The sequence below is a fragment of the Pelophylax lessonae genome, assembly GCF_965119305.1.
Source record: "Pelophylax lessonae genome assembly, chromosome: 5".
In the NCBI taxonomy this organism is placed as follows: domain Eukaryota; kingdom Metazoa; phylum Chordata; class Amphibia; order Anura; family Ranidae; genus Pelophylax; species Pelophylax lessonae.
This window is the reverse complement of record NC_138772.1, coordinates 275,483,393-275,605,288: the sequence shown is the minus strand read 5'-3', so window position 1 is coordinate 275,605,288 and position 121,896 is coordinate 275,483,393. Positions and strand designations below refer to the sequence as shown.

The 121,896-nt window shown below is 43.7% G+C and overlaps 1 protein-coding gene across 1 annotated transcript; it reads left to right on the top strand.

Annotated features, from left to right (window-relative positions):
• Positions 1 to 257: 257 nt before the first annotated feature.
• CHMP5 (charged multivesicular body protein 5) lies at positions 258 to 58,407 on the top strand. Its single transcript, XM_082259501.1, has 8 exons — positions 258 to 445; positions 16,515 to 16,619; positions 22,836 to 22,882; positions 31,781 to 31,874; positions 36,475 to 36,546; positions 36,700 to 36,808; positions 56,873 to 56,985; positions 57,738 to 58,407. The coding sequence occupies exons 1-8, from the start codon at positions 377 to 379 to the stop codon at positions 57,786 to 57,788; spliced, it is 660 nt and encodes a 219-aa protein (XP_082115627.1). The 5' UTR covers positions 258 to 376; the 3' UTR covers positions 57,789 to 58,407.
• Positions 58,408 to 121,896: the final 63,489 nt, after the last annotated feature.

The window sequence follows — 121,896 nt, the reverse complement described above, 5'->3', positions numbered from 1 at the left end:
AATTACTGATGCTGGAGAGTCACCGGAAGAAATGTGGTTGGAGATTTCGACGAGTTGACTATTTTGACAGAACAGGTGACAGATCAAGGGGTTTCCTAATCTGACAGAACACGGGTATGTAGGTTTATTTCATTTGGCTCCGATAAGATGGCGCCTGTACTGCAGTCAGGTATACAATAAACGCATTCCCCTAGTGTTTTTCACATCGGTCGGCTGGAACACCGCCGAATGTTTGTATTGGAAGCCTCCTTGGTAGGAGTCTGCTGACGTCAGGGGGCGGGCACTAGTGGCTGAGTTTCGGTGCTGCTTCCGTGCTCGGTGATATTGGCTGCAGTGAAGAAGACTCTGTAGTACTCGCTTGTGTTCTCCGGATACCATGAATAGAATCTTCGGGAAGTCAAAGCCAAAAGGCCCCCCGCCCAACCTGACGGACTGCATTGGAAATGTGAGTGAGTAGCCGTGCAGACACAATGGGGAGCTTCCACCTCAGACACAATGGTTTTCAGCTGACACTAGGGGGGCACGGGCTCTCAGCTGACACGGGGGGGGGTCCTCTTATCAGAGACCTCCCATGTATACAGCTCATCTACTTCATAGCCCCCCTCCCCTATCACTAGTGGGGTCTGTGTGTACACTTCCTGGCCGGTGATGCTGTTATAGTGACAGGCCTATAAGGGCTCATTACTGCTTCCGGCTGGTCTTGTGACCATGACTGCTACTCTCAGGTGACACATTAGTCACCTACTCCACCTCCATGGCCTCTGCTACACTCACACCAACTCTGCTCACAGAAAGACACCCATTAAAGTACATCTAAAGACTCTTTTTAGGTTTGCATGGAGTAGGAAGGGATTAGAACCCCTGTCAGGTTTTATTGCTGTCTGTGCCCCCATTAGGGGGAATCACCCTCTCTATTTATCCTGTTTACTGTTATCACCGCGTGAGAAAATGACACATTTTGGGTTGTCACCCGAACAGGAATAGAAGGGAAATTTTCCAATGGGAACACTAGTTCTGGTGATCAGGGATGAGTTCCTAGTAGAGCTGCACGATTCTGGATAAAATGAGAATCACAATTTTTTTGCTTAGAATAAAGATAACAATTCTCGGCGTAACTTTTTTACATTATATAAGAAAAAAAAATTGGGCTAACTTTACTGTTTATTTTTTTTAAGATTATTAAAGTGTATTTCCCCCCCACCCCACCCCCAAAAAAAAAAACTGTATTTGAAACACTTCTGCTCAAATACAGTGTGACATAAAAGATTGCAACGGTCACCATTTTATTCTCTAGGGTCTCCACTTAAAAAAAAAAAAAAATATATATATATATATATATATATATATATATATATATATATATATATATATATATATATAAAGTTTGGGAGTTCTAAGTAATTTTCTGGCAAAAAATACTGATTTTTAGTTGTAAAGTGTCAGAAAAAAGTATTAACCTTTAACCACTTTACCACCGGAGGATTTTGCTGTCTTACGTCCAGGCCACTTTTTGCGATTCAGCACTGTGCGACTTTAACTGACAATTGCGCGGTCATGCGACACTGTACCCAAACGAAACGTACGTCCTTTTTTTTCCACAAACAGAGCTTTCTTTTGGTGGTATTTGATCACCTGTGCGATTTTTACTTTTTGCGCTATAAACAAAAAAAGAGCAACAATTTTGAAAAAAATAACAATATTTTTCACATTTTTTTTATATGAAATCCCCCCCCCCCAAAAAAATGTAAAAATCTAAATTTTTTTATCATTTTAGGCCAATTTGTTTTCTGCTACATATTTTTGGTAAAAAAAAATCGCAATAAGCGTATTTTGACTGGTTTGCGCAAAAGTTATTGCGTTTACTAACTAAGGGAAAGATTTTTGTCGTTTTTTTTTTAACGAGTAATGGCGGCGATCTGCGTTTTTTTGCCGGACTGCGACATTGCGGTGGACAGATCGGATCCTTGACTGACATTTTTGACACTTTTGGGGTTACCAGTGACATTTCTACAGTAATCAGTGCTATAAATATGCACTGTTACTGTAAAATGACACTGGCAGGGAAGGGGTTAATTTTATTGGAGAGGGAGGGGTTAATGTATGCCTGGTGCTTACTAACGTGTGTGGGGGGAGGTGACTGAGTGACACAGGGACAGATCGGATGTTCAGCTATGCTGAACCCTGCAATCTGACCCTGCCTGTCACTTCATAGATCCGCCCGCTTTGTTTACACAAGCGGGGGGATCTCCAGACTCGATTCCTCCCCTGGCCCGACTCCCGCTGTGACTGAAAACAGCAGGAGCGAGCCTCCGGCGGCGCGCGCGTGACGCCAAGAAGTTGGGAGTGTCTGCCGACGTAGGTCTACGTCGTCAGACCTACAAGAGCCACTTTGCCACAGTAGAGCTCTAGTGAGCAGCGGCAAAGTGGTTAAGCGGTTAAACTGCCCTCCTTTAGGGTCCTTTCACATGGGCTTTCCGCCCAGTAGGCTCCGTTTTGCTCAGTGGGGATCGATCCGCCGATCCCCACTGAGCAGGCGGAAGACAGGTCAGGTGTGCAGAGACAGACCAGTCAGATCCCCGCTCTCCTATGTGGGAAATTGGATGAAAACGGACTGCCTGTCCATTTCCATCCGATACGATCCTCCAGACGCATAAATAAAAGGGTTTCCATCCGTCTGGATATCCCGGACAGTATCGGATCGGATAGTAACGGGTGTCAGAGGACATGTTACTGACATCCGCTGCCCCATAGGGGTGCATGGAGCATCCGATCAGGTCTGCCTGAAAAACTGAAAGGTGGACCTGATCAGAAAGGCTTGTGTGAAAGGACCCTTAGGGCTCTTTCACACGGGCGCTCTGTATGTCCGCAAATCATCCTATTTTTTTGCGGATGATTTACGGACATAATGTAAGTGAATGGGATTGCGGATGTCAGCGGAATACCATCCGCTGACATCCCATTTTCTTCCTTTCAGTTCTGTTCCGTTTTTTGGAACGGAACAGAACCCTACTTTTCCTCCATCCAAAAAACGGAAAGGAAGCAAAATCGGATGTCATCCGCTGACATCCGCAATGCCCATAGACTTACATTATGTCCGTATATCATCCGCAAACGGATGGCATGATATGCCGACATACGGAGCGGATGACACCAGTGTCATCCGCTCCGTGAAAAAAAATAAAAAAAAAAGCACCGGAGCGGAGAATAAAAACTGAACGGCCGTGTGAAAGAGGCCTTAAGCTGGATACACACTATGCAACTTTTGTGGTTAGATTTCCTTCAGATTTACCTTTTCTATGTAGTGCAAGGGCCGGCCAGATTGCATACAAATTGAAAGTGTTTAGGTTTGACCTCATATTCATATTATATGGTTTTGCTAAATCTAAAGGAAAAAGTCTTCAGAAAATTGTATAGTGTGTATGGCCCATTACAGATAGAAGTTCATTCCCTTTCAAACTAAATGATACATTGTATTCTAGTTATCTAGCAGCTTTAACAATTTTGATGAACATTTGCCAGAGGCCTTTTTTTTTTTTTTTTTTGGACAGCTGTGAGTGAGCAGAGAACAGTTTTGTAAGAATCGAGGACATGCAGTTTTAAGATCGTGAGGGTGGGGGGGGGGGGGGGGGGGTGAATCGAGGTCGCAATTTTTTAACAATTATTCATGCAGCTCTAGTTCCTAGCCTGTTCTAAACCTAGTCTCAATCTGCCCGGACTATCCCAACCAGGAAGCTGTCACTGTGTCCCTCCAATCATAAGCCGTTGAGGGGATACGTGCAACTGCAGGGAATACCTCGTGCACTTCTGATTGGTGGGATGCAGTGACAGCCTCCTGGTGGGATAGCTCAGGCAAATTCACTTTAAGATCGGTGTAATGTCATTATTCCCATCGCATACTTTTCTGGATAGGCCCCTTTACACTTCTCCTGTGACTTGGGACTGAAAAGTCGCATGACAAGTTATACCCCATGATTTCCAATGAGTACCGTTCATATCTGTGCGACTCCAAAGTAGTCCATAGACCTCAAGATTACACAGGCATTGCTTCAAGTCACGTGACTTTCAGGTTGCACAAGTGTGAAAGAGGGCTAATGCTTAGGAGTAACGGGTGCTGAAGCAACAACCAGCTGGAACTGGAGACATCATCTATCAAATGCACATATTCGCCAACACACCACAAATCGCATGACTAATGAAGGGTTCGAAACTTTGTATTATATTCTGTGATATAAACGTTCTTCAAGTGATACTAAAGTCTTGCGTGTTTTTTTTTTTGTTTTTTTTTTTTTTGTTAAAAATAACAAACATATTATACTTACCTGCTCTGTGTAATGGTTTTGCACAGAGCAGCCCCATTTCTCTTCTTCTCAGGTCCCTCTTCGGTACTCCTGGTCCCTCCCTCCTGTTGAGTGCCCCCACCGCAAGCAGCTTGCTATGGGGGCACCCAAGCCGAGCCGCAGCTCCCTGTGTCCATTTAGACACTGAGCCGTGGCCTGGCCCCACCCTCTTTCTCTCCTTTATTGGCTGACTTTGGTTGACAGTAGCGCGAGACAATGGCACCGCGCTTCTGTCTCCGCCAATAAGGATGGGTAGTCCCGGGCAGCCGAGACTTTCCTGCAACATTGCTGGATCTAGATGGACCTCGGGTAAGAGGGGTGCTGACAGGGGCTGCTGCACACAGAAGGCATTTTTATCTTATTGCAAAGAAAGCACTAAGATAAAAAAACTTTCTGCCTTTACAACTCCTTTAAGCCCTTGTTTACATTGGAGCGACTTGTCATGCGATTTGACACGCAGCTTTGAAATTGTGCGATTTAAGATGGCCACACAATTTTTAAAGCCGTATTCAAGGTGAACGGGGGCTAAATAAAAATTTCTGGAGTAAGAACGTTTCTAGAGCTTTTATTGTAGCTGGAATGTGGCAGATTTTCTTGTTTTATGCCCATAGAAATAAATGGAAACTTGCAATTTGTGCGTTTTTTTTTTTTTTTTTTTTTGCTCAAATGTAAAAAAAAAATAAAAAAAATTAGTAATATATGAATAAATGTAAAATAAGCCTTAAAAATTACATTTTTATTAATAATATTCATAAGAAATAAACACCCCAACAAAAAAAAAAAAATAACAATTTGTTATTTTATGTTAGGTTTGGAGTGTTTATTAATAATAATACAAATATTATTATTAATAATAATAATATTTTTTTAAAGGGTTAAGTTTAGGGATACATTATTATTATTATTATTTATTATTATTATTATTTTCATTTTATTATATGTATTATTTGTGTGTGTGTGTATTTCATAATTTTTGATTTATTAGTAATATTAGTAATTTATTAGTAGTAGTAATTTATTAGTAGTAGTAACCACCTAAGTAAATAAATAATAAGACAATAAATAAAATATTAACCCCTAAACCTAACCTTAATTCTAACCCCTTACTCCAACAAAAAATGAATATTAAAATAAAATAAAAGCTGATGGAACAGCTAAAAAAGCTGAAAACCTAGCAACAGATGAGTTTTTCTTTATCGGCTAATAAAATAATGCTAAGGGTCCTTTCACACGAGCACTCCGATCAGATCCGCCTGTCAGTTTTTTAGGCGGATCTGATTGGATGCTCCATGCATCCCTGTGGGGCAGCGGTGACATGTCCGCTGCCATCCGCATCCGATCCTGTCCGTGAAATCCGGACAGATGGAAACCCTATTTTCCATCCGTCCAGGGGATCGGATCGGATGAGAATGGACAGGCGATTCCCCCATAGAGATGCATGGGGCTCTGACACCTCCCTCTCCGCACACAGAGCGGAGAGGGAGCTGTCACCTTCCTGTTCAATGGGGATCTGTGTTTACCATCCCCCCGCTGAGTAGCACGGATCCGCTTATGGAAGCGGACCATGTGAAAGAAGCCTAAAGCTCAAAAATGCTGTATAAAAATGCGCCTGAATAAATAGGAATTAACCCCTAAGCTTAAAGTAAAATACATTTGTTATTTAATAATAAATAACCAGAACAAAAAATGTAATTATTAATTTGTTGTTTTATTTATTGTATGTTAGGCTCCATTCACACCTGGGCGTTTTTGTTTCAGGCGTTTTTATGGGCGTTTTTGTTTCAGGCGTTTTACAGGCGTTTTTTGTGCAGGCGTTTTTTGTGCAGGCGTTTTTTGTGCAGGCGTTTTTAGATTGACTAGAGACAAATGGAAAACGCCTGTAATCTGCCCAAAAAGAAGCTCATGTACTTTTTTGAGCGTTGGGCGTTTTGCTTCAGGCGTTTAAACTCTCAGATGTGAACAGGGGCCATTTAAATTAATGGAGTTTTACTTGTTGGGCGTTTTGGAAACGTTTCTTTTTAGCGTTTTTGGAGCTGAAAACGCCCAGGTGTGAATGGAGCCTTAGGCTCCTTTCAGACGACCGCTCCGCTGCTTAAGTCCGCTGCGGGACTTTTTTTTTTTTTTTCACGGAGCGGATGACATTTCTGTCATCCGCTCCGTATGCCCGCATACCATCCCATCCGTTTGCGGATGATATGCGGACATAATGTAAGTATATGGCATTGCGGATGTCAGCGGATGACACCGCTGACATCCGATTTTCCTTCCTTTCCGTTTTTTACACGGAAGAAAAAATGGGGTTCTGTTCCATTCGTAAAAACGGAACAGAACTGAAAGGAGGAAAATCGAATGTCAGCGGATGGTATTCCGCTGACATCCGCAGTGCCATTCACTTACATTATGTCCGCAAATCATCCGCAAAAAAATAGGATGATTTGCGGACACACGGAGCGGCCGTGTGAAAGGACCCTTAGGCTTAGAGTGTTTATTATTATTATTATTATTATTATTATTATTATTTTTTTTTTTTTTAAGGGTTAGGGTTCAAGGTTAGGGTAATTATTTATTTATTTATTTATTTATTTATTTATTATATGGTATTCATTTATGGTATGTAATATTTATTTATTTTTATTTATTGTAGTAGTAGTACCACAATAAATAATGAGACCATAAATAAAATATTAACCCCTAACCTTACCTTAACTCTACCCCCTTACCCTAACAAAAAAAATTGTAGTAAAAAAAACTGATGGAAAACCAAAAAAAAAAAAGCTGAAAACCTAGCAACAGATGGTAGTTTCCTCTATTGGCTAATAAAAAAAAAATGGCAAAGCTCAAAACTGCTGTATAAAAAGCACCAACATTACACAAAAAATCGCTCAGACACTACCTTCAGGTGTGAATGCAGCTGTAGGCTCTGTCACATCTTTTCATGTATAATGGAGCGCATGCGTATTTTAGGCATTTCTGTGCCGCTCATTGATTTTAGTGGACTGCCCTACACACAGAAAACGCACTAAAGAAATGCATGGACCTTTTCAAAAATTGCTCTGCAGATCTAGAGTGTGCCATCACGGCTCAGATCCATCCTCCTGTGTTGTACACAAGGTGTTCTTTGTAATAATCTTTGTTTGCATATGCCTGACAACTATATCTTTTGCTATTTTTGTTCTTGTTCTGACATGTATATCTTATGTAAAACTTTTTCTCTAAATAACAAATAAAAAAAAAAAAAAAAAAAAAAAAAAGGTGCTGCACCAAAGCGCATGGTACTTTTGTTACCTTATGTTTTGTTGTGCATGAATGCACATGCATTGCTAGAATCTCTATTGTACAAATAACAGAACACTTTTGAGTGTAGTCTGTTATTTGTACAATAGAGATTTTCCCTACTTTTTGTCTCCCAAAGACACAACCAAGGAAAAAGGAATTTCATCCTAACAAGCACATAGACGACAGTAAAAGTCTGCCAGGAGATCTGCTGATTTCTCATGCTATCTGAAAGCAAAAGTCTTTCTTAAAACAGAGATTTTTGTATTGGTTGAACGTTTTTTGTTTTTTTTTTACCAGACTAACTATGGGCCCATAACAACTTGATGGAAAAAATAATGTTCTTTAACATACATTCCACATTAATAATTCTGCTACCAAAATTAGTTTGTACTGTAAATTGTCTCCAGCATTGCTCCTGTTTCTTCTTGCTGGAGGCTGCCATTTTGCTGAAGCTCAGAGCTACAAAAATCATGCTCAGATCCATACATCATTTCACCCACTTTAGTGTGCATAACGTGATTTCTGATTGTCAATAAACTATGTGCTCAAGATAATGCAAGCTTCGTAGGCTAACCTGAATGATGCTCACCCAACTGAGTGTTTGGGTGTGTTTTGAGGACTGCTACATCCGGTTAGGAATTTACCACTAGCAAATATTAAAGTATCTGTAAACCCTTAGGGTTCATTCACATCATACGTACATGAAAACTGTGCAGATTTCACTTTCACAGACATGAGTTTACATCAGTTTTCATGCATGTTTCAGTGAGTTTTGTTGTATGTTGACTTTAGTTTTTTTATGTGTCAGTTTTGTGCCCGGTTCACACCACAGTGTTGTCGCGTCAGTTTTTTTTTTTTTTTTGTTTTCATGCAGAAAACTGCATACGCGGTGCAGATTCCTGCGCAGAAAAAATCCACCCGTTATACCAGTGTTGTGGGGTAAACAATGCACATAAAGAACAATTGTTTGTTTGTTTTTCCCTTGCAGAACGCATGCAGAAAAACTGACGTCTCTGCACCATGGTGTGAACGAGGCCTTGCATATACCAAGTGAAGTGACTGGCCTCAAGTGATACAGAGATGAAATCCTACTACATGCACCTTTTCTATCTGTAACCATCTTTCCCATACATGCATTCAGTGTGCAGAATTTACACAGGATCTCTCAGCTCTGAAAAGCAGGTGTGGAGAGTGAGGAGAGCGGATTGGAAGGAAGGGTCACACCCCACTGCACAAGTATAGAGCTTAGGCTGTCAAATCTGCTGGAGATCCCTTCCCCTGTCACCTTTTTTTTTTTTTTTTTTCTCTTGGTGTCTGGAAACTTGTCTGGAAACTCATCAAAAGTGACACTTAGGCTCCATTTACACCTGGGTGTTTTTGAGTGTTTTTCAGCTCCAAAAACGCTAAAAAAAAATGTTCCAAAACGCCCAACAAGTAAAACCCCATTCATTTAAATGGCCCCTGTTCACATCTGAGCGTTTCTCAAAATGCCTGTAGCTGAAAAAAGTACATGAGCTTCTTTTTGGGCTGATTACCAGCGTTTTTGATAAATGTCAATGCCTGCCTCCAAAAAAGCCTGAAAATCGCCGTAAAACGCTACGCTCAAATGTGAATGCAGCCTTAGTGCTCTTAACTGAGACACATACACACTATAGAGGGCTTCTGTTCATATTTCATGTCTGAGGTTTACAGCCACTTTAAAGTAGAACTTTATCCCCCAAACAGAAAAATGCATGGCACATGTGGCGCTGCATGCCCATCCAAAAAACATTTTATTTTTGGATGTCTTGGTTTCCCTGAGCACTGGTGACAAAGCCCCAGCCTCGAAGGTGCACCATGGGAAAATCTTGTATGCAGTGTTTACATACCCTGGCAGAATTTATGATTTCTTTGCCATTTTTCAGAGAATATGAATGAGAACACAAAAACTTTTCTTTTACTCAGAGTCCATTCACACTGCCGCGACTTGTGTGCCCTCAAGTCGCCCCAAGTCGCTTGACATAACAAAAGCAATGTTAATCAATGAGTGCCGTCTTAATTGGCACTATTAATGTCGCTCCGACTTCTGAAAAGGGTCCTGTACTACTTTGAGGTGACTTGTATCCGACTTGTCCCATAGACTTCAATGGGAGTCGCCTCCTTATCTTATTTGAAGTGACTTGTGATCCGACTTTCCATTTAAAATGGTCCTGAACAAGAAAAAAAGATAATTTTTCTTATTTTTAGTAGCACAGGCATATGGCTTCTCTCCACCTGGGTGTTTTTCTTGCAGGCATTTATTGGGCATTTTTGGAGGCAGGCATGACTTTTTTGGGGGGGATTTAGTGTCTAGGGGGTCTAAAAAGTGTACCTGTGAAGTTTCATCTCTGTAGCATGTCCAGAACCAGAAAAAAAAGATAATTTTTCTTATAATTATTAATAGAGCAGGGTAGTGGCTCCTCTCCACCTGGGCGTTTTTTTTTTTTTTTTTGCTGGCATTTTTTGGGCGTCTTTGCATGCCTGCCTCCAAAGATGCCTAAAAAATGCCCGATAAATGCCAGCAAAAAAAAAAACGCCCAGGTGGAGAGGAGCCACTACCCTGCTCTATTAATAATTATAAGAAAAATTATCTTTTTTTTCTGGTTCTGGACATGCTACAGAGATGAAACTTCACAGGTACACTTTTTAGACCCCCCAGACACTAAAGCCCCGTACACACGTACCGATTGTCGGCCGTAAATATTCGGCCGATTGTAGACTTGTTAGTATGATGCTTCCGACAGCGTATTTTCGGCCGAACAGAATCTGTCGTGCAGGCATTTAAAATTTTTGTTGGCCAACACCAGAACGGCCGATTGTTCGCCAGTCAGTACAGATTTCGGCCGACAGACAGCCGATTAGCAAGACTGGGCATGCTCAGAAAAAAAAAAAGACAAGGAAAGTTAACCATCACATGACATCACTTCTGCAGTCGGCTGTTGTTGGCCGACAAAATTCGTGTGCAGTCTTTTGCAGTTTTCAACAGACACGACAGCCCTGGACAAAAGACGGCCGATCGTTCGGCCAACGATCGGTACGTGTGTACGGGGTTTTAATCCAAAAAATGTCATGCCTGCCTCCAAAAATGCCCGATAAATGCCTGCAAGAAAAACGCCCAGGTGGAGAGAAGCCATATGCCTGTGCTACTAAAAATTATAAGAAAAATTATCTTTTTTTTCTGGTTCTGGACATGCTACAGAGATGAAACTTCACAGGTACACCTTTTAGACCCCACAGACACAAAATCAAAAAAAAGTCATGCCTGCCTCCAAAAATGCCCGATAAATGCCTGCAAATAAAAGCCCAGCTCTATTAATAATTATAAGAAAAATTATCTTTTTTTTTTTTTTTCTAGTTCTGGACATGCTACAGAGCTGAAACTTCACAGGTACACTTTTTAGACCCCCCCCCCCCCCCCCAGACACTAAATCCAAAGAAATCTTTTTTTTTTTTTTCAATAATTTTTTCAATAATTGGCTCTCTATCAAAAAACAACAATTTTTGTGTGATTGAGCATGACCCAGAACCATCATATTCTGATTGGCCAAATACAAAGTCGTACAAAGTCGTCTATTATACAAGTTGCGCTGAATACGCGCAAAGTCACGCTGAAGTTGCGCTAAAAGTCGCGCTAACAAGTCGCCCCTTATGAGGTGACTTAGAGGTCGCGGCAGTGTGAACCGGCTCTCATGGTTAGTGTTTGACTGAAGCCATTTATTATCAATCAGCTGTGTTTATTTTTTAAATCATAATGACAACCGAAACTACCCAAATGACCCTGATCAAAAGTTTACATATCCTAGTGATTTTGGCCTGATAACATGCACACAAGTTGACACAAAAGGGTTTGAATGCCTTTTTAAAGGTAACCATCCTCACCTGTGATCTGTTTGCTTGTAATTGTGTGTGTATAAGGCCCCTTTCACACGTATGGTCTGATCAGATCCGCCTGTCAGTTTTTTTAGGCGGACCTGATCGGATGCCCCATACATCCCTATGGGGCAGCAGATGTCAGCGGAGTCTCCGCTGACATCCGATCCTGTCCGTCAAACTCGGATGGATGGAAACCCTATTTTCCATCCGTCTGGCAGATCGGATGAGAACGGACAGGCGGTCCGTTCTCATCCGATTCTCCCATAGAGGAAAGCGGGGATCTGACAGCTCTATTTCCACACACAGAGCGGAGATGGAGCTGTCTTCCACTTTCTCAGCGGGGATTGGCAGATCGATCCCCCGCTAATAAGAATGGAGTCTGTTGGCGGAACGGACAGGTGTGAAAGGACCCTAAAAGGTCAATGAGTTTCTGGACTCCTGACAGACCCTTGCATCTTTCATCCAGTGCTGCACTGATGCTTCTGGATTCTGAGTCATGGGGAAAGCAAAAGAATTGTCAAAGGACCTGTGGGAAAAGGTAGTTGAACTGTATAAAACAGAAAAGGGATATAAAAAGATGTCCAAGGAATTGAAAATGCCACTCAGCGTTGTTTAAACTCTAATCAAGAGTGACCAAACCACGGTCAGGTAGACCAACTAAAATTTCAGCCACAACTGCCAGGAAAATAGTTTGGGATGCAAAGAAAAACCCACAAATAACTTCAGGTGAAATACAGGACTCTCTGAAAACATGTGGCGTGGCTGTTTCAAGATGCACAATAAGGAGGCACTTGAAGAAAGATGGGCTGCATGGTCGAGTTGCCGGAAGAAAGCCTTTACTACACAAATGCCACAAAGTATCCCGCTTACAATACGCCAAACAGCACAAAGTCCTTTGGAGTGATGAGACCAAAACTGAGCTTTTTGGCCACAACCATAAACAATACATTTGGAGAGGAGTCAACAAGGCCTATGATCAAAGGTACACCATTCCTACTGTGAAACATAGAGGTGGCTCGCTGATGTTTTGGGAATGTGTGAGCTACAAAGGCACAGGAAATTTGGTCAGAATTGATGGAAAGATGAAAGCAGTATGTTATCAAAAAATACTGGAGGAAAATTTGCATTCATCAGCCCGAAACCTGTGCATGGGACGTACTTGGACATTCCAACATGACAATGATCCTAAACACAAGGCCAAGTCAACCTGTCATTGGCTACAGCAAAATAAAGTGAAGGTTCTGGAGTGGCCATCTCAGTTTACTGACCTCAATATCATTGAACCACTCTGGAAAGATCTCAAACTTGCAGTTCATGCAAGACCGCCCAAGAATTTACAGGAACTGGAGGCTTTTTCCCAGGAAGAATGGGCAGCTTTACCATCTGAGAAGATATAAAGAGCCTCATCCACAAATACCACAAAAGTCTTCAAGCTATCATTGATGTTAAAGGGGACAATACACGGCATTAGGAACTGGGTTATGTAAACTTTTGATCAGGGTCATTTGGGTAGTTTCTGTTGTTGTCATTCTGATTTAAAAAGAATAAACAAAGTTGATTGCTAATAAATGGCTTCAGCAAAACACTAACCATGAGTAAGCCCCGGTTCACACTTATGCGATGCGGGAAGGCTGCGAATTCGCAGCCTGTTCCCGCATCGCAAACGCACCCCCGGCAGTTCACACTGCCATATGCGATACGCTGGGGGTGTCAATGTAATCTTAACGACACCCCCAGTTTGATCGCATATCGCAGTGCGATCGTGCAGTTCGCACAGGATCGGATCGCACAAGTGTGAACCGATGTGCGATCCGATCCTGATGCGGCTGCAAAAAAGGGTCCTGTGCGTGTTTGCTGCGGGTGCGGTGCGAATTTAGCCATACAAAGTGTATGGCTAAACTCGCACCGCACAGCAGATCGCATGTAATGAAGGAGCAGTGCGCTCCGACATTACATGCGAACGCCGCAGCCGCATTAATGTGAACCGGCTCTGAATGTTATCATTCATATTCTCGGAAAAATGGCCAAGAAATCATAAATTCTGCCAGGGTATGTAAACTTATAAGCACAACTGTATGTGCTGTACACGATCTTGTTTAATAATGCACCACCCCAGATCCCCTATGGTGCACTTATGAGATCGGGTGCGACTTAATTCATGGGTCGGCACACAAGAAGGATGGTGGTGGAGAATATTTGGGGGGGGGGGGGGGGGTGTGGTGCATAAATCACGTTCTTGGTATCACATTGGCTTCACAACAGCAGTATGTATTACATTTGCATCAAACCTTCATGAACTGTGCTGTCCTCATTCAATATAGATTGCAAGCATGTTGTGCCCAATAAAATTAATTATATTCAATAATGGAAAAGCAAAAGAATTGTCAATTTTAACATCTAAAGCCTAGCACAGTGTCTCTCAACCTTTTTTCAGTCAAAGGACCCTTTAAAATTCTGCACGATCTTGAGGCACCCCCATTTTAAAATGTAAAAAAAACTAAACGATTAGTTTTACATAATGCAGCAACATCCACATGCGTAGGAGACCCAACATTAGAGGTGATTTAATCTTGAAAAGCAAACACCCTTTTCTATGCTGGTACTAACAAGTATGCCAGTGTTTCTCTTTCCTCCTCCGTTTCTCTCCCTCACTCAGCTAATGTAACCTCGGTGATGAGGAAGAGGAGCAAACAAGGATAGCCTGCAGACACCCAACATCTTCCTTATCAACTGATGGTGTCATTGGTTGTTAGGATGCTGGTAACTAGAAGTTTGTAATGGTGCACAACTAAAACCCTGTGGCTTTCTGTAACTAAAAGGCAGGCTTCATCCACACGGTGGCTTCTGTACAATTTTTGGGCAATTTCTAGGCATTTTGCCAAGGCACTCCTGAAGACAACTGAAGGCACTCTGGTTGAAAAAGGTTAACGGATCCCTTCTGTGTCTGGTGTTTTTTTTTTTTTTTTTTTTTTTGCCAGATCGGTCCCGGAGGTGGCCGGATATAAAACAGACACAAGTCTGACTGTTAATAGAGGAGAATGGGGGGTTCAATCTGGTCTGGCAGGAAAACAGACAGCCAGACCTGATTGGACCGCTCATGTGAAAGGAGCCTAAATGGAGCCATTAAAGTTTGGACCTGTCATGGCTGTAACCATATTGCCTCCAGCAGGCCAGGCTAGGTTCACATTAGAGCTGTTTCTGAAATGCAATCTGCTGTAGATCCCTTTTCAGAAGGTGTCTTCCAGGTGGATTCTGCCACCTCTCCATTGCCTGTTTCTTTGCTGAATGGAAATTCTGAATGGAACTAACATGCGGGAACACTTGGCTTGTGGTTGAGATGTGGTCTTTATTTGACTAGGCAAATTTGACAAGCGGTGTTGTCTTTTAACTTGACAAGCTGCTTGAAATTTGCAATGTGACCACAGCATGTGTACAGTCCCTCCCGTTGTTTGTGATTGTTTTTAGGTCGGCAGTCAGGGTTCAGTAAACTGGCTGTTTTTACGACCCCCTGTCTACTCGTGTGAAAAAGTCTGTTCCAGAACATACCAGTGCAAATCCCCAATAGTGGATAGCTCTTCGCCACCAAGGGGAGTGAGCACTTGGCTATCCGACCCAATGAACAGGCTCCGCTGGCGACTTTGCAGAAGCTGCCCATTGCAAATTAGTGATTGTAAAGGATCACCTTGTAAAACAGCCCATTCAGTTTAAAATAGGAATGAAAGCAAAAACATTTTTCTATAGATGTAAAAAATAAATTCTAAATCTTTTTTTATATATATAAAAAAAAAAATGATCACATTAGTTCTGTCTCTCTCTCGCTAGGGGAGGAGAAGCAGCAGTACACTGAGCTTCCCAGTGAATAGCTGTGCAGCGGGGCGTGTCAGACAAGTTTGATCAATGGAGAAGAGCTGACTGAGTTACCAGCATAGCTAGAGAACTGATCACGCTGTGTTCTCCTGCTTTAGTGTGGTCAGTTTTTAATAGGAAAGCACTGGCAGGAACACCAGAAATTTCACATGAAGGAAGCAATACAAAGAGAACAGGATACTTTCTCATACAAGCACATGATACAGCAGACACATCAGGAATATGAAGTGTTGGGTTTACAAACACTTTAAGGCTCTCAATTCCAGTCCTCAGGACCCACTAACAGGCCAGATTTGAAGTATTACCTTAGGGAGATGCAGACTAGAGTACTGCAATCACTGAGCAGCAAATTAGATCACCTGTGATGTATTTCAGTTATCTTGCAAACCTGGCCTGTTAGTGGGTCCTGAGGGCTGGAGTTGAGAACCACTGCTTTAAGTGTAGGTTCACATTGATCCGACTCGAAGTCGCCACGACCTCGGGCGACTAATGAAGTCGCCCGTGCACCACGACTTCGGCGTGGCTTGCAACGACTTATAATGGAAGTCAATGCAAGTCACTCCGACTTTGCAAAAAAATAGTGCAGGAACCTTTTTCTAAATCGGAGCGACTTGACTCGCACAGCATGGAGCGCTACTTGTCAGGTGACCAAGTCGCCTGACAAGTCGGATCAGTGTGAACCGGCACTTAAGGTAATGCTCGATCAGGCTGAGGTTAAAAATTAAAGGGAAAACCATGCTTTAGAAATGTATTTTCCCATCTTTTACTTTTATTATTACATTGCTATACTTGACTGCAGCACTGCTTCCCTTTACTCATGGTTCAGAGTAGCATTAATTGTGGACTGGGGCTTCAAAGTGCATGAATCGAGAACTATTTGTGTTTCCTCATAGCAGCTTATCATATTCAGACCTATGTTAGAATTTGAAAGTTGGCAAATGTGATTGGTTTGCTGTAGGCCAACAAAGATTGTTCTTTATTCAGATACTTTGATAATTAAGGCCCAATATATTTATCCTGGTGCCGAGAAGACTATCCAGGATATTACTGATGAAGAACTTCACAATTTCAGTGATTTTTGGCAGAAAATTATTTTGTTTTGAAAATAAGTAAAACCATTCCTGCTTCCCTTTCTTCCCAAAGGTTGACAGCAGAGCAGAGTCAATTGACAAAAAAATCTCCCGACTTGACGTAGAACTGGTGAAATACAAAGACCAGATGAAGAAGATGAGGGAAGGTCCATCCAAGGTAGGTGCAATGCCATAGTTGAATTGTATTTATTCAGCAACACTCTTTAAAGCTTGAAAAAAATGAAAGTGTTAACAGTTGGAGATACCTTGCACCCATTTTTTTTTTTTTTTCTGCATTGGTAACTTGTAAAATGTGAAATCCTGTTGGTTTTATTTAGTTCTTATTTTGATGTCCTCAGTCTTAAGGCTACATTTGCACAGGCATTTGGCTATGCTTCTGATTCCTGTAGCTGGGATTGACAACTGTGTAGGGATTTCTGTGGCCACAGGGCCTGTACAGTGCAATGATAGGCAGTCGCCGGCCGCAGCTATTTGTGGCTGTTCGCACAAACCATGTCCTGCCACGATCATTGCACATAACCGCTGGCTGTGTAAACAAACACGAATAGCTACAGCCACTGACAGCCTGTCAATGCACTGTATGGGCTTGGTGGCCACAGCTATCTGTACACAGCTGACTGTCCTTGCTGCAGAAATCGGCCTTTATTTTTTTTTTATCATTTACTCAAGTAACCTCAGCTGCCTATGGATTATTTTGACGTTTGCCATTTTATTTTTGATCATACGTTCAGTTTGAACAGTCCAGGTGTGTGGAGCCACATTTGCAAGTGCATTGAGCCACACTGCAAATGTCTGCAGCAAGAATCTACTGATTCCGGCAACAGGGATTGACTTCAGTAAATGTGGCTGGATACACTTTGTGTGAGCAGCCACAAATAGCTGCGGCCACTGACAGCTTGTCATTGCACTGTACAAGCTTGGCAGCTGCAGCTTTCTGCACACAGCTGTCAATCCCTGTTGCAGGAAACAGTAGATTCCTTGCCGCTGGGATTTGCAGTGCGGCTCAACGCCCGTGCGAATGTGGCCTTACACACCTGGGCTATTCAAACTGAGCATATGATCAAAAATAAAGGCCAAATGTCAAAATGATCTGTAGGCAGCTGAAGTTATATGTAAATTTTATTTATTTTTTTTTTTTTCTTTAAAGGTCAGTTGAGGTAGCAAATGCTGATGCTTTTCTGGTATCTGAACATTCCCCATTATTTGACATTTTATTTATGGTGCCTTCACTAAGAAATTAGTAGGTCCGACTTTCGTCTCTCTCGGCTCGGTTGCCACCATAGCTTGCTGGGGGGGCACTCGCCAGGGGCGCCAGCGAGGGACCCTAGAAGATTATTTATTCTATTTACCTAGTTAGCAGAAGAAAACAGTGGCAAAGTAACAGTAATAAAGGGTAGCCTTGAGCATTGGGTTCATGGCTCTGGGTTCAAAAATTCTGTAATTCATGAAAGATTGTCTCTCTGTTCCACAATGCACAATTACTATTTAGAAAATGAAGACGTTGCATGATCCCAAATGTCACTGCTTTTATAGAAGAGTAGCTCTTTTTATGCATATTTACCTTCACAATTGGTATGTTGCTTTGTGGCCTCTTATTACAATAAGAATATGTGTGCTGCATATCTTGAATCTTATGACTGGTCTGTGCTTCATACATACCATTTTGCTGAGTAAGTAGGTGTGTTTGTCACGGTACAGGTTCTGAAGTAGATCTAAATATCACACACTGTGTATCTAAAAGTAAACACCTTTTACTGGAGTCATGCAGCAAGCATGAGCTGTCATTGACAGAAAACTTGCTTCATTTGCATGTCTTATATTTCCTTATGCCATGTTTGAACTATATAATATTTCAATCAACGACATATGTTAAATTTACATTTTCTGAGCCTTGTGTTTGAATAACAACCATCTTTTAAAACCTTTGGGGACCCATTTATAAATAGGTGTTTGTGATATATACCAAACATTCACTGCAGGGGAATTAATCACTGTAAATTTTAAAATGCATGCATCAGAAGGATACATCTGCAGTTGCTATTTCAGATTTGTCCCATTTACTGCTTGAGGGCCAGTTCACAGCATAGAAATGCAGTCCGAATGCGTTCCCGATGCATTTCTGCATGCGTGTTTTTGATGCAATCCAGTGCATTCTACCCCCCTTCCCCCCCCCCCCTTTTTTTTTTCTTAACCTTAAATAAGGAGATAAGCGTTCATGCATTTTTGATGCGTTTTTTCAGCTGTCCAGTCAAGTGCAGGAAAAATGCAGCCTGCTTTTTATTATTTATTTTATTTTTTTCTGGAACTGCAAGCGCTGGTGTGAACTATGCCATTGAAAACCATATAACCTACTTTCCATGTTTTTCATGCATAAAAAAAAACGCATTGGACTGCTTGTGGTGTGAACTGGCCTTTAGAAGTATACCTCCTTATATTTGATCTTTTTGTATTCTTTTACATTGAGACTAGACATATTGGCTAAGAGCCGGTTCACATAGGGGCGACCCGACTTGCCGGGGCGACCTGTGAAGTCGCGGTGCGCACCGCGACCTCGGAGCGACATGCACGGACTTCATATAATTGAAGTCAATGCAGGTCGCCCCAAAGTAGTACAGGACCCTTTTTCTAAGTCGGAGCGACTTGTGTCGCTCCTATTAGAACGGGTCCTGTGCTAATCAATGGCAGGCGACTTGTCAGGCGACCAGGTCGCCTGACAAGTCGCCCCAGTGTGAACCGGCTCTCAAGGTTTTATGCATCTGCACCTATAACCTAGTTCGTTATTTAGTCAACCATTTTTTATTGTTGTAAGCTAGTATTATCTAGATTTATTTATTTTTTTGTGTAAAATGTCACTTAAAATTTGATATTACAGTTGCAATAAAGGGGAAAAACATAGCAAAGAGCTTTTATTAACCGCGTAAGGACCAGGCCTATTTCTGACACTTGTTGTTTACAAGTTAAAATAAGTATTTTTCTCTTACGTCCTCTTACAGTCGCCGCCCGTTCAGATAGCCTTCACTAGTGGGTAATGGTGCCCTCTGCAGGAGCAAGCTAGGCAGTTTTAAAAGGTTAATAAAAAACTTTCTATACTTAGACACACCTCTAGGGGGCCGTCCGTCAGCCATTATTCTGATCCATAAAAATATATAAAAAAAGGTGTCTGATGATAAAACCACATACACCCGCCTGGCGCTAATGGTCTCAAAATATATAAAATATCTAAAAATGTTAAAATTAGTGTATAGCACCTCAGTGTACACTAGCAGCCACTGTAAAATAGATGAATCATAAATAAATGTAAAAAATGCAAAATGCAATTTTCTTAGTCGCAATTTTAAAAGCATAAATCACATTCAGCAGCGCTTGAATCCAACTGTAAAAGTGACATATTAGTCCATACAATATTTTGTCCAATATTATGAATCCTTTTCCAGAGTGTCCATGTATGGGTATATGGTAATAGTATGGAAAGCAGTCTCAAGCTATAGATCACCAGTGTTCCTCAGACAGATGCTTGATAGCCATCCCCACACCTTCCGTGCTCCCCTTTTAGAAATGGACACTCACCAGAATTTAATTCACTCTGAGCCTGTATGCATCGGCTACATGAGCCCTTTTTTCCCGGATATCCAGCCAATCCTAATGGTTTACGAGCCAGGACACCTCATCAGCTTCCTCCAAAGCCAGGGTCAGGAACCGTATGACAGCAATGAAATGCAAGCAGACAAATGGGGACAGGGATAGGGTAATATTGCTTAACTTTATTCACATCACATATGCATCTCCCCGAACCTCCTTCAATCAATCTGCTTACATTTACATAAAACAATACTGGCTCAAAGTATGGGGACTCGCCGTCCACGAGCTGAATCACCTCCACACGCTAGACAGGGATGTGTCAGACCGCGGCTGTGGCAAGTTCGGGAACGCCAGCTGGTAACTTACATGGTCTCCAAGGCAGCAATGTACGTGCGTTTCGTTACGTGGACAGCTGACACATCCCTGTCTAGCGTGTGGAGGTGATTCAGCTCGTGGATGTACAGCAACATTTCTTTTTTCTCTTACGTCCTCTGACAGTCGCCGCCCACTCATACAGTCTTCACTACTGGGTATTGGTCTTATCCACAGGAGTAAGCTAGGCAGAAGATTTTGTTAGAAAACATTCACAAAACCGTGTATAGACACACCTACGGGGGGCTGTCCCTCTGGTCCATTACCCCCTTGCTAGCAGCATTCCCAATTCAGTTTGGTAGCAAGCAGTATATAGGTCCATGAACCCCAAAAGAGGGATGGGGGGCGGCGACTGTCAGAGGACTCCGAGAAAAGACCGTTCATGAGCTCAGAAGAAAGCCTGCGGGAGGCAGCAGCAATCTCATCCCACACTATAGCATGAAATTTGGCCAGCAGAGCATCGGGGTCTGTGGAGACAGGACTCAACAAGTCCGCGGGGAACTGCTGGAGGCTGTCCACCGGAGAGGATGAGAGCTGCTTGTTGTCATCAGGCTCGGGCACCATCTGGCCCCTCCCATTGGCCGGGGATGTTTTCGGCTGGGAGCTGTGTTTCTGCCTGTATTTAGGCGTGCAGTGCATACCCCTGGGTGCCTGGCAGTGTCCACGGTCGAGGAGGCTATAGTTGTCGCATCTGGAGCGGGTCAATGCTTTGTAAGCCGGATGGTTATGGTCTGGTGACACGGAGCGCGGAGACTAAGCTGCCATCCTCCGCGATCATGCGCGTGCGCCCCCGACTAACATTTTTCTTACAGCAGTATTAAACCCAAAAAGCAAACCTTTATTATATTGCTTACCAGTTCTTAGATGTAATGACTGCATTAGTTTCCTATTTTAGGCTTGCTTTCTTCTATTTTCATCTGGTAATCCAGTCAGCAAGTCTGTTGTTTTTCAACTGAAAAGATCTCTTGCAGTTACAGGGATGAGACAAACCATTTAACACTGGCAGGGTTGTCTACAATGATCAGCTTTTATTTGTGTAAACCCTTTATCCCAAAAGGAAAAACTTCTGTAACCGATTATAGTATTCCTTGGAATTTGGCTTTGTTAGTGTATTTAAATCTGCTAGTTCATCTAGCACTCCCCTCCTCCCCAGAATGACAATGCTGCTTTCCAAAGGTGCCCCCTGTGCTCATTCATCTAGTGTGGGGGCACTCTAATACAGGAGGTATGTTACAGGCCAAATCAACAGGTGAAAATGGGGGGGGGGGGGGGAATGAATGCAGCCATTAAATGTAAGGATCGGTAAGCTGAAATATATTACATTTTTGGTTTGGGGCTTAATATCGCTTTAAGGTAGACTCATAAACACAGTATAGGGTACAAACATTTTTGCAGATTCACATTAGCACTCACTCGTTAGTTATGTGTGCCCTGTAAAGTGCAGCAATATTTGTTGAACTTTCCCCATTTGCCTACTTTATGCCTGTCTGTGTATCTTCCTTTTTTGAGGTTCTCTGAAATTCCCGTTAATTGGTCTATGTTTCTCTTTGGTGATGGTAGTACATATATTTGTTTTTTTGTGGTGCTTTTTTTTTTTTTTCTTTGTATTATTATTTATTATTATTATGCAACAGGGCAGGTCACTTCAGTTTCAAGTAGAATTGCTCATACATTTCCCATCTGTGGTTTGAATGTTTTAAAAAGTAAAGTCAAAGCTCTTAGTGTAAAAAGAGTAAGGAATGGTTAAAACACATCGGCTTTTTTTGTCATCTGTGTTCCACTTAGATTTCCTAATTACTCAGCTTCAGCAATGCTGCTCTTTTCTTCTTAGTCTCACCGGTGACTGAGAGCAGCAGGAGCCATAGGCTTCCGCTGCTGTCTGTCAAATCCTGTAAGGAGGGAGCAGGGGGTGTGGCCAAGCCATGCTCTGTGCCTCCATAGACACACACAGCATGGCTTGGCCATGTCCCGTGGCTCCACATTCTGTTTGTCTATGGAGGCACACAGCCTTGTTCTGGAGCTTACCTGCAAGAATGGAGGAGCCAGTGCTGGCGGGGGACTCCAGAAGGTGAGGTAAGGGGCCGCGCTCTGCAATTTTCTTCACCGGTGCTTTTGTCATTTTGTTGATTCCCCCTCTGACAAATCCCTTTTAAACCATTTATTCAAAAATATGACGGTATAATTTTTATGTGTAAAAGGTTGGTGTACACTGTTAAATTTATATTCTGTATTATTGTAACTCTCATAATGATCACCATTTTAAAAGCCATTTTATTTAGAAATCTCATATACTTCCACACGCTACCATAATACATTTTCAGCATGTTAATAAAACTACTTTTGTGTTGTTTACTTAGAATTCTGTGTAGGCATGAAGAAAATTCAGAAAAATCACAAACATATATATTTATTTTTCTTTCAGAATATGGTCAAGCAAAAAGCCTTGCGGGTTCTTAAACAGAAAAGAATGTAAGTCCCCTCATAAACCTAACATTGTCTTAAAAGGCTGCTGTATTATTTAAGGCTGGGTTTATGGGCTTGATTTAGGCTTTCTTATGTGTGTGTTGGGGGGGGGGGAACTGTAATGTTTATACAGAATTCTCACACATAGTACTTTGTAGTTTTATGCTATTGTTTGTAATTGTAATATTATACTTCATTTACATTTATATCATTTCAAGATGAGGAAGGTGCGCACCATGCTCTTAAGATTAGTAGCTGGCCCATCCATCCCACTACTATGACCACAATGCAATCTTCAATGGGTTTCAAACCTTACTTTTTCTGTGGCTCCATGTTTGGATAGGAGTAGAAGAGCTGCATTAATCACACATACGGTAGTTGGGGTAATTTAAATGTAAATAGAAAAACCGTCCATGAAAAATGGCTGCGGGACTCTAGTTGGAGGATGTAAAAAACTATGTTAACTTGATACATATTATTATTTTTTTTTTTTTTCCTTTGCCAAAATGTGACTGAATTGATGAAAGTTCATCTAGCCTCTGTGCTGCCTGAATATTATCAGTTTATTTGTTTCAATACCAGAGTTCATTGCATATATACTGGTCATTCCAATTTTCCTCTGTATGTTTGTGAAGGATCTTTTCCATGTATGGATAGCACAGATGTGTGTGTGTGTTGGCAACAAAACCTCATCCTGTCTTGACTTGAACAGTGACTGTGGCACACTGCCATCTTACATGTGGCTCAGTCTTCAGATAGTGTGCTGCACCTATGACTTGTCAGTCCTGGATCTGTAGCTACTGCAGTTGTTAGATCAGGGCTGCAATGCATGTGCGCCTGTTCTCCAAATCGTTGTTTTGCCCTGACCTTACCCTCGCTTGCCTTACCACTGAAACCACCCCTCTCCTCAACACCTGTAATGGACTTTTCTCTGCTCTCCTATCTTTACCATCAGTTTCATTTTTTTCTTTTTTTTTTCTTCCCCAGTACTTCTCTTGTTTCCACTCTGTTGTCCAGAGTCATCATCTACATCCTTTTGGTTGTCTGCCCCTGTCATCTGTGGCTTTCTGACACCTCTGAGATCCCCCCCCCCCTCCTGTTAAAGTTTAACAGCTGTGCGCACACAGCGGCCCCCGGACTTCCTTTTTCTGCGGTCCCTCACTGGCGCTCCTGGCTCCTCTGCTTTTCTGTGTGCCGCCAAAACAAGCTGCTTGCACATGCCGCCCCGCCACCCTCCCCCCATTGCTCCCTCTTTATAGGATTTGCCTGACAGCAGTAGGGGCCAGTGGCTCACACTGCTCTTTGCCAAGCTTGTTAGAGCACAGAGAGGGGAGAGAAGAACTGAAGCAGGACACAGCGCTTGATCGATACAGGACTTGGGTATGCGTTCGGGGGGTTTGGAAGCTAGGTTGTTGGTAGGTTTTTTACTTTAATGCAGAGAATGTATTATATATGTACAATACAAGGGGTAAAAAGGCCACGCTTTGGTCACAGGCATAAATTAAATACAAATACCTAGTTAACTAAAACTAGATAGAAAATAAGGCTGCCAGCACAAATGATATGATAAATCACTAAACACATAGACAAATAAAGTGCAGCGCCAACTCTTAGACAGATCAAGAACAGTTGCCTGTAGCTCAAACAAAGCAGTATGTCCTAATAAATATAAACAAATAAGACCTATATCATAAAACATCCATATGTACATGGACAGTCCATCCAAACTAAAAAGAGCTTGAAACCAGAAGGGATAATGATGTTAATAAGTCCATTGTGCCACAGGAGATAAATCAAGGCAGAGAGAAAGATCCCTTCTTCCAAGAATGAGACCTAATTCCACCGATGTGCCACAAATGGATATGCTCTTACCAGAAGAAGTGGACCCCCCAAATGAATGAGTGGTCAAACAAGCCTGTGTGCTTATTCTGCAACCATCAACTGTAATCCATAGAGGTAAGGGTAGCGTTCTTTGGTCTTATTCCAGGCACATATAGAGAAATAGTCACCCTCCAGGCAAAGCCCCCACTGGTAAGGGTGGGCATTAGGTGAACCTCAGAAGAAGCAAAAAACTCCAAATGGTGTAGTACGTACAGAATAATTTATTAATAGAAACGGTACAGACTACTCACATGTCCATAGATGAATCACAGCATGTAAACAAAGAAAATGGGGGCTTTGCCTGGAGGGGGACTATTTCTCTATATGTGCCTGGAATAAGACCAAGGAACGCTACCCTTACCTCTATGGATTACAGTTGATGGTTGCTGAATAAGCACACAGGCTTGTTTGACCACTCATTCAGTTTGGATGGACTGTCCATGTACATATGGATGTTTTATGATACTGGCGCTGCACTTTGTCTATTATACATGTAACCTTTTACTTTTACAACCACTTTACCTCTATGTGTGCTCCTTCGCTCTGTACTTCTTTTTTTTTTTTTTTTTTCTTCATCTACTCTGTTGCTTCAGGCTCTGTACAGCTACACATCACTGTACCCTCTTTGTGGCTTCCTGCCTTGCTCCCTATTCTCTTCTGTGTATTTTATTTTCCTTCTCTCCCCACATTATAGTTGTTTGGTAGGACCAGCAGTACTCTACTCTAAAATACACTCCCTAGCCTGCAACAAATTATTTCAACTCCACCCCACCTAGTCGGCAGTCAATGGAGACCCGCAGTGAGCAGTATATTATAGCACACAAGGAATTTTACCTCAAAGCATGTAATGCAGCCACCCAGCAAAAATAAAGTACTGCGCTCCCAAGGGTATACTTAGTATGAGTAATAGTGTGACAGGTCTCATCCTATATTCTATTTTAAAAGATTTCCACACAAGCTTTGTAATAATACTTGTAATTGATTTCTCTTTCGTTCATTGACGGACACAGCTCCTGATTCTTCTTAACCATTGGGTTATACTGGCCCCTACAGGAGTAGGACACTAGGGAGGAAAAAGCTTGACTATGCATATGGGCAGTCCCAGGGGGTATACACCCACTCTCCGCTATAGGCACTGTTTTTTTTTCCTGCCTAGTCAGGAGAAAGGACCTAGTTCCTAGTCCTAGCAATTTTTTCATTTTTCAATGGGATTTTTTTCCTCCTTTCTTATTTTGTTCCTGTGAGAACTTGCAATCAAGTGCTGGACTGGGCGAGGAACTGGATAATATAGATCCTTAGGGTCCCCCCCCAGTCCGGCCAGCGAGCGTGTGCAGACCACAGCTCCGTGCTAGGTCGGCCGTGACACAGCCCCACTGGATGGGGACTGACCTGCGAGTTAAACGTCTCGCGAGGATGCATACGAACTGGCTTCGGCCTGAATCGCAGCATTTCCTTATGGCCGAAGGCACCCACATTATGATGGAGCGGTGTCCTGCCCGGAGCAGTGCCCATCCTGTTCCTGCTGTGGGAAGTGGCTGTCCCCCCCCCCCCCCCCCCTCCCCTCCCAACCTGATCCTGGATGGTTTGGGGATTGACATGGGCCCTTTCCTGGGATGTTTGGACCCCCGGGTTCCCCTACCTTCCCCCAGCCCCTCCTAAATTTTGGTCACTGTGGGTCTTTTGCTCCCCCCACTCCCTCCGGAGGGTGGGGGGGTGATGAGCTGGCTTTGCCTCATGCTCTTAAGGGGAGCTGTTTGGAGTTGCTGCTGACCGGGTTTTCCTGGTGTGCAATGGGGGGGGGGGGGGCAGGGGTTGAGCAGGGTTCCCTGCCACCCAGGAAGTTAGTGACTAGGGCTGGAGAAGCAGATGCTTTTACTATATGCCTCACGTGGCCAGATCCAGCCAAAAATTTAGGCCGCGGCTTTGGGGCCTGCTCTCCGGAACCTATGTGAGGCGCCCCCTGTGAGGATGGTTGAAGCCACTGCCTCTTGTTTGGACATCTGCCTTCCCTTCTGCGACCCCTGGGTGGTCGACTCCACTGGTGCTCGTGTCCTGGCGACCGGACGTCGTCAAAAACTTAGGCTGCGGCCCACTAGGCCATGCGGCTGAGTCGGGCACTGCCATTGGAGGGCAGCCACAGTGCATCTAGCTGCAGTCCCAACTCTTCCTTTGGGCATCTTCCGGGCTGAGGATCTGTGCATTTGCGGCTGGGCCCCCAGAAAATTTTAGGCCACGGCTTGTGGCCTGCTGGGTCATATGGTCAGCTTGGCACCTCCCTTCTGACCGGGTGGCACTGTGGGGGCGCTTCATTTTTAATGACAGTCTTGCCACCATTATAGTGTGGGGCACCTGCCTTGTTTTAGCGAAGGTACTCTGCCTGCTGGTCCGCTTCACGGCGTGGCTATGTCCTATTATTATGTCCTGTTTGGAGGGCTCGGAGGCTGACCCCCCCTTCCCTTGTTTTTTTCCGGGATCCAATAGGTAATCCATTTGTGGACCCTTGGCCAGCATCCCCTTTGCGGGATCGCAGTCTGTGGCCTCCCCTGATTATGTTTTCGGGGTGAGCTCAGTATATAGCGACACTACTGTGTCTGCGCCCACGCACCCTGAGTGCTCAGATAGTGAGGATGATTCCTCAGCTCCTCTAGCCGCGCTTAATTAGGCGCTGGTGGATATACTGTTTGTGTCAGTGCGTGAAACTTTTAAAAATGGAGGTTGCGGCTGATGCTGCGTCGGATGCATCGGTTCCTTTTGGCACCCACAGGCCCTCTAAAGCGGCGAGGGTGTTCCTCTTTCCGTTTACCTTGACAATATTGTCACAAACAGTGGGGTTGTCCAAAACTCAGTGGTTGCTAGGGGATTTTTGCTTGCGGTATCCTTATGAGGATTTCTTGCATAAAAGGTGGACGGTTCCACCTGTAGTGGACTCGCCGGTTTTCCAGGTCAAATTGAGTTAGTTACCTTCATCCCGGTTGAGGAGTCCCCAACCTTTACAGGTCCAGCTAATAAGAGGGTAGATGCTCTGGCCCGCCATGTGTGTGCTGTGGCTGGTTTTGCAATTAGGTCGGTAATTACTATTGCCCTGGTGTCGCAAGCTCTGACCGAGTGGGCTTAGCTTTTACATCGGGACCTAGAGGGAGAATAGTTTCTCCCTGTCTTTGCGGAGCTGGCGGACTGGTTGGTTCAGGGGCTACAGTTTGTCTGTGATGCCTCTTTGGATGTGGCTCCTTTGATTCTTGGCTGTCTGTATCAGCAGAATTCCTTCCGCGTATTGTCTGGCTGAAATGCTGGTCTGCGGACTAGACTTTAAGAAGGCCTGATCTAACCTCCCTCTTGTAGGGGGTCGCCTGTTTGGAGCTTCCTTGGATGACATTGTTAGGGGTCTCCCGGGGGGGGGGGGGGAGAGAGAGTACTCTTCTTCCGTAGGCTACCAAGGGCAAGGAGCCCCGTTGTAGACATGAGCCATTATCCTCAGCTCCTAGCGGCCTGTTCAAAAGTCAGGGCCTCCACCAGAGGTTCCAAGAGGACCTGGTCTGGCAAGCCACGAGTGGGCTCTTCAGACCTGCTGGCAAGGCTGCCTCTTCATGAAGGGGCATCCTCACCCGTATCTGGGGTGGGGGGACGTCTTCGCTGTTTTCCGGGGCCATGGACCTCCCTGATACAGGTTAAGTGTGTCCACAAAGTTATTCGGTCAGTCTACGAGATTGAGTTCAGTCTTGTCCTCCCAGAAAGGTTTTCTTCCCTTCCAACCTACACTTGTCCGCAGATCACTTACGGGGTCTCTTTGGGGCAGTGCAAGACTTATTTCAATAGCTGATTGCTCCGACTTCGGAACATTTTTAAGGGTTTTTTTTACGCAAACCTCTTTACAGTCCCCAGGAAGGAAGGCAAGTTTATTTCCAATTCTGGACCTCAAAACGCTAAGCTGCATTGTGCGAGTAAAGAAGTTCCATATGGAGTCCATTCACGTGGTAGTGGCGTCCCTACATCAGGGGGAATTCTTCTCGCTTCCTTCGACAACGAGGACGCCTATCTGCACTTTCTAATATGTGCTGGTCACCAGCGCTTCCTCTGTTTTGCCATGGATGAGGAGCATTATCCGTTTGTGGCGCTGACCTATTGGTCTCACCTCCGCACCTCGGGTCTTCACAGGAGTGTCGGCCCCAGTGCTGGCACTTTTTGAGTCGGGGGGGATCGCGGTACCGGGGTACCTGGATGATCTTCTACGAGCGGAGTCTCCGACTGCTCTGATGGACTACTGGAGATTGCTCTGCGAACTCTGAGGGAGTTTGGTGGGATTCTGAACATTCAGGAGTCTGCTTTGGTTCTGTCCACAAAAAATAGCCTATCTTGGTCTGACTCTTGGCTCGGCCTCAGCCAGAGTGTGTCTTCCTCAGGAAAAACTTCAAACATTTTAGGAGGCAATTTGGATTCTGTTGTTCAGCAGATGGTCATTCTTCTGGCCTTGCATGCGCATGCTGGCCATGATGGTGTTCACCCTCGAGGTGGTCTGTTTGCACAGTTCCACACAAGATCTCTGCTAAAGAGATTCTGGTAAAATGGGTCAAGGATCCACGGTATCGAGAGGTGGCTTCCCTCTCTGGCACACCTCCTGTACGGACAGTTGATTCCACGGATGCCAGCCTGTCAAGGTGGGGAGGCGTCCTCAGCACAGACGTGCTTAGGGGGTCTGGACTCTGGCACACAAGGATTTCTTCATATTAACAGCCCGAGGCCACGATATGGAATTAAGGACGGAAAGTGTATGCACCCCTAAATACTAAACAGGACAGGACAGGAAACACTTGGAAGTGGAGCAAGATACCGGAATAAGTAAAGCCTATATGATATTCGGAGGCTAAGCTTGTATACAGGCGCAATATACACCTTATTGAGGTGAGAAGATAGAGCACCTAGATGTGACACCTGGTGGAGGCAACAAGTCACAACACCCATACTTTGCATGAGAGCACCTTGTTTTATTTAATGATATCGAAGGGAATGACACCTGATTTTGGATCTCTATATATATAAACACAGCACTTTATTTATTTATTTATTTATTTTTTGATCTAAGCAAATGAGCACACAGCACTTTGTATCTCTTTTTGAAGTATCTTTATTTTTATTCGGATAATGCCACAGCCGTGGTCTATGTCACTAAGCAAGGGGGCACAAGAAGTGTCATCACGGCTTGGTAAGTAGCCGGAACTCTTAAGGTGGGCTGACTGATTTGTTCCAGCCCTCTCAAACTTCTGCCACAACTCCTGTGCAGGATTCAGGCAGAAGGGATTCCAGTCATTCTAGTGGCTCCAGACTGGTCTCGCTGGTCTTGATATGCCGATCTGGTATGGCTGGTCACCGATGTTCCGTGGGGACTTCCTCTCAGAGAGGATCTGCTGTCCCAAGGACCAATCTTCCATCCTGCCTTACAGTCGCTGGCTTTAACGGCTTGGCTGTTGAACCTCAGGTGCTGAAGGGTGGCGATTTGTTTGAATCGGTGATTCCTACGCTGTTAAATGCTTGGAAATCTGGCTCTAGGAAGATCTTCTATCGTACGTGGAAGACGTACATTGCGCGGTGTGAGTCTCTTAGGGTTCATCCTCGCTCTTTCTCTGTGGATCGTATCTTAATTGGCTTTGAGTACCATCAAGGGCCGCTATCGGGTTTTGGCTTTTTTTTTTTTTTTACAACTACCTTTTGGCCACACACTCCCTGGTGCGTACCTTTTTCTTCAGGGTGTCCAACATTTGGTTTAGGCTCTGTTGCCTCCCTGGAATCTTAATGTGGTGCTTTCAGCTCTACTGAAGTTTCTCTTTGAAAACATTCGGGAGGTTTCCCTGCTTATGTTGCCCCAGAAGGTGGCCTTCTTTGGTGGCTAGCATCTCTGCATGCAGGGTGCCGACACTGATGGCGTTCTCCTGTTGTTCACCTTATGGTGCTAAGGATAAGGTGGTGCTTTGCCTCTGTCCGTCATGCCTTCTCAAGGTGGCCTCTGATTGTCATTTGAATGAAGACATTGTGTTGCCTTCCCTGTGTCCCAGACCTAAACATCTGAAGGAAATTGCCTTGGATGTAGTCCGGGCAATTAGGGTGTACCTGGCCGCTACGGAGTCTTTTAGGAAGTCAGACTAGCTATTTGTGCTCACGGGTGGACCTTGCAAAGGGTTGTCGGTGATTCAGGCTGGACTTCTCGTATTTAAGCGTCAGTGACGCAGGTTTTGCAAGGCGGCCACCTGGTCGTCGGTGCATACTTTTACAAATTTTTTTGTAAAGTGGTTAAGTTGGCATCTGCGGATGCTTCTTTTGGCCACAAGGTTTTTGCTGGCTGCTGTTTTGGAGGACCTGGTCCTCTGAGGGTGTATTTTTTCAGGTGAGCTCCATTTTTTTTATAGTTGAGCTCAGTTACCTGGTTGGCTATGGTTAGCCTTGGGAATTTTGTTTTCTGATGTTTTCCCACCCATCATGTTTAACACTGCTTTAGGACGTCCCAATGGTTAAGAAGAATCAGGAGCTGTGTCCACAATGAACGAACGCAAAAATTGGGTTTTTGACTTGCCATAAAATCCATTTCTCTGATGTTCATTGACGGGCACAGTAGCCACCCCTCTGTGGAGTTGGCTTTCTTCTGACACTGCTTGTAACAAAACTGAGTGCCTATAGCTGAGAGTGGGTGTATACCCCCTGGGACTGCCCATAGGCATAGTCAAGCTTTTTTCTGCCTAATGTCCTTATCCTGTAGGGGCAGTATAACCCAATGGTTAAGAAGAATCAGGAGCGGTGTCCGTCAATGAACATCAGAGAAATGGATTTTACGGTAAGTCAAAAATCCAATTTTTTTTTTTTTGTATGCCTCTATCACAAATATAGTTCAAAAGCTTGATGTTTGACTAAAAAATAATTTCTTGGATACTGTAAAAGCTATGAGGGAACTCGTTTTTTTTTTTTTTATTAGTAGCTGTTACATTTATAGTAAGCTTTTATGAAGTGTAATGTTTTTTTAACTTTGCTCTGCATTTTCAGGTATGAACAGCAAAGGGATAACTTAAACCAACAATCTTTCAACATGGAACAAGCAAATTATACCATTCAGACACTAAAAGATACCAAAACAACGGTATGCTTATTTTATGTTTTGGTAAAACCTTAACCTGTAAAGGGGAAAAAGTGCCTATTACTGGTCTGTCTATTTTTTTTTTTTTCGTGGGTGATCCCAGTGAGTCAAGCAGTACTTGATTCCAGCAAATGTCCAAACATCATAAAAGGCAGCGTGTTGTATTTAGCGGAAATCTTTAATGACTTAAAGGCGAAGTAGAAGTACAGCCAAAGCTTGTTTGTTCGTTCTGCACTCCTGTGACTCATTTTCAAAAGAAAGCGGGCTGACGCATGCCTGGACCAGCATCCAGCTCAGCCTCTCAATGAGCAGCTGAGAGCCTGGGCCGGCCGCTCCCACCCCCTCCACAGCCCAGAACTTTAGTGAGTGCGGGGGACAGAGCACAGCGTCTGCGACGGACAGTCACCAGCTCTCTGTTCCTTGAGCTATGAGAACCAAGCAATCCGTGGTGTTTGATCGCTCGGTTCTCAGTCTTCGAGTCATCGACGGACAGATGCAGAATCTGAAGCTGCATCCACCTAGGTAAGTATTAATCAAAAAAGTTCCCATACTTCTTTTAAAGTGTGCTTGTGCTTTGCTCACACATGTCAAGGTAACCCATTCAGTTTAATGTAGCCCCGCCCCATGGCTTATAATGTATTAGTCTTTCTTTTGTTCTATGCTGCTTTGTTCAGCTGATGGGAAGTTGTGTCATCAACATCTAAGTTTATACAGGGCTATGGACACACCATGTATCAGCGGTGATTGGCTCAGCACTGTCACATGGGTAAATAACAGAAAAAAGAGAGGTGATATCACTCCTCGGTTCAGCGCTTGCAAATAAACAATGGAAGTGTGAGCAAAAATACTCCTATAGAATGAATGAATTATATATAAACAAAACACAATTTGTTATAGTGAGCTGTATATATATGTGTGTGTGTATGTATGTGTGTGTGTGTATATATATATATATATATATATATATAATATGTAAGTGTGCATACATTTTTAAAAGTATCCCACAAAAAATGTTGACGCTTTTCCAATGCCTTAGAGAGGCTGATGGAAGGTTTCTGACATCAACAACCTCAACCAATAAAGTTATAGTTTTAAAAGGCTGGTGAAAGATAGATAATACACACTTAAATACTGGGCTTGAGTGGATATAATCATAAAATGTTCATAAACTATGCGCAGTTCAAATAATGGCAATGTCAGGCAAAGAAAAGTAGTTGGTGCAAAGGTATCCCTGTTGAAAAAAATGTCCAAAAACCAGCACCAAGTCCACCTAGACTTGACAATGATGTACAAATGGTGGCATGCAGGGCTGAAGATCAGTAAACACAACCGGCTCCCAGGGAGAGTGCTGTGTTTTTTTGGAACGCACGTAGGACAAATGACTGTTAGCCGGAAGCATCTCTTGGAACGCACGCGGTGTAGGCGTTCCTGAGCTTCCCAGACCGGGTGCACACTGTTAGGGTGCATCGTGGTCCATTTTTCACAGTTTGCATGTTCCGTCACTTGTCTTCATGCTTGGCATTTTGATTTTGTGACTGACTTTTTATTTGAATTTTTATCGTTCCATTTAATAAAAACCCTTTTTCAACTGGACTTCACTATGAGGCTTCCTTACATTTTTTCCACATAAACTACCCGGAGTCTGCACTCTCCAGGGTGCCACACAGGAGGAATAGAAACCAGGAACGAGGGAGATCGCAGGAATTCCTTGGTGTAGGAGACCCTTTTGAGCCTGACTGATCCCCCCTTGCCGTAGGGTAAGAGGGGATCCACCACCTCTGGTAAGTTTTCCTGACACAGTGGTGGTCTTGAATCTTCACCCTCAGCACTCTCCCTGGGAACCGGTTGTGTTTACTGATCTTCAGCCCTGCATGCCACCATTTGTACATCATTGTCAAGTCTAGGTGGACTTGGTGCTGATTTTTGGACATTTTTTCAACAGGAATACCATTGCACCAACTACTTTTCTTTGCCTGACATTGCCATTATTTGAACTTCTCATAGTTTGTGAACATTTTATGATTATATCCACTCAAGCCCAGTATTTAAGTGTGTATTATCTATCTTTCACCAGCATTTTGGAACTATAACTTTATTGGTTGAGGTTGTTGATGTCAGAAACCTTCAAAAGTGTCACAATTTTTTGTGGGATTCTTTTAAAAATGTATGTGCACTTACATATTTTATTTATATATATATACAGCTCACTATAACAAATTGTGTATTGATTATATATAATTTGTTCATTCTATAGGAGTATTTTTGCTCACACTCCACTTCCTTTGTTTATTTGCAAGCGCTGAACCGAGGGGTGACATCACCTCTCTTTTTTTCTGTTATTTACTTGTCTCTGTGGCAGGAGGGAGGTTTAGCAGCTGCCTATACATTTTTCAACACTATTTATGTGCGTAATTGTTTTAGGTTTCACCTTACAAGTGGTCCATTGGCGCAGGTGTACACCCCCCCTCCCTTTTCTTTTCTACTGTCACATGGGTGATTTACATGCTCCTCCATACTTGGGAGTACCCTTTATTCCCTTTTAGCACCTGGCACTAAACAGAGTATTGAAGAAAAAGTAAATGCATGTTGTTTGGTATGGTGGTTATAAAGACCTGTTGTTTTTCCCTGAATGAGCAAAAGCACAGGTTTGTGATTTAAACAGTTGTGGACATGGAGCGTGCTGCAACAACCCCAAAAAAACTTTTGATGATCCTCCCGCATCATTTGCCAGCAATTCAAAAAGCGTGTAAATGTGGAAGCTATTATAGCTGTCGTATTTATAAACACTGTTCATCAGACAGGAAATGGAAAGATACAAAGTAAGGCGGGGTTTACCCTAGTGCGATTTCAGATGTGACTTCCTTTGCACAGAATCACATAACAGTGGAACGAACATTAATTGTTGTGTTTGTGTTTTTAATGCAAAGAAAAAAAAAAGTGTGTAAAACTGAGAAAAAGAAAAAAACCTTTATTTCATTGGTAAATAACTTGGTGTAGTTTACCTGGATTGTACCTAGATTGTAATTTTGTGTCATTTTGAACAGCATAAACTCTAGAATGAAATGTGCACTTTTCATCCACACTAACACTATTTCTTTCTTTTTTTTTTATACATAAATCAAAGTTGAAAAGTGCGTTTTTTTTTTTTTTTTGTTTTTTTTTATGGATTGCGTAAACAATACAATTTTTACAAAACAGTATCCCTTATATAAAATATGTATTATATTAAAGTAATTGTAAAGCTTTGCTTTTTTATTTTATTAAAATAGTAAACATGTTATACTTACCTGTTCTGTGCAGTGGTTTTGCACAGAGCAACCCGATCCTCCTCTTCTGGGGTGCCCAGAGGCTGCTTACTTTGGGGGCTCCTGCTGCTGTATTTGAGCCAATGAGGAGCAAGAGAGCAGAAGGAGCCTCAACTTTCCCACATCGCTGGATTGAGATGGGGGGAGCTGCATGCAGACGTTTTTTTACCTAACTGCAAAGAATGCAGTTACGTAAAAAAACCTTCTGCCTTTACAACCACTTTAAGGTAACGACACATTTATTGCTGAAAAAACAGGCCCATAGCAAAAATGTAAAAATTGTTCTTGCAGCTGCCCTTACATCAGAGTATTATTGCCCTCCTCCCATACTTTAGATCTTTTCCTCCAATTCAGCAGGATGACTAAGACTAGATCACCCAACCATTTTCCCAGGCAGGGCAAAACATATTTTCTGCAATCCAATTTATACAAGTAGACTTGATTGTGCTTTGAAATCCATGACAATGAATGCGAATGCAAAGCTCATGCATGGGGCCTGGCCAGGAAGGTTTTTGACAGGAGGTTGGGCAGTCTTGTCAGAGATATCTAGCTGGATTAGGGACATGTCAGCAGAACAAGAAAGGTGGGAGAACAGGGGGTGCATTTACACTTTAAAGGGGTTGTAAAGGCAGAAGGTTTTTTATTTTAATATATTCTATGCATTAAGATAAAAAGCCTTCTGTGTGCAGCAGATCCCCTCAGCCCCCCTAATACTTACCTGAGGTCCCTCTAGCTCCAGCAATGTTGAAGGAATGTCTCTGCCGTCCGGGACTCCCCTCCCCAGCAGTGCGGCACCATTGACTCCTGCTGCTGTAAAAAGTCAGTCAGCCAATGAGAATAGAAAGGGGGGCAGGGCCAGGCCACAGCTCCATGTTTGAATGGACACACGGAGCTGTGAGTCGGCTCAGGTGCCCCCATAGCAAGCTGCTTGCCGTGGGGGCACCCAACAGGAGGGAGGGGCCAGGAGCACGAAGAGGGACTCGAGGAGAGAAGTCGGGCTGCTCTGTGCAAAACCACCTGCAACAGAGCAGGTAAGTATAAAAAAAATGAACAATGTTTGCTCATGTACATGGCAGTTAAAATCGTGGAGCAACCATAAAAAGCTAGTTACTTTTTGCAAAAGAGTTGTACTCTTTTAAAATGGCAATGTTTCTCTGTTGTTCCTGCTTATAGCATAAATCATAAATATTTTTTTTATCTCTACTGATTTGTATTCCTAATGACTGTAATGTATGTTCCTTATGTAAAGCTGAGTAGACTACAAAAGTAATGTACTTTTTTTTATTTGATACCTTAAGGTGGAAGCAATGAAAATAGGAGCCAAGGAAATGAAGAAAGCATACAAAGGAATCAAAATAGATCAGATTGAGGTAAACCTAATGCCTGTTCTTCTTCCTTTTTTTTTTTTTTTTTTTTTTTTTTTTTTTTTTTTTTTTTTTTTTTCTCGCTTAAATTTGTGTCTGGACCTTTTATTAACATTTGAGATGAAAAACACAATTAAAAGGCATATATGCTCTTTACAGGACTTACAGGATCAGCTGGAAGATATGATGGAGGATGCAAATGAAGTTCAAGAAGCTATGGGCCGTAGTTATGGAACACCAGAAATTGATGAAGATGACCTTGAAGCAGGTAAGAAAGGGCAACGCATTACGGTTCATGTAAAGAACACTTCTATTTGTTGCCAGTTTTGATCCTGCTAAACATTAAGACCCCGTTCACACTGGGGCGACGCTACTTGCCGGGGCGACCTCACAGGTCGCGGTGCGCAGCTCGCACCACAACCTCGGAGCGGCCGGCACGGATTTCATATCATTGAAGTCAATGCAGGTCGCTCCGGGTCGCCCCAAAGAAGCTCCGGACCCTTTTTCTAAGTCGGAGCGACTTGTGTCGCTCCTATTAGAACGGGTCCACAGCTTCTCTATGGCAGGCGACCTGTCAGGCGACCAGGTCGCCTGACAGGTCGCCCCAGTGTGAACGGGGTCTTATACTTATTACAAGACTGATCTTTGTGCACTTTTGGAACTCTTTCTGTTTAGCACGTTGCATTCATCCTGATTGGTACACAAGTTGTCAATCGCATTACTGGCAAGGTGGTGGTTTTCTTAGCCTGCTTTTTTCAGTGTTCTGCCACTTTGTTTTAACACTACAAAATGGCTTTTAAAACTGCCTGTGGAAGTTTAAGTTTTTTTAAATTTTTGTTTACAGTTAAAGTGGTAGTAAACTTTCAGGGGGAAAAAAATTTTCTTCCTGCAAGTTGATGGCATAATGTGCACTAATAGTATGCAGCACATGTGAAAGATGATGGTACACCGAGTAAAAAGATACTGACCATGTCATGCTTTAAATTTGCGCACGCTTTTGGAATGGCAACAAACTACAGGACTTAAAATTCTCCATAGGATTTTCCAATGCTTTAAAAATATTTACAGTTTACCTGTTGAGAGTTAGAGGAGTTTTTGCTCTAGAATTATTGCTCTCGAGCCCCGGTCATGAGGGGGAGGAGCCTATCGGCACGCACGTAGGACGGAGGGGGAGAGGGCTATCTACTGCTGAATGGAGGCACCAAGGATCCTGACCGCTCCCGACCCGACCCGCCTCCAGCCAGACTCTGGATGCCTAAGCTCCCGGGGATGAGCGCGGGCACTGCGAGCGGCGAACCTTGCTGACCCCCCCCCCCCCCCACACACTCCCTGACGTCTCCCTCCATAGTCTGAAGCTACGACTTCAAGCAGCACCAACATTCGGAGGAGTCCTGCACGCCTACAGCACGCGGAGTCGGCGCTGGAGAGCCCTGTCTCCTGCACGGGAACGCAGGTGAGCAGCCATAGCGGCGACAGGAGAGACCTCCTTGCTAACCCGCCAGCGCGGGGGGCCGGACATGGTCGGTAAACGTCCATAGACGAGCAGGTCCCGAGGGAGCGGACCCCAAGAGAGCTGCCAGGTCCATCCGAGCCCACCCATCTGGAGGCGCTGATGCCCGGATGCCTGAGAGCTGGAAGTTAAGGAGACAGGAGAGTACACAGTCTAAAGACGAACGGAAAAGGAAAGAAAAAGGAAAACTTTTAAAAAGGGACAGTCTACAAAACCGTGAGTCACAGAGGAGTAAACCCTCCTTCTATATCATACCTACTGTTATTTCACTGTTTATTAGAAGGACTTATAAAGACTTCCTAGAGACATACAACAAAGCAGTATGGTAAAATATCAATGTCAGCACACCTGAGACTGATTCAGCTGCTCCCTGTTTTAAATCAGCAACCTCATATAAAGTGTTTCTTATTGGATTAACAGCCACAATAGTCTTTCAATACCCCAAATCAGCTCATGTTTATTTCATATGGTTCCTCAGCAACTGTACACAGAGACTCATAAGAAGATCACTGGTATAAATAAAGACTTTGGGGTTATATAAAATATATAAAATGATTAACACTTTCTCTGTGAAATAATACCTGACATTACCCAAACACCTTGTTATGACACACAGCCTGAGTTTCTCCCTCGCTCTATTGTTTTTTCTCTCTCCCACTTCTTAAACATTTAAGGACGAGATTCACCCTAGCCTGTATAAAGACCTGAGTAGGGAGGTGGGAGGCTGGAAGTGTCCCTTGCCTCATTCCTCTATAGCCGCCTGTGAACATTGATTTAAAATAGAGGCTACCCGGCTTGTCTGTGTCTCCCTTTGGCTTGAAGGTAGACAAAATCTTCTTCTGATTATCAACACGGTATACCTAATTTCGGAGCACCATCATAGGAGGCTGCGAGACTTTATATAGGAACCGCGGAACAACTCTCTACATAATGAGGGGTAAATCCACAAGAGGAGGAGCCATTGCAAAATCACCAAGGGTGTCCTCAAGCCCTAACACAATAAGGAAATTTATGACACAAGAAAATCCCTTAGAAAAAACATCCCAGGGAAAACAACAAGGAACAGACAAGAAGAAAATAGAGAAAAATCAAAAAGCTGAAGCAGCTAAATCACCAATCAGTCCAGCAAATTCAGAATTAAGCATAAGGATTGAAAACGACGAGGAAGAAGAGGAAGAGCGGGGAGAAACAAAAGAACACGCCCCCACAAAAGGTGAAATGCGAGAAATGTTTGCAGGATTGGAAAAATCTTTAAAAATCGAATTGGTTAAAATCCAAACCGACCTAGGACGGGTCCAGATGGACCTGGGACACGCCCTGGGACGGGTAGAAGAACTAGAAAAAAAACAAGAGGACCAAAGAAAAATAATACAGGGAATGAGGAAATAACTGAGACCAAGAAAAAAGCCAGAGATCTAGCTTACAAACTAGAGGATCAAGAGAATAGAGCTAGACGAAAAAATTTGAGGATCCGAGGATTAAGAGATACAACACAGGAAGAAAATTTAGGAGAAAAACTTCAAAAAATCCTAAACCCAGTATTAGGTAGAAGGGAAGAAGACCAATTGCTGATCGACAGAGTCCATCGCATAAGAAAACCGACAGGAGCCCCAGCAGAATCACCTAGAGATGTGATAATCAGGTTTCAAAACTACACAGATAAAGCACAAATATGGGAAAACCTAAAGAAGAATAAATCATTTTTAAATGCAGTAAATACAGAAAATGACAAGATACAGATATTTACAGATCTGGCACCGGAAACACTGAGGAGGAGAAGAATTTTAAAACCCTTGACAGAAGAGATGCAAAAACAAGGAATCAGATATAATTGGGGGTTTCCAGCCAGTTTAATAGGAAAAAGAGATGGGCGATCAGCAAAACTCACTTTTCCAGAAGAAACTCAAGAATTTTGCAAAAAACTTGATATACAGGAACCAAACTTGCCTGGATGGTATGAAGGCGACAGGGAAGATGAACTAGGAAGAAACTCACAGACGGAAGAACAGCAATGGACATTAGCTAGAAAAAACAAAAGATAAAATATGCGGAAATACTGCCCAAATAATGCAAATCGGGAGAGAACCCCCCCCCCCTTTTTTTTTTTTTTTTTTTCTTCCCCTCTCCTGCTTTGCGTGGAGTGGCCTCTCTTAATGATGTGGACTGTGCGGGGGGACTCGGGGAGGGGGGGTCGGGGGGTGGGGGGAGGAGGGAGGGAGAGGGAGGGGAAGGGAGGTAAGCTATACAAAGGAAGCAGGATAGCCCCACCCCAAAGCCGGAACGTCCTTCCAATTGAGGAGGGAGGTATATCGTGCTAACCCACTAGAGCACCACCCCAAAGGAATGGGTATCAGGGAGAATGACCCAAAGAAACAACTAAATACCCTAAGATCAAAAATTGATCCGAAAAATATCATCATGAGACGGAAGGAGACCGAGGTGGGGGGGGGGGAGGGTGAGAGAGGGGGGGAAGGGTAGGGATAGTGAAACTCTCCTTTGCCAAAAAAGAAAAGAAATTTTAAAAGCCTGCCAGACTAACAACATTGGTAGTATGTTGCCAGTAGAATTCAAATTGATCCGGAGCCCCCGTGTTCGAGGAGGAACTGGATCAAGTAGGAGGAAAAAAAATGAAAGATGAACAACTAAAAATAATAACGTACAATGTAAGAGGATTAAACTCCCATACAAAAAGGTATAAAATATTGGAAGAGCTGAGGAGAGAAGCAGCAAATATTGCTTTTCTACAGGAAACGCACATTTCTCTCCACTCGAATTTAAAACTTTTCTCTAAACGCTTCCCAAAATGGTATTACGGAGACTCACCAATAGAACGTGCAAGAGGAGTAGCAATAGGAATAGCTGGAAATACAGAATTCTCCTTAGAAGAAATGAAAACAGACCCGAACGGTCGATATATTTTCCTTAAGGGACAAATAAGGGGGATGGAGCTGACATTGGCCAATATCTATAACCCAAACAAAAAACCAAGTGAATATCTGGGGAGAATCCTGTACGACCTAGAGAGCTTCAAAAAAGGCTACCTGATAATGGCAGGAGATATAAATTTTTGTTTAGATCCAAACGTCGACAGTACATCGGGAGTAAGGACGCTAGGAGACCAAAAACTGAGGAAAATAAGGGTAAAGTTACACCAGAGCCAATTAGTAGATGCATGGAGGGTTCAACATCCAAAAAAAAGAGACTATACTTATTACTCCTCAATACACTCGATGTACTCAAGACTGGATTACTTTTTTATTGATCATCGCCTGTTGGAATTTATAGAAACTACAGAAATAGGTACAATCACACTGTCAGACCATGCCCCCCTAACCCTAACAATCAAGACACCGACACACCACAAAAGTATGGGAACATGGAGGTTAAATGAAGAACTAATTCTAGATGAAGAAATAGGAAACAGACTAGAAAAAGAACTAGAGTTATACTTTCAAAAGAATGATACACCAGAAATATCATCCGCTACACTCTGGGAAGCACACAAAGCGTATATTCGAGGAATATTAATAGCTAGTGCCTCAAAAAAAAAGAAAGAGAGATCCAATCAAATCAATATACTCATAAGAGAAATATTTGATCTAGAACAAAAACATAAAAAAGAATTTAAAAAAGAAATAGAGGAAAACCTTATAATTAAAAGAGATGAATTAAAAGATTTATTGGAAGAAGAATCTAGAAATTACTTCAATAAGATAGCCAGATACAGATACAACTTTGGAAATAAACCAGGGAAATCCCTAGCAAGGTTACTGAGGAAGAAAAAATCAAAAAATTACATAGAAAAAATTAAAAACAGTAAAAATGAAACAGTAAACCCAACTACAGAAATAGCTAAAGCGTTCCATGCCTTCTATAGTACGTTATATAACGTCCGGAAGGAAGAAACCTCAAAAACAAGGCAGGAAAGAATAATAAATATTCAAAAATATATTGAGGAAGCAAACCTGCCCAAGATTCCAGAAGATAAATTGGAACTTCTCGAAGCGCCAATTACTGAAAATTAAATAAGAGAAGCATTAAAAACCACTCAAAATGGAAGGAGTCCAGGTCCGGATGGATACACAATAAAGTACTATAAAAGATTTAAAGAAATATTAATACCAAAAATGCAAGAATATCTGAATAAAATAGGGAAGGAAGAACTAAGAGAAGAATCTCTAATGGCATATATAACGGTCATACCGAAAGAAGGGAAAGATCAAACCCTATGCTCTAGTTATAGGCCAATCGCGTTGTTAAACACAGATACAAAATTATTCGCGAAAATTTTGGCAACGAGATTAAAAGATTTATTAAAAATGTGGATCCATCCGGATCAGACAGGATTCGTTCCAGGCCGAGAAGGTAAGGATAATGTTATACGCACCTTGCTACTTCTACAAAAAACAACAAAACATGAAGCCCCCTCCATCCTATTATCAATTGATGCCGAAAAGGCTTTTGATAGGGTGGATTGGGACTTCATGAAAGAAACCATAAAAAGCTTAGGGATCGGGCTAAGAATGAGGCAATGGATAGAAGCATTATATAACAACCCCACAGCAAAAATAAAAATAAACGGAAGCTTATCAGAGAAATTTGGAATGAGTAATGGGACAAGACAGGGGTGTCCCATGTCACCCCTATTGTTCGTGTTAACCCTGGAACCATTACTGGCAAAAATTAGACAAAATGTAGACATAAAAGGAGTGAAGGTAAATCAAGAAGAACACAAAGTCGCAGCATACGCTGACGACTTGCTATTCATTGTCACAAATCCAAGGATTACTCTCCCAAATATTCAAAAGGAGCTAAAAGATTATGGAAAGTTGTCAAACTTTAAAATAAATCCAATAAAATCAGAGATACTGAATATAAGGTTAAATACTCAGGAAGAACAAAGTATAAAAACACACTTCCCATATACGTGGACAAAAGAAAAATTAAAATACTTAGGGATATATTTAACACCACAAACTGGAAAATTATACCAAGCGAATTATATACCGTTACTGAACGAAATAAAAACAGAAATAAGAAAGAAATCAAATGGTCAAATTTCATGGATCGGAAGAAACAATGTTGTTAAGATGTTTATCTTGCCAAAAATCTTATATACCTTCTCTTTATTGCCAATAAACATCCCCGCAATCTTTTTTAGGGTAATTAGAACCTTACTGACAAAGTATATATGGCAGTGGAAAAAACCCAGAGTACAGTACAAGACACTGACAAGAAGCAAAGCACAGGGAGGATTAGCCACCCCAGACATAGAGAGGTACTATAAGGCGGTAATTATCTCACGAATGGTGGACTGGACAAAAATAGAAAGGAGAGAAAAAAGATGGGTAGAGATAGAATGTACACAAAATAATAATCAGTTACACAAAACAATTTGGATCCCACCAAAATATAGGGAAACACAGGGAGCACATGAATTGACAAAGGTAGTTTATAAAATATGGGATGGAATAAATAAACAACTGAAATGGGAATACAACTCACCAATGATAGCATTAAATGGCACTAAATACTTCCCACCCGGGGAGGAAGAACAGGGAGGAAATTGGATAGGGAACACACAATTAAAAGATATTTTACACAAAGGGCACATAAAAACACTTCAGAAATTAAAACAAGAAAATAATAATATAAAAATAGATAATTGGAGATATCTCCAGCTGAAACATTTTGTCAGCTCATTACCACAGCCGATTAGGTCGGAAAAAAATCTTAATAATATCGAGAAACTGAGCTACTCTCCCATGCAAAGGCATGGAGTGTCTCAGATTTACAAAATGCTGACGGAATGGCACAGTATGGAAAAACCTCCATATATAGGAAAATGGGAGAAAGAAATAGGAACACATTTGCAAGGACAGGAGCCTGGGACTGTACTGGGGATGGCTGGATCCACAGCCATAGATGTTAGTACTACAGAATTAAACTATAAATGTCTATATAGGTGGTACATCACCCCAGAAGTGATAAATAAATACCAACCAGGCAAGACAGATAAATGCTGGCGGGATTGCGGCAACATAGGTACAATTTATCATTTATTTTGGGACTGTCCCAAAATAAGAGATTTTTGGCTAGAGGTAAGACAACTGATTGAAGATATCACTGAAATAAAAGTGCCGGACGATCCATGGGCATGCCTATTTCATAAAACAACAATACCCTTAAAAAAATATAAAATGACTCTGGTTCCAACCATGCTAAATACAGCAAAAGGAACCATACCAAAAAAGTGGAGAGAAAAGGAGAGCCCGAAAATAAAGGAATGATGTAAAAAGATAAATAATAACTATAATATGGAATACCTATGTAATACACAAGAGGAGATTCCAAGAAATATGAAAAGAAAATGGGGGAAATGGAAAGAATTTAAAAAATCAACCAAATATATTGAATTAAACAATTAAGCATATCTACCATGGGGAGGCATTCTAGAATGAAACGGCTGGCAAGAAGGGGAGGAATCCTGGGAGGAAGGGGGAGGGTGGGAAGGGAAAAATATATAAAATTTAATGTATATTTTTCTTTTTTTTTGTGTGTCTTTTTGAGGCATTATTTAACTATGTAATTTGCGAATTTGAATCAAATTGGTGGAACTTTGTTATATTGAGATTTTATATGCAAATAAAAATAAAGTATAAAAAAAAAAAAGAATTATTGCTCTCACTCATAACAATTACGACGATACCTCACATGTGTAGTTTGAACACCGTTAACATATGCAGGTATGACGTGTGTATGTGTTAGCTTCTGCGTGCAAGCACGGAGGGATGGGGCACTTTATTTTATTTTTATTTATTGACTTATTTTTTTCCTATTTTTTTTTTTTTTTTTATATATACACTGTCCTTTTTTTTTTTTTTTTTTTTTTTTTTATATCACTTTTATTCCTATTACAAGTAATGTAAACATCCCTTGTAATAGAAATAAGCAGGACTTATTGAGGGATCTGGGGTCAAAAAGGTCCCAGATCTCTTTTACCTTTTTAAAAGCAAAAGGAAAAAAAAATGTTGACATTTTTAACTTTAAGGGAAAAAAAAATTATTTGTTGTATGCTTAAAGAACCGGAAGTTATATTAGAGGTCCCTCTGGTCCTGCCAAGGGCATAGAGCTGAGTGGGGGCAATCTTGCCCTCACTCAACTTCCTGCCCAGCAAATGGCCGCATCGGATAATTTCTGGGCTTAATGGATGGCTCTGGTAAACTTGAAAATGAAAGGGGAGGGGGGCACCTCTCCCGCTGCCTATAAGGGTGATCCTGCGGTGAATCCGCTGTTAAGATCAATTTTATCGGAAAGTCTGCTGTCTAGCGGGAAAAAAAAACAAGACACTGGGGTTATGGCATTTAGCTGCACCCATTTAACTGACGTACATTTACAGTTAGGCGGTCGGCAAGTGGTTAAAACTAAACCCTCCAGCGGGGGGCTCTTTCACTGCCAAAAGGGTTTCCATCTTTGCCTGGCATTCCTTCCGGGTTCGTGGGTTCCAGTTGTCTGAATGGCTGAGCTGCAATAATGTGGCTCCCACACATGTGCAGGAGCGACGGCAGAGAGCTCTGAAGGGACTGCAAGAGTATGAGGTCCCTTCAGAGCGCATGCACCAGTGACGTCACCACCTGCAGAAACACTAAATATCTCCTAAACCATGCATGTTTAGGAGATATTCCTTATATCTACGGGTAAGCTTTATTAAAAGCTTACCTGTAGCTATAAGCTTCCGAACGATGTTTACTAACACTTTTAAAGCGGAACTGAAGCCGTTAAAAAAAGAGACTTTTTACAAGAAAAGAGACTGTATGTTTCTTCTGTCATCGTTCTCCCTGCCTGTCAGTATTAAGTGTACATGGAGCTGTGCAAAGCTCAGTGTACAGTCTTAGGATACATTTTGTGCCAGGGTGAAATAAATGTGCTGGTAACAGCACATCGAGGGGTAACATGACTTTTTATCGTCCATTGACAGACGCAGCTTCCATACTTCTTATCCATTGGGTCATACTGCCCCCTGCAGGAGTAGTTCTAGGCAGGAACGAAGTAATTCTCCATGCCCACGGGGCTGTCCCCACAGGTATAACCCCACACCCTCTGCTCCAGCAAACCAGTTTGTTTCTGCCTAGAAAAGGAGTAGGACCTAGGTTTCCTGTTGGGACTTCGGTCTTTGCTAGTTAGTGTTCAAGGGGATCCTCCTGGTGATCTACAAGTGATGCCGGCTGGGGTTTTCTTCTTCTTTTTGGATAATCTAGATCCTTAAGGCAGGGCTTGATAAATTTGCTTGGAATCTAGGAGCCAGCTAAAAAAGTTAGGAGCCAGTTTTTTTTTTTTTTTACAAACAACAAAGCTTTATTTTAAATGACAAAAATTACCGATCTTAAATTTACACATAAAGACGACTAGAACCAAACCTCATAGGCATTTAACTTGTGTAGATAATAAATATATTCTGATGTGACACACCAGGTGTTTAATCCAATGTCATTTTTTGTTCATTTGGCTTTGTGGCCATGAATATGCCTTCTACTTTTGCATTCGATGGGCAGCGGCTCACTAAGGAAGGACAGTGCAGCAAGGTGGGGGCGATATGAGATCCAATGACCATCTTAGACCCCTTTAACACGGCCACGTCCGCTCAGCAGAATCCACTTTCTCAGCGGGGTTGTCTCTGCTGATCCCCGCAGAGCAGGCTGGTCCTGTCCACTCTATGCAGCCTATTCTCCTCTATGGGGCAATCGGATGGAAACAGACCGTCTGTTCATTTCCATCCGATGCCATCCTATCCGATTCACCAGACAGATGGAAAATAGAACCACCATCCGTCTGTTTTTAGCGAACAGGATCGGATGGCGGTGGGTTGCCACTCCATAGAGGAGACTGAAGGGTATCATCAGGTCTGTCTGAAAAACTGACAGGCGGACCTGATCAGACAGCCCGTGTGAAATGGGCCTGTGGCTGTGGCCTAGCAGGGCAGGGAAAAATAATTAATTTCTTTTTTTAAATAATGTAAAAAAATAAATAAAATAACCACACTCCTTTTCCACTTACCTTTTAAGCAAAGGGCGCCAGATGAAGCCTGCAAAAACTTTTCTCTTCTCCTCTTAGGAAGGAGATGGGCGGGCATTGAGAACAGGCAAGGGAAAACAGCACTGTTAGTGACTGCTTGTCATACTCCCGGCCACCACAAGAGGGCACCAGTTCCCCGTTGGAAGTGTCTCACTGAAGAAGGCTGAAAAGCCACGGCCTCAATTATCAGACGGCGCGGTAGTCCACGCACTCGCAGGGGGCGCAAAGGGACAAGACACCACCTGCAGTGCACCCCAACGCCAGGTCACTAATTCTAGTCGCCAATGCGACCTGGCGCCCAGGGTTTGTCGAGCCCTGCCTTAAGGTCTCCCCAGCCTGGCCTACGAGCATGAGCAGGTTATAGTCCCGCACTAGGCCTCGCCACGACGGAGCCTCTTTCCGGATGGGGACAAGCCTGCGAGTGGATGTCTCGCTGGGACGCAACGACCTGTAACGCCGTGAGTTGCAGCGTACCCCTCGGCTGGCAGCACCCCCACTCTGGGTGGGAGATGGTTCTGCCCGGAACAGAGCCCATCCGGTTCATGGTATGGTGAGTAAATGTAGCCCCCCCTTGCTTCTCGGGGGGATATGGGCCCTCTCCTGGGGATAATAGGACCTGTACTTCCTAAAAGATCCCTATGGCCTGTCCGGTTATCCTGCCTGGTGCCCAGTCCCCCTTTCCCACCCCCTGGGGGGTGCTGTGGCTGGGGCGCCTGGCGTCCTAGGGGGGTGGCAATGGTTTTTCCTGCTGGGTCTGGTGGTAGATCCTTGAGGCCTTCATATTGGGGGTCCCTGACCGCATGACATGCCGTGGGCAACGTCATCTTTAGTGTGGGCAATGTAAAATATTTTCCCATTGACTTGTATAGGGAAGGCATTTGCCCTGTGCTTCCTATTGAATTGCATTGGCAGCCATTTTTGTGTAACCCTATGGAGCTACACAGGCAGTGTGACCTTTCACATACCAGGCTGATGTCATTTCCTGTGACTCCCTCTTCCTGCTGCACAGTCTGATTCAGGTTTCCTCTGAAGGTGGTACAGCACTGGGGTCTTTGTGGGCATATCGCTGCACACTCTGCTGTCGGTGTATATCTAAGGGGGACTCCACAGACCGCGGCAATCGGTGGTGGAAACAGCGATCAGCGTTTTTAAAGTGACGGTACTGCTTTTTTCAGTTGCATTGAATATGGAGTCCCAGGCAGTAAATTCACCCTCAGACCCACTTAGTGCACCCGGACGGTCCAAATCGCAGTCGCTGGCCACAATTTCAGCAGTCCTGGAAAGCCTGGCGATGGCTGCAGTGCGGGAACGCGCTTTGGTGGAAGCCCTGAATGTTTCAGTAAGGGAAACTTAAAAAATTGCATATGAGCCCACGCTGGCGGGGACACGGGTGTCTTTTGGCTTCCGCAAGACCCAAAAATCAAGCAAGGTTTTTCCTTGTCCTGAGAATTTTTATGATTTTGTTAATGACCAATGGCGGGACATCAAGCACGTGCTAGTAGTGCCTAAGCGCTTTAAACACCGTTATCCCTTTGCTGAGGCAGTTTTCAACCATTGGTCGGTACTGCCCAAGGGGGATCATCCTTTTCCCAGGTTGAACAAATCTACTATAGTGCCTGTGGAAGATTCCCGGTTTTTATTCATCCGGTGGACAAGCGGGTGGAAACCCTTTCCTGCCATCTTCGTGTTGTGTTCTATTCTAAAACCGTTTTTTGTGTCTGTTTTTAGTGTCACAGACGGTTACGGAATGGGTGAAGGCTCTGAAGGGGAACTTGGATCCTGACATAGTTCCCCCGGAACGGATAGAACTTATGGACCAGAAGGCCCAGGCCCTGGTGTTCCTGTGTGATTCGTCCTTGGATGCGGCTCCCCTGGTGGCCAGAGTGTCGGCTGTGGGGATTGCATTAAGACGCATTGTTTGGCTGAAGAGCTGGTCGGCTGATCAGGCTTCCAAGAAAGCCCCGACAGATCTTCCTTTTCTGGGAGAGCAATTATTTGGCGACTCGCTGGTTGAGTTGATCAAGGGTCTGACTGGTGGGAACAGTACTCTTCTTCCTCAATCCTCCAAAGGTAAAGCACCCCGTACTAAGCGGGGGGGCCTTCCTTTACCGCTCATAGATGGTTTTTTAATGCCTCCGGGGGGGGCGCAAGAAAAAGGTAAGCCTTTCAGAGCTTCTGGAGGGACTAAAAAGCACTGGGGCAGGCCCAAGACCAGTCAGCCCGGTTCTGCAGACAAGTCCTCTTCGGCATTAAGGGGTGCCCTCACCCACTTCTGAAGTGGGAGACGTCTGCGCTTATTTCAGGAACCCTGGACTTCCTTCATTCAAGACAAATGAGTTCACAAACTGATTCTTTCTGGGTATCGGGACGATAGAATTTCGGTCACGGCCGGTGGACAGGTTTTTTCAGTCAAATCGTCACCTGTCTCTGGATCGTTTGAAAGCTCTCCGAAAGGCTGTGCAGAATCTCATTGCTCAAGGAGTGATTGCGCCGGTTCCTCCGCAGGAACGCTTTCAAGGTTTCTAGTCAAACTCTCTTCGAAAAATTCAGTAAGTGACGAAACGTCAGGGACGTGGCCATACGACGTGCCTGGTGATTGATTGGGTGAGCGGCGGTGTCTCACCGGAGAGTCCTGGACCCGAACGCTGGTACATCATGTGTCAGGAGCAAGTGAGCACCCTGATCCCCACTCTTGATTTATGATGTGCTTTGCATATTTATATCCCAAGTACGTGCATATTAGTGGATTTTTAATGGAATAAACTAGTTCATACGTTATTGCACTAGTTGGCTCTCCTCTTTTTCTTTTATGGTATATGTGGAGTGGCATCTTGAGAATTACCAAGGATCCATTATTTCCTATATCCTGTGCAGTGGTGCATATTCCAAAGCGTGATCAGCCCTATCCAGGAGAGTGGAGGGCAAAAAGTGGGGGTGAGTGTTCTAGCTGAGGGGGTGGCAGACACTTTGTGTGTTTCTGTTCAGCTTACACTGGAATCTCACTGGATCATCACATATCATTATTCTCCTTCTATTGGACTTTTAGTTTTCCTACTATTGGACTTTGTTATACATTGATTTATTCATGTGTGTTTCACTAGAATTTTTTCACTGATTTTTTTTTTTTACTTGATTTCTTGTTCATTAATTTTGGGATTGGATTTTCAGTAATTATTTGCACACATATTGATTCAATTGTTTATTTTTTTCACATATATTGTGTGCGCTTTTCTGGGTTGTGCGCTGCTAGGTGGGATTATTTTTATCTTTCACTTTTTTGGTATATTGTCTGTTATTAAGCAGCAGCACAATCATTTAAACATTTTTTTTCTGATGCAGGATCAGCTCATTAGCGCAGGAGCCTGCTAAATATAATATTCTATTCAAACCTGTTCACGGTGCCCAGAAAGGAAGGCAAGGTACGTCCAATCATGGATCTCAAAGTTCTGAACAGCTTTGTGTGGGTGCAGAAGTTTTGAAAGGAGTCCATTCAGTCAGTGGTGGCGTCCTTGAATCAGGGGGTTTTTCTGGCCTCCATCGATATCAAAAATGCCTATTTGCACATCCCCACCTTCGAGGGACATTAGTGATTCCTCCGCTTTGCGGTGGCAGAGGAGCTCTTTCAATTTGTGGCATTACCCTTTGGTCTCGCCTCAGCTCCCAGAGTTTTCACCAACGTCCTGGCCCCAGTGCTGGTCTTGTTACGTCAGAGAAGTATTGCGATTTTGGGATATCTGGACGATCTGTTGCAAGCAGACTGTCATTTGGATCTGTTGGGCAACATCTCAATTACAGTTCAGACCCTTCAGGAATTCGGGTGGACGATTTAAAAAAATCTGCCCTGACACCATCCGTACGGGTCACTTATCTGGGGCTGACTCTCGGCTCTGCTCTAGTGAGGGTCTTTCTTCTATTGGAAAATCTTCAGAAGTTGCTTAAGGCGATCAGGTTGCTGATGGAAACCGATCGGTCTTCCCTTGCGGACTTGCATGAGGACCCTGGGTCTGATGGCATCGACCTTCGAGGCAGTCACATTTGCTCAGTCTAACTCGAGGCCTCTGCAAAAAGAGATTCTTGCAAAATGGAACAGGAACCCTCGGCCGTTGGACCAGAAAATTTACTTTGAGGCATCGCTAGAGACCAGCTCTCTCCTGGTGGATCCAGTCGCCGGCTTTGTGTCAGGGCAAGTCCTTCCTGCCGCTGTTCTGGACGGTGGTCACCATGGACGCCAGCCTGCTGGGCTGGAGCGGAGTGCTGGGGAAGCTATGTGCCCTGGGGACTTGGACAAGAGTCTTCCTTGCCGATCAATATTCTGGAGCTCAGACCGATCAAACTCTGCCTGTTCCGAGTCAAGCTAATGTTTCCCGACTCTTTCCGCAGTCCACATTCCGGGTGTGGAGAATTGGCAAGCGTATTACCTGAGTCTTCAGGTGCTGGATCAAGGGGAATTGTCCCTTCATCATTCATCTCCTGTGTGTCTGGTGGGGGACTCTATAGGTGTATCTCTTTGCATGTAGCCTCAACAGAAAAGTCCAGCGGTTTGTGGCCAGGTCTCGGGATCCTCTGGCCGATGCCACAGATGCTTTGGTGACTCCTTGGAGCCAGTATCGGCTGATTTATGCATTCCCTCCACTCGTACTCCTGCCGAGGTTTCTTCGCAGGATGGCGGTGGAAGGAATTCCGGTTGTTCTGGTAGCACCAGACTGGCCTCGGCGGTCTTGGTACGCCGACCTGGTAAGGATGGCCGTGGATTCTCCATGGAGACTTCCTCTGCGAGAGGATCTGCTGTCTCAGGGACCGATCTTCCATCCTGCTTTACGGTCGCTGGCTTTAACAGCTTGGCTGTTGAAAGCAAGGTGTTGAGGGATAGAGGCCTTTCTGATTCGGTGATTCCCACACTTTTGAAGGCCAGGAAATCGACGTCCAGGAAGATCAATTATTGTACGTGGAAATCTTACATTTTCATGGTGTGAATCGCTGCAGCTGCACCCTGGCTTGTTTTCCATAGCTAGGGTTTTGGCCTTTTTACAAAAAGGGGTTGAGCAGCATTTGGCTTTGGGCACCATCAAGGGCCAAGTGTCGGGCTTTGCTATTTAATTCCAACGTCTGTTGGCTACTAATAGCTTGATTCGCACCTTTATTTAGGGAGTGCGTCATCTGGCTCCTCCAAGGAGATCACCGTTGCCTTCGTGGGAGATTTCTCTGCTTTCTTTGTCACAGAAGGTTGCCTTTCTGGTGGCCATTACTTCTGCTCTCAGAGTGTCTGAGTTGGCGGCGCTGTCCTGTCGTTCGCCTTATTTGTTGGTCCACAGAGATAGTGGTTCTCCGACCTAATCCGTTTTTCCTCCCCAAGGTGGTGTCGGATTTTCATCTCAATGAAGACATTTTGTTGCCTTCCTTATGTCCCAAGCCTCCCAAGGAAATTTTCTTGCATTCTCTGGATGTGGTTCGGGCCATAATGGTTTATCTGACGGTAACTGAGTCTTTTAGAAAATCAAACGCTTTGTGCTTACTGAAGGACCTCAAAAAGGTTTGGCTGCGTCTGCTGTGACCATGTCCATATGGATCAGACAGACGGTTGTTCAGGCTTATTCACCAAAGGGTTAGGTTCCTCCTTTCCCTGTGAAGGCTCATTCTACTAGAGCGCGGAGTGCCTCTTGGGCTTTTCGCCATCAGGCCTCAGTAGTGCAAATTTGTAAAGCAGCGACTTGGTTGTCTGTGCACACCTTTACGAAATTCTACAAGGTTGATTTGTTGGCCTCTTCGGATACTTCCTTTTTGGCCGCAAGGTTTTGCAGGCTGCTGTTTCATAAGAGAATAGTTTCTTTCTCTTTAGGCTTTTTTTCTCCTGGGTGAGCTCCTGTTGTCCTTGGTTGAGCTTCATGTTACCCAGTGGGCTAAGTTTAGCCTTTGGAGTTTACGTTACTATCTGGTTGGGTTCTTCCCACCCCTCATGCCTACACTGCTTTGGGACGTCCCAATGGATAAGAAGTATGGAAGCTGCGTCGGTCAATGGACGATAGAGAAAACTGGACTTGTCGTAAAATTTGTTTCTCTGAAGTCCATTGACAGATGCAGCATCCGCCCCACTGTTATGGGGAGGGTTTTTGTATCTTCTTTACTGCTTACAACTAAACTGGTTTGCTGGAGTAGAGGGTGTGGGGTTATGCCTGTGGGGACAGTCCCGTGGGCGTGGAGAATTACTTTTCTCCTGCCTTGAACTACTCCTGCAGCGGGCAGGATAACCCAATGGGTAAGAAGTATGAAAGCTGCATCTGTCAATGGACTTCAGAGAAACTGATTTTTACGGTAAGATCTTACAAAAATCCAGTTTTTTGCATTGCTAAAGAAGAGCCTAATCTGCCATGAGGTGGCAATGCCCTGAGCGTACTAGCAGAATGTGGCAAAAGCTCCTGGGAACCTATACCTTTTCTAAGTGGTTTAGTTCTGCTTTAAATTTTAAAGGGTAAGGAAACTTCCAAAGTTTTTCCCTTTTGCCCCCACCTCCCTGAGCTGAAGTCGCTCCCTGCCTGAAGCTTTATACTTAGTTCTTGTTGCTAAGACCTGCTGCAGTTTTTACATTCTTCAGGTCAGCTTTCTCATCCCAGAACTGCCCACCTCTGGGAGAAGAAAAAAAAAGGGAAAACTCCATGTGACTGGCCTGAAGACATCTGATAAATAAATTGAACCCCACAAAAGCTGGGTATCTGCAGGACTTTCGTTGGCCATTACTAGACCCACCTGACCATAGGCCCCACTTGGCGAATATGTCAAAAAATGTTTCCCCTACAAGCAGTATTGCCTCTCCATCACCACTTTACTCTATTTTGGCATCACTCTGTTCCTCCCTCAGATGAAGGGCCCCCACTTCAGTGTCTCAAGAACTTCACATGTTACAGGGCCAAACACTTGCTCATTGTTGTCTTAATAGGTTCATGGGGAGCTATGTAGCTCACTCATTTTCTGTCGTCCTTACCACTCCTGCAGTTGCACAGACACCGCTTCATTCCTTCGGAGTTCAACGTAAGCATTACAAAGCATTAACCACCCCTCTTCAGGATCACTAAACTACGGTTTCCAGTTAGTGATGAAAAAGAACATATTGTTTCCCTCACAACAAAACCCCCCAAAAAAAAAAAAAAAAAATTTGTACCTGGCACACAAACCCCCTATCTACAATAGGATTCACAAGACAGGATATAAACGTGTCTCAAAATGGTAAAGCATGCTTGCTACTATACATAACACCTTTTTTGAAATATCCAATTAATGCTTTAGATGCCACAAGAAAAAATGGGGCCGTACTGCACTTCAGTGGCTAGAAAATTTTTGGATAAATGTCAGAGCTAAATCACAAAACATTACTGAATGTAGATTCCTTAGGACCCTACTTTCTGATGCTGCACAACAGTGCCCAGAAAAGCTTTTAGATGTTCTGTCTTCATACACTGCTGAAAAAAATTAAAGGAACACTTTGAAAACACATTAGATCTCAATAGGGAGCCCCAGAAAGAAGACCCAGGGCTGGCCTCAGGGGGAGGAGCCTACATGGCACTCGTGTAGAGTGCACGTTGGGAGAGCCGGAACAACATCCTGACATGTAATAGCGTATCTGAATCCCTTGGCCATCCGCCCACCCACCTAGCCCAGCGTGGCCCTTTTTCCCTCGGCTGAAGAAGGACTGGGGTAACCCCATGTGATTGGCTGGGACAGCAAGAGCGGCGAGGCGCAGAGCCGACCTGTCTATAGGTGAGCCAGCTAGTTCATCCGAGCAATTCAAGGCTAGGCTGTTTGGCACATGACGGAGCACGAGTCCCGAGAAGGGATTTGTTCACGAAGTGCAGGGTGAGTTAAGCGGAAGCTGCCAGAGCCAGGAGAGCTGGAGTTGAGATGGTCAAATATACATCATGCCAAGTGTAATGGCATGGAGGGGGGGTGGTGGAGAGGGCATTTGGGAGGTTATGGGGCAGGGGAGGGAATTAAGGAAGAGAAAACGGTCTGTTAACTACGTAAAATTGTGTGTAGGTGTCAGTTCACCTTCTGTTCTCCGATTCAAGTTTCCACAGGTGACATTTAGACAATGCCCCTGTACCTGCATTTGGTTTAGACTAAAAGCGGGAGAGAGAAGTAAAATTCAGGGGGGGGGAGAGAAGAGGGAGAAACTACATGGATACCCTAAATTTCTTGACCTGATGTAAGGGGATTAAATACGCCAACTAAGAGACAAAATGTATTAGAAGAACTCAGACAAAACTGCCAGCATAATATTCCTACAGGAGACACATATTGCACAGGACACAAATGTGAAACTATATTCAAAATACTACCCAGTTTGGTATTATGGATACTCAACTAAGAAAGCAAAGGGGGTAGTAATTGGCCATGGTGAAGGACGTAAGGTTATCTTTGGAGGAAAGTTTGGTTGATCCAGAAGGACAATACGTTTTCCCGAAGGGACCACTATAGGGAATGGACTGTACATTGGCAAATGTATATTGCCCAAATAAAAATCCGAAAGGATATTTGAAAAAAATACTGGAGAAGCTGATGCAGTTAAAAAAGGTATATTGATTCTAGCAGGAGGTTTTACCTTCTGCATGGATCAGCTCTTGGATAGCACATCGAATGCACATTGGGTCCAAGGATTGCATCCCGATACCAATTGGCAGTCAGGGTGCCATTGTCTAGCCTGTAGGGGTCTGTGTGTCCTTCCATGTAAATGCCTCTCCAGACCATCACTGACCCACCGGTCATGCTCAACGATGTTACAGGCAGCATAACATTCTCCACGGCCTCTCCAGACCCTTTCTTGTCTGTCACATGTGCTCAAGGTAAAACTGCTCTCATCTGTGAAAAGCACAGAGTGCCGGTAGTGGACCTGCCGATTCTGGTGTTCAATGACAAAGCCAATCAAGCTTCACGGTGCCAGGCAGTAAGTACAGGGCCCACTAGATGACGTCGGGCCCTCAGGCCACCCTCCTGAAGTCTGTTTCTGATTGTTTGGTCGGAGACATTCACATCAATGGCCTGCTGGAAGTAATTTTGTAGGGCTCTAGCAGTGCTCATTCTGTTCCTCCTTGCACAAAGGAGCAGATACAGGTCCTGCTGATGGGTTAAGGACCTTCTACGACCCTGTCCAGCTCTCCTACAGTAACTGCCTGTCTCCTAGAATCTCCCCCATGCTTTTGAGACTGTGCTGGGAGACACAGCAAATTTTCTGGCAATTTCACTTATTGATGTGCCATCCTGGATGATTTGGACTGCCTGTGCAAACTCTATAGGATCGAGGTATTGTCTCATGCTACCAGTAGTGACACTGACCCTAGTCAAATGCAAAACTAGTAATAACAGTAAGAAAAGATGAGTAGGGAAAAAAATTGTGGCCTCCACCTGTAAAACCGTTCCTGTTTTTGGAGGTTGTTTCGTTGTTGCCCATCTAGTACACCTGCTAATTTCATTAACACCAAAGCAGCTGAATCTGGTTAACAACCCTCTCTGCTACTTAACTGACCAGATCAATATCCCGGCAGTTTAATTGACTTGATGTCGTGGAGGCTTTGAAACACGTTTTTTTTTTTTTTCTTAAATTTAGGGTTTTGGTATTGGCAGCATTTTAAATTGTGATGTGGTCTTGTGTGTGTGAAAATGTTATATTTGGTTCGTCAAAATCTCTGCCTATTTAGGGAAACAAGTGCTTTGGACATATGTCAATTTTGTATTCTTTATTTTCCATTTTGTATCTGATCACAGAGCTTGATGCACTGGGAGATGAACTGCTGGCCGATGAAGACTCGTCCTATTTGGATGAAGCAGCCTCCGCCCCAGCTATACCAGAGGGAGTTCCCAGTGATTCCAAAAACAAGGTAACAGACTTCATTACTTTAGCCATACCTTTTTTTTTTTTTTTTGTTTTAGTTTTGGATAAAGCGGGAAAGGATTAGAATCTCTGCCTGTTGTTGTTTTTTTTTTTTTTTTTATTTGCAGCCTTCACCCCCTCTAGGGAGATTTCTCCTACACTTTCTTTTTTGGCACGGAAAAAGGTTATAACCCTGGGTTTATTGCTACATTCAGGGTGTAACATGTTATGAATGCAACCCCCCAGTCTGCTGCCACAATTAAAGACGCAGCTGTGCAGGGCTCTGCCCACCTGGCCGCATCACTCATCTACAGTCCTCTGTAAATGGAAAACGACAAGGTCCGCAGCCTTTGCGGCTGTCGGCTTGTAGTATTCAATGAACTTCCACTGCGCTCTGCGTGGTATGAGCAAGCTGATTCCCTGACCGCTCTGTAGGAGACATGCATGGCATCAGCGATCTGCAGTTTGCTGGTGCAATGCTTTACAGGCTCCCGAAACAAAAGATAATAAATGCACATTTTGTTTACCTGTGCATTTATTTTATTTTTTTGTCAACAACTGAACTTCTCTTTTACTCATTAATCATAAGCAAGTCTTCATAATGGCAAAACAAACCAAAATTGTTCCAACTCCTTTCTATCCATAATTATAATTTTTATCTGTAGTTGGGTTTATATATACTGTAGCTAGCACTCCACTATGCAAAGTGGCAGTAGAAATTGTCAACCTGTCTCATTCTAATTCTTTTCTGTTTTACAGGATGGTGTGCTGGTGGATGAATTTGGACTACCACAGATTCCTGCTACATAAAAATAAACCTTGGTACAAACTGCTGAAATCAACATACTGCATCTTTTCATCTTCTTCTTTATTTCCCTTCTACATCTATCTAACAATGGTATTTTGTGTAACGGAACAAAGATCAAAAACTGGGATTTCATATCTTAACCTGGCTCAAATTACTGCATCTTGTCTTTCATGGAAAGAAATATTTAATGTACCCCTGTGATTTACTGGAAAGAAATGTTTACTCTGCAACCCTGCATAGCACTACAATTTTGTCATCACTATGGATTGATCAATCAGCAGATATGGCAGCCCTCTATTTGGGTAAAAAACTGGATGAAACCCAAACACCAAACATTTTCAGTTGTGTGATCCGTCTGGTACAGATAATGCAGAGAAGATGCCATAGCATTAGTGTGAGATCAATATGTTGCATAGGTGGCACCATTGGCCCATTCATGACATTGGTGCCACTACATATATAAGAAGGTTTCTAAACCCCTGCTAATACTGGGGTTGATTGGAAACGTCTTCAAATAAAGAAATAATTGTGGATTGAGATTCAGAAGTACAGTGTCTGGGCCCACTAAGCCCAAGGAAGATGAATCCTGTGCATGTGTGGCTTACATGCCTGGTACAACAAGAGGACAAAGCTACAACTTGCTGCATTCAGATGTGTATTGCAGAATTTTAAAAACAAATGGTGTCCATGTTTCCATCTAAATTTCTTTTTTTATTTTATTGTTACAATTCTGACCATAGGGGTTATAAAAAAAAAAAAAAATTGCTTGTGTCTTACTAAAATATGTAACTTAATAAAAAAAAAAAAAAAAAAACACATTTGAACTCTGGATTCTGAGTACTTTCTGTATTTCCTAATAATGCAGTTCTTGTACCTGTAAATGTTTTTGTCCTTAAGTGGTTGTAAACCCTTACATATACAGAGTGAAGTTACTTGCCTCAGGTGATGCAGTTACAAGGCACCTGAGGCAAGATATTAAATCATCCTACATAAGTTGTACCTGTTTATTAGCAATAACCTCCTCTTTCCATCTGTTCAGAATTCCTGAAATCCAGAAATTATAATGCTAGTCTGAGCTGTCAGAAAAAAGGGGGCGGAGAGCTGAAATTACACAATACAGAGCTCAGTGAGGAGAGCTCTGACAGCTGATTGGAGTGAAGGAACACCCCCCCCCCCTTTACACAGCACACAGGGACAGAGCTGAGGCTGTCAATCAGCTAGAGATCCCTCCGCTGTCACCATTTTTCTCTTGGTTTCATGAAAACTTAGCAGAAGTGATTCATGCTGATAGCAGAGGAAGGAGGCAGCAGACAGAATTGACACTTTGTGCTCTTAATAGAGATAAGTACATGCTATAGAGGAATGTGCTCTGTTCAGATTTACTGTCTGAAGTTTACAACCACTTTAAAGGAAGCACTTCCTGTGTGGAATCAGTGTTAAATTGCAAACTGTGAAATTGTACCTTTTTGTTTATACTGACCCAAAACCAGGTGAGCTCTGACATGCAGATCTATTCTTTTTCAAAGAAAATTGAGGTCTGTCTAGCCTCTTTCAGAAATTGCTCCAGGCCAAAATACAATCTATAAAGATTAGGAAGATAAACAGTTATTACAGGAAATAAGCCAGCCTTTCTCCGCAATAGTTGAAATTTGCTCAGACACTTGAAGAGTACGGATCGGGGCAGTGGACTCTTTGACGGACCTCTTGCGTAGTTTTCCCCTGACTCCAACCCCCCTTCGCTCTTTTCCCTTTCTCTTTTCTAATTTAGACTTCTATGGTTTCCATATTTGCTATTTTGTATGGAGTACTGTACTTGGAAGCAATCTGTGACCCATGTCAGCTGGCCGGTGGGTTATGGAAATGCTGAGTCATTTTGTTTTCCTATGTCCCCTGTATGGGCTTTCCTGAGCGCCCTGATAGGGTGGTTTATCTCTGTGTGACAAGTTTTCGTGTTTCAATTTTGATTGAAGTTGATATTAGGATACACTATTTTGCTGGTTATGCCTGCCATTGCTATATTGATATCACCCACCTGCGCTGTGGGACCTTATCTCAATTTTGATACCACTGTTTGTGTGCAAGCTGTATACTTTTCCGTTTTTCACTTCATAAAACCTCAATAAAAATGTTGAAAAAATCAAGGCACCATGGGTTTTAGGAGTCCCAGGGCCCCGGTGAAGGTAATGAAAAGAATGTGCAGGCACTTGGGGGTCTCCTGCATATCACTTCTATTATTTATTTTAAATGGAAAAAGGAAAAGGTCACATGTCTGTTTTTGATAACCATAGTTATAGTCAGCGCAGCTTTCTGACTTAAGTAGTACCAGGGTTATGTGTATGCGTATGCCTCTTGCTAATTTGCAAAAATTTAAGGCAGATATGAAAAAAATGATGTAAATTAAAGTAGAACTAAAGGCAAAACCTATTTTCTCTATCGTCCATTGAAAGATGCAGCCTCCATACTTCATTAGCCATTGGGTTATGCTGCCCCCTGCAGGAGTAGTTCTAGGCAGGAAAAAAATGAATTCTCCACACCCATGGGGCTGTCCCCACAGGCATAACCCACGCCCTCTGCCCCAGCAAACCAGTTTGTTTTTGCCTAGAGAAGGAGTAGGACCTAGGTTTCTTAGTACAAAAATATAATGCCGTGATATACATGCCATCATCCCCAATAGTAGAACAAAAGAGGAGGCACGAATACCAAGAGAAAAGCAGGACTATATCGGCATGTGTATGGTTGGAGGGATGCAATCACAACACCACTATATAAAAAATATATACAACTTTATTGCCATATGGTTAAAACAAACAAAAATGACATTCCAAAATAATAGACATATTAACAGGGTTCGTACGGTCATGAAAATCCTGGAAAAGTCATGGGATTTTGACATGACACTTTCCAGGACTGGAAAAGTCCTGGAAAATGGGAAAACTTACTAAGTTTTGGAAAAGTCATGGAATTGTGTTGTGCAACTATTTATTTTTGACTCGGGGCCCCCTGTATTCTGTGGGAGCGGGGACAGTAAGTGTGACTATTTTCTGTGTTTCGGGTTTAGGCGGATTAATCTGCCGCAGCACACAGCTGAAGCCTGATCACTGGTCTCTTCAATATGAATAGACTGTGACAGGCTCGGAACTCTGCGGCAGATTGATCCGCTGAAACTGAAACTAAGAAATCGTGGCTATACTGTCCCGCTCTCAGGGACGTACCAGTGAGGGGGGGGCGCGTGCACTGGGGGGTGTCGGGCCGGTGTCCGCGGGCCGCCCGCATCTCCGCACTGGGGGGGGGGGTGTCAGGCCGGTGTCCATCGGGCCACCCGCATCTGTGTGAAGAAGGCAGCGGCAGAAGGAATGTCAGTGAGGAGTCTATTGAGGAATGTCAGTGAGGAATGTCAGTGAGGAATGTCAGTGAGGAAAGTCAGGAATGTCAGTGAGGAATGTCAGGAATGTCAGTGTGGAATGTCGGTGAGGAATGTCAGTGAGGAATGTCAGGAATGTCAGTGTGGAATGTCAGTGAGGAGTCTATTGTGGAATGTCAGTGAGGAGTCTATTGTGGAATGTCAGTGAGGAGTCTATTGTGGAATGTCAGTGAGGAGTCTATTGTGGAATGTCAGTGAGGAGTCTCGTGTGCTGGATAGGAGGGGGATGGGATGGGACAGCTGCATAGAGAGGAATTGAACTTTCATATTCCTCATGTCACTGAATGTTGTTTCTCCTCCTCTCAGAAGCTGCACTAGGAATATGGAAAGTTAAATTCCTCTATATGCAGCTGCCCCATCCCCCTCCTATACAACTTCCTTTGCTGGCCCCCCTAAGTGCTCTTTTAGCCCCCTCCGTGCTCTTAGTCTGGCTCCCCCAGTGATCTCCCCCCCCCCTGGCTCCCCCTCAGTGATTTCCTGTCCCCCCCCCCCCCCCAGACAGTGCTCTCCAGTTCCCCCCCTCCCCCTGTGCTCTACATCCCCCCTGGTTTTCCCTGCCTGCCCCCCCCCCCAGTGCTCTCCCCTGCGCCTTCCAACCCCCCTGCAAGCCTCTAACCACCTCATGTATTATGTCCGCAGCCTCTAACCATCTCCTGTACCATGTCCACAGCCTCTAACTACCTCCTGTACCATGTCCGCAGCCTTTGACCACCTCCTGTACCATGTCCACAGCCTCGAACCATCTCTTCTATCATGTCCATAATCTCTGACCATCTCTTGTCTTTTATCATGTCTGCAGTCTCTGAGGGGGTCTGGAGAGGAGTCAAAAGTGGGAGTGCTGTCGGGATGGGGATCACAGGAGAAGTCAGACATGTGTGGACTGGGGAGAGGAGACTACAGGATAAAACCAGAGCATGGTGCACCTAAGAGGAGGTCAGTGACAGTGCTGCCCGGCCAGTCTGAGGGGGGGGGGGGTCACTGATTTAAGGGGGCACTGTTATAAAGGTTCCTCCTTGTATCAGGACCCCCCCTCCCTTCCTTAGTGCATTCACTCTGTGGAAAGTGGTCTTTGGTCACCAGAGTCCCCCCCTACATCAGAGTTCTCAGCTTTTTCACCCGTGCGCTCAAAGTGACACCCGCTCCCAGCTGCGGCAGTGGTGCTTCCATCTCATCCACTGTAAAACAAGGGACCATTTTTAGTCGCGCTGTATCCAGAAACGAAACCCTAACTGCAGAGGTATTGTACACTACAAAGATTGTCATTTATTTTAGTAAAAATATGCTGGGTGTGACATGGATTTTCTTCTTATTTAACATGTATACATAGACATTTCATGAAACTTTAGGTCATGAATATTTACGTAAAGTCATGGAAAAGTCATGGAATTTTATTGGTTAAAATGTGTATGAACCCTGTATTAAAATACATGGATCCGTGATTACTATATGCTTGTGATGGATACAAATATACCACACCAACGGATCTTAATGTATGTGCAGTCTAGCTGTCCCTGAAAAACAAACGCGTTTCGCAATTGTAGCTTCGTCAGGGTACTACAAAGACCAAATAGATGCTGCACTGTATATAAGGCAGGCAGGAGAACCACACTCTTGTGCAGGCGTCTGGAGCCCTTTAAAGTGGACCCATGTCAATGGTGGGGAATACATTTCATATTGGAGGCAAAATAAGCCCCCACATGAAAAAAAAAAAGGGCTGGTTATATTACAGAGTACCAGGGAAGTCTCTGAATACATATTATAGGCAATGATGAATTAGATCCTCACTGGTCACATATGGAAAGGTATACCAGCCACCATGGATTCTTTCAATCCTATGACTTTGGGACCAGAAAGCCTATTATAGTGTCCTGTTGTTAGGGACTCAAGAGTACAGAGCCTGGCAAAATTGGAGCACCATCCCACCTCGCCGCACAGCGCCTCCAGTGTGTACTGCAGGAGAACCAGCGTGTGGTTCTCCTGCCTGTCTTATCTACAGTGCAGCATCTATTTGGTCTTTGTAGTACCCTGACAAAGCTACAATTGCGAAAAAAAAAAACGCATTGGTTTTTCAGGGACCGCTAGACTGCACATACATTGAGATCCGTTGGTGTGGTATATTTGTATCCATCACAATCATATAGTAATCACGGATCCATGTATTTTAATATGTCTATTATTTTGTAATGTCATTTTTGTTTGTTTTAACCATATGGCAAAAAAGTTGTATATGTTTTTTTTTATATAATGGTATTGTGATTGCATCCCTCCAACCATACACATTCCGATATAGTCCCACTTTTCTGGACCTCTCTTGGTCTTTGTGCCTCCTTTTTTTTGACCTAGGTTTCTTGCTGGGACTTCGGTCTGTTTTTTTTTTTTTTTTTTTTTTATTCTTTTTTTTATTTTGTTTTATATTTACTCACTTTGCTAGTTTGTGTTCAGGGGGATCTCCTGGTGATCTACAAGCAATGCCGGCTGGGGTTTCGCACTGTATATCCCTCTCCTGGCGTCCTGAGGTGGGGGGGGGGTGGCAATGGTACCTTGTTTCCAGCTGGGTCTGGTTAGAGATCCTTGAGGCCTTCATATTGGGGGTCCCTGACCGCATGGCACGACGTGGGCACCGCCATTTTGAGTGTGGGCAATGTAACTTTTTTACCATTAACTTGTATGGGGCAGCCATTTTCCCTGTGTTTCCTATTGATTTGCATTGGCAACCATTTTTGTGTAGTCCTATGGAGCTACATAGGCAGCGTTACCTTTCACATACCAGGCTGAGGTCACATCCTGTGATTTCTTCTTCCTACTGCACAGTCCGATTCAGAAGGTTTCCTCCTGGAGGTGGTACAGTACTGGGGTCTTTGTGGGCATATCCCTGCACACTCTACTGTCGGTATATATTTAAGGGGGGACTCCGCAGACCGCGGCGATCGGTGGTGGGAACTGCGAGGTGGATCATCCTGTTTCCAGGTTGAACAAATCTACTTTAGTGCCTGTAAAAGATTCCCAGGTTTTTACGGATCCGGTGGACAAGCGGGTAGAATCCCTTTCCCGCCATCTTCGTGTTGTGTTCTATTCTAAAACAGTTTTTTGTGTCTGTTTTTAGGATCACAGATGGTTATGGAATGGATTAAGGTTCTGAAGGGGAACTTGGACCCTGACATAGTTCCCCCGGGAGCTGATGGAACTTATGGACCAGATGGCTCAGGCCCTGGTGTTCCTGTGTGATGCGTCCTTGGATGCGGCTCCCCTGGTGGCCAGGGTTTTGGCTGTGGGGATTGCCCCAAGACGGTTTGGCTGAAGAGCTGGTCGGCTCACCAGGCCTCTAAGAAAGCCCTGACAGATTTTCCTTTTCTGGGAGAGCGATTGTTTGGCGACTCACTGGATGAGTTCATCAAGGGTCTGCCTGGTGGGAAGAGAACTCTTCTTCCTCAATCCTCCAAAGGTAAAACACCCCTTACTAAGAGGGGCCTTCCTTTACCGCTCATAGGCAGTTTGTTCCTGCCTCCGAGGCGCAAGAGAAAGGTAAGCCGTTCAGAGCTTCTGGAGGGACTAAGAAGCAATGAGGCAAGCCCAAGACAAGTCAGCACCGTTCTGCGGACAAGTCTTCTTCAGCATGAAGTGGTGCCCTTGCCCGCTTTTGGGGTGGGGGAACGTCTGCTCTTCTTTCAGGAACCCTGGACTTCCTTCATTCAAGACAAATGGGTTCACAAACTGATTCGTTTAGGGTACAAGATCTAATTTCGGTCCCGCCCAGGGGACAGGTTTTTTTCAGTCAAATCTTCACCTGTCTTCGGATCGTTTGAAAGATCTCCGGGAGGCTGTGCAGGATCTCCTGGCTTAAAGAGTGATTGCGCCGGTTCCTCTGCAGGAACGCTTTCACGGCTTCTATTCCAACATGTTCACGGTGCCCAGAAGAGAGGGCAAGGTGCGTCCAATCCGTTATCTCAAGGCTCTGAACCGCTTTGATGCAGGTGCAGAAGTTTTGAATGGAGTCCATTCGACTGGTGGTGGCGTCCTTGAATCAGGGATTTTATGGCCTCCATTGATATAAAAGGTGTGTATCTGCACGTCCCCATCTTCAAGGGACTTCAGCGATTCCTCCGCTTTGCGGTAGCAGAGGAGCATTTTCAATTTATGGCGTTACCCTTTGGTTTTGCCTCCGTTCCCAGAATTTTTACCAAGGTCCTGGCCCCTATTATATTCTGGAGCTCAGAGCGATCAAGCTTTGCCTGTTCCACTGGACAAGTCGGCTATGTGGGTCCCCGGTTCAGATACAATCGTACAATGCCACGACCGTGGCTTACATCAATCATCAAGGTAGCACCAAGAGTGTCCTGGCGGCCACACAGGTGGCCGAGATTCTGGTTTGTGCGGAAGACAATGTTCCGACTCTTTCCGCTGTCCCAATTCCGGGTGTTGGGAATTGGCAGGCGGATTACCTGAATTGTCAGGTGCTGGATCAAGAGGAATGGTTCCTTCATCCGGAGGTATTTCACCTACTGTGTGTCCGGTTGGGGACTCCAGAGGTGGATCTGTTTGCGTCTCGCCTCAACAGCAAAGTTCAGCGGTTTGTGGCCAGGTCACGGGATCCTTTGGCGGACGCCACAGACGCTTTGGTGGCTCCTCGGAGCCAGTATCTGCTGATTTATGCCTTCCCTCTGCTCGTACTCTTGCCGAAGGTTTCTTTGCCGGGTGGCGGTGGACGGCATTCCAGTCATTCTGGTGGCACCAGACTGGCCTTGGCGGTCTTGGTATGCAGACCTGGTAAGAATGGTCGTAGATCCTCCCATGGAGACTTCCACTGCGGGAGGATTTGCTGTCTCAGGGACCAATCTTCCATCCTGCTTTATGGTCGCTGGCTTTAACGGCCTGGCTGTTGAAAGCAAGGTGTTGAGGGATAGAGGCCTTTCTGACTCTGTGATCCTTACACTTTTGAAGGCTAGGAAATCGACGTCCAGAAAGATCTATCTTATGTGGAAATCGTACATTTCATGGTGTGAATCGCTGCAGCTGCACCCTCGCTTGTTTTCTATAGCTAGGGTTTTGGCCTTTTTAAAAAAAGGGGTTTTTTTTGTTTGTTTATTTTTTGCAAATATACTTTTTATTAAGATTTCAGGGTGAGACAGTATAATCCAGTAAACAAAACATGTCGTATACAGGCACAACAAAAAAAGGTTAGATATTTACATCATTCTGTTCATTACATAACTATTTCGAATATGTACTTCTCCCCCTCTCATATATTTTCTATATAACCCTAATCAAACCCAAACCCCCCAAAAAAAAAAAGGGGGGGGGAGAGGAAGGGGGAAAGGGGAGTAGGAGAAGGTTGGGAATTTATCTCCTCCCTTTCCTACCGAGTTATCTTTTTTTTTTTTTTTTCTCCCTTCTTTTCTATCTTTCCTTTCTTTTAATTACTCAGAGATCTGTCATATCATCTTCTGACTTGTCTATGCCCTGGTTCGCTACCATAAATAGGTTCCAAGCACCCCATGTTTCTGTATATTTTTCTCTTTTATGTTGGGCTGTCAAAAGCAGGTCTTCCATTTTATTTATTTCCTCTACTTTACGTATCCAGCATTCTATTGTTGGGGATCTTTGTCTCTTCCATTTAAGGGGTATACAGGATCTAGCTGCGTTTGCCATGTGACATATTAAGGATCCTCTATACAGGGCCGGTACAAGGGGTGGGCGGGAGGGACAGCTGCCCTGGGCAGAGTGTAGGAGGGGGTGCCAAAACACTGAAGAATCACCTTTTTTTTAAGCTCCTGTGTTGCTAAAACATGTCCAAAAGCAGAGCCAATAATGCGCCCATACCTTCTGCAGGCTTCCCGCCCCTTGATGGAAAGGAGAGAAACACTCTCCCGGGCACAGGTTTAGTACAGGCTGGCTGGTTGGATCGGGACCGTGAGAGCTCCTGTACAGGTGGGCGGAGCAAGCAGAGCACACGACTACACTGCAGTCTCGATCACTGCTTTCTGCCCAGCAAACATCGAGCTCTCCTCTCCTCCTCTGCAGACTGAAGATAAGAGACAGATAGCAGACTGCATTTCCTCCTCCTGTGAGTCCCGATCTGTCCTGTCCTGTTTTACACTGTGCAATGCTGTGCTGTAAGCTTGTACTGGCCCTTGCAGTGCAGGTTTACTAAAGAGTAAGTAAAATGCTTTGAATAGGTTAGGAATATACTGGGACTTTTCAGGCTCCACATATTGTAAATGTATTCCACATACACACTATATCTTAATGAAAATCATGCCTTTTAATAAGATATGGTGTGTATGTGGAATACATCTACAGTATGTAGAGCCTGAAAAGTCCCAGTATATTCCTAACCTATTCAAAGATTGATCATAAACAAGTGATATGTTGCAGCCCAACTCCAGCAAAGTGAAACAGTCCACCCTTACAGTGCTGGGGGAAATAGCCTCATGTATACTTTCTCCAGCCAGCTACAGTGCTCTCCTCTACCACCCAAAGTCTCATCACATACCATACAGGAACATTAACCCTGTATGGTATGATGAGGCTGGAGTGTGACCCAGTCACAGTTTACCCAGGAGCTCCTGAGGACCAGTCACAGCACTGGAGAGAGCCTACTGCAACAAGGAGTAAGGTAAAGCTGGGTACACATGAAACAACATTTGTTCGGTTCAGCAGGGACCAGCTGAATTTTGATCTATGTGTGGCCTTGCCTGTTAGAAGCTGCCTGTCAGAATGGGAGCTTCTGTAGAATGGTAGCCTGCTGGAAATCCTTGTTCGATCAGCAGCTTGCAGCCAATCAGCTGCAATGCTGATCAGTGTACTCTGACAGAAGAGTCCCCAGCGTCAGAATACGTCTCGTGGAGGGGATTTCTTCATCCACCTCTTGTGTGGATGGATGAATCTGTAAGTGTTTTTTTTTCAATTCAGCCCACTGGCTGAACAAAGAAAAAAAAAAAAACAAACCTATGCATGTGTGCCAGTTTAAGTGCCGAATCACACTATTGCAATGCCAGACATCGCATGTGATTTGCACCACATTGTTGTGCAGATCACATGCGATGTCTGTGCAATGTGATTTCAGCCATACAAACTTTTTGGCTGAAATCACATCCCATTTGCACAAAAATGGAGCAGGGCCCTTTTTTTGGTTCGCACTGGAATCGAATTGCATGGCAGTTCACACCTATGCGATCCAATTCCTGCACCATTTCACAGTTTGCACTGCGATCCATTTTTTTTACATGCTAGTCTTAGGAATATACTGGGACTTCTCGGGCCCCATTCCAAGGGTTGATTTTTTTGTTTTTTTCCTGAAGTTGGGTTTTAAACGTTTATTATGAAAAAAATTCAGGGAAGACATTTGGCTCAGACCGGTACATAAGTTGGTGGTTTAATGTATATATTGAGTGTTTGTATGCATGCATATGTGAAATGCCTCATAGGGGTAAATTATTCAGTCCTGACGTTTGCACTCTATACATAGGTGTAATTATCAAGTGTGGTTATCAGGCATGGGTAAAATGATTGGTCATGCACAACCGGGGGGGGGGGGGGCGCAGTTTGGCATGTTCGCCCTGGGCGCTGGATGACCTTGTCCCAGCACTGCCTCTATATCTCTTCTCTGGAATCCCACTTAATTGTAAAAGAAAAAAAGCCAGATTTTCTGGTATCACTACTTCTGAAAACTTTTGCATTATCTCTCTAACTCTTTTCCAATAATCTGATAATTTAGGGCAAGACCAAAAAATGTGTATTAATGTGCTGCCTTCCACCAAGCACCGCCAACATCTGTCAGAATTGTTTCCCGCTATTTTATGTAATTTATATGGTGTATAATACCACCTTGTCAAAATGTAAAAATTTAATTCTTGATATTTAGTGCATATAGATGATTTGAAAACCAAGCTAATCATTTGTTGTCTCTGCTCTGTGGAGAAGGCACAGGATAATTCCCTTTACCATTTATTGAAATATGGCAATTGATATTCTACCTTAGGTATGTTTATTAAATTGTAAATTTTAGATAGTACGTGAGATATATTCCCTAAATCTGAACAATATTCCTCAAATGCTGTTAATTGGCGGTTGTACTTCTGGGGGTTGGGTATTGATCTTAAAAAATAGTAAAGATGGAGTGCATTCCAAAAAGAAAGTCTATACACATCTCTTTCATCCATTAATGTCTCCAGGGAGAGCCATTTACTCTCTCTCAAAAAAATGGGAGGCCTGAAAACGTCTTAACGTGCCAAGACTTATAAAAGATTGTACTTCTAATCCCATGATAAATCGTGGGTTTCCTATTATAGGATATAATGGTGAGTCATATGTAGTAATGTCATTCTGAAAGCAGATTTGTGAACATATTTTTAAAGTCGTCCCAATCAGTTGATGTGATTTTAATTCTGCCGGTAAATTCTCATAGCACCATAGTGCCCTTTTCAAAGGAATCAATGTATTTGTTTGTTCTATTTTCACCCATAACTTTGTTTCTCTGTGTCGACACCAGTCAATTTGCCTCCTAACGTGTGAAGCATAATAATATTTACAAATGTCTGGTATTGCTGCTCCTCCATATTTTTTTGGTAGTGTGAGTAACTGTCGTGATATCCGAGGTTTCTTATTTGCCCATATAAATTTTACAAATATTGAATTGACCTGTTTGAAAAAACAAGTTGGGATCCTAATAGGCAGTGTCTGAAAAAGATATAAAAATCTGGGCAGTATAGACATCTTAATGAGATTACACCTGCCTAACCAAGAGTGTAGGCCTGTATTCCATTTTTCCAATTTAAGACGAATCGCAATCAGGAGGGGCGTAAAATTCAATTCGTATGTAAGGGCAGGATTAACAGGAATAAGTGTGCCCAAATATTTTAGTGCTTCTTATCTGACCATTTAAATTTAAAATTCTGCTTCAGCATCTCTAAAGAACTACTAGATAGTCTTATACCCATAGCCTCTGATTTGTTAAAATGTATTTTCAGGTTGGATATGGCACCATATTGTTCAAATTCTCTAATAAGATTGGGTAATGATATTAGCGGATTTGTTATTGTAAATAACAGATCATCTGCGCAAGCGGAAATTTTATGCTGTTCTTTCCCCATCGTGATACCCTTAATGTCTGAGTTTTGTCTTATTCTACACAAGAATGGTTCCAATGAAAGCACAAAAAGAATAGGGGATAAAGGACACCCCTGTCTTGTCCCATTCTTAATATTAAAGGGGTCTGATAGTATCCCATTCGCTTTCACTTGTGCTGATGGGTCAGAATATATGGATGAGATTCTTTGTATCATCGTATTACCCAGACCTATGTGTTTAAGTGTTGATAGCATAAATTCCCAGTTAACACGATCAAACGCTTTTTCTGCATCAGTGCCTAGAAAAACGCATGGGATTTGGGATCTTTCTGCTTCCAATAATGGATTCAATAGTATTATCTCTCTCCTCTCTATTGTTTAAAAATCCTACTTGATCTAGATGGATCAAGGATTGTAAATGTTGGGTTAACCTCGATGCTATTATTTTAGTAAAAAGTTTTAGATCTGTGTTAAGAAGTGATATAGGTCTATAACTTCCGCATAATGTTAAATCTTTATCTTCTTTAGGTAAAACCGTAATATGTGCCCTCAGCGTATCTCTCCAAAAAACTGGCCCTCGCCCAACGTTATTAAATAGTTTTAATAAATATGGTCCCAGAATCGGGAAAAAAGCCTTATAGTACTGAAGGGTAAAGCCGTCTGGGCCCGGCGCCCTTCCAATCTTCATCTTATTCAATGCTTGTTGTATTTCTATTAATTCTATTGGCGAGTCCAGTTCCCTGCAGATTTCCTCCGGCAGTTTAGGCATTTGAGCAGAGGCTATATATTCCTCCATCTGTGTTACAGATGATGATTGATCAGTTAAATTATATAAGGAGGAATAGTAGTCTCCAAAGGCCTGAGTAATCTGTCTAGGCATTACTATTTTACCACCTTTAGGCGAAGAGATTTGGGGAATATATGTAGTCGATTTCATGTCTTTTACCGCTTTGGCTAACAGTTTCCCGCACTTATTTCCTGATTCATATCCTATTTTACGGCTCCTCTGTAAGGATGGTTTGGCTTTATAACCTAGTAGGTCTGTAATTTGTTTCCGCACATAGTTCATTTCTTTCTCCGTGCTGGGCGATGCGTTTCTTTTATGGTTATTCTCCAACTCATGTAATGAAAATATTACCATTTGTCTCTCCCACTCCCTTTTAATCCTTGCTCCATGTTTAATCAACACGCCCCTGATCACAGTTTTATGAGCCTCCCACAGAATACCCGGGTCTCCCCCAGGTGTCTCATTTATTTGAAAATTAAAATTTTAATTCCTCTGTCACTTCCCTGAGGATCTCCGGTATCTGTAGTAGGCTCTTGTTCAGTCTGACAAAAAAGGGTTTTGCAGCGGTTGGCTTTGGGCACTATCAAGGGTCAAGTTTCGGCCTTGGCTATTTACTTCCCATGTCCGATGGCTACTAATAGCTTGATTCTCACTTTTATTCAGGGGGTGCGTCATCTGGCTCCTCCGAGGAGATCCCCGATGCCTCCGTGGAATCTCAATCTGGTTTTGTCTGTTCTTCAAAAGCCTCCTTTTGAGAACATTAGGGAGATTTCTCTGCTTTCTTTGTCACAGAAGGTTGCCTTCCTGGTGGCAATTACTTCTGCTCGCAGAGTGTCTGAGTTGGCGGCGCGCTCCTGTTGTTCACCTTATTTGGTGATTCACAGAGATAAAGTGGTACTCCGACCTAATCCGTCTTTCCTCCCGAAGGTGGTGTCGGATTTTCATCTCAATGATAACATTGTGTTGCCTTCCTTCTGTCCTAAGCCCAAGCATTCCAAGAAATTTTCCTTGCACTCTTTGGATGTGGTTCGGGCAATAAGGGTTTATCTGACAGTAACTGAGTCTTTTAGAAAATCTGACTTTTTGTTCTTACTGAAGGACCTCGAAAAGGTTTGGCTGCGTCTGCTGCGACCATATCCAGATGGATCAGGCAGACGGTTGTTCAGGCTTATTCACTCATGGGTCAGGTTCCTCCTTTCCCTGTGAAGGCGCATTCTACTAGAATGCTGAGTGCCTCTTGGGCTTTTCGCCATCAGGCCTCTGTAGTACAAGTTTGTAAGGCAGAGACTTTGTCGTCTGTGCACAGTTTTACAAAATTCTACAAGGTTGATTTGTTGGCATCTTCGGATGCTTCTTTTGCAGGCTGCTGTTTCGTAAGAGAATAGGGTGTGTTATGCCTGTGGGGACAGCCCCGTGGGTGTGGAGAATTTATTTTTTCCTGCCTAGAACTACTCCTGCAGGGGGCAGCATAACCCATTGGCTAATTAAGTTATGGAGGCTGCGTCCGTCAATGGACTTCAGAGAAACTGATTTTACAGTAAGTTCTTACCAAAATCCAGCTTTTTTCAGTTTGGATAGACGAAGGAAGGGTTAAAACCCCTGTCAATTTTTTTTTTTTTTTCCCAACAGCTGTGTCCCATTGTGGGGATTTCCCTTCACCTCCTGTCCCATAGCTAAACAGGAAGTAAGAGGAAATCCCTACAAATAAAGTGAATTCTTGGGGACCCTATGGGAAGATTTCCCCTCTATGGTCTTGGGACAACCCAAAATTTGGGATTTTCTTTTACTATCATGTGCAACAATAATGGTAAACAGGACAAATGGAGAGTGTGAATCTCTATATCAAAGGCACAGACAGCAATAAAAACTGACAGCCTTTTGAATACCTCTTTGCTCTATCCAAAACTAGAAATTGCCTTTTAATTATACTTTACAAAAGCCTTTAGAAATAGAAGTGTTAATAGTTTGAGTTTAAAAAAAGTAAATGGAAGAAAAATCCATTATTTCGAATGACCACCCTTTGCCTTCAAATCAGCACCAGTTCTTCTAGGTACACTTGCATACAGTTTTTGAAGGCACTCGGCAGGTAGGTTGTTCCAAACCTCTTGGAGAACTAAGCGCAGATCTTCTGTGTGTGTAAGCTGCCTCAAATCCTTCTGGCTCTTCATGTAATCCAAGACAGACTTGATGTTGAGAGCAAGGCTTTGTGGGGGCCAAACCATCACTTCCAGGACTCCTTGCTGCTCTTTATGCTGAAGATGGTTCTTAATGACATTGGCTGTATGTTTGGGGTCGTTGTCCTGCTGCAAAATACCTTTGGGCCAATCACACACCTCCCTGATGCTATGGCATGATGAATAAGGATCTGCCTGTATTTCTCAGCACTGAGGACACCATTGCTTCTGACCAAATCATCAACCCCATTTGCAGAAATGCAACTCCAAACTTGCAAGGGACCTCCCCCTCCTGCTTCAGCCAAATCTTTCAAATTTTAACTCCTCGGTCCAGAACACCTGCTGCCATTTTTCTGCTCCCCAGTCCCTTTGTTTTCATTTATAGTTGAGTCGCTTAGCCTTGTTTCCACATCGGAAGAATTACTTTTTTGCTACAATTCTTCCATGAAGACCACTTCTGGCCAGACTTCTCTGGACGGTAGATGGGTGTACCTGGCTCCCACTGGTTTTGGCCAGTTCTTTGCTGATGGTAATGCTGGAGATCTTCAAATGTTGAAGAGCAGTAAGCATGATGTGTCTTTCATCGGCTGCATTAGGTTTCCTTTGCCAATCATTGCGTCTAGGGTCCTCAACAATGCCCATTTCTTTGTGCATCTTCAAAAGAGCATGAACAGCACATCCTAAAGCCCAAGTCTGCTTTGAAATATTTTCCTGGGAGAGATCTTACCAATGCAGTATAACTTCCTTGTCTTGTTGCTGTGCTCAGTCTTGCCATGTTGTATGACCTGTGACCTGATGCTTTCTTCCACCACCTTGCCTTAGTAGCAGTGTTTGGCTACTCCTCCCTCAGTTTTAAGCCTCCTACACATCTGTTTCTGTTTCAGTTAATGACTATATTTCAACCTACATATGAAATTAAAGATCATTAGCACCTGCTTGGTGAATTTGGTTTATCGTACACCTGACTCTAATCCTATAAAATCCCTGACTTTGTGTAAATGTAAGATTTGATGCTAATATGAAGCCAAAGGGTAGTCACACCAAATATTGATTTGATTTAGATTTTTCTTCTGTTCACTCGTTTTGTAAATTAATAAAAAAATTTTTAAATTTTTTGAAAGCATTCTTACTTTACCCCACTTCAATACAGTGCACGTTCACCCCCTTCCTGCCCAGACCAATTTTCAGCTTTCAGTGCTCTCACGTTTTGAATGACGATTACTCAGTCATGCAACACTGTACCCATAAAAAAACAGTGTCCTTTTTTTCACACAAATAGAGCTTTCTTTTGGTGGTATTTAATCACTACTGGGTTTTTTATTTTTTGTGCTATAATGTAAAATAAAAAAGACTAAAAATATTGTAGAAAAATGCATTTTTCTTTGTTTCTGTCATAAAATTTTGCAAATTAGTAATTTTTCTTCACACATTTTGGCCAAAATTTATACTGCTACTTATCTTTGGTAAAATTAACCAAATAAGTATATATTATTTGGTCTTTGTGAAATTTATAGAGTCCACAAGCTATGGTCCTAATCATTGAAAATTGATCACACCTGATGTACTGAAGGCCTATCTCATTTCTTGAGACACTAACAAGTCAGGAAAGTACAAATACCTCCAAATGACCCTTTTTTGAAAAGTAGACATTCCAAGGTATTTATTAAGAGGCATGGTGAATTCTTGAAGTTGTAATTTTTTCCCACAATTCTTTGCAAAATTAAGATTTTTTTTTTTACAAATTGTCATATTAACAGGTTATTTCTCTCACATAGCATATGTATACTTGCAACTACACCCCCAAACACATTCTACTACTACTCCTGAGTATGGCGATACCACATGAGACTTTTTCACAGCCTAGCCACCTACAGAAGCCTAACGTATAATCTGGGAGGCATAATGAGTCTTTTGAACATGTAATTTTTTCCAAAAGTTTTTGGAAAATGTGAAAAGAAAAAGAAAACGCATTTTTTTTTTTTTTTACACAAAGTTGTCCATTTATGCAATATTTCTAACACATAGCAAAAATTGCACCCCAAAATAGATTCTGCTATTCCTCCTGAGTATGGCGATACCATATGTGTGAGATTTTTACACAGCCTAGCCACATACAGAGGCCCAACATCCAAGTAGCACCTTCAGACATTCTAGGAGCATAAGTTACACATACCATTTCCTGACAACCTATCGCACTTTTGAAGGCCCTGGAGCACCAGGACAATAGAAACCCCAATAAAATTACCCCATTTTGGAAAGCAAACACCCCAACGTATAATCTTTGAGGCATTATGAGTCTTTTGAACATGTCATTTTTTTTCCACAAGTTTTTGGAAAATGTGGAATGAAAATGAAAATGCATTTTTTTTTACACAAAGTTGTCAATTTTTACAATATTTCTAACACATAGCATGTACATAGCAAAAATTGCACCCCAAAATACATTCTGCTACTCCTAAGTATGGCGATACCACATGTGTGAGACTTTTACACAGCCTGGCCACATACAGAGGCCCAACATTCAAGTAGCACCGCCAGGCATTCTGGGAACATAAAATACACATCTAATTTCCTGACAACCTATCATTTTTGAAGGCCCCTCATATTTCTAACACATAGCATGTACATACCAAGAATTACACTACAAAAAACATTCTATTAACCAGTTAACGACCGCCCGCCACAGTTATACTGCGGCAGGCAGCCGCTCCCAGGCGAATCGCCGTACATGTACGGCGCTTGCTCTCAGGAGGCGAGCGTGCCGCTGGCGGCACGCTCCAGCCCCTGCTCGCCAGCGGGGAAGCCGAAGCAGCGGGCAGGCGGCTCCGATTGCCACCTCACACCTGCGATCATTCCCCCCTGGGAGAGAAGAACGGTCAGCTTTTGTAAACACAGCTGACTGTTCTTCTCCCTGGAATGATCATAGAGCCCATGTGATCCTTCTATATATACACGATCACATGTCTCTATGGTCATTCCAGAAGCCACTCCCCCCCACAGTTAGAATCACTCCCCTAGGCTTACATTTAACCCCTTAATCACCCATAATGGTAACCCCTTCCCTGCCAGTGTCATTATTACAGTAACAGTGCATATTTTTAGCACTGATTATGGTAGTAATGTCACTGGTCCCCCCAAAAGTGTCAAAAATGTCAGTCAGGGTCCGATCTGTCCTCCACAATGTTGCAGTCCTGCAACAAAATCGCAGATTGCTGCCATTACTAGTAAAAAAAAACAAAAAAAAAAAACCAATAAAAATGACATACATCTTTCCCGTACTATGTGCGATAATTTTTGCACAAACCAATCAAAATACGCCTATTGCGATTTTTTTTTTTACCAAAAATATGTAGCAGAAAACAAATTGGCCTAAAACCTTAAATTTTGATTTATTTATTTTTTTTTGAGAATGTCATATAGCAGAATTTGAAAAATATTGTTCCTGACAGACTCCATGGCAGCATACGTATCGGGTTTAGTCCTGCCTCCAAAGCTACCCTATAGGACATCCACTCCCATAAATCTTTGCACCTGTTCAGGACACGTGTTCCTTTTTTATCCTCCTACGGATTACCTGTATCCTACCCGTTGGATCCCAGGAGATGGATGACTCTGCCAACCTGGTATTGAGTGTTCTCCAATAAGCCCCAGCTGTTGCGGGGTATGGAGTGGGGCTAAATTATCTATCTGCAGCCTTGGCCAGAGAACCCAGATGCTGCGGGTGGCCTATTCCCCATGTGAAGTACGATCTATGTGCATGTCCATCCCTGGTGGTTAATGGTTCATTGGTGGCAGGTATGGCTTGTAAACTGGCCTTGGCAAAAATGTCCAAGGCTATGAAATTGTGGTCCGACTCAGTGGATGAATCCTTTCGGAGTGTGTCGGAGGAGGTGGCCAGAAGTTCCCCAATTCAGGAACTTAGGATGGCCTTGTCTTTTCTGGGGGAGGCTTCTATCGACCTGATCCGTCTCCTGGCTAGGGTTATGTTGTCCTCAGTGACAGCAAAGCGGGCTCTTTGACTCCACCCCTGGGTCGCAGATCCAGCATCCAATCAGGTCTGGTGCCGTATTCCCTTTGAGGGCTCCTCCCTCTTTGGGAATAAGCTTGATGATGCCATAACCTGGGCTACAGGCGGCAAGTCTGGTTTTCTCCCTCAGGATCGACGCCTTCTCAATACAAAGAAGGGGCAACCCAGGAGATATGTTCCAGATCGCGCCAGAGAAGCGCGCACCTACAGGCCTGGCAGAGAGTTTGGTCGCAATTGGAGGTCAAGACAACCCTCCTCTCTGAAGACTTTGAAGAGTGTCCCTTCTGGTGACCGGGAAACTACGAAGTCCTTTTGAGATTGGACCCGCTCAGGCATGTCGGGTGGGGGCTCGGTTGCTACACTTCCGACGTGTCTGGGCGGCCTCAATCCGGGACCCCTGGACTTTCAGGACAGTCTCATCCGGGCACAAGTGGGTTTTCAACGAAGCACCCAGATCAAGATTCCTTTCTACAGCTCTGCCATCATCAGGAGAGAAGCGCCAGGTACTACTTTCCTACGTAGAGTCTCTGGTGTCTCAAGGTGAAAAAAAGGGGGGTGGACCTGGCGCACAACTAGGGAGGTGTGTGTCCAAAAAACTTCTACAAGCTCCAATGACAAACATGTACTAGTCCACTGAGCACAATAGCTTTATGATATAAATAGAAAAAGTCCATAAGAAAAGTCCATCTACATACGTCTCCGTGTACCACACTCCGCAGGCTGCTCTGCAAGCAAGTAGAAGGGACTTGTGATGAGCTGCAGGGAGAAAACAGGCGCCACACTGAGTGCAGTATATCAGGATCATACGTTTAATAGACACAGTGAACAGGTACTCACAAGCGGTGTAATAAAAACAACATGGCAGTATTGCAAAGTGGAATAATGATCCCAATGTCCGGATTCAGGATGGCACAAGCGGTCTCGAAGCCCTGGGCAGTAGCGAATGGAAGATCGATACTTCCCATACACTAGGGACACAGCACCGGCCGTTCTGACGTCACTTCCGGGATGCGTACTGGCGCCGGCGACGCGTTGTCGGAGCATGCGCTCCTTCCTCAGGCCGATAAAGCGCCATTTTGGACAAGGGCTTAAATGGGCAGAGCGGCAGAGCCAGCTGGGTCCTAAAGGTGCCATAATTCTTGCTCAAAAGAAACCCTCTATAACACTGGACTGGGGCTAGGTGCATTAGGAACATACAACCAAAGCAGTAGTCAACAAAAATGCAATGATCAACATTGGTCAAATTACACTTACATAAGAATATATTTAAATTAATTCAGAAAAAAATTCAGAAAAAAATTAATTCAGAAAAAAATTTAAAAAATTAATTCAGAAAAAAATTAAAAAAATTATTAATTCAGAAAAAAAAAATTAAAAAAAAAATTAAAAAAAAAAAAAAAAAAAACATATATATAAAATTATATCGCTATTCATTTTATAACGCTATTCATTTTATAAAAACCACCATATTTTAAACCACCGTAAATATCTGAAAATTATCTAAAAAATTGTTTAAAAAATTGTTAAAAAGCCATCAGCCAATATGACCATCCACTGATATATCCCATTAAATTATTCTGACTCCATATGTGACTATTAGGAAAGGGACTATCAAAAAGGAGTGTTATAAATGTACAAGAGTATTATGGATAAGATGAAGGGGCATATCTTTCAGATGTCTAATCCAAAAAAATATATTTTTATATATTTTTATATATCCAATTGGATAGGGTCAAATGAGAGAATTGGTCTCAACTTCCTCATTCAAACCCCCCGGCACTAAAGTATCCAGGGTATAAATCCAGTAGGCCTCTCTTTGACATAGTCTCTTAAAACGTTCTGCTGACGACAAAGTAGCAGGTATAGACTCAATAATCCACACCCTGAGGCCGACCGACAGGTGTTCATGGTGCAGCAGGAAGTGGCGTGGGACACTGTGCTTGTCATCACCAGCCTCCACAAACCTGCGATGTTCACCGAATCTCTTCCTCAGGGTGCGGATTGTCCTTCCTACATAAAAGAGCCCACATGGGCATGTAAGGCAATAAACAACAAATTCAGTGGAACAGTTGTAGAACTGTGTCAATGAATACGTTTTTCCCTTTACCTGAAACATTTTTTGTCCATGGGTGACATGTTTACAAGTCAAACACAACTTCTTGCGGCATTGGAACATCCCAATAAGTGGGATCAAGCAAGGTCCAAGGTATCCAAGGTGGATAAACAACATCCCCAAGAGCCAGTTCTGCAGATTGAGGAGAAACTACACCAATAATAATGACTACTTAGAACAGAGTGCCCAACTAAAGAAAAAATTTACTGATAAGGCCTTTCCGGAAACCCTTCTGAACCATGCCCATAACATCTATCTGGCCGGCCATGAAAGTATTAAAAAGGAAAAATCTGACGCAGAGGTTGCCATCCCCAGATTTGTGACTCAATTTCACACTAAGTTTAAAAAAATGGAGAAAATTCTGGTCAAACATTGGCCAATTCTACTGGAGGACCCCAATCTGAGGGAGAATTTACCCCCCAAACCAAAGGTTACTTATAGAAGAGCTAGGAACATCAAGAGCATGGTGGCACCCAGCAAGTTGAAGTATCCTCTTATATCATCTTTAGAGAGACCTTGCTTGATCCCACTTATTGGGATGTTCCAATGCCGCAAGAAGTTGTGTTTGACTTGTAAACATGTCACCCATGGACAAAAAATGTTTCAGGTAAAGGGAAAAACGTATTCATTGACACAGTTCTACAACTGTTCCACTGAATTTGTTGTTTATTGCCTTACATGCCCATGTGGGCTCTTTTATGTAGGAAGGACAATCCGCACCCTGAGGAAGAGATTCGGTGAACATCGCAGGTTTGTGGAGGCTCGTGATGACAAGCACAGTGTCCCACGCCACTTCCTGCTGCACCATGAACACCTGTCGGTCGGCCTCAGGGTGTGGATTATTGAGTCTATACCTGCTACTTTGTCGTCAGCAGAACGTTTTAAGAGACTATGTCAAAGAGAGGCCTACTGGATTTATACCCTGGATACTTTAGTGCCGGGGGGTTTGAATGAGGAAGTTGAGACCAATTCTCTCATTTGACCCTATCCAATTGGATATATAAAAATATATAAAAATATATTTTTTTGGATTAGACATTTGAAAGATATGCCCCTTCATCTTATCCATAATACTCTTGTACATTTATAACACTCCTTTTTGATAGTCCCTTTCCTAATAGTCACATATGGAGTCAGAATAATTTAATGGGATATATCAGTGGATGGTCATATTGGCTGATGGCTTTTTAACAATTTTTTAAACAATTTTTTAGATAATTTTCAGATATTTACGGTGGTTTTAAATATGGTGGTTTTTATAAAATGAATAGCGTTATAAAATGAATGGCGATATAATTTTATATATATGTTTTTAATTTTTTTTTTCTGAATTAATAATTTTTTAAATTTTTTTCTGAATTAATTTTTTAAATTTTTTTCTGAATTAATTTTTTTCTGAATTTTTTTCTGAATTAATTTTAATATATTCTTATGTAAGTGTAATTTGACCAATGTTGATCATTGCATTTTTGTTGACTACTGCTTTGGTTGTATGTTCCTAATGCACCTAGCCCCAGTCCAGTGTTATAGAGGGTTTCTTTTGAGCAAGAATTATGGCACCTTTAGGACCCAGCTGGCTCTGCCGCTCTGCCCATTTAAGCCCTTGTCCAAAATGGCGCTTTATCGGCCTGAGGAAGGAGCGCATGCTCCGACAACGCGTCGCCGGCGCCAGTACGCATCCCGGAAGTGACGTCAGAACGGCCGGTGCTGTGTCCCTAGTGTATGGGAAGTATCGATCTTCCATTCGCTACTGCCCAGGGCTTCGAGACCGCTTGTGCCATCCTGAATCCGGACATTGGGATCATCATTCCACTTTGCAATACTGCCATGTTGTTTTTATTACACCGCTTGTGAGTACCTGTTCACTGTGTCTATTAAACGTATGATCCTGATATACTGCACTCAGTGTGGCGCCTGTTTTCTCCCTGCAGCTCTGGTGTCTCAAGGGGCTGTCATTTCCTTGCCAGAGCCCGAGTGAGGCCAGGGAATTTATTCCCCTCTTTTTCTGGTCCAGAAGAAAAACGGCTCATGGAGACCAGTCATAGATCTGACCTTTCTAAATCAGTACATCGGAAGGGAAAGATTCAATATGGAGACACTTCTATCTATCCAACAGGCGGTCCAACCAGCAGACTGGATGGTGTCCAATCCATAGATCTAAAGGACGCATATTTTCATGTCCCTGTTGCAAAGGAGTTTCAGTTTCAATTTACTTGTCTCACCTTCGGGCTTTCCACATCTCCACGGACCTTTTCAAAAGTCTTGTTGGCTGTGGTAGCTCTGCTGAGGACAAGAGGCATCTGGCTTCATCATTATCTAGACGACCTCCTCCTTCTATCTCAAGAAAGAGATTAGTTGTTGGAGCACCTAAATCATGTTGTGTCCACCCTCGAGACATTCGGATTGCTGCTGAATTTGGAGAAGAGCCACCTAATTCCCACCCAGTCCCTCGTATATCTCTGGGCCTTGTTCAATACAGCGAGAGCGACACTGTCTCTTCCGGAAGAGAAAGTTTCAGTGGTCCGGGACAGAATTCTTCATGCCCTCTCAACTACTCACCTCCGAGCTTGTCAATGCTTGACAATTATCGGGACCATGGTCGCAGTGGCTCCCATGGTGAAGTGGGCATTATGGAGAATGAGACCCTTCCTGAAAGACTTCCTTCAACAGTGGGACACTTGGCATCTGGATCATTCCATCTTCCTGACCCCGGCAATGAGAGTGAGTCTTCCGTGGTGGCTGCATCGAGAACATCTGCTGAGTTGCCACTCTCTTGTGCCAACCTCATGGGTGGTGGTGACCTCAGACACCAGCAGCACAGGATGGGGTGCTCACTGCCTCACAGAGGTGGCTCAGGGCAGGTGGAATTTTTCCTCTCGGGGGATGGTTTCCAATGTTCTGGAGGTACGGGCAGCCTTTCAAGCCCTGCAAGCGTTCCACCACTTGACAGAAGGGCTTCCAGTGATGCTCAGGCTGGACAACACCTCGCGGCCGCTTACATAAGGAAACAAGGTAGAACATGCAGTTGGATCCTGTCCCTGGGATTCTCCCCGGAGGTCGACCTCTTTGCCTCCACCTGCAACCACAAGCTGCAGAGGTACTATACGAGGTCCAGGGATCCCTAGGCTCTTGGGAAGGATGCTCTCACGGATCAATGGAGGTTCCACAGAGCCTATGCCTTCCCTCCAGTCCCAAAAATCCTACAGTTTCTCCAGAGACTCAGGTCAGAGGCAGTGGAGGTAGTGGCGGTCATACCATTCTGGCCCAACAGGCTGTGGTTCCCTCTTCTAACACTCCTCATTGTTCGGGATTCGATTCCGCTGCCCCTCAGGTAGGATCTGCTGTCTCAAGGCTCCATACTTCATCCTTGTCCTGCTCGGCTACATCTGAAGGTGTGGTTGTTGAGAGGAGAAGGTTACAGGCCTTGGGGTGTCCTGAAGAGGCTATTTCTACACTTCTGAGTGCCAGACGGAGTTCAACTAACAGAGTGTATGAAAGGATCTGGTTGAGATTCTCCTCACATCTGGCTGCGAGGTCGGATCCTCATTCCTCCATCAAACTTCAGGATGTGTTGAGTTTTCTGCAGTCTGGGTTAGACCTTCCGCTTTCAGTTAGCTCGCTTAGAGTTCAGGTATCAGCTATTTCAGCATTTATTGGCATCTCTTGGGCTAGCCATACTCTGGTACAACAATTCTTCAAGGGGGCAGTAAGACTCCCAGAAGAAGCCAAGATTTACTAAATGGGATCTCCCTTTAGTTCTGGACTTTGTCGCGATACAGCTGAGCCTCTTACCATCAAGGAGTTGACGTTCCTGGTAGCCATTACATCTGCAAAAAGAGTCTCTGAGATTGGAGCCTTAGGGGCGCAAGAGCCCTTCCTAACATTTTTTTCCGGACAGAGTAGTCCTAATCCCTATTTTGGAAGCAAGACCAAAGGTTACCTCTGTCTTTCATGAAAACTCAGAAATAGTTTTGCCTACCTTTAGACAGGATGAGGGCTCATCTGTCCATCCGCTGGATGTGGGTAATTGCCTCAAGCAATATCTGGAAGCTACGGTTCCCTTTCGGCATCCAGAGTATCTGTTTATCTCTTTCAGTGGGAAGAACAAGGGACTACGGGCTTCATCAAGATCTATCTCTTCCTGGATCATCCAAGCTATTCAATGGGCTTACAGGGATAAGGGCTTGACTCCTCCATTGGCGGTTACGGCTCACTCGACTCGGAGTGTTTCCACTTCCTGGGCAGTCTCCAGACATGTGGCTCCTGAAGTGATTTGTAGAGCAGCATCCTGGTCTTCCATAAATACCTTTTTGTCTCATTATTGTGTTGAGCCGGCGGTTCTTTCCTCTGTTAATTTTGGTTTACAAGTCCTGTAGGTTAACAGAGTTAATTAAACTTTTGTTCAGCACCTGCCCACCCTGTTTTTGTACAGCAAGTTATTTCCCTATACGTATGCTGCCATGGAGTCTGTCAGGAAAACGGAAAATTGATATCAAATACTTACCGTAATGTTCCTTTCCTGATGGACTCCATGGCAGCAGGAGTTCCCTCCCAGTTTCTAAGGAGGATAGTTACAGAACATGTGTGCTGAACAGGTGCAAAGATTTATGGGAGTGGATGTCCTATAGGGTAGGTTTGGAGGCGGGACTAAACCCAATACGTATGCTGCCATGGAGTCCATCAGGAAAGGAAAATTATGGTAAGTATTTGATATCAATTTTCTGTTTGTTTTTTTTTTTCAATTGTCGCTCTTTTTTTGTTTATAGTGCAAAAAATAAAATTCGCACAGGTGATCAAATACCACCAAAAGAAAGCTCTATTTGTGAGGAAAAAAAGCACATACGTTTTCTTTGGGTACAGCGTCGCATGACCGCGCAATTGCCCGATGAAATAACGCAGTGCCGAATCGCAAAATAGGGCCTGGTCAGGAAGGGGGCAAATCCTTCCGGTCTTAAAGTGGTTAAGGAAAGTGTAAAAAAAAAAAAGTATTACCTGTGGTTTTAGTAGTGCAGTTGTCCACAGAGGAGAGCATTGGTCCAGGCAGCAGGGCAGGGACATGCTTAGTGACTACAATAGTAATTTTCCAGGCAGCAGGCAGGAATATCCTCTATAGTCAATACTGGGATATTGCCAGCACAGCCACAGCATTTGTCCAAAGGAATTGTACAGGCAGAGACATGGTCAGCACAGCCATAATATTGGTCCTGGTACACTGTTACCTGCAGACACTCATTGTACCACTCTCCAGCCCTTCATAAACATACTGCATCTTGCTACAGCTAATTTCATGCGGCAGGCAGAGGCATGATGGTAGTAAGTCAGCAGCAGGCTGAGGGCTTCGGTCAGGTAAGACCTGGGGACAGGGATAGAGGCTTCTCCCACCCAAATCTCTTTGAAGCCTTCGGACTACACACCCTAATCCGAAAATTACGAAACCCAAAGAGAACCAAAAAACTAGTTTTCTCCATCCGGAAAAACAATTCTGGAGCCCCTCACATGTGTGAGACCCCTGTGTACTACAGTAGCAGGGCAACAGATCAGTTTAAGCGGTAGGCAGAAGCATAGTCGATAAAACAGGCCAGGGTCAGTTCACATGCAAGCAGTCCAAGCGGCAGTTAGAAGAGTATTTTCGTGCGTTTTTGGTGGATGCAGTCTTTTTTAACCTCAGTTTTTTAATATACAGGGATGGAGACCAAAAGCATGACCTGCTTGTGTCTCATTTAAAGTCCTAAACAGTTTATTAAATTAGGGATGGAGGCGCTGTGCTTTACAGGCTGGTGCCTCATGTAAAGTCCCATTCTGTGTTTACACTGCATCTACCAAGGGATGGAGGTTTATGCTTCTCAGCTAGTCCATTTCAGTTTGCACCTTTGCTACAACACAGCTAATTAGAGCTATGTATGATATATTTAGACCAGTCATTGAGGGGAGGGGGGGGGGGGTTGGGGAGGATTGGGCCACTCCAGTCCCACCTGTCTCCCATCCATCCATTAGCAACCATGTGCTTCCATTGTGTAGACACTCAAATTTGTTAGTGTTAGGACAGCAAGTAATACAGGGTGCCGTGAAGGGGCCTTGCAGCTTACACATGCGTTTACAAATGCGTGTCAACTAAACCCCTGTTTTTTACCTATATCGTTAGACAGGTCTACTTGGTTGGTTGGCAGACTGGTGGGTGAGTACATCAGACTGGGGGCTGGATGGTTTCCATGCACCTCTTAATCCTCTCAATTTTCAGTTTTTCTGATACAGGGATGGAGATGCTAAGCATTACCTGCTTGTGTTTCATCTAAAGTCCCAAACAGCCTATATATGTTCATATTGAAGGTTAGTTGATAAAACAGGCCAGGGCCAGTTAACAGGGAGGCAATCCAAATGGTAGTAAGAAGCGTAGTTGGTAAAACAGGCCAGGGTCAGTTCACAGGGAAGTAGTCCAAGCGGTAAGCAAAAGCGTAGTTGATAAAATAGGCCAGGGTCAGTTCACAGGGAAGCAGTCCAAACGGTAGGCAGAAGCGTAATTGGTAAAATAGGCCAGGGTCAGTTCACGTAAAAGTAGTCCAAACAGTAGACAGAGGCATAGTGGAAAAACAGGCCAGGGTCAGTTTACGTGGAAGGCAATGGCATGGTTATTTGAGGAAACATGGAAAATGGTAAGCACAGATGAAAACGGGGAAATTATTAAAATATAAGCTAGTATTTTATGGATGTATGATAATGTCGGAAGCACTCTCCAATGCACAGGCCGGGTTGGGAGGGACAGTCCGCACAATGGTAGTTGGTATTTCTATGAAATCCTCTTTTGCCTTCTTCAGATGGTGGAATGTTGTCTGGGAAGTGGCGCACATGAAGTCGGCTAACAGCATCAGAACTAAGGTTTTCTGGGGGGGTCCTTGTTGATAGATGAGGGACATGGGTCAGTTCACAGGGAAGTAGTCCAAGCGGTAAGCAAAAGCGTAGTTGATAAAATAGGCCAGGGTCAGTTCACAGGGAAGTAGTCCAAGCGGTAAGCAAAAGCGTAGTTGATAAAATAGGCCAGGGTCAGTTCACGGGGAAGCAGTCCAAACGGTAGGCAGAAGCATAATTGGTAAAACAGGCCAGGGTCAGTTCACGTAAAAGTAGTCCAAACAGTAGGCAGAGGCATAGTGGAAAAACAGGCCAGGGTCAGTTTACGTGGAAGGCAATAGAATGGTTATTTGAGGAAACATGGAAAATGGTAAGCACAGATGAAAACGGGGAAATTATTAAAATATAAGTTAGTATTTTATGGATGTATGATAATGTCGGAAGCACTCTCCAATGCACAGGCCGGGTTGGGAGGGACAGTCCGGACAATGGTAGTTGGTATTTCTATGAAATCCTCTTTTGCCTTCTTCAGATGGTGGAATGTTGTCTGGGAAGTGGCTCACATGAAGTCGGCTAACAGCATCAGAACTAAGGTTTTCTGGGGGGGTCCTTGTTGATAGATGAGGGACATGACAATTTCTTAGATGAATTTTAGGAAGGGGGTGGGGCTTTCTGTGGATTTGATGTAGATAACATATGCATTATAAATGGCCAATTGAAATAAATAAATTGCGACTTTCTTGTACCAGAAACGGGACTTCCTTGTTGCTAAGTAGGGCTGAAGCATTTGGTCATTAAAATCCACCCCCCTCCCCATGTAAAGTTTATAATCCTGGACACACGTTGGCTTTTGAATGGGACCTTGTCTTCTTCAAACCTCAACTGTGGTGTCATTATGGATGGTGGACATCATATATACTGTACATTTCTACTATCCTTCTACCGCAAGGCAAGCACTTACTTGCTTCTCAAAGCTGCTTTTTCCCCCTTTAGCATTTTTTTTTTTTGACCAAGGATTGTGGGAAGCCCTTCCTGTTCTTTCTGGTGGTTCCACAGGCCAGGGTTTTTTCAAGGTATAGGTGTTTGAAAAGGGGCAGGCTGGTATAGTAATTATCCAGGTATATATGATAACCTTTTTTCAGCAGTGGGTACGCCAGATCCCATACATCTTTTTCAGTTGTGCCCATGGCTGGGCATTTAGGGGGCTCGAGCTGGGAATATCTTCCTTCATATATGCGGAACGCATACAGATATCCCGTGGCTCTTTTACATAGTTTGTAGAATTTGACCCCGTGTTTGGACCTTTTGCTAGGAATATATTGTTTTATTCCTAGCCGCATGTAAAGTGTAGCAGGGACTCATCCACACATATGTTCTGGTCAGGGACATAAAGTTCTGCAAATCTTTGGGAGAACAAATTTATGAGGGGGCGAATTTTATATAATTCGGATGATTTTGGGAGCGCACCAGGTGTTGTCGCTGAAGTGAAGGAAGCACATTATCGTCTCATATCGGGACCTGGACATTATGGAAGAACACATGGGCATGTTGTGTATGGGGTGGGTGGACCAATAGGCATGTCCTTAATTTTTTTTTTTTTTTTTAACCCCCATGTGTTTAGTGAGGCCCAAAAACAATTTGAACTCCTCCAAATTCAAATCTCTCCACTCAAGCGGACGGGCATAGGATGATTGGGGGTTGTTTACAATATACTGCTGGGCAAAAGAGATTGGTTTGGTCCATGATAAATTGCAGAAATTGCAGAAAAGTGTTGGGTAAAAATAAAGAAAGAAAATCGATTTCTGAGGTATTGACCTGCACGCCTAGCTGAAAGGGGGAATGCTTGCTGATCCCAAGTTGGAGGGCAGCCATGTTGGGTTAGCAAGAGCATCTGGGAGGTATGTAGTGGCCCTGGCTCTTGGGGGATGCGACACTCCAGTGCTGGCATACTTTCCAACTGTCCCTTTTTTCTTGGGACAGTCCCTGCAAATAGTAGTCTGTCCCAGGTAATTTATATTGAAGCGCCTGTTACTCGGGCTGTCCATAAATGTTACGCAGAAGTAGTGCAGCTGAATGGGAGAATTATTCCAACTCTGCTACTTTGGCCTTAAGTTTGAAACTCCCTTTTTAATTTCCTGTAATTCTTTCTATATTGAGTAGACTCTATAATCTGATAAGTAGGCGAGATTAATTATGCAGAGTGGGCGGAGCTTCAGGGAAGTGGGTGTGCTAAGTAATTGATAGCTGTGCTGCAAAGTGTCTCTGGAATTTTTTTTTAAATGTTGGCAACTATGTGCTGGTAGTTGGGGGATTTGAAATTTCTGCACTGGTAATTGGGAGTGATACTGCAGCGCTGGTGCTGGGCCTTGACATTCAATCCTGGGGTGTATCGCTGGTGGCAGTGCTGGTACTGGGCCTGAGCATTCGATCCTGGGGTGTATCGCTTGTGGCTGCCTGGTTTCCAGAGCACCGTGCCCTTTTAGGAGGGATCCAATCTTCCTCCGAGTCCATCGCCGATCCGCTATTATTTATTGTTTCAAATTACAAATTGGATTCAGAATCGGAATCTGATGAGAACTCCCTGGTGCTCTCATCAGTCATGTAGAGTATCTGAAACGCCTCCTCGCTGCTGTACATTTTTTTTGACATGGTGGCTGTGATGGGCTGTGCGACAGGTAAATGATGACTGCTGATGATCACTGATGGGTGGCAGGTGACTGATAGGTGGCAGGTGATGTTCACTGATGGGTGTCTGATGGGGTGACAGGTAACGATCACTGATGGGGTGACAGGTGACGATCCCTGATGGGGTGACAGGTGACAGCCCCTGATGGGGTGACAGGTGACAGTCCCTGATGAGGGGACAGGTGACAGGCACTGATGGGTGACAAGCGACGGGCGATGGTCACCAATGTGTAACAGGTGCACCGCTGAAGGTACTGATGGCAGTCTCTGATGGTGACAGGTGCACTTTATGCGTGGCAATTGCACTTTATGGGCACTGATTAGGTGACTGTTGGGTAACAGGTGCAATAGAGAGGGGGGCTGAGGACTGTATAGGGACAGGTTCTCTTTATTTGTGTGCTTGTGCAGAGTACACTGACAGACACAGATCAGTAACTCACTGTTCCTGGCTCTTCTCTCCTCACACAGGAAACGGTGTGTGAGGAGAGAAGAGCTGGTAACAGTAAGTTACTGCTCTGTGTTTACATTTGTGATGGGCTGTGTATGGATTACAGTCTATCACGTGGTAAACAGCCACTGTCATTGGCTGTTTACCACTGTCGGTGTCTAGCTGTGTTTTTGGGAACACACAGCCACCGACATCACCACACAGCGCGCTCCCGATCGCGCATGCACAGTACTGTACAGTACTGAAGAAGTCGAAGGCTATTGGTTAGCTCTGACGTAACGCGTATAGGGGGCGGAGCCTGCGTACCTGACGTTGTACTTTCCCTTTGTCCCAGCTGCATGTGTATCTGTCTGCATTGCGTGCACCGCCGAGTGCCGCTAAATGTGAGTACCTTTTACTATATCTAATAAAGACATTGGTATTCAGACGGAGAGCACTATATATGTCCCCTTTGTTTTATATATACACCGATTTCTGAGTTTGATTGGAGTTCATCCATCCCCACTATGATCTATGTTGGGCTGTCCGAGAGAGCTAGGAGAGGATTATTCCCAGGCTGCTACAGCTGATTTATGCGATCTCTGACCCTTTATGGGTCTGTGGCTGAGGTGAGAGACCAATCTAGCCGGTGGTGGGATATATGCACAGCGGTGTTTGTGAAGAAATTTTTATGATTTTCTTACTACCTTGGTTTTTTCACTACCTTGTTAGAAGTTTCTTCTTTTCACCTTTATTTGGACACTTATAGACTTTTTTCTAGACTCTTTTGATATTTATTACACCATCAATATCACCTGTTTATATATTGATTAAGTATTTCTGGCGCAGCACTTTTATAGGTATTTGCATATTATTTGTGAGGTGTTACACAATTTGTGTTTGCAGCCGGATTATTGCACTGATATTTGTATACTTATTTGCACCAGTATTAATTTGCTGTTTCAATTGTTTATACCATTTTTGTTTTTTTCACTAGTTGGTTGCGCTGATAATTTATTGATTATTATTTATTTGGGCATCATATGACGTCCGTCCGGATCCGCTGCTCTCAAGCCAACCCCCGGGGGCACGCATCGTGGTGATCGGGGATGCGGCATGTCTGTCGGGACACAGCCCATCCCCGATCGGTGTAAAGAGCCATTAAAAAAATGGCTCTTTACCATGTGACCGTCTGTGTCCAATCACAGACGGCCACATGCACTTCACTCCTGCACGCTGCTCGCGCGCACCCCCAGGGCCGTGCAGAGCGGCGATCGGGGATGGAGAGTGTCACTCTGACACAGTCCATTCCTGATCAGGGTAAAGAGCCAATGAAATTGGCTCTTTACCACGAGACTGGCTGTGTCCAATCACAGCTGGTCACAGAATGTCAACAGAGAACACGGTAACTAGCTGTCACCGTGTTCTCCTCCTCACACACTGATCCTGTGTGAGGAGGAGATTGTGGTAACAGCTAGTTACCGATTACAGTGCACCCCAAAACACACTGATTGCCCCCCCCCCATAAAGATTACCTGTCACTAGCCCATCAAAGTACCTGTCACCAGCCCATCAAAGTATACGAGTACCTGTCACCAGCCCATCAGGTACTCTGATGACAGGTACTCTGGTACTCTGATGGGCTGGTGACAGGTATTCGGGTACTCTGATGACAGGTACTCGGGTACTCTGATGACAGGTACTCAGGTACTCTAATGACAGGTACTCGGGTACTCAAATGACAGGTACTGGGGTACTCTGATGACAGGTACTTGGGTAATTTGAGTACCTGTCAGAGTACCCGAGTACCTGCCATTGGAATACCCGAGTACCTGTCATCATAGTACCCATCATTAGAGTACCCGAGTACCTGTCACCAGAGTACCCGTGATCCGAGTACCTGTCACCAGCCAATCAGAGTACCCGAGTACCTCTCTGTATCCCATCAGAGTACCTGAGTACCTCTCTGTATCCCATCAGAGTACCCAAGTACCCTTTTCCAACCCAGAGTACCCGAGTACCTCTCTTCAGCCCATCAGAGTACCCAAGTACCTCTCTGCAGCCCCTCAGAGTACCCGGGTACCTGTCATCAGAGTACCCGAATACCTGTCTCCAGCCCTTCAGAGTACCTATCTGCAGCCCATCAGAATACCTGAGTACCTGTCTCCAGCCCATCAGGGTATCTGAGTACCTATCTGCAGCCCAATAGAGTACCTGAGTACGTGTCTTCTGCCCATCAAAGTATCCGAGTACCTGTTTCCAGCCCATTAGAGTACCTGAATACCTCTCTGCAGCCCATCATGGTACCCGAGTACCTCTCTGTAGCCCATCAGAGTACCCGAGTACCTGTCTCCAGCCCAGAGTTCCCAAGTACCTGTCTCCAGCCCAGAGTACCCAAGTACCTGTCTCCAGCCCAGAGTACCCGAGTACCTGTCTCCAGCTCAGAGTGCCCGAGTACCTGTCTCCAGCCCAGAGTGCCTGAGTACCTATCTGCAGCCCATCAGATTACCCAAGTACCTGTCTCTAGCCCATCAGAATACCCAAGTACCTCTCTGAAGCTCTTCAGTGTACCTGAGTACCTGTCTGCAGCCCAACAGAGTACCTGAGTTATGTGTTGGGGTGTTTGTTATCCAAAATGGGGTCATTTTGTGGGTAATTCCCTTGTCCCTGTGTTCCAGGGTCTTCAAAAGTGTGATTGGTTGCTGTAATGAAATGATATGTGTAATTTATGCTCCTAGCATCTGACAGTGCTCCGTGCATGTTGGGCCTCTGTATTTGGCTATGCTGGAACAAAGTCCCACATATGTGGTATCGCCATACTCAGGAGGAGTAGCAGAATGTATTTTGGGGTGTCATTTTTGCTATATACATGCTATGTGTTAGAAATATCTTATAAATTGACAACTTTGTGTAAAAAAAAAAATGTTTTCATTTTCTTTCCACATTTTCCAAAAACTTCTGGGAAAAAATTACTTGTTCAAAAGACTCATTATGCCTCATAGAATATATGTTGGGGTGTTTTATTTCCAAAATGAGGTCATTTTGTGGGTAATTCCATTGTCCTGGTGCTCCAGGGCCTTCAAAAGTGTGATAGGTTGTTAGGAAATTATATGTGTAATTTATGCTCCTAGAACACCTGATGTTGCTCCTTGAATGTTGGGCCTCTGTATGTGGCCAGGCTGTGTAAAAGTCTTACACATGTGGTATTGCCATACTCAGGAGGAGTAGCAGAATGTATTTTGGGGTGTAATCGCAAGTATGCATATACTGTGTGTGAGAAATAACTTGTTATTATGACAATTTTGTGTAAAAAAAAAAAAAAAAAAATTATGAATGAAATTATTTCTTCATATTCCCAAGAATTGTGGGGAAAAATTACAACTTCAAAAAACTCACCATGCCTCTTACTAAATACTCTGGAATGTCTACTTTCCAAAAAGGGGTCATTTGGGGGGTATTTGTACTGTCCTGACATTTCAGGGCCTCAAGAAATGAGATAGGCCGTCGGTATATCAGGTGTGATCAATTTTCAATGATTGGCACCATAGCTTGTAGACTCTATAACTTTTACACAGACTAAATAATAACCACTAATTTGGGTTATTTTTTACCAAAGATATGTAGTAGTATAAATTTTGGCCCAAATTTATGAAAATGAATTACTTATTTGCAAAATTTTATAATAAAAACTAAAACAAAATGTTTTTTTTTTCAAAATCTTCGCTCTTTTTTCACTTATATCGTAAAAAATAAAAAACCCAGCGGTGATTAAATACTACCAAAAGAAATCTCTATTCGTGTGAAAAAAAGTGTGAGAGCACTGAATGCTGAAAATTGGTCTGGGCAGGAAGGGGGTGTAACTGCTCTGTATGGAAGTGGTTAACCTCTGGAGGATTTACCCCCTTCATAACCAGGCCATTTTTGGCGATATGGCACTGGGATACTTTGACAATTGCGACACTGTACCTAAATATAATTTGTCCTTTTTCTCCACAAATAGAGCTTTCTTTTGGTGGTATCTAACCACCTCTGCGTTTTTTTTGTTTTGTTTTTTTTTTTTTACTTTAAACTGGGGCAGTGTCCCTGGGGAGGGTTATCTAGAGAACTCGGGCCCCGCAGTACCTTTACCAAAGAAGGGCAAGGAAAACCTGGTGGCCGAGAAGTGGAGCAAGCGCTACAGCATAGGACCGGCTCCCTAATCCGCATGGGCTAGTCCGGGACCTGCAGGGACAGACAGGGACAGTGCTAGTCAGGTGTTCCGATGCACTTAAGGACGCTGTAAACCCGGGAATCCCTGCACATCAATGGTGGTGCCTGCTGCAGAGGAGGTGGATCCTGGCCCTAATGTAAGCGAGTGATGGAGGGTCATCAGCTATGTTACCTGACACTGGTGGAGGGCCACTAGTGGTAGCAAGGTGTGAGTATCACCGGTGGGCTTCCTCTCTCCCTTGTGTGCTTTATGGTGTTGCGCTTGGCAATTTCTTTACCACTCGGAGTTCGTTAGTGCCTTGCAGGGCAAGAGCCGCAAAGAGAAAAATGGAGCAGTCCAAGGGGATGTCCCCAGAAAGAAATGTGCCTCGTGCAAACAAAAATTGTCGTCCACCTGGAAAAAAAGTGCTTTGCCAAGACTGCATAGATGCATTAACTAAAAAAGAACCTAGCTCTATGTTTAGAAAATTGCTGGATACCATGAATACAGAGATGGTCAAACGCTTTAAGTAATTTAGATCTTCTTTGCAAGAACCAGGGCTAGAGGATTCAGCATTATGGGAGAAATGTCCAAAGCTGGATGCAGCTCTATCTAAAGTGGCCAGAAAACCAGACCGATCTTTTGAAGATGCAAGGGCGCTAAAAGATGCCATGGATAGAAAAGCAGAAGGTTATTTAAAGAAGGCATGGGACGCAGGGGCTACTACCTTTCAGCTGGCCATCGCATCCACCTGTGTAGCCAGGACACTGGATCTCTGGTTTAAGCACCTGAAAATGTTCCTTTCGGGATACCCCTAAAGAGGAAATTTTGGACTCGCTCCCCATTCTCAACAAAGCTGTCGCTTACATTGCAGACACTTCCGCAGAGGTCATCAGGTTTTGGCTAGATGTACAGCCCTCATAAACTAGGCTAGATGGGCGATCTGGCTTAAAACCTGGGCTGGGCCTGGATCTGCAGATAAGAACGCTTTCCAATACTGAAGAAACGACATTCCAAAAAGCCCTTTTTTGTCCTCTCAGGAAAACCGGTCAGAAGGACACAGGTTAAAAAGGACCAAAATAGACCCTGGCAACAGAGGAGAGGTAAAGGCAGAGAGGGGTTTTCTGTACAAACCAAATTCAAAAGCCAATGACTCCCCTTGCAGGGTAGGAGGGAGGCTGGGGGCCTTCCTACCCTCTTGCAAAATCCTTGGTCTAATTGACAAGGGATGTATGATAGAATTCCACCAAATACCCCCCCAAGTTGTTTTTTGGTGACTCCACTGCCAAAGGACACAGACATAGCAGCAGTCATGACTAATCTAACCCAGGAGTTTCTGGATCAGGGAGTCATTTTCCCCATCCCTCGAGAGCAGGGGTACGGGGGGTTCTATTCCCTGGTGTTCATCAGAAGAAAACCTTTGGGGAAACACACTTTGATCCTGAATTTAAAGGAAGTCAACAAAAGTGTCGTTTTTACAAACAATTCAAAATGAATACAATATTTACGATGAGAAAGCTATTATTTAAAGGAGCTTTCATGGCGACAATCGACCAAAAAGATGCCTAACTGCATATTCCGATCAGCGACTGTTTCAAACCTTTCCTCGGGTTTGCAGTGAAAGGACCAGGCCAGACAGATCTTTTTTCAATTAAATGCCCTCCTGTTCGGGTTGGCTTCAGTTCCCAGGATCTTTATGTATATTTATCTATATTTAAGTCCTGGCAAAAGCCCCTCAGGGGTTAAGGACCTCAGGTATTCAGATAATACCCTTCCTCCGTGTTTCTCAACTCCGGTCCTCAGGGGACACTAACAGGCCAGGTTTGCAAGAAAACTGAAATACATTACAGGTGATATAATTTGCTGCTCAGTGATTGCAGTATTCTAGTCTGCATCTCCCCAAGGTAATACTTAAAATCTGGCCTGTTAGTGTGCCTTGAGGACCGGAGTTGAGAAACACTGCCCTACCTGGACGATCTGCTTGTATCCACAGAGCTATAGAAAAACCTAAACAATGAACCATCTGCAGTGGCTGGGGTGGACAGTAAACACAGAAAAGTCGAATTTGTGCCCATCTCAGAAAGTTATCTTCTTAGGTTACATAGTGGATGTGGTGGAAGCAAAAGTATTTTGCCAGAAGAAAAGAAAGAAAGAAATCTGTTGAAGATAGAAACCTCCAATTTCCTATAGAGGCAGGCAGTATCCATCAGGGAGATGATAAGGCTTTTGGGTCTCATGACTGCATTGATCCCAATAATGTCCTGGGCTCAGGCACACATGAGAACACTACAGAATTCTATCAGTTTGGAACAGGCAACAGAGTACCCTGAGCGATCGAGTAATCCTTCCGGATCAAGTAAAGGAGTCTTTACATTGGTGGCTGCAGGAAGACAACTTGTCAAAAGGAAAATCTTGGGCGGAGTAAAACCCAGTCTGGATAACTACAAATGCGAGTGCATGGGGTTGGCGAGCCCACATGAAGCATCTGGCATCCCAGGGAAAATCGGAGAGAATGAAAGCCGACTGCTCTTCCAATGTTAAGAAGCTAAAAGCAGTATAAAAGACCAAGAATGGTCAAACATTCCTAAAGACACACACCTAAACCTTCCCAGAAGAGTTGAAGCTGTTATATAGCAATATAGAAGCCTACAGACGAAGAATGGGATGCCTTTTAACTTTATCTGCATGTAAAGGCAGGCATCCCAATGCTTTTTGTAATTTAGTGTATCTATGTTATATGGTCGGCAAACAGTTAAAGCGGTATTATGCTCGGTTCACACTATTAACTGCATGTGAATTGCACAGGAACCACAGTGTTGTTATCTTTGTATTGACACCAACAGATCGCAGGGGCAGTGCGGTTTCCATGCAGTGCAGGAAACGCAAACGGGTCACAGCATTTCCAACACTGCATAAGTGTGAACCTAGCCTTAAACCCAAATCTTTAAATTAATATATTGCAGCTTACCAATCATGCGGTGGCTTAGTTTACATTTTCTAAGCTTTTCCTCTCTGTTTTCACCTGGTGATCTGGCCAGCAACACACCTTCTGCTGTATTAGAGTGCCCCCACTCTGGATAAATGAGCACAGGGGGCACAGCTGACCGCAGCATTGTCAGTCTGGGAAAAGGGAGGGGGGGGGGTAGTGTTAAAAGTTTTTAAAGATTTACTGTAAATATACCAACAAATTGAAGCAAAACTCCAGCTAATACTTTATACGCAGTTACAGCTAACTTTTTTTTTCCCCTTTTGGGATAAAGGTTTTACATGAATAAATAAAAGCTGATCAATGTAAACATCCCTGTCAGTGGTAATTGTTTTGTGTCATCCCTGTAAACTGGTGAATCTGTAAGAGAACTTGCTCTTTTGAAAAACAACAGACTTAGTGGCTAGATCACCAGGTTAAAATAAAGAAAAGAAAGCCTAAAATAGAAAACTATTAAAGCCATCACATCTAAGAATTGCTAAGCTGCAATATAATATGATATACAGTCAGGTCCATAAATATTGGGAAATCAACACAATTCTAAACTTTTTCGCTCTATACACCACCCCAATGGATTTGAAATGAAACAAACACGATGTGATTTAACTGCAGACTTTCAGCTTTAATTTGAGGGTATTTACATCCGAATCAGGTGAAAGGTGTAGGAATTACAACAGATTGTATATGTGCCTCCCACTTTTTAAGGGACCAAAAGTAATGGGACAATTGGCTGCTCAGCTGTTCCATGTGTGTTATTCCCTCATTATCCCATTTACAAGGAACAGATAAAAGGTCCAGAGTTAATTTCAAGTCTGCTATTTGCATTTGGAATCTGTTGCTGTCAACTCTCAATATGAAATCCAAAGAGCTGTCACTATCAGTGAAGCAAGACATCATTAGGCTGAAAAAACAAAACAAACCCATCAGAGAGATAGCAAAAATATTAGGTGTGGCCAAATCAACTGTTTGGAACATCCTTAAAAAGAAAGAGCGCATCGGTAAGCTCAGCAACACCAAAAGACCCGGAAGACCACGGAAAACAACTGTGGTGGATAACCAAATAATTCTTTCCCTGGTGAAGAAAAAACCCTTCACAACAGTTGGCCAGATCAAGAACACTCTCCAGGAGGTAGGTGTATGTATTTCAAAGTCAACAATCAAGAGAAGACTTCACCAGAGTGAATACAGAGGGTTCACCACAAGATGTAAACCATTGGTGAGCCTCAAAAACAGGAAGGCCAGATTAGGAGTTTGCCAAACAACTTCTAAAAAAGCCTTCACAGTTCTGGCACAACATCCTATGGACAGATGAGACCAAGATCAACTTGTACCAGAGTGATAGTAAGAGAAGAGTATGGAGAAGGAAAGGAACTGCTCATAATCCAAAGCATACTACCTCATCAGTGAAGAATGGCGGTGGTAGTGTCATGGCGTGGGCATGTATAGCTGCCAATGGAACTGGTTCTCTTGTATTTATTGATGATGTGACTGCTGACAAAACAGCAGGATGAATTCTGAAGTGTTTGGGCAATATTATCTGCTCATATTCAGCCAAATGCTTCAGAACTCATTGGACAGCACTTGTGCAGATTCACAGTGCAGATGGACAATGACCCGAAGCATACTGCGAAAGCAACCAAAGATTTTTTTAAGGGAAAAAATGTGGAATGTTATGCAATGGCCAAGTCAATCACCTGACCTGAATCCAATTGAGCATGCATTTCACTTGCTGTAGACAAAACTGAAGGGAAAATGCCCCAAGAACAAGCAGGAACTGAAGACAGTTGCAGAAGAGGCCTGACAGAGCATCACCAGGGATGAGACCCAGCGTCTGGTGATGTCTATGTGTTCCAGACTTCAGGCTGTAATTGACTGCAAAGGATTCAAAAGTGAAAGTTTGATTTATGGTTGTCAATCTGTCCCATTACTTTTGGTCCCTTGAAAAATGTGAGGCACATATACAAACTGTTGTAATTCCTACACCGTTCACCTGATTTGCATGTAACTACCCTCAAATTAAAGCTGAAAGTCTGCAGTTAAAGCACATCTTGTTTGTTTAATTTCAAATTCATTGTGGTGGTGTATAGAGCCAAAAAGATTAGAATTGTGTCAATGTCCCAATATTTATGGACCTGACTGTATGATACGGCAGTGATAGCTATCTTGAAAATTACAGAGGACCTCAGTTGTGGCTCCTGAAACTTCCAGAGGGCTGTACAATAGTGGTCAGTTTTGGTCTACTGTGTAACCCTCTGCATTGTTGCATGTGGCAATCCAATAGGAATGGGCTCAGGCCTGTTTAGATCGTAGTCCCAACCCACCTGAGCACTCCCACCAGGAAGCCATCACTGCACACCGCCAATCATTGGCAGTGAGGCATTTCCCAGCCCGCAGCTGTACATACACACTCTACCTATGATTGGCGGTGTGCAGTGTGGGCTTGCTCAGGTGTGTTGGGACTAGGAACACGCCAAGCCGAACAAGCCTGAGCCCATTCCTACCCTCCAACATTGGTGGTCAATGGCAGTGCTGTTAACTTCTCAGTATCAGAGCTATTTAACCCCCCCATTGGTTGCCCGTTGCAGTGTTATTTACTAACCCCCTTTTGAAAAGTTCGGTTCGACCAGAACACCCGAATTTCCCGAAAGTTTGGTTCGGATTCCAGAACCCCATTGAAATCAATAGGACCCGAACTTCAGGAATCAAAAAACACAGTTTTGAAGCCCTAAAACCTAATAAATGCCCCTAAAAATTGCCTAGGGTTCTGGGTCATGCCCCATGGACAATGAATCAGGCAAAAAAAAGTTCCTAAAAATTGTAGTTTTTGATAGAGAGACAATTATTTAAAAAATTATTGAAAAAAAAAAGAGATTTCTTTGGATTTAGTGTCTGGTGGGTCTAAAAAGTGTACCTGTGAAGTTTCAGCTCTGTAGCATGTCCAGAACCAGAAAAAAAAAACAGATTATTTTTCTTAGAATTTCAGTAGCGCAGGGATGGTGTTACCCTCCTTTCATAAAGTACAAATAAATGCACTACATAAACAAAGACTTTTGAAGGACTCTGTTCTTGCTTAGTTGGATGTTTTGGATTATTTATACAATTTATGCACTTTATTTATTTGCACTTTATGAAAGGAGGTTAACACTATCCCTGCACTACTGAAATTCTAAGAAAGATAATCTGTTTTTTTTTGTGATGAATTTTAATTTATGTATAGTTGTCACTGAGGCTTTATCAGAGTCAGGTCACCCTAAACTACGGTCACCCTGACATGGCAGAGTGGGATCACCCTGGCATGGCAGAGTCAGCTCACCCTAAACTACGGTCACCCTGACATGGCAGAGTGGGGTCACCATGTGCTTCCTGTAAGGGGGTGTGGTATTTTGCACAATAGCTGACTAGCAAGTACGTATACCTGCTGTAGATATATCAGCAGTGCAACGTGCTCACTAGACGGAAGCCTGACACTTAAAACTATCCCTACAAAAACTAGATTATTGAATCTAACTATAGTGGTATATAGTACCCTAACTACACTGCATATCCCTTTCCTCACACTAAAAGAACAGCTCCATACAGCAGAAGATAATTGCAAAATGACACTGGAGCTTTACAAGCAGCAGGAGAAACACAAATGCTTCCACTCTCTTCAAAAGCCTCTGTATTACCGTGCTAGAGGTTAGGAGGGGCTATGTTATATACTGGGGGGTTTATTCACTCCTGATTAGCCTCTGGACCCCGTAGTCACTCCAATCACGTTCCTAGCAGACTCCTGCCCCCTCATTGGCTTTTACTGACGTTTCTGGGCCAATCACGGGCTTTTAAAGCCCAGTTCCTGTCCCATTGCATTCTGGGCAGTTCTGGTGACCGAATTCCGAACTTTTACCGCAAATAGTTCGGAATTCGGCCGAATTTCGAACACCCAATGTTTGGGTCGAACCGATGGTCGACCCGAACTGTTCGATCATCCCTAATCACAAGCTCCTGTGATGCTTTCTCTTTCCTCAACAAGGCCAGAGCTATCTTCATGACTAGTAGTGTTGGCTGAACATTGGCTATTCGGCAAATACCTGAATTGCCGGTGCATTCGCCCATAGTTTGGCTCGCCGAGCACCCCACAATGCACGTGAGTGTAGTTCATTTTTACTGTAGTGTCAGTTTAGTGTTTCAGGGCAGGTTACCTGCAGTATATTGAAGTGTGTCAGTGTAGAGTGTCATGTTAGTTTTTCTGCAGTATAGTAGTGCATAAGTGCACTTTTACTGCAGTATATTCAAATGTGTTTGTGCACTGTTACTGCAGTATATTGATGGGCTTTAGTGCATGTTACTGCAGTAAATTGTAGTGTGTCAGTGGAGTGTGTCTGTAGTGAGTACTCAAGTAAAGAGCACCAAACACCATTTTCAATTGATTAAAGTGCATCCAAGTACACATTTCCCTGTCTCTATTGCATTTTCCTCTGTTTAGTGATGTTGCCTGTGTTATACAGCCACAGCATGCAGAGGAAGTTGTGGCCTGGCTTAAAAAAAACATTCTCATCCTCCTCATCCTCTATCACCCAAGCAGAGACTAGTGCACAGTCCACCACAGCTGCCAGAGTGGCTTAATCTGCCTTTTTCATTGTCCACAGCTACTCCTGCCATAGCCCCAGCATCATGCATGGAGGAGTCCTCTGAGTTATTTTAACACAGCATTAGCCACTTAATCTTTGACGATGCACAGGCATTACTTGATTCTGATGTTGGTTCTGAGGAAGGTAGGACCATGTGCATACAGAGAGGGTAGAACACTGCTAAACAACAAATTGGCAGTCATGTTCCCCCAGCCGCAGCGTATTGCCAAGTTGGCTCCAGTGATGATGAGGCTGGGGTTACTGATGTGACTTGGGTGCAGGATAGAGCAAAGGAGGAAAGTGAGGGTGAGGCACATTCCCAACGAGCCATCATGGAAGAGTAGAGGGCAGCTACCCTATTCCACTTTGTTGAGCTGTTATCTTTCGTCCCACTTCCCACAGCTCAGCTGTCTGGGCTTTTTTTAGTACATGTGCAGCCAATCACACTGTTGCGATTTGCAAACTTTACCTCAGGCAGATCAAGTGTGGCAAAAACGCCAGCCATTTGGGTACCACATGCTTGACAAGGCATTTAACCTCCCACCACTCAGCCCGTTGGCAAGAGCACCTGAAAGCCACACAAAAGGGACACAATTCTGGGATGGTGGTATAGTGAAGGGTGTCACATGTCCCTTGCAGCACACCACCAGCTGTAGACTATAGCAGGCAAATTTCTCTGCCCCAGCTGGCTTTACAACTCCTGCCTTTCTGTCTGGTGGATTCTGCCCCTTTCGTGAATTTGCAGAATGTGCTGTAACAAAATGGCAGGACTCCAGTCACTTTTTCTTTTCACGTAATGCCATTCCAGCTCTGTATCATCATTTGGAAGGTAATTTTGTGGCACTCTTGTCCTGTCAGAGGCATGATTGGCCAAAGGCAGGCTGCCTTTAGCCAATCATAGCTCAGGGGCTAAGTCTACGCCCCACACTATATAAGGCTGCTGCTTACACAGCAGCCCTGTATACTGTATGATAATAGAGGTTAGGCAGGTAGTTAGTGGATAGTGAGTTGAGTTGGACTACTTTAGTGCAGTCAGTGTAGTGAACAGGCATACCCCACTTTTATAATGTATAAATATGTTGTAGTCCTGGGTCCCCTCCTGGTGCTCCTCAAGTTTTGTGTCCCTGTCACTTACAGTTTGTGAGCAGTGTCATGCCAAGCTGACCGAGATTTCTTATTGACGCCAATGTTAGACAGGGAACAGTGCCATGTCAAACTGACCGAGATTTCTCATAGACGCCAATGTTAGACAGGGAACAGTGCTATGTCAAGCTGACTGAGATTTCCCATAGACAGAAGAGGCAGGCCCTTCTGCAGGGGTGGTAGGGGTAGGGCAGGAGCACCAGGCCGGAGCCAAAGTGGGAAGTTGTAGAACCACTCACCAGTCACAATGCTGCACAATACAAAGCCACTATAATATGCTTTCTATATTCATCCAGCATTGCGACTTCCTCATCTTCCTGCTACTGCTCCTCAACGGCTTGATCAATGACACGACGCAATGCACGCTCCAGAAAGAAGGAGTAAGGTACGATGTCACTGATGGCACCCTGGCTGCTACTGACCAGTTTGGTGATATCAGCAAATGGCCACAGAAGTCTGCATGCGTCGCGCATGAGCAGCCACTGGCGTGGTGAAAAAACCCAAGCTCCCCAGAACCTGTCCTGCCGCAGAGTTCGTACAGGTAGTCGTTAACTGCACGTTTCAGGTGGAGCAGCCTATCAAGCATATACAAGGTTGAGTTCCATCGCATTGGGTAGTCACAATAAAGACGTCTGACGGGTAGGTATGGCTCGCCGCTGAATGTCAGCAAGGCGAGCCATGGCTGTATAAGATCTTCTATAATGGCCTGAGATTTTCCTGGCCTGCCGCAAGACGTCCTGGACCCCAGGGTGTTTGACAAAAAAATCGCTGCACGACCAAGTTCAGGAAGTGTGCCATGCATGGCACGTGTGTAATTTTGCCCTGTTTCAGCCCGCTCAGCAGATTGGCACCGTTGTCGCACACCACTTTACCAACTGTAAAATTGAGCAGTGTTAGCCACTGATCTGCCTGTGAACGCAAAGCTGAAAGGAGTGCAGGACCAGTGTGGCTCTTGGCTTCCAGGCACAACAGACACAGCACAGCACAGCATGGCAACGTCTCACCTGGCATGCCGAATAAGGTTCTGGGGATCTTGGGCGGCGCAGCGGAAGAGACGGTAGCAGTGGAAAAGGAGGAGTCAGCCGAGGAGGACAAATGTACATGGGTGCCATGGATTACATGCTTGACGGCCGTCTGAAGGTTCACCCAGTGGGCAGTAAAAGTTATATACCTTCCCTGCCTGTGTTTGCTAGACCATGTGTCGGTGGTCAGATGTATCTTGGCACCGACAAGAGAAACATTCACTTGCCGCTGACATTGGCCATATAGCTTTGGGATACTCTTCTGCGAGAAATATTTCCTTCCTGGGACCTTCCTGTGACGGAACAGGACACCCCGACTGGGTATCTCCGCCAAGAAGACTGCTTCCTTAGAAATCTGGAACACGGGATCCGTGAATCTGGCTATAGTTACCCCAAGAACTAGACAGTACAAGTTTTGGGGTCAAACCAGAATGAACTGTTTATTAAAACCAACTCACAGACTTTTATACATTTGAGAAGTATGTCATTGGCCAGTCAAATATTTACACAAAATATCACAAAATAGTTACGATAACGAGGTAGGGCTGACCATGATATCATTAACATACCAATTAACTGGGCACTTAAATTAGCCTAGGCGGAATGCACAGAATGCTAGCAGGCAAACAATAGATGAAACGATTAAACACCTGAACAATCAGGAATCTCATTCCAGGCCAGACACACCGGCATCGAGATCCCAAAGAACAATAGACAGCATTAAACTGTAACACATCCCCATAGCAGACAATGGGCTGCTGTGTGAAAGACAGATGGCTTGAGTTGATGAGACTACCAAAAAGAATTGCTCCACACAGACAGTGGCCAGGAGTCTAGCCTCCTAATTCTGTGACAATACTTCCCCCCTGTTCCATAGTCCGGCAGACCCAGCTAGATCCAATACGGGTCAGCTTGGGGATGTCCGGGAGCCATACTACAATCACAGTTCAGTTTGCCGAGAAAGTCCATCTGCGTTGCCATTTTGTCGTCCCGGCCTGTACTGTACAGAAAAGTTGTAGGGCTGCAGGGCAAGACTCCACCTCAGTAAGCGTCCATTGTCCCTGGATACTCGATTCAACCAGATTAAAGGGTTGTGGTCAGTGAGCACTGTGAAGGATTGTCCATAGAGATATGGCTGAAGTTTTTTCAGGGCCCACACCAGCGCTAAACATTCTTTTTCCACGGCTGCATACCCCACCTCCCAGGGTAGTAACTTGCGACTGATGTAGGCAACAGGGTGCTCACTGCCGTCGGCTCCCACTTGGCTTAGAACTGCTCCCAACCCAAAGGTAGAGGCATCTGTATGGACACAAAAACGTTTGGTTGGGTCAGGAGCAGCTAAAACTGGGGCAGAAATCAAAGCATTTTTCAGGCACTGGAAAGCATTTTCGCACTCTGGGGACCACAGGACCTGGTGAGGAAGATTTTTTCTGGTCAAGTCAGTCAGAGGTTTAGCTATTGTGCTATAGTCGGGTACAAACCTCCTATAGTACCCTGCAGTGCCTAGGAATGCTAGGACCTGGGTTTTTGTCCGGGGGGTGGGCCAGTTTGCAATGGCCTCTACTTTTGCTGGTTCGGGTCGCTGTTGCCCACGGCCAACCCAATGCCCAAGGTACTGAACCTCGGATGTCCCTACGTTGCATTTCTCCGGTTTTAATGTTAGTCCAGCAGCCCTGATGCGATCTAACACAGTACCCAAGTGGAGAAGATGTTCCTCCCAGGTATCGCTGTAGATCGCAATGTCATTCAGGTATGCACAGGCATAATCCTGGAGGCCATCGAGGAGTTGATCTACCACCCTCTGGAACGTTGCCGGAGCATTCTTCATCCCAAACGGCATGACCTTAGACTGGTACAAGCCAAAAGGGGTGATGAATGCTGACTTTGGAACAGATTCCGGATCCAGAGGAATCTGCCAGTACCCTTTGCATAGGTCAAGGGTAGTTTGACCTGCCCTCCTCCCCCCCCTGTTTAGCATTTCAGAAGGGACCATCCCATCCCTACCCAATACCTAAAACTACTCACCTCTTTCTCCTTAATGGCGAAAACTTCACCCCCCGTCATTTTGCTAACTGCAAAACCATGGGGGTAGTATATATTATGAACTGCCAGTGTGGTGCGTTTTACATTGGAAAAACACGTCAAGAATTTGGACTAAGAGTCAACAAACACGTACAAAGTATGAGTATTGGCAATTTTCATCTTCCATTAGGCCGTCACGTAGCCTACCATCACAAACACAAAATGCCAAAAGTATCTTTTTCAGTACTAGATCGCATCCACATTCCAGCCAGAGGAGGGGACTGGAATAAGTCCCTCCTACAGATTGAGATGCGTTGGATAAGGAAATTAAACGCCACTAGACCACCAGGACTCAATGAAAGTGAAAGTTACCGCCCCTTCCTAGAGGGCTTTGCATCTGGCAAAACTGATTAAGTAAAAAAAATATATGAAAACGGTCTTCTCTCTTTTTTTACATACAAAAAAACCCCCCTGCCCTCCTCCCCCCCCCTGTTTAGCATTTCAGAAGGGACCATCCCATCCCTACCCACAACGTCTCCCCATTTAGGTCCCCCTGCCCCTCCTGTTGTAATTAACATTGCTGCAATATATTACTTTATTATATTTGTTATGTACTTATTACAATTATGTACATGTTATTTTTTGCATTTTTGCATAATATCTTGAAAAGATTCACTATTTATTTATATGTTTCACATACAGTGACAATCAAGTTCTTATCCCGTAACCCAACCTTTGTTCTTTCCCAAACCCACCCGGCACAGGTAACCCCAGAGAATTCTATCTCTGGGGGAAGTATGGAGAAAATTCCAGCGGCTTGCACCCACTGGAAATGCGCCCGGTCAGGGAGCAACTTTCCCCATCCAATCTCTGTGTCGGCGGCTACGGAACATCGTTCTTTTTTCCCCACGTCATCGGCTGGATGCGCGCGCACCATCCTGGCACGCACCACGCCGTTGCGCCGACCCGCAACCGGGCAGACGCATTGACGTCATCGATGCGCAATGCGCATGCGCCAGGGGATATAAATAGCTGGGGATTTCCAATAGGGCGCCACTTCCCTCCCACCGAGGGAACGTGACGGACGCCCTAGGACGAGCCACCCTGGATACTTCCTTTCTCTACTACCAACAGTGAGTTACCCATCCACTAATGCAACATTCATGCATTACTGGATGTATTTTCAAGTGCTAAAAATGCCTCATCTAAGGCTCACTTGTGCATATTATCCATCAGGGAGGAAACCGAAACAGAAAACCGGGGCTCCCCCTGCTGGCACACTCTAACTACTCTCCCGATTGTAAGTGAATTTACCTGCTATATAGTAGCTCACGTAAAAATCATTTTCTACTCCTGACAATGTGATTCACAAAAATTTCAGGTGATCCATGAAGGGCTTTTGACCACAATAAACCAAAGCATCTATACTTTTCATGTAAGTCGTGGCAATTTATCCCCTTCTTTACTCGCAAATCAAACTTATTTTGAATACCATATATTCTTTACACCACAGACAGCAAGTCCACAACAAATCCTGTGTGATTAGCTTTGGGTGAACAAACAGAAAGGTGTACACTTATTTTCTCTTAAAATAAATATTATTCTTGAAGAATTGAATCTCTAACATATATCCACCATATATCTTTCAGACATGGTGGCCCTTTCGCTTCCTTGATAAAGGCAATACAGGCCGAAACGCGTCGGAAACTTCAGATATACAGTCTCTCTCTAAACAGCTCACTTGGCTGAGCACTTACAGACAGAGATCTATATCAAAGTCACCCTTCACACTGTCACTTATTACTTTATTTTCTTTTTCACCTCTCACATGGGTCTATAACCCATTGGCACAAATATGATGATTATTACTGTATGAATTTTATTTTTTTTCTTTCAATAAATTACTATACAATTTTACTATAAGTTTACTACCTGACTAGCCCATAAAATCCCACCCCCTTGGCTTGAGGCACCAAACCCTGCTTTAAGATTAACAATTGGGATGTTGGCTACACCTACCACTTAGGCATCAAGGATCAATCCTCTATTTATCAGTTCTTTGGATGGATAACACATCCGTGCCCTCTTAGATCCTTGACCCAAAAAACCCCCCTTCCTCTATACTTTTTGCTGAACAGCAAGGCAAAAAGACATTTACTCATTGATTCCTATCAACCCCAGCCTTCCCCAGCTCTGGGCTTACCGCTCAAAGCTGAGTAGCTGCAGGGTTCAATATTCCCATTTTCCAGCAACCATTTAACACTCAAGCTGGAAGCACCTCCAGGAGCAAAGGAGGACACGATGGGGGACCTTGTGGGTACCGAATGGGACTCCCTTATGCTGAACATTCAATCCAATTTTAAGGAAGAAGAACAATTAGATTCAGATATTACTGCACTGTTTACCACCTTAAAAAGGCAATTAGAAAGAAAAGCATCTCTACACTGGCACGTACGCACCTTCGACAGATATATTAAGGAGAACATCAATCCGGTCGGCTTAAGGGTTCAAATATTTCCCACACTTGAAAACATCACAATCCAGCTAAAACAAGAATGGGAAGAAATACTCAACCAATGCTCCAAAAATCTAATGCTACTTCTGCAAGCGGAATATCTCAAACAAAGCAAAAACCTAGAAAGCGAGATCAAAAAAATCTATGATCAACTTGCCCCTTTAAAAACAGCCGCACTGTACAGTATACAAGAGAAACAGTTAAAGGATCATCTTGAAGAGTACAGTAAAGAAATCCTCGTTAAAAAAGAAAAAAAGTACTGGCGCGACAAAAACGCCTTTACACAAGGCCGCGCATACAAATGGGCAAACCAAACCAGACCCAATCGCAACAGGAACCGTACAGCAAGAAATCCTTACTATCAACAATCTTCCGACTCTTCCTCATACAACTCCGGCACGGAAACCCACAGAAGCAGAGACAGAAGTCACTCTCAGAAAAACAAAACCCAAATTGCTGCCAGAAACCCTGGAAGAACGCGAGTGGACCAAGTCGCACGACCAAGGAGAAGCATACACCTCTGATACCGAAATAATAGATACTACTACATCAACCAAAACTCTCAAACCTCACGAAATATTTACCAGATCCAAGGTCAAAGGGTTTTTTTTAGGGAAACCCCCCAAAACCAAAACCCAAATGAACCAAGACACAACAGAAAGCAGATCGGAGAACAAGAAGGATTAAATGTTATTAATCTCTCTCCACACACACTTACAGCAGCACAAAAGGAAGTACTCTCTTTGGGTCTCTCATTTTGCCCAAACCAAGGCATGGACCAATTTGAAGCCATTAAAGACCTTAATTTGTTCGCCCGCAACCTTCTCTTGAAAGTATCGTACAGCAAAAAACCTGTGATAGAACCCACACCCACACCACTCACAGCCGCCGAATACCGAGCGATCAGAGACCTTAATATACTCTTGGACGAAGGAGGGTTAGATGACACAGAAAACCTGGACTCATCCTCAGACAGCGAGGAGGAAGAAGCAATCAAAATAGATTCAGCCACAAATACTAAATTTAAGAAAAAATCGCACATCTTTCCCCCACTCAACACAAATCCCGCAATCGCACTATTCGTACGACAAACTACCAAAGATATTGAACAACTACATAAAACAACCTATTCAAACAATTTAACACCACAACAAAGACAGGCTCTAAAAGAACTACAAGAAAATGACTCCATCACTATAAAACCCTCTGACAAAGGGGGTAATGTAGTAATAATGAGTAACGAAAAATACATGGAAATGTGTTTCAACATATTACAAAACAAAAAATATTACCAACAAATCTCCCCTGTGATGGTACACAGCTTTAATGAAGAATTTTACACCCTGGTCGATAAAGCATACAATAACAAAATTATCACACAAACCCTTTGGGAATTCATTCGAACCAAACACCCACGGGTACCAACTTTTTATGCTCTTCCCAAAGTGCACAAAGACCCGCTAAATCCGCCTGGACGACCCATCATCTCCGGCAACGGCTGCATCACTGAAAAAGTCAGCCAAGTAATTGATGCCCATCTTAAGCCTCACGTCACGAAATTGGCCTCGTACATTAAAGACACTGGACACCTCCTCCAAATCCTGGATAACATCACCATACCAACAGACGCCATCCTTGTTACCATTGATGTTGAAACACTTTATAACAACATCCCTCACAGCAAAGGCCTACAAACAGTTGAAAAAGTACTCAGACAACAAAGCAGATATGATACTAACTTTAATACTTTCATCATCCAAATGCTTAAATTCATACTTCATCATAACATTTTCTCTTTCTGCGGTACGTATTACGTCCAATCATGCAGAGTTGCTATGGGCACCAGCTGTGCACCCACCTATGCAAACATCTACCTGGGAGAATGGGAAGAAGACTTTCTAACATCAGAAGACACCCAACAATATACCAACTATATAATGTTATGGCAAAGGTACATTGACGACATACTTCTTATATGGAACGGACCGGAAAAACTATTACAAGAATGTCTCAACAAAATGAATCAAAACACATTCAATATGTACTTCACCATGACATACAGCTCAACACAAATACCATTCTTAGATACGTACATCTACAAGGATCCATCTGGTAATCTAATGACAACACTTTTCCAAAAGGAAACAGCCGGCAACACGGTACTACATGCTAAAAGCTTTCACCCAGAACCACTAAAGAGATCGATACCATATAGTCAGTTTTTAAGACTTAAAAGGATTTGCACCAACCACACAAAGTTCCAAATGGAAGCCAACGCCCTCAGAAACAGACTACTACAAAGAGGATACTCCAAAACATGCCTTAAAAAGGCCTTCAATCGTGTCAACCAACAAGACAGACAAGAGATCATATACAGATCATATACAAAAAAAGGCAGGACACAAAAAAAGAACCTCCTCCAACCCGAATTATCATGCGATTCTCCAATGAACATAACAAAATTAGAAACATTTTACAGAAAAATTGGTCTATCCTCACAGAAGACCCCACACTCAAAGATCTGGTACCCGACCACCCACTCATCACCTATAAAAAGAGCCATTCTATACACCAAACACTAATACATAGTGAAATGAAAACAAGAAAAGACCCATGCAAAACCAGAGGCACTTTTCCGTGCGGGTCCTGCGCCGAGTGCAAAGTAATACCTAAAACTACTCACCTCATTCTCCCTAATGGCGAAAACTTCACCCCTCGTCATTTTGCTAACTGCAAAACCATGGGGGTAGTATATATTATGAACTGCCAGTGTGGTGCGTTTTACATTGGAAAAACACGTCAAGAATTTGGACTAAGAGTCAACAAACACGTACAAAGTATGAGTATTGGCAATTTTCATCTTCCATTAGGCCGTCACGTAGCCTACCATCACAAACACAAAATGCCAAAAGTATCTTTTTCAGTACTAGATCGCATCCACATTCCAGCCAGAGGAGGGGACTGGAATAAGTCCCTCCTACAGATTGAGATGCGTTGGATAAGGAAATTAAACGCCACTAGACCACCAGGACTCAACGAAAGTGAAAGTTACCGCCCCTTCCTAGAGGGCTTTGCATCTGGCAAAACTGATTAAGTAAAAAAAATATATGAAAACGGTCTTCTCTCTTTTTTTACATACAAAAAACCCCCCCTGCCCTCCTCCCCCCCCTGTTTAGCATTTCAGAAGGGACCATCCCATCCCTACCCACAACGTCTCCCCGTTTAGGTCCCCCTGCCCCTCCTGTTGTAATTAACATTGCTGCAATATATTACTTTATTATATTTGTTATGTACTTATTACAATTATGTACATGTTATTTTTTGCATTTTTGCATAATATCTTGAAAAGATTCACTATTTATTTATATGTTTCACATACAGTGACAATCAAGTTCTTATCCCGTAACCCAACCTTTGTTCTTTCCCAAACCCACCCGGCACAGGTAACCCCAGAGAATTCTATCTCTGGGGGAAGTATGGAGAAAATTCCAGCGGCTTGCACCCTCTGGAAATGCGCTCGGTCAGGGAGCAACTTTCCCCATCCAATTTCTGTGTCGGCGGCTACGGAACATAGTTCTTTTTTCCCCACGTCATCGGCTGGATGCGCGCGCACCATCCTGGCACGCACCACGCCGTTGCGCCGACCCGCAACCAGGCAGACGCATTGACGTCATCGATGCGCAATGCGCATGCGCCAGGGGATATAAATAGCCGGGGATTTCCAATAGGGCGCCACTTCCCTCCCACCGAGGGAACGTGACGGACGCCCTAGGACGAGCCACCCTGGATACTTCCTTTCTCTACTACCAACAGTGAGTTACCCATCCACTAATGCAATATTCATGCATTACTGGATGTATTTTCAAGTGCTAAAAATGCCTCATCTAAAGCTCACTTGTGCATATAATCCATCAGGGAGAAAACCGAAACAGAAAACCGGGGCTCCCCCTGCTGGCACACTCTAACTACTCTCCCAATTGTAAGTGAATTTACCTGCTATATAGTAGCTCACGTAAAAATCATTTTCTATTCTTGACAATGTGATTCACAAAAATTTCAGGTGATCCATGAAGGGCTTTTGACCACAATAAACCAAAGCATCTATACTTTTCATGTAAGTCGTGGCAATTTATCCCCTTCTTTACTCGCAAATCAAACTTATTTTGAATACCATATATTCTTTACACCACAGACAGCAAGTCCACAACAAATCCTGTGTGATTAGCTTTGGGTGAACAAACAGAAAGGTCCGGGATCCAACTTTTAGTCACAAGTATGTGTACACTTATTTTCTCTTAAAATAAATATTATTCTTGAAGAATTGAATCTCTAACATATATCCACCATATATCTTTCAGACATGGTGGCCCTTTCGCTTCCTTGATAAAGGCAATACAGGCCGAAACGCGTCGGAAGCTTCAGATATACAGTCTCTCTCTAAACAGCTCACTTGGCTGAGCACTTACAGACAGAGATCTATATCAAAGTCACCCTTCACACTGTCACTTATTACTTTATTTTCTTTTTCACCTCGAACATGGGTCTATAACCCATTGGCACAAATATGATGATTATTACTGTATGAATTTTATTTTTTTTCTTTCAATAAATTACTATACAATTTTACTATAAGTTTACTACCTGACTAGCCCATAAAATCCCACCCCCTTGGCTTGAGGCACCAAACCCTGCTTTAAGATTAACAATTGGGATGTTGGCTACACCTACCACTTAGGCATCAAGGATCAATCCTCTATTTATCAGTTCTTTGGATGGATAACACATCCGTGCCCTCTTAGATCCTTGACCCAAAAAACCCCCCTTCCTCTATACTTTTTGCTGAACAGCAAGGCAAAAAGACATTTACTCATTGATTCCTATCAACCCCAGCCTTCCCCAGCTCTGGGCTTACCGCTCAAAGCTGAGTAGCTGCAGGGTTCAATATTCCCATTTTCCAGCAACCATTTAACACTCAAGCTGGAAGCACCTCCAGGAGCAAAGGAGGACACGATGGGGGACCTTGTGGGTACCGAATGGGACTCCCTTATGCTGAACATTCAATCCAATTTTAAGGAAAAAGAACAATTAGATTCAGATATTACTGCACTTTTTACCACCTTAAAAAGGCAATTAGAAAGAAAAGCATCTCTACACTGGCACGTACGCACCTTCGACAGATATATTAAGGAGAACATCAATCCGGTCGGCTTAAGGGTTCAAATATTTCCCACACTTGAAAACATCACAATCCAGCTAAAACAAGAATGGGAAGAAATACTCAACCAATGCTCCAAAAATCTAATGCTACTTCTGCAAGCGGAATATCTCAAACAAAGCAAAAACCTAGAAAGCGAGATCAAAAAAATCTATGATCAACTTGCCCCTTTAAAAACAGCCGCACTGTACAGTATACAAGAGAAACAGTTAAAGGATCATCTTGAAGAGTACAGTAAAGAAATCCTCGTTAAAAAAGAAAAAAAGTACTGGCGCGACAAAAACGCCTTTACACAAGGCCGCGCATACAAATGGGCAAACCAAACCAGACCCAATCGCAACAGGAACCGTACAGCAAGAAATCCTTACTATCAACAATCTTCCGACTCTTCCTCATACAACTCTGGCACGGAAACCCACAGAAGCAGAGACAGAAGTCACTCTCAGAAAAACAAAACCCAAAATGCTGCCAGAAACCCGGAAGAACGCGAGTGGACCAAGTCGCACGACCAAGGAGAAGCATACACCTCTGATACCGAAATAATAGATACTACTACATCAACCAAAACTCTCAAACCTCACGAAATATTTACCAGATCCAAGGTCAAAGGGTTTTTTTTAGGGAAACCCCCCAAAACCAAAACCCAAATGAACCAAGACACAACGGAAAGCAGATCGGAGAACAAGAAGGATTAAATGTTATTAATCTCTCTCCACACACACTTACAGCAGCACAAAAGGAAGTACTCTCTTTGGGTCTCTCATTTTGCCCAAACCAAGGCATGGACCAATTTGAAGCCATTAAAGACCTTAATTTGTTCGCCCACAACCTTCTCTTGAAAGTATCGTACAGCAAAAAACCTGTGATAGAACCCACACCCACACCACTCACAGCCGCCGAATACCGAGCGATCAGAGACCTTAATATACTCTTGGACGAAGGAGGGTTAGATGACACAGAAAACCTGGACTCATCCTCAGACAGCGAGGAGGAAGAAGCAATCAAAATAGATTCAGCCACAAATACTAAATTTAAGAAAAAATCGCACATCTTTCCCCCACTCAACACAAATCCCGCAATCGCACTATTCGTACGACAAACTACCAAAGATATTGAACAACTACATAAAACAACCTATTCAAACAATTTAACACCACAACAAAGACAGGCTCTAAAAGAACTACAAGAAAATGACTCCATCACTATAAAACCCTCTGACAAAGGGGGTAATGTAGTAATAATGAGTAACGAAAAATACATGGAAATGTGTTTCAACATATTACAAAACAAAAAATATTACCAACAAATCTCCCCTGTGATGGTACACAGCTTTAATGAAGAATTTTACACCCTGGTCGATAAAGCATACAATAACAAAATTATCACACAAACCCTTTGGGAATTCATTCGAACCAAACACCCACGGGTACCAACTTTTTATGCTCTTCCCAAAGTGCACAAAGACCCGCTAAATCCGCCTGGACGACCCATCATCTCCGGCAACGGCTGCATCACTGAAAAAGTCAGCCAAGTAATTGATGCCCATCTTAAGCCTCACGTCACGAAATTGGCCTCGTACATTAAAGACACTGGACACCTCCTCCAAATCCTGGATAACATCACCATACCAACAGACGCCATCCTTGTTACCATTGATGTTGAAACACTTTATAACAACATCCCTCACAGCAAAGGCCTACAAACAGTTGAAAAAGTACTCAGACAACAAAGCAGATATGATACTAACTTTAATACTTTCATCATCCAAATGCTTAAATTCATACTTCATCATAACATTTTCTTTTTCTGCGGTACGTATTACGTCCAATCATGCAGAGTTGCTATGGGCACCAGCTGTGCACCCACCTATGCAAACATCTACCTGGGAGAATGGGAAGAAGACTTTCTAACATCAGAAGACACCCAACAATATACCAACTATATAATGTTATGGCAAAGGTACATTGACGACGTACTTCTTATATGGAACGGACCGGAAAAACTATTACAAGAATGTCTCAACAAAATGAATCAAAACACATTCAATATGTACTTCACCATGACATACAGCTCAACACAAATACCATTCTTAGATACGTACATCTACAAGGATCCATCTGGTAATCTAATGACAACACTTTTCCAAAAGAAAACAGCCGGCAACACGGTACTACATGCTAAAAGCTTTCACCCAGAACCACTAAAGAGATCGATACCATATAGTCAGTTTTTAAGACTTAAAAGGATTTGCACCAACCACACAAAGTTCCAAATGGAAGCCAACGCCCTCAGAAACAGACTACTACAAAGAGGATACTCCAAAACATGCCTTAAAAAGGCCTTCAATCGTGTCAACCAACAAGACAGACAAGAGATCATATACAAAAAAAGGCAGGACACAAAAAAAGAACCTCCTCCAACCCGAATTATCATGCGATTCTCCAATGAACATAACAAAATTAGAAACATTTTACAGAAAAATTGGTCTATCCTCACAGAAGACCCCACACTCAAAGATCTGGTACCCGACCACCCACTCATCACCTATAAAAAGAGCCGTTCTATACACCAAACACTAATACATAGTGAAATGAAAACAAGAAAAGACCCATGCAAAACCAGAGGCACTTTTCCGTGCGGGTCCTGCGCCCAGTGCAAAGTAATACCTAAAACTACTCACCTCATTCTCCCTAATGGCGAAAACTTCACCCCTCGTCATTTTGCTAACTGCAAAACCATGGGGGTAGTATATATTATGAACTGCCAGTGTGGTGCGTTTTACATTGGAAAAACACGTCAAGAATTTGGACTAAGAGTCAACAAACACGTACAAAGTATGAGTATTGGCAATTTTCATCTTCCATTAGGCCGTCACGTAGCCTACCATCACAAACACAAAATGCCAAAAGTATCTTTTTCAGTACTAGATCGCATCCACATTCCAGCCAGAGGAGGGGACTGGAATAAGTCCCTCCTACAGATTGAGATGCGTTGGATAAGGAAATTAAACGCCACTAGACCACCAGGACTCAACGAAAGTGAAAGTTACCGCCCCTTCCTAGAGGGCTTTGCATCTGGCAAAACTGATTAAGTAAAAAAAATATATGAAAACGGTCTTCTCTCTTTTTTTACATACAAAAAAACCCCCCTGCCCTCCTCCCCCCCTTGTTTAGCATTTCAGAAGGGACCATCCCATCCCTACCCACAACGTCTCCCCGTTTAGGTCCCCCTGCCCCTCCTGTTGTAATTAACATTGCTGCAATATATTACTTTATTATATTTGTTATGTACTTATTACAATTATGTACATGTTATTTTTTGCATTTTTGCATAATATCTTGAAAAGATTCACTATTTATTTATATGTTTCACATACAGTGACAATCAAGTTCTTATCCCGTAACCCAACCTTTGTTCTTTCCCAAACCCACCCGGCACAGGTAACCCCAGAGAATTCTATCTCTGGGGGAAGTATGGAGAAAATTCCAGCGGCTTGCACCCACTGGAAATGTGCCCGGTCAGGGAGAAACTTTCCCCATCCAATCTCTGTGTCGGCGGCTACGGAACATCGTTCTTTTTTCCCCACGTCATCGGCTGGATGCGCGCGCACCATCCTGGCACGCACCACGCCGTTGCGCCGACCCGCAACCGGGCAGACGCATTGACGTCATCGATGCGCAATGCGCATGCGCCAGGGGATATAAATAGCCGGGGATTTCCAATAGGGCGCCACTTCCCTCCCACCGAGGGAACGTGACGGACGCCCTAGGACGAGCCACCCTGGATACTTCCTTTCTCTACTACCAACAGTGAGTTACCCATCCACTAATGCAACATTCATGCATTACTGGATGTATTTTCAAGTGCTAAAAATGCCTCATCTAAAGCTCACTTGTGCATATTATCCATCAGGGAGAAAACCGAAACAGAAAACCGGGGCTCCCCCTGCTGGCACACTCTAACTACTCTCCCAATTGTAAGTGAATTTACCTGCTATATAGTAGCTCACGTAAAAATCATTTTCTACTCCTGACAATGTGATTCACAAAAATTTCAGGTGATCCATGAAGGGCTTTTGACCACAATAAACCAAAGCATCTATACTTTTCATGTAAGTCGTGGCAATTTATCCCCTTCTTTACTCGCAAATCAAACTTATTTTGAATACCATATATTCTTTACACCACAGACAGCAAGTCCACAACAAATCCTGTGTGATTAGCTTTGGGTGAACAAACAGAAAGGTCCGGGATCCAACTTTTAGTCACAAGTATGTGTACACTTATTTTCTCTTAAAATAAATATTATTCTTGAAGAATTGAATCTCTAACATATATCCACCATATATCTTTCAGAGATGGTGGCCCTTTCGCTTCCTTGATAAAGGCAATACAGGCCGAAACGCGTCGGAAACTTCAGATATACAGTCTCTCTCTAAACAGCTCACTTGGCTGAGCACTTACAGACAGAGATCTATATCAAAGTCACCCTTCACACTGTCACTTATTACTTTATTTTCTTTTTCACCTCTCACATGGGTCTATAACCCATTGGCACAAATATGATGATTATTACTGTATGAATTTTATTTTTTTTCTTTCAATAAATTACTATATAATTTTACTATAAGTTTACTACCTGACTAGCCCATAAAATCCCACCCCCTTAGCTTGAGGCACCAAACCCTGCTTTAAGATTAACAATTGGGATGTTGGCTACACCTACCACTTAGGCATCAAGGATCAATCCTCTATTTATCAGGTCAAGGGTAGTTAGGAAACTACCTCGGGAAATGCGGTCTAACAGTTCATCGACCCGGGGCATGGGGTATGCGTCAGTCGTTGTGCAGTTGTTTAGTCGACGGTAATCTACGCAGAAGCGGGTAGTACCATCCCATTTTGGTACTAACACTACTGGAGATGCCCAGGGGCTATTGGAGGGTTCGATGACTCCTAAATCAAGCATGTCCATTATCTCCTTCCGCATACCTTCTCTCACTGACTCGGGTACCCGGTAAGCCGCTTGCCGGATAGGTGGCTGTCCTGGGGTCTCCACCCAGTGCACTGTCATTGTAGTGTACCCAGGCTTGGTGGAAAACATGTCCTGACGCTGCCTAAGGACCTGCCTGGCCTGGTCCTGTTGCTCTGGCCCTAGCTGCCCATCTAACCTCACTGTCTCTACACCTGCTCTGTCACTATCTCCCACCGGCAGCTCTGGTAGGGGAAGGTTCTCGGAATCTTCCACGGCGGGAGCACATATGGCGGCTATCTCCTCGGGCCTCTCTTGGTACGCCTTGAGCATGTTCACATGGAAGGTCCGCTGGACTCTTTCATCTGAGCACTTAGCTACCAAATAGGTAGTGTCACATATTTGCTGTACTACCTTGTAGGGTCCCTGCCAAGAGGCCTGTAATTTGTCCGTCTTGGTAGGCTTGAGGGCAAGAACTTTCTGCCCTACAGCCAAGGTGCGGTCCCGGGCAGTACGATCATACCACCGCTTCTACCGCCCCTGCGCGGTCTGAAGGTTCTCCCGCACGGTGTCCGTGAGTTCCTTCAGCCGATCCCTGAGCGCTAGTACGTATCCTACAACAGAGGTCTCCTCAGCCCCTACACCTCCTTCCCAATGGGCTCTAAGTAGATCTAGTGGCCCCCTCACCCGTCTTCCATACAATAGCTCAAGTGGGGAGAACACCGTAGATTCCTGCGGCACTTCTTCAAGAGACAGGTTCTTTGGTTAGTTTGCGTTAAGAGTTTAGAGACAAAATTAACACATTTCAAAATAAGGTTTAATTATGAAAAAGGTTAAAATTGGTGCAAATAAAAATATTTACAGAAAAATGGGTTACAAAGAAATAGAGACACAATTCAGCAATGTAGAAAAATCAGATAAAGAATTAGAAATGGAAATACTTGCATTCAATGTCCTAAGTGTATCAGAGTTTCAGAAGCTGAGCATGTGTGATCGGTTCTCCCACTTGTTCGATGTTCCTTCCTTGATGTTAAAATAAGAACTAAAAACTCATCTGCTTCTCTCCCTTTTCTCTGACCCGCAGGGGGTGTCACTAGAGGTTCTTGACCAATAAACACAGGGGCCATGGGTGGCCCTGAGGCTCAGAAAATGCCAAGGAACCTCCCAATTAGACAGATTTATAACAGAATACATATCCTGAAATATGTAAGGGTTACATTCTTTAAACTGCTAGTTCCTCACTCCGCATGTGATTTGCTTTCAAACTATATCAAACATGAATATATTTTTATCACACAGGGAATATCTTATCGCTCTTTTCTATTCTGTGATAGGGGGATCATGCATGGTCTCGTTTCGTTCAGTATTTCATTTGGCATTCAAATATATACTTTCTAGAGACATATATTGTTTGGGTTTAAAGTTCTGAATTTGTGTGTAACTGTGGTCATTTTCCTAATGAACAATTTGGCTGTGGAATTACAACACAGCCTGGTCAGCTGTAGTGGACATCTGCCAGGATGGGCTGAGATAAGGTTTGCTCGTTTATGGCTTTAGGACCTGGCCTGCCATCTGTCTGCTGAGATAAGGTGTTCTTTGAAGCTCTGCATACTAACGTTAATTGGGGTGGGGGTGGGGGCTGGTGAATGAGTGGCCTTTTAGTTTTTAAACTGTCAGGCTGCTGGAGTCACGCAAAATGGTTGCTTGACAAAATGGTGTCCCGGCGCACTATACCATTACAAGGCCCACTATACTTTACCTAGCACCTACCTTGTGGGGTGCTACATATACATCTTGTGTATAAGAGAAACCCCCTGTTAGAGATAAAAATATGATCAATTCTGGCATATGTGGCATGCGGAGCAGGGTAATGAGTGTTGTGGGGTGAGTTTCTCCAAACGTCAACCATGGTATAAAGAATTTTAATCATCTTGGGGGGGCACTTAAGCTGGGTGGTGGCCGGCCTAGATTTGTGTAACCCAAAGTCTAAGGTGAGATTGGAGTCCCCCCCCCCCCAAAGATCACCACCCCCTCAACACGTGGGACAAGCTCCTTAAACATCAAAGATAAAAAAGGGAAGCTGACCTTGGTTTGGGGCATAATACGAAATATGCCCCTCAATAGTACCTTTTAGAAAGAGATAGGGCCTGTCAGGATCCCAAATTTTCTGAATGGTATCAAAACGTAATACATTTTGAGAAGAGAATAGCAACACTCTTGGTCTTGTCCTGAGCGTTAGCTAAATAAAATTTGGGAAATGTATTGTGGACAAAAGAGGGATTGTACGTGCAATGAAAATGCATTTCCTGAACTAGGACAACGTCAGACCTCTGTGAATGGTAATATTGTAACATTTTCAGACGTTTCACAGGGGCGTTCAGTCCCTAGGTTTGTGAGAAAAAATCTGCAAAACCGAGGAATTAACTGGGGCCATGACTGCAGATCAGCGAGGAGGGGCGCCCATTCAATAGGCCATCACTTACCACACCATAGATGGGAGAAGAGGTTGCATTAAGTAGAATACCCCCAGGACCAAGAGCACCGAAAGGGAACAGAAGGGCAGACTCTGGAACGGACTAAGAGTAAAAGAAAAGAAACAAAAAGAAAAACACAAACATGAGGTACAGAAACAAGCAAGGAGTGAGCAGGGACCAGCCCACACCCACTGTTTGCAAGGAAAATAAACACATAAATAACATAAAGGTGGAATACGTCCTGAGCTAACGTGCAAAATCGTAGCATATCTGGTCAGGCGGGGAAGCAGGCCTCCCCAAACCGATCTTACCACCACTAATGTTAACTAGCATAATTCCTATAAGCAAAATTAGGAGAAAGATTAAATAGCGATCCGGAAAGCCTGAAGGACAGGGTCCCCCAGAGCCAAAAAAAACCCCTAAAGCCCCAGGCGACCCAGGCCGAAGGCCCCCCCAGGTATCTAAATTGCCCCATGGAGTCAGGGAAGCCCAACCATGACTTCCCTGCACCCCCAGTGACCTAAACAACAAATAGTAAAGCTAAATAAGGAATATTAATGGTTTTGAACTGCAAAATAGGGAGAAGCTAGGTTCTCCAAACAGTAGCATAAAAAAAAAATGTGACCTGAGTCCCACAGTGGATCACCACAAAGCAAAAGCGCCCAGCAGATGGAGAAGCACTTCAGGGCAGGAAAGTTTCCCGTACATCGCGATTTAGCGACCTGCCATGGAGGTGAGATGGGGCGCGGAGGAGGGGGATGTTTGTACGAGCTCGACCCCTCGCGTGGCGGTGATGCTGAAGGTTCTCGCACAGTCACTCTGAGTTGAAGCAGCAGACTCCCTCTGCGAACGATGTAAAAGCGTATGCTTTATTCTGCATAGTGAAAGACCGTAAGGCCCACCGATACTTGACCCTCTTTCTGGAAAACGCCAACAGTAGAGGCTTAAGGGACCGTCATCTTTGAATAGTATAGGGCGGCAGGTCCGCAAAGATCTGAACCTCATGGCCCTGGATAGCCAAAGACGGTGAGTCCCGGGAAACATTTCATCACAGCTTCCTTCACCTGATAATAGTATGACTTTACGATGATGTCCCTAGGCAAGCTGTCCAAAAGGGGCGGTTGCAAAGGTCTTTGAGCCCTGTCCACTTCAAACTGATGCTCAGGAAGGTCAGGCAACATGTCCCACAAAAACTCACAAACAGCAGCAGGAAGGTCCTTAATGGATTCAGAGAGCCCTCTGGTCTGAAAGTTATAATGGCTGGAGCGATTCTCCGATTCTCCCCACGGATTTATAACCAATACCAGGGTGGATTGGGGTAGACCCCGCCCACTGAGACAGTCATAAACCCTGGTGTGCCATTGGCTAGGTTTCCTCCACTGACTAACGAGATCCCTCATTGGACAGTGAGGAGACTCCCCAGA

Excerpts from the sequence above, each read along its gene's own strand:
- CHMP5 (XM_082259501.1), top strand. The coding sequence starts at position 377 with ATGAATAGAATCTTCGGGAAGTCAAAGCCAAAAGGCCCCCCGCCCAAC. Across the intron at positions 446-16,514 it reads TGACGGACTGCATTGGAAAT|GTTGACAGCAGAGCAGAGTC; the intron begins GTGAGTGAGTAG and ends TTCTTCCCAAAG. Across the intron at positions 56,986-57,737 it reads CCAGTGATTCCAAAAACAAG|GATGGTGTGCTGGTGGATGA; the intron begins GTAACAGACTTC and ends TCTGTTTTACAG.